Genomic DNA, 144,179 nt, shown 5'->3' on the forward strand with positions numbered 1-144,179 from the left:
GCAAAGATTATGTGGTGTCAAGTTCATACACAGAGTCACTTTATAATCTAAAGTAAAGGCAAATAGAATATGTTTGTCTTGTCTAAGCTAAAGAGCAGCCTCAGACACAGCCTACAAGCAATGATGGTGAGGTTCGAAGACTTCTCACGCACAGCTTGGATATTTATAACCTCGCATGCACTGGGCTGTGAAATGTTTTCAGGTGGCTGTTTTCTGATCCAGTGGGCTTCTTTACTGTTTGTATTTCAGGCTTCCTGTAATGAGCACATCAGATGCTTTCCTGGAATATCATCAGTGTCTTTAAAGATCAGCATGCAATGAAATTCAGACTACTTGTGTCACTGCCTGACAACAAGTGGCTGATTTTAAAAGGAAATTCATACTTCACTGCTCAGAATTTTTGGTTAGAATTTAAAGCAGGTAACATAGCATACATCAATGCAAAGAGATCATTTGACTCCTAGCTTTAAGGACAAAAAGAAGGGAAGATCCTTGGCAAAGCCACAAGAAGCCTTCCCTTTGGATTAACCTCTCTGGCCACACGGTGCCTCTGCTGCTCAACAAATACTGCAGAGCTGAGCAAAGTTTCTGCTGGTTAATCACCAGCTGTAATCCATGAACTGCGCTGGTGCGAGCAGCATCGATCTGCTCGGGACAAAGGCAGGTCAATATTTGATCATCCTGAAGTGCTCTCGTTAGCTGGGACTGTCAGTCCTGCAGAAGCCACGTTCCCCTGGCTCAAACAAATCATTGATTTGCACGATGCTACAGAACACAGAGCCGAGGCTGCCAGGCTCCGTGCACACCCCCGGCACAGAGGACAATGAGTTTGGATCGAATTCCTGTCACACAAATCCGACCTGACACGATGCACTGCTCACCAGCAACACCATTCACAGCTCTCTGGCCATTCCTGAACTTCCCCTGCCGGCTCACCAGGGCCTCTCAAGGTGTATCTTTTGGGTTCTTTCAGCCATCCAAGGTGGACACACAACAGTTAAGAGCTTGGTTAATTAGAGAATTGTCACAAAGAGTATTTAATCATCTGACTGAAGCTGAGGATACACAAGCAATGAGATCAAGTGGTAAAGGTGCACAGCAGCAGTACATTTAAGTACTAAAAGGTTGCAGAATTTTGGCTGGTTGCATTAACAGTGCTAATTTTGATCTCAATGGAAGCAACAGCTCAGCTGGAATATTCCCCCAGTATCTACATTTGTACTGTATAAACTCTATGTTACTTAACAAAGCCTCAGCAAAGGTAGCACACCACAAAGCCCAGCAGTGATGTAAAACTTTCTGTGTCAATAGGAAAAAAACCGCCACGTTCCAAAGGAACAATTTAATCAGATTTCATTTCCCACACCGAGTGGATTCTTCTGCAGACATCTGATTTGCCATCCGCTGAAGTGCACAGTGTCTGAACAGTCTCAAGTGACAGGTTAAAAACACTTCATTTGTACAGTCCTCCCTGAAGACAAGCCTGGCCTCTGACATACTGTTCCTTTCTAAGTGATTAAACACTAGTATGAGGTTTTGAAATTTATTTCTAATGCAGCAGGACTACAAAAGTTACACAAAGAACATGATAAAGAGGCAATACAATCAAAGCAAGCAGACACTCGAGCTCTGAAAAAGACACTTGACTAACTCTTTATTTCAAGAGTCCAAATCATCTTTGCACACACAGGACTTCCACCAAGTTCAACAGGAGCCACAGCGGGTGCAGCAACGATACCTGACTGGCATGAACACTGCTGGACAGAAAGTTTTGCAGTTTCATATAAATATTTACATCTGCCAGTGTGTACTGAATGCTCACGGACACTGAATACAGAGTTTCTAATGCTGGGTATGCATGTCCTTCATTCAACCTCACAGTGCAGCACCAAGCCCTTACAGTGTTTATAAAGAAGGCTTTCAGCAAAAGGAAGAATACATTTTCTATACATATGCATCAGCTCATTTTCATAGATTTATGCTAAGAAGGCCTCCCTCACATTCAGATCTAGGTCTAAAATGCTTTGACAAGGGAGCTGCACTTACATGGGAAGGAGACAAGCTGTTGGGAGCAATGCCCTGTACACGTACACATGGACAAACGCACACAGAAACGCTTCACATGGAAATGAAGACAATCTGCTTCAGAAATCCTACACCCAACCTGGGGTCAGGTTTGCAGAGGTTGGGGATATGTGTGGTGGAAGACCCAGTTCTGCCAGGCTCACTGGGGACCCAAAGGGTTTCTCAGTGGATGAGCACAGCAGCAAAGAGATCAATCCCTGAAAAGGGGCCCGTGTGGGCAGTGACCGCACTCCTGTTTTCCAGCTGTATCTCAGCTTCCCTCTTGCCTGCCAGGTTTAAGTGGAAGGCCCCAGAGAACAGGAGATAGGGATGTAGGTCATCAGTTTAGATGGAGTCTCAGAAGCAATTAGACATGACTGTCAGCAAAACTCTGGGAAGAGGAGACAGACGGTTCGGAACACACGCTCGCCTTCCCGCGACACACCGTGAGTGCAAGACTCAGGACATCAATTACATCATCTCAACACCTGCCAGTGTCCTGCCACCAAGTTATTCAGCTGCTGAGGATGGAGTTGTAGGATAAAGCAATACATCATGACTAGTTACAAATGAGGAAAGAAAAACCTCTTCCCCCTCTTCCTCAGGAAACACAAAATAAAACCCATCATCTTTTAATCCCAGACAACTCACAAATCTCAAATTTTCCCCCATAGGCAAAAAGATCACTGCATGACTGGGTTTTATTTCTTTTTCTTTTTCCCCCACCTTTTCATCTTACATTTGCTAACTCAAAATCCAAAGTCAGAAAAAATATATATATTTAGTCAGAAGTACGTCAGTTACATTTTATTAACCTACTCCAAGGGAAAAGCTCCAGGGATTCACCATACAAGTATAAAACCCCTTTCAAACACCTAGGGGTTACTATATTAACTTCATCCCAGCAGTCAATCAATGCAGTAAAAAAATTAAAATACTGAAAATGGATGCTTTTCCCCTCTTCCATGTGTCCAGTGATTGCTCCATTACAGGGTGATGAGGTCCACCAGGTTGCCTTTAGGAGGGGTCATGTTGTCTGGGAAGAAGTTGACTAACGTGTCAAACAGCTGAGTTCTCTGGGCATACGTGTGGTCAACGTCTGAAAATCCTGGGGGAGGAAGGAAAGGGGAAAGTCAGTCACTCCTCCCAATCCCAAACACTCAGTTTAGCTGTGGAATTGTCCATTTGGGATAAATGTTAACAGCTCCCTCTGCCTCCACTAATAAGGCTACCAGCTCTCCGTCCCACTGCTGTAAGCACATATAGAGAGATTATGTCACCCTAAGCCAGCACTGCCATCAAGATGCCATAAAAAGTAATAAACAAATGCCTGTCAAGCTCACTGACAGCCTTGAAGAAATGGGGGAAGCAGGAGTTCTCAGGGGACTGCTCTCATGTCCCAGAAAACAAAATCCATGCAGCTATTTTTATTTGGTGCCTCATTTCTTCTGTCCTCGGGCTTTCTTCATTATCTTCACTGCCATAGCCAGAACTGCTCCTTGGATTGCTTGGAGTTTTCCTTGAGATAAGCTGTGCTGACAGCAGGAGTCCCAACTCAGAATTGGTATTTACTCACTGGACTTGCACCTGGCTGCATCTTGGCACACAGGAGCTTTGCAAACGGGTTTCTGGAGTGTTGCCTCCCAACACAGCAGGGTTTGGTTTGCATTGTTTTTCCAAATGCTACACTAAAACCATCAGCAAGAACAATAGGATAGGCACACAACGATCTCCACTTTGGATTACTTCCATTGCTGCTATCTCAAAGGAATGCTTTTTAATTCAGTGAACTCACTCCTCAGTTAATCAAAGTCAATCAAGTTAATCAAATCAAGGAGAGCTGGAGTTTTTATTTTCAAAGCACCTCTTGATGTACATATCCTCCTATTGTAAATCTAAAATCTGGGTAAAGTATAGTACTGAGTCAAGAACTAATTCACCGTCTAAAATGCTTAAAACTAGGGAAAAATGTTGAGGGTGGTAAAGCACTGGCACAGGTTGCCCAGGGAAGCTGTGGATGTCCCATACCTGAAGTGTTCAAGGCCAGGCTGGATAGGGCTCGGAGCAAACTGGGATAGTGGAAGGCATCCCTGCCCATGGCAGAGGGGGTTGGAACGAGATGATTTTTGAAGGTCCCTTCCAGCCCAAACTATTTTATGAGTCTATGAAAAATCTAACTTTTTTGAAACTTGGGTTTCCTTTCTTTAAAAGAAGTTTGGTCTTATCGGTCAACTTGATGTCTTCCAAACCACAGGAACTCAGCAGTGCTTCCTCATGCAGCAGGGCAGAACTGCAGTGGGCTTTAACCTTCCCTCAGTTTCTTAGATTGGAAATTATACCTCCATCAAAAACTGAAGTCATCCATTCTGTTAGTGAGAGCTCAGTGACTTGAGGACACTCCATAAAAGGATGTAATTTCTGCCTGTACCTTTCCTACAGCTTGCCCAGGATGAGTCTCTGAGATCTCTCAAAGAGTTAACTGGACAGAGCAGTGAAACAAATCATGGCTTTGGCTCAGTCCTCCTGTTTCCAGCCCTTCACGCCACTGTTTTCTCCACTCTTGACACCCTGCCCAAAGAACTCGTTCTGCAGAGAACAGAGCGAACCAAACTACTCCAGGAATTGCAGTTATCACAGCAAACAGAGCCGTAGCCATGCTGTGAGATTCCAAAGTGACATGACAGGAGGTGCTTTATTCTGACCAAAGCTTCTGTTTACTTGGGTAACAGCAAAGAATCAGATGTAATAAGAGACACAAAATGATCCCAGGAGGCATTGGTTTAAAACCACTGATGTTGACAGATGTTTTAAATATGGGCTTGAGGTATTGGACAGTGGTCATTATAAATAACCTCTCAAATGTCTGGGTAGTGGCACTTTGCATATTGAAAAGAGCCTGCAATGTTCATAGGAGCTATAACACTTGATATAAAACCCAGTAGAAACTAAGAGCAATTATCAAAGGGAACATCATGTAATTCCTCTGACACACAATACTCACCAAGAGTCGTGAAATCCGAGCCAGACTTAAATAATGCTGAGGCAAGAAGCTGAAACTGCAGAAGAAAAGGTAAAGGGACAAAGAAAGAAAAAAGTGTTATTAACCACAAAGGCAAAAAACCCCAAGGGATTCATAGAAGTACAAGTAGCTTTAGAGTTGCTGTGTTTTCTCTACACAATCCTCCTAACTCCTGTGCCATACACATGAATAACAGCAGCAGGCACTTTCACATGAGCACCACAATTTGTCACCTTGGCACAAGCTAGATGGTTTTTCCTAGAATTAGAGCAGTGTTGATGCAATGAAAGGTATTTGACTGAGAGTTCTAAAAATCTCTTTTTTTTACATAGAATTTTTTGCCTTTTTGGCAGAAGGTAGAGTCCCTTCCACACAATAACATTCCCAGGGATTAACATGGTATAGGCTCAGCAGGCAGGGATTAGATGGCACAAAAACAGGGTAACTGCTGGAGTGAGCATGAACTTCAGGAACACAGAGAAAGCTCTGCCCCACAGAGAGAAGCTGTGGATGCCCCAACCCTGGCAGTGTTGAAGGCCAGATGGGACTGAGCAATCCGATCTATTGGGTGGCATCCCTGCCCATGGCAGGGGGTTTGGAACTCAATGATCCTTAACATCCCATCCAACCCAAACCATTCTATGATTCTAATAACAACCATTCTGAACTGCCAGAGATCTCACATCACAAATTTAAGGCAATATCTTCTTAACTAAAAATAAAAATCCTTTGTTTGGGAACATCAAGACCATGAATAAAAACATTTTACTTAACGCATTCATGGTTTTATTCTCCCTTCATGTTTCACTGATAGACGGTGACCACAGTGTGCTCCTCTGCCCCTGACTGCTGTTTCTAGGAACCCAAGGAACAGCAAAGCTTAGTGCTTTGTCATGCTCCTGCAAAGAAAGAGTTGATTCCTTAAAGCCTTGGAATCTTGTGTCTCCTGCCTGTGTGTCTTTTCAGCACACAGCCTGAAGGGAAAAGAAGGGAGGAAAAAAACCAGAAGAGAAGCAAATATGTTCAGGGAAGGAGTGGAAAGAACAGCCAGGCATTACATATCCATCAGTTTAATTTCAATTTCAATAAAAAATGGGAACACAGACAGTTTGTAGGCATGTAGGAGTGGAGAAGGTGATGAGTAGCAGCCAACGTGAATTTGGCAACAACAAGTTGTAGCACATCAATCTGATTTCTCCTATGAGGCAGAGGGCCCTAGGGATGGGACTTGGCAATAGACCTTGTCCATTCTGACTTTCACAGGAATTCTAACACTTTTATATGAGATATAAGGCACATTGTCAAGGCATTACTTAGATTAAGCCAACAGGGAAAGGCAAACAGGTCAAATAACTTTTCTGTGGGTGGCCATCAATGGTTTGACATCAAAATGGAGCCTTGAATCAGGAGTGATTCATCTGTGCCCCAGGGTCAGGATCACCCTGGGTTTTCAGTGATAACCTGCTTGGCAGAACAGGGCAGGATCACCAGACCTTACACCACACTCAGACTGACTGCCAGCAAGGAACAGACAGCCTTCCCAACTGTTTTTCCACTTAATCCAAATTATAATGATGGATTGAGGTGCATTTCACCAGGGCCAAGTGCAAATCAACATAAACAGGAAAAATGAGGAATACAGAACAGGTGCAGAGGCTCTGTGAAAATGCACTTAGGCACTACAACAGATCAGTATCACTTTATTATAAAACTGACAAATGCATGAAAAGGAGCAGAATCTTTAAATAAAATAAAGGAGCAGAATCTTTAAATAAAATACTTTTGCTGTTATCAAGGTTTTAAAGTCTCCTCTGCAATAAGGAGCCCACTTTGGGATGCCCTATATCAGCCAGCAACAGATGAGGAAAGCACTAGAAAAAAAATTAAGTGTTAAAAGCAAATTCTACAAAGAAAGCTCAAAGGAGTGAGGGCTACAGAGAACGATGGCCAAACGCAAAACTGCCAGATGCAAAAAGTAGAAAGAAGTAGAAAAAGAAGAAGTAGAAAAAGTGCTACAGAAAGCAGATCTACAACCAAGTGCAAGAAGCTACAAAAACACTTCAGTAAGATCAGTTTCAATGTGACATCAAGGGAAAAATCAAAAATAAGGACTGTAGTGTCTGGGTAAGTCTGCATCCTTTGGGGAGGGTATGGTGAGAAAGACACAGAACTGACAAACTGGAGATGAGGGGAAAGGGGCTGTAAAGTGCCCTCCTGAGTGCAAGGCCTGGTCACACTAAACCACTGCAATGCCACACGTGGATTCCACCATGAGCCTCATTTGTGAGAGCAGCCTGGCTTCCCAGCAGCACTGTACTTCAACAGCTGCCCAGCAGAAATAGCTCCAAAAATTCCAATAAAACCCGTGGCTAAATCTGTGCAGCTTGTGAGAGCAAATGCCACGCTCTGGCCATCCCTCCTCCCACGATGGCCTCACGGGCTCGCTGCCAGATGCCTGGTGGCACACCAGGCTGGCATAAAGCGGGTGCCACGTGCTCCCAGGGGTTCCCATGCTCCTGCAGCAATGCCCTGCTGGGAGCACAAAGCCACACTGGGGCTCAGGTGCCTGACTAAGAGGCCGGATGAGCAGGGTTCAGCCAAGAACTTGCTGAACTGAGACCAAAACCCCACTGCAAATGGCCTCTGCCAAGTTTCCAGCCTCATCTGCACCAGGCATGATGGATTTTCACGGCTGTGAGTTTCTTTGCAGCTTTGTGGGGAAGGAGGATCCTGTTCCCTTCTCCACTGATGGCACCACACTTGAGTTAACCTTGAGGGCTGTTGTTTGTTTGGTTTGAAATTTAATTTGTGTATCAGCTCACACTTGAAAAGCACTTTCTGATAGAAAAGTCAAGGATGTGAGTTAAGTACATCAGTTAAGGACAGTGCTGAACCTAAGCTGGTTCACTCTGCATTTGTATTACAATCCCAAACCCTACAATGTTCTCCTATAGGATTCCTGTGTTCTCCCCAAAGTGTAGGACAGTTACTGCTCACTCAATACCAGGTCTCCTACATACCATTCCCAGCAGATATCCAAGGTACTATTTTCTTTACAAAGTACAAGCTCTGCTCTAAAGAAGGAATTAATTTCTTCATCGACCTTCTTATCATATTAATTGTTATTCTAACAGATGGCACTTCAAACTCTGATTAATTTTGGGTCTATTTGAAATCAACAGTATCTGATTTTTCAAAATATGTAGTGTTATGCAACAGCTTCTGAATTCACAGAAAAGCATGGCCCTCAAGCAAATCACACCTCAGATCTCTCCCATCAGGCATCAGAATGAAACACCCAATTAATGACCATCTAGGAAAAACAATTTGCTTAATATCACACAGCAACTCTGTTATGGAGACAAGAGCAGAATTCAATTATCCAGCAGAAGCATCCAACTGCTTTAATCACACCACCACCCATTTTCTTCTGACAATCCCTCTGGCTCACTGGCTTCATCCATTCCAAATTAAGCCTCCACTCAAAAGACAGCATTTCCCTTTGTTACACAATTAACTTCTCTCTCGGAGATCCAACCAACCTCCTGAACAGAGACAGGGGTTCCTTGGAGATAAACAGATCTGGTGAACTAACAGAAGGTTATATACTATTTCTATTTTCACATATTTGCTGCACACCTCTGCCTTTGCACAAACAAAATGATTAAGGGGGAATGAGTAGCTCTCGTTTGGGATACCTGGCCGGTTGTATGAATCAGACACAATTCCTCCTCCTCCTCTGTAATGCCTGTGTGTGAGTGCTCAAATCACAGCATAAACCATTTCCTCAGCTTTGACCAGCTCTCTGGGGCTGGTGACTCCCAGCACGGGCTCAAAGAGGCAAAGGGAAGCCCAAACCCTTTGAGGATGGAGCTGTTGCTGAAATTGGGAAGGCTGAACGCTGGTTCTGTAAAGGCTCCTTGGCTCCATAACAGAGTTGTGCTCCTGCAGCACTCAGGCTCTGAGGCTTTACAAAGAATCACAGCAGGACACAAAGAGGAGAAACAGACTTTTCTTAGCTCCTTCCTAGAACTATTTTTCCCATTTGGGCTTCAATTTTCCCAGAAATACCAGTCTAATGCAGATTCAAACAATACTTTTGGGCCCTTCTGGCTTTATCTGTCAAACTTATTAAAGACAAGGTCTTAAGAATGGAAAGTATGAAGCAGCCTTGAACAGAGGCCTCCAGCCTCAGTCTACAAGCAAGTCAGGCCTCAGATTGGCCTCCAGGTCCTTGCTCTTTCTCCTACCGTGTTCCAAGAAAAACATACTGTGAGTTTTCCTTGTGCTTTGTATCTGTTTTACAACAATCATGGGATTGAGCTTCATCAGTTGTTAAATCTCCATGTACAAAATCATCCTGCTGTCTCATACGTGGAAAGCACTGGACATTTTTTGGTCATCTTGATTTCTACTGCAGCCCATTTAACAGCAGCAAAGTTCTGGGTATGATAACTGCAGTGTTCAAGGAGCATCTTTACCTTTTATACATGAACTACTGAAGTTTCTGTGATTTAAAAGCACCTGTTTTTCTCTAAGCAAAAAATCTGGAATTCAATTTGATATTTATTTTGACCATCCTTTTATCTTTAAAAACCTGTTGTTGTAATCTTCCACCAAATTCACATTTGTGTGTGACAGAGAAGAACAGCCATTCCAGCAGAAAATTTTACATCAGCAAATGACTCGTTTATGCAACTTTTAGTCTGTTAAATCACAGGCAAAATTCCCCACTTTCTAGAAATTTACCCTCCTTTTCCTATAGTGTCAGGGCTATTAACCCACAGCCACTAAAAAGATCCACTGCATTTGGGAACACTGAACTGACTGAGGAGGTTTAAGTGATGTCAAGCAGAATCACAGTTAAAGACTGGATCTGCATTTGTGGGCAGAGAAGTTGCTGGCACACAGCCTGCAGCTACTAAATCAAGCACCCAGGCAATACCTGTTACTTGCAGGCATCCACTTCACTTCAGAGCAATAAAAAAGGGGGAAAAAAACCAGTCCTCTTAGCATCTCTAAAATTCACAGCAACAGAATGAAAATCTTGGGGTATGTTCCTACTATCAATCATTCATGCTACTTTAAACAAAATCAGTTACTAAGGCCAAAGTAAGTTTCAAGAACAGTCTGTTTGTTTTCCTTGGCATCCAACTGCAAACAGCTGAACAGACTTGCCTAACTAAGTCAGAAGGAATTACTTCTATTACAAAGCAAGCAAGCTTCACCACAAGGGGAAATTCTGCTTGTAATGGTATATAACACCACCCAGATCTCCATCCATAAAACATGAAGCCATACAGGGCCAGTCTCCAGATTACTGCACGAAGTTGGGGATGAAACTATTCAGCCTGGTCCTTCCCAAATTTAACAGCTGCCCTGGAAAGAGGGAAAACAGGCAGGAACTGATTCCCTAAAGCTCTAAGATGCCTTACAGCATTCAATGGCTGCAGCCAATCACATCTATCACCTTTGCTATTAATCGAGATACAAATTAAATAAAGGCAGGGTATGGAAGTGTCTGGGCTGAGAGACACAATCAAACTGGTGCTTGAAATTCGATATGGAATCCAAAATGCCTGCGTCAGTCCTTTGGAAAGCACAGGAGCTATTTGAAGATGCAATGCCAGAGCAAAAAGCCAACTCGATGTGATAACCGGAAGGTAAATTGACGTCAACTGGAAATGCACCCAGTCAGTACCAGCCCAGCAGCTGGCTCTGTGCCACAGCCCTGGCAGATCTGTCCCAGAGGAAAAAAAAGCTTTGGAAGTTAAAGCTTTATGACCAGCACAATGAATAATAATTTAAAAATAAAAAAACAAACAAAAAACAGAATAGCAAAACCCAAACGAAAAAGCGTCCCAGAAATTGTCAGATGATTTTTGGAGATGGCTGGAATGGATGGAAGCTTTAATTCTGCTGAGTGGTGTGTGCTGATCCGACAGCCCAGCATGACAGACAGAAGCTATTGGATTTTGTTTGGATCAGACATTAGGCCTGCAGAGAGAGAATCCACAATATATTCACTCAGCTGGACTGAGCTATGTAAGCTCGTTCTCTGGATCATTAATGTTCAGAACGCCAGTCTGCTCTCTGAAAAGGGGTAATTCTTTTTTTCAAACATTTTATTCTATTTCTACTGCTATGATACAGCATCTACATTCCCCCAAAATCTCAGAGGAGCCATGCAGGCATGTAAATTCTCCATTCCTACAAGGTGGACAAGTTGAATACTGAGCTGGGCAAAGGAGGATATTAAAGGGTTTTCTGTGCCAGATGTGCCCAACACACAGCTTCTGCAGCAGCTCCCTCGGTCTGTGGGCGACAGGAGGCAGCAGGAACCAGGAGAGGAGCTTGCTCATCACACCACAGATGTTTGCTGTTCAGGGAATAAAAACAAGGCCCAGCCAGCCATGAGATGCAAGATCTCCTTAGGAATAACTGGCTGAGGAGAGACAGGCTACCAGAACACAGGTGTGACATGAAGAAAAAAGAAGATCAGAGAACACAGGACACATCTTATAGGAGTGGGAGGGAAAAAGAGAGCATCAGGATGGGGGCTTGTACTCTGTGGGTTAGTACAGGCTCAAACAGGAAGAAGAAACCTTGAATTCTGGGTTCAGTTTTAGGCCCCTCACAACAAGAAAGTCACAGAGGGGATGGAGTACATCCAGGGAGGGGAACTGAGCTGGGGAAGGGTCTGAGGCACCAGGAGAGGCTGAGGGAGCTGGGAAAGGAGCTCAGCCTGGAGAAAGGGAGGCTCAGGGAGGACCTTCTGGCTCAGCACAACTCCTGACTGGAGGGGGAAGCCAGGGCAGGGTCACTCCCAAGTAATAAAACACAGGAGAAGAGGAAATGGCCTCAAATTAAGACTGGGTATCAGGAAAAACTTCACCAGAGGGGTTGTCCAGCTCTGGCACGGGCTGCCTGGGGAAGTATAATCCCCATCCCTGGAGGTATTTAAAAGCCATACAGATGTGGTACTTGGGGACATGGTTTAGTGGTGGCCTTGGAAGTGCTGAGGCAATGGTCGCACTTGAAGACCTTAAAGGTCTTTTCCAATCTCAAAGACTCTGGAAGTGTCACCACACTGGGAAGATGACACACATTGGGGGGAAAAAAAAAAATCTCCTTTCCTACTTAGAGAAAAGCAGGATCATCTGCTGTCTTTCCTACGCTAGAAATGGCTAGAAAGGATGTGAAACTACTTGATATGGAACAATTTGAACAAGAAAACATTCACAAACAACAGAGAGTCACAGCACTTAAATATTTTGTTGAATCACATGTTTATAAACACTGATTAGAATTTATGACAAATGTTATCACTTCTGAGATCCTGATCAGGATGAACCCTACAATTCCATCCTGTGGACACACAAGAATATTCTTGTACTCTCCCCCAAGACCTTTCAGTGTCTGTATAATCTTTTCTTTAGCTAAAGTAGCAAGTTAAAGCCACCAGATTTAGAGATTTAATCCAGGGACTCAGCATGGACTAGAACTGCCCCTCCTCCTATCATGACTTTATAAAAGGAGCTGTTGAATCCCTTCCCAAGTCATTAAGGAAAGAAGGCAGCAAGAACCCCAGACTCTTCCTTATCTACCCATCAGGAGCTGAATGCTGGCACATCTCAGCTGCCCAAACTCCATGTGGGAATTAATGCCAGAGTCAAATCAACCACCTTATCTGACCCTTCTCACTATTTCTTTAATCCATTTTGTGAAGTGACACGTGCTGCTGTACTGGAATCAAAACAGGAAATGGGAACAAATTCCTGGAATAAAGAACATGCCTACTGGATAATATTCAAAAGGCAAAGGACATAAGATTTTAAGGGCAGCAAGCAGTGTATAGGTATAAACTACTTCAAGAAATATTGATCATCTTTGGAAAAGCTTTCCCTCCCCAGAGATGCTGAATATTGAGAAGCCTGAGCACAAGTAAGTCTCTATTCCCTTTCTACTGCACAACCAACTACAGACTGGTGACATTTCAGAGAGTTTACATTTCAATTAAAGCTCCCAAAATATACACCAGCACTCTGGAATTAAAACATGGCTTAGCCTTCACTCTTAGGAGTACAAAAGGTATTTTATCTGGACCTGCAGTTGTTACATGACTGTTTCCAAAACAGTGTGACTTAAGTGCAGAGAAATACATGATACAGCAAAGTGTCTGGCACCTGCTGAGCTTTTACAAATTGAATAAAACCCAGGTTTAAGAGGCCCAAAACTTTCAATGAGAATGCAGTTGAAATTTCTTTAGGACAAGGTTCATTGATCCTCACCTCCTTTGTCTCCTCAGGGTCTGAGTGATCCACAGTTACATATAAATCATTCTGCAGGTACTTCAGTGCACTAAGAGGGTCAGTCTGAGCTTTCTCCTCAAACCTGCAAAGAGACAGAAAACCTGAGCACAGCCATATCCTTCAAGTCTAAGTACTACTGGTTCAACAGAGAGCAAAACCCATCTACCAAACCCAGTATTTCCAAAGAAAACCTCATTAATGGCAGCTGAGCCTCATGTTTGCTGGAATTTCAAGGCAGACTGAAACATGGAAGAGGGCTTTTTGGGGTGTAAAGGCCAAAAAAAAAAAAAAAAGAGGGCAAAGTATTACATTCTTACTAAAAATATTCAAAAGCATATGCACAGAGACTTCTTGATATATAAATATAAAATCTTGAGTACAGCTTGTCTTCCACAAATGAAGTAAGATGTGAGTAGCACCTCAGAGCAGACACAGGCAAGCCCTGAGCACTTCAGTCCCTGGGATATTAACATCCCACCCTTGGAAAGAGCACAGCTCCACAAAAATCCTGTGCACCACCACCATTATTTCCTCATTTTCTTTTAATGAACAGGAACTGCAACTTCTCTGAATTCCCTCAAGAAGTGAACAGAGCCCTCAGGATATGATTCTGGGCTCAGCATACTCAGTGAGCAGAGCTGCTTCCCTGCAGCACTGAGCTGGTTGCATAAGCCTAGAAAGGATGAGGTTTAAAATCATCTTTTTCCTCCTCTCACCTACCCCTGAGTGCAGCATCACACTGTCTGTCATCTTATCATATTGTTATTTTTTTTATTTGGGTCATCTAGCTGGCTATTTATACCTCAGTGGACATGTGCAGCCTGAATTTTGAAACTGCCTAAAGATGTCAGGGATTGAGCAGCACAGGGAGCACAAAGACCTTGTCTGTCACCTGATGTATCTGACAGTTTGGTCACTATACATGGTTTCAAACACTGCCATAGGTTTTCTTAGATGACATCACCACGGTCCAGAGAGTGGAACCACTGCCACCCTGCTCTTTCACTTTAAATGAGTGGAACCACTGCCACCCTGCTCTTTCCCACCTGCCCAGCCTCTCTGACTGGTACTGAACAAGTTCAGAGGAAAAACAGGACCCAGGCTGATGCTGTGGCTTTGCTGTGGATGCAAGGCCAGTATCTGTTCTGCTACCCAGAGTTTGGGGCAGTGCAGATAAAGGGCAGCCAGTGACTCCACAGCAATTCAGCTCCAGCCAGGCACCCATCCCTCCATCCCTGGCTGCTCAGGTTTGCCTCCCTCACACAGACCCCAAAAATGGGAGCACAGTGCATTAATCCCAAGCTTCTGCCAGGTAACACACAGCAACATTTCCTTCAAGTACAATTTAAGCAAGTAGAAACAAATAATTCAGAGCTGTCTCTGGAGGCTGCACAGCTGCATTTCCATTCCACCACATCTGGGTTTAATAAGCCTCCCAGATAACTGGGCAAGGCCTTTATTCACTCTTGTAGGTATTCACATCTACTGTGAGGCTAATCTCAGTGCCTCACCCAGCCACAGTGGCTGTGAGTTGAGTACAGCAATTTGCTTGCTGCCTCAGAAATAAAATACCATCAGGTATTTTAACCTGACCTTCTAACTCTTGGCAGAGCCTGATAACAAAGTATTCTCCCCCAGAATGCAGGGAGAGCTATTTACTGCTTTCAAATGATTTGCTGGGTCCTGAAAGGCTCTCTCACTCCTGCAATTTCTTGACTAAGGCAACACCATAAGCTTGATTTTGAAAAGCTATTGCCCTTAACAGCAAATATAAGGCAGCTCGGAAGCATCCAAAGTGCAAGAAGCACTGCAGTGTAGCTGAATTCTGCCTAAGTGAGCTCTTTCAGGAGTTCCTGAATGAGAAACTCTGATGACCTCACCACGGTTGAGTCTCAGATGTGCAAAGGCATCCAGCCCCCAGACTTCATTAGCATCCTTGCAGGCTGTTACTATCTCCAAGCAGTGTTTCCAAAACATACTCCATTTCCTTGGGAGGTGACAGCACCAAAACACATGTTGATGAGCAGCAGAGTGAAAAGGGAATCTAAAAATTCCCCATGACTCCCCACACAATAACCAGATTTTTCTACTTTTAGAACAGCATGGGCAAAATGAATCAAGTTAATTTTGCAGTTTAGCCCTGGCCCACTGCTTTTTATTAAAATAATTAAGAAATGTGCAGAAGGTTTAGAAGGGACCTTGAAGATCATCTAGTTTCATATAACCAACAAAATGACATTTCACAAAATGGTTTATGAGAAATTTGAGTCTTAGAAACTTGAAAAAAAAAAAAAGACACCTGGAAAAGAAAATTGCAAACCACCTCTGTTTCTATACCTGTGCTTTCTGATGAGGTATTTGCAGTGTCTTAGCAGATATTCCTTTGAAGGTCGACAGAGCTTCAGAGACCAGAAATCATCTAATCTCATCTTTGGAGAGCAGGATTTACCAGGATTCCCTCCAAATAAGTAATGAACCTAAGGAAATGAGAGGCAGATCAAAAAATTGATTGTTTGTGTAAACCCACTGAACAAAGACAATTTACTATGTCAGCAGCTTTGCAGAGGTTTATTCTGGTGGGATAAACTCTGCCTTTCAGACAAGTTGCTCCTTCTTATTATCAGCCTCACTTTGTCCCTTTGGAGATGAAGAAAGTTCTCCTAAACAATTTAGATTTTAAGATAATAAAAGAGTTGTACTGTTAGAACATCCCTTTAGCAGACACCTGAGATATTTATAAATGAACATCCAAAATTCATGCAAACTCTTTCTTTAGGAAAAGCCTATGAGCACGATAAATCCTTCAGCACTGACAAGTGAGCTGGAAGTCCTAAAGATGTCCAAAGTAAAGGGAGAGCAAGCCCAGTCCAGCACAATCTAGACTTAGAGAGAGGCAAACTTCCAGAAGAATGGAAGTGTCACAAAAGAACTGTTTATTTCTTTGCTACATTTTTCTTCCCATCGTGTGGTAATTTCAGACTCTGAACTGTTGATATTAAACATGCTACAAAGGACCTTCAAATACTGAAGTTTAACAAGTCCAACAGCCTACCTTTCCCCATGGCTTTAAAAATAATCACTCAAAACAATGTATTCTGCATCCTACTGCTGAAGGCTCTCCTTATTTATATCAGAGGAGTTTAGAAAGGTCATTGGAACAGAGGTTTCTAAAAATAAGACTCTTCAAAACAAGCACATCAAACAGCTCCTCAGATAAAGCTGGGCAACTGTGATGATTTAGAAACCTTCAGAGTAACTCAGAAAATACTACTCTCTCATGGTGCCTTACACATAAAAGTAAGAGCAGAACAGTATTTATTTATTTACTGTACCATTACAGTGAAGACAACAAGCAATCCAATTTCCCCATACAGAATCTGCACCCATTCCTCCTTAAAATCCCTCAAGTTTTGGGCTAGCTGGGTTTCCCAGATTTGATTAACATCCCACAGAATGCAAGACTAAAATATGATTATTTTTAACTCAGACTGTTTCAGACTAGGGAGAATTTTTAGAAAAATCCATGAAAGGACCAGTAAATGTGCCACAGTAATTTAAATTCATGAGTTTATGAACCTAATCTCTGGGTTTGTACTTTACAGCTTAATATGTACAAAGCTTTAAGTTCACTGAGCTGTCATATACACTAAACCAAATTTTAAGTCTATTTAAGTATGAATGTGTCCATTGGAGGCTGACAGTGCTAAAGAATGACAGTTCCTTCTGACAGGCAGGGCAAAGTCAGGCACCTCTGATTCAGAGGATTCTTCTTAACTGTGATTAGTTAATTCAAACACATCTTTTCCTAGAAATTTTGGGAACTATCTGTTCTCATTTATTCACCAACAGGTGGGATTAAATCCCTGAGGATAATGAATGAAGCTTTGTGCGTTCTGAAGTGTGAGAACAGATCTCATGTTTACTTCATAGTGACATTAAAAGTAGTTTGGCACCTTATTTCAAAATATGGGAAGTGAGAGTTATTCACCATATTAATCCAAACATTCAAAAAGGATATTTATTGTACCATCTTTAGGGAACTAGCTACATCTTCAGAGCAAAGACTTAAAAAAAAATAATCACTTTTTACCTTGTGCAACTCATCGTACACCAGCTGATGGGCAAACCTTGGGCAGGGCTCCTCTTCCTGAAGGCTTTTACCTGGATTCTCTTTTGCTGCTTGGTCATTCTTATAGACACAAGACCTGAAATTCAAAGCAGTAAAGAATTATTAGTTGTACCTACAGGAAGCACAAAAAGTTGCTGAAAGGCTGGAAGGTACAAATGATGTAAAACACCAAAGATTTTCTTACTTCTCTTTATGTTGTCCTCTATTATCCTACCCCATCCCATCCTTAGCTCTACAAAGAACCCAGCCAGCAATCAGAGGTTGTCTTGGCTGAAAACAGTCCTCAAGCACAAACCAAACAGGAAAAAATTCTAGAAAATTATTTGTCATGAGCTTTGGGGAGCTCTTCAGACATTACATTATTTGCCTACAGAACTGTCAGCATGAAGTATTTCTTTATTATGGACCCAGTAGAGCTTTAGACCACACATTATAGTAGAGGTAGTATTTCAGTGATTTCCAAGCAGACTTCAATTATAACTGAGAATTCACTTTTAAAAAACAACACTCACACCTTTTGAAGTGACTGACCCCACTTTAGAAGAGGCCTTGAAGACAAAATCTCTGCCAGTTCTGGAAAGGAACAGGGGCAACGAGCTACTAAGTACAAAGTCAGGAGATATTTTGTCAGAATATCCCTTTTGGCATGGAGACTTCTCCATCACCATTCATTGACTTGCACCAGTTTCCTCAGTTTCTAAGAACTAGAGCCATGTGCACTGCTATTTACAACTTACACTGGACTGAATTTGCTGCACTGGACCTGAACCCTGGCCTTGAACCCTCCCTGCAGGAAAAGCCTTTTTTAACTGCTCACTTCCCCTCATCCCCTCCACCTGGCTTCAATAAAGATGTTCACATGATTTCCCTCCCTCATTTGGATTATTGCCATTATTACCTCTAAAAACAATGGGAAAAAGAGGTGCCTAAAGGGAACTCAGCTGTCTTTCACAACTTTCAACAATTCCATGGTTAACAGAGGTTACAGAGCTGCCTTATGGAGACAGGATTGCTTTCTAAATGAAGTCAGTGTGGAAGTCAGAAGTTAGGACTTACCAGCTGTTCCTCACAATGTCATAGATCCAGAAGGAATTCCTCACGTTCTCTTCCCGCTTCTCCTTGTCTTTACTGAGCCCTGACAAGACGTGGATTTCATTCAGTTCAGGATCAATGGTGGCCCTTTGAGTGAAACCTGTCATTGGAACTGAGAAAAGAAAATAAAAGTTACACTCTGGAAACAACAGAGGATGCAGGAAGGGATGCAAACCTCAGGCAAATGAGTTTCCTTCTCCCTGCAATTCAGCAGATCACCATGCATAGACCAACTTCTTCCCTGTTAAAGCCAAGTCCAATGAAAATTCCTTTCTTCTCTTCCTATATCTGACTCTTGGAAGTAAAAACAAACCATTCTGAGAGCTGCTGTTTCCTAGGAAAAGATATGGACAGAGCCATTTGCAAGATGACCAGCTCAGAAATGAGGATTAGCTGCCTAATATAGAGCTGAATGACCAGATGACCCTTACAAATATGAATGGAGTGATTTTGTTATTATCTCATCTGTATAAGGAAGCATTGATTCCAGAAAGCTTAATTGCAAAAGCTGGGAAACTCCAAACAATTCAAGATGACCTCTCAATTCTGTAGCTCATAACCCTGCAGGACAAAGATATCAAAGAAGCTTTTTGTATTTTCTGAAGAGTTGTGGCGTAATTACCAAACTATTCTTCTGTGCCACCTTCAGATTCAGAAATATGGTGAAATCCTATGGATTCCAATAGTTTTCACCATAATTCCCCGAAAAAAAGGTCAGCAAATTTATTTGGCAGTGCTTTTTGTTTGTTGTGTAATTCCCCATTTCCTGTTTCCCTAGGCAACCATCCTTCCAAAATGTATTTGTGAAGGGCACGTGATCTTTGTTTACAGATCCTGTTTGTCTCCCTTCTCTTTCTGGGTCAGTTTACAAAGGCTGGTAAAGGTTCCTGGCCTTCGGTCAAGATTTTGGCACGAAAAATTCTCAGAACTCTTGTATTTTGCAAATTCTTCCTTGCAATTAACTGAACTGCCCCCACAGCCCAGAAAAAGAGCCCTATGTTAATAAAATATTTAATATTGCCGTTGGGGAATACACAAAATGGTATTTTGGAAACCCATTCTGTAACTGGTTTCATTCTCACACTTCACTCTTTTCATTAGGCCAGGAAAGCAATAAGGGAATGAAAAAATTCTGAGCAGAATCTGGTTTTCTACAATTTTAGCCCCTACTGAAGAATTTAGCAACACCATAAAACCTAAGCATTTCTTTTAAAAAAAAATTAAATGCTTCATTCTCATGTAAATTTAAATAGAAACTGGAATATATTTGGATAACTCATTCTCAGACTCCCTTTGACAAAATCCTTCCTTATGATTTTACAGGAGGAAGAGGCTTTGGAGCCCTCATCAGCATAAACCTGTCTAGTTTGGCCTCCAATTTTGCCATGAAGTTTTAAAGGAAAATGAATCCAGTTTACAAGTAAAATGGGTGGTAGCAAAGAGAAAAAAATAAGAGAATAACACTGACACAACAATGACTACACACCTTGTTTTATCTGCAAACCACAACGAACTTTGTTTTTAAATAAGGCAAATGAGGACTGTGAAAGTCATCCCATAAGGAAATTGAGAACAGAAAAACTGAGAACAGAAAGATGACTATAGACTAAAAATTGCTAATTTTTGAAAAGTATCGTGCAATATGTTTGCTTGCATAGTCAGGGACTAAGTTGCTGACCCAAAAGGATTAAATTCAAGGCCTGCTTGAGACGTTTCTGGCAGGAGAGCCATCTAAATTTGATCAGCAATGCTAATGCACATGGAAAATGTCTTTGCAACCCTATCTGCTGCTTTGAACATTTGAGACCAAGCTGGGAATATTACAGAAAAAAAAAAAAACCCTGTGCAAATCTTCAGAGCACTAATACCTCATTGAAATGAAAATTATAATAATCATGAGGAACATAGCTGCTCTCTTACCACTGATACTCAAAGCATCTGAAACTTGTCTATGGAAGTCCCATCCCTCCTCCTGAAATGTTGTTAAATAAATTAATTTTGTATCTCGTTTATGCTCGATTTCCCGAAGCTGAAATTATTATTTAAATAATGAAGGAGGGAAAAGCTGCCAAAGTTCAGCGCTGGTGGTTTTTTCCTCTTGATATTAAGAATAGAATTCATCTGCAGCAACTGCAATCAAACCAAGATTCAAGTCAAGTAATTCCAGGCTTCCCTCAGCTGTAAATCAATCTCTTCTTGAGACTGTTTGAAATGCAAGAATGCCCAGAAAAGTATCAGAAATATAAATCCCCACAATTACTAAGGGCCAGAGACAAGGAGTAACTTACATAAACTCTGTGACCTATCTAAGCAACTGGGTAGAAACTGTATTTAAGTAGTGCCTCAGGCAAGAAAGAGTTGACATCTGGTCTTTTGCAGAGGACAAAATGAGAAAGTTGGATGCAGTGTCATTAAAAAAACCCCATAACACAAATTTGATAAACAAGTCCCTGGAAAAAAAGAGAGAGTAAGACAAGATACTACAGAGTGGGCAGGAAAAGCTGTGATGCTTTAAACCCAACAGAAATGTCAAAAAGATGTTTTCCAAGGAAGTCTGATCCTTGCCAGAGCAAAAGGGCTCCATAAAAACCTCAGGACTGAAATACTTCCACTAGGGGGTAAGAGAGGTTCATCATCTGCAAGTGCAGCAGACTGGCAGGAAATGTTGGACAGAATTCAAACGAGAATGGTTGGACAGGGACACGGGCTGGAAACATCAGAAAAATACTTGTGACATTTAGGTAACAAAATGTACACTGGGAAGGAAATCTAATTGAGCATGGGCAACAAAATTGAACCTGCAAACATGGGTCTATAACACTGACAATAATTGATGGCTTAGGACATATTTTTTTAAATTTTAGGACTTGGGAGAAAAAAGTCAAATAACAAGGGGTGAGAACCAGAGCACTTCCAGATGTGTTATTTGCAATGTAGTAGATCCAAGGGGTGAATGAAGTGTTAAAAAGGCTCCATGCAAGTTCCCTCACTTGTGCTTCTCCACAGTAATGTAAGATCAGCTTTGGAGCAAATTCCCACCAATTCCACACCTTACAGGGCACCTCTTGGGTCAGCTGTAGGGATAAAACAGTGACTGAGGACTTAGCCCTGGGTGTTTTGAACACTGGCCTCTGGCTACATGGTATTAACCTGGCTCCTATGACAATACATCACTTATTGAAGAGGAAAAGCTGTAGAGAGAAATCATTGAACACCACACAAACCTAAAAAGTCTAGAAGATGGTGAATGCTTTTCCTTTGCTACTGAATGTTTTCTTCCCCCTTAATCTCATTAACCAGCCTATGGCAGAAAGGCAGTAACTACCTGAAAATAAGAGGTCTGAATCCTTGCCTGGGAACTTAGTATTTTCATTCATTTTTACATAGTAAGAATTAAAAGCTTGTGGCCTCAATATTTAAATACAACATTCAGCCACACAGGCCTGGAGTTTGCAGCCAGTTCCATAAGCAAGCAATAATACCTGAGCAAGCTCCGAGGAGATGCTGTGCAGCTCTGTACAGGGTAATTCCCACTTAAATACAACACACAGGGAAAGCTTTTCCCTGAAAGTGACACCTAGTCATGGAACAGCCACATTCCCACTACCACAGTCCCTTACAGGACTTGATAAACTCCCTTACAGGAGTTTATGGGATCACAGCGATCATTTAAACCAGCTGAATATTTTTTGGCTTGTGTGTGCAAACAGCTACAGTTGTTTCAAGCCCAAACTTGGCTGCTGCCAGTATTGAAGCAAGAAAATAGCTTTTACACAGAGACAGAGCTTTCAAAGCAGGAAATTTAAATTCATGAAATTCTAGGGTGGTTTGGGTTGGAAGGGACCTTAAAGATCAACCAGTGCCACCCCCTGCTACAGGCAGGGACCCCTTCCACTACTCCAGGTGGCTCCAACTCCCATCCAACCTGGCCTTGGACATTTTCAGGGATCCAGGGGTAGCCTCTGCCCTCTGGGCAACCTGAAGTCAAGTTTATGGTTACACAGATGTGGTTCTCATAGTACTGGACAGCATTTTGGAAACTAAATCTCATCACTTACATTTGAAGAGATACTACAGCAAATTTTCTACACACTTTGAAGCAAAACAATGGCAAAACAATCCTATAAATTTATAGTCTACAGACTGTGCCTGAAGGATGTGTGAAGGATAAACAAGGGAAGCAAGTTCACTGACAGGGTTTTAGTGCCACCTGAGTTGTGAAACCCTCAGAACATGTGACTGCCAGTCCCACTGCAAGCCATTCACAAGAATCCTCCCTCCTTGTGATGCCTTGTCATTACAAAATTGGGAGAAAACTTCATCACGTGGATACTGCTGCTCACCAAAAGCTGGCACCTCCCAGAGGATTAATTTTTAAAAAGTGGTAGGTGCAAATTATTCCAAGCCACTCCTTGTAGTTCCTACAAAGTGGAAGCAGCCCCTCCCCCAGACTTTAATGGAGCAAGTCCTGGTGAGTGATAGCACCAGGCCAGCTGTTGACACAGCAAGATAATGATTATCCTCTTGGATTTTTCCTGATGAGACTGCATCTGGCAGTCTGCCAAGGAGCAGCTAAGGAGACATCTGAGCAGTTTGGCTGTCATGTTGACAAAGCAACAATCCAATGTCCAATGCTCGGTGTCTCTGAAATTTTGGAAAAAAAAATCAGTCAGTAAATCTGAATGGAATTCTGGGCTATGGCAGCTCAGCAAGCAGTCACCAGATCTCTAGGATCTGGTGACTGCCTCTCCCCTCCTCACCTTCACAGGGAGAGGAAAGGATTTGGAGATTATTTCTGAGAAGGACCTCACAAGACGAAAAGCACATAAGGTCCCTCACAAAACAAAATGTTTCCATGGCAAGGGATGTGCTGGCCACTGGCAACACCTTACCTGAACACAGGCACAACATGCCAGGTGTCACTAAGAGGTGATGAAAACCACACACTGAGGCTGCCTGTCTGAGCTGGATCCCAGGCATGCTGAGCCAGCTGTACCATCTATTTTGATTCATGTTTTTCTGACTTTGCCTTGTTTCCTGGGCTGGGCTGTGTCGCCTCTGTCCGTGGTACTTAACCATGAAATTCCCCATCCATCAGGTGCACAGTTGTGTATGTGAAATGAGCACGAGCCCAACAAGAGCCCTGGGAGCTTCCCAGAGAGCTTAAAAACTAGGCTTAGTTTTAAAATCTGTAGGCTGCCCTTAAGAACAACTTCACCACTACAATGAGCCACAAGAACTTTTAAGGTTTGCTCCCATTTGACTTTGGAAGTTAGTTGATGCCAAGGAATCTAAGATGCTCTGCACATCCTCTTGCAGAAGAAATTCTCCCTCTGAGCAGGAGCTCTGACACACCACCTGAGTCAGGGCCAGAGGGGATTATCACAGAAAGCTCAACCTGAAATGTTGTCATGAGCTCCCTCAGAGATGAAGTGACTGTCCATAATTAGTCATGGGACTAAGGGACTCAGGAAAGCTCCCAGTCCAGCCCTTAGGGACACCTGGGACTGGTGGCATCTCCAGACCACCTGTATGTTTCAGATATACACCATTTTTGTTTGCTGGGGGGGTTTATGTTGCTTGAGTGTTATGTGCATTTTAAAGCAGTTAAAATATAAAACTGCTCTAAAACTATGTCCATCAACATAAACATTTCTGTCTTTCCTCCAAACACAAACTCTATTCAATGGTACTAAAACACCTCTAATTTGCACCTCTGTTGTCTTCCATCACATCCAAGACATCCTCACAGGTGCAGGTCTAAATTTGTTAGAATTTTGTATTTTACTTCAAATTAAGAAAATTTAAGTGATACTTATCGCCCATCATTCCCAAACACATCAGCCTTCCAAGGAGCTGGTCAAAGGATCAGCATCAGACGCACAAACAAAAGCAAAGAAACGCTGAACAGCACAAATATCTCAGAAGATGAAAGCAGCAAAACCAACATATCATTACCATGGTTTTATAACATCGCAACAACTCTGTGTTATGATAATCCTTATTATCCATTTCACTACTTTTTTAAAAAAATTCCCTACTCCACGAGATATTTAAACAAATGCACAATTAAGTTCTTTTAGAAAGGGTAAAAATCAAAATAGCTCAACTAAGAATAGAACTGAATGCCACATGCGAGCCAGGAACAAAATGTAATCATGGGACTTTATAGGAACATCTAGGTCAGGCATCCTCAACTTGACTCATCACACTGAGCAGCTTAAAACTTCACAGCCACCAGGCAGACAATCACTTTGTTCAGACAGATCAAAATGGTGTATCACTACCTAACAAGAGCACAATAAAGACTTGCTTTTTTGGGGTGAAAATTGTGCTGTCAACATTTGCTGTCTGAATGTAATAAGCATTTTGTTCTCCTCCTGTTAAAATGCAAATTATCTCAGTGTTTTCTTTCAAAAGCAATGGAAACGTTCAAATCTCTTTGTTTACTTTCCACACACAGGAGAACAGTAAACCAAAAAAATCTACTTGTGAATTATTTCCAGTGAGTCATTTTCTTATTTAAAAAAATACAAAATCTTCTATTCATCACTTCAGGGCCTGTGGGAATGGGGAGAAGGGCTAAAAATTTACTTCATTTCTCATTTACTTTACTGAACACTGAAGTTCATGTATGAAAAGCAGAGCTCAGTGTCCAGACAAACTCAGTATCTTTAAACCTGTAGTAGACAAAGGTGTCAGCTTAAAGCCACAGATTTTCAAGCTTCTAGCTATGAAGACATGAAGCTTGAAAAGACCAAAATGGCAGAATGTTACGAAATTCCTGGAGTAAAAAAAAAAATCTATTATTTAAAAGCTCTAAGGACAACAAAAGGAGCGTGGGTGGGTTCAGAGCAGCATCAGACAACGTGCACCTGAATAAGGACTGTCAACAATATGAGCTGGCTCTTCCTTGGAAGCACTTGAATAAATAAATGACTCCAGAGAATTAGAGCTTGGGTACTTTTCTCCCTTACTGGAATAACTAAATTAATGGGCAAACAATAACTCATCACCACCAATAACTGACTTCACAATTTCAGTAAAATTACTTACTAAAAATTAAGCCTGATCAAAAGAAGGAGGGCAGCCTAAATTCAAGATTAATTACCTTCCTGGGGTTTTTAGTAACTGGAAGAAGAAGAGGCTGGGACTGAATATACAAAACCTGAGAAATACTCATAACTTCTGTCCCATAGTGGTACACAGTGCAACTCAAATTTCAAATTCTGACTGGCAGGATGAAGATCAGGGTAGCTGTAACAGGAAAATGATGTGCTTATACATGCAGAAAGGCTTTTTGGGAAGAAAGGAACATTTTTCTCTGTCATTTGAGGAGAAAAGGCATGAAATCAGTTCTTCATGGTTATGTTACAGGCCTTCTGGGTGTTTTTAAAGACTTCTGTCATACAGAACTACACACAGGATATGTAGCTCCAGTGCTATGAATCACACAGAACTGAAGCCCTGATCCCTCCTCTTCCCTTTTTTTGCCCTTTTCTGATATTTATTACAAATATAACAGGACAACAGCTTGGTCTCATCTTTCTGGCAAAAATAACTTCTGTCCCTCTACTCCAATTCTCTGCCTCTGAGAACCCTACCTGCCTTTCTGCAGATTAACTTTATCTTATGGCAATTTACACTTAGTGAAAACTAGAAAGATAAGAATTTACTTTCCCCTTTGCAGGCTTAAAGACTTTTTTTTCAGCTTTTTTTTTTTTTTTTTGTCTTTGTTAGCATTTCCAGAAGATGTATTTGTTATTATTTTGCTGGTTTTTTTGTTTTTCTTTGGAGGTGCTGTGTGGTTTCATGCATCAATTATTTGTATTGTGCTCAAGGTGGAGAGTGTCAAATGACAGAAAGAACAGAAGAGCTGGCAGAAGTTTAACCTGCATAGTGTGGAGCTTACCTGGGTATGGGGGCTTAGGTAAGGATGCCAACCTGATCCCACAGGTTGAACCTGGCCTTTCACCTCCATATTTCTCCTTTTACAATATTTATCTTTCACAGTATATTTCTCATTTGTACCAAGGGAATGAAATGATTATGCAGTTATCTTCTTACCCATCCCTGAATCTTTCTTTGTGCCATCTGAGATAATGTCCACGTGGTCACTGTCCACATCATAACTGAAGAAGTCGTTCAAGTAAGTCTTTGATCTCTGGCCACCAAACACATATAAGCAGCGATTTTTCTGGAAAAGGGGGGGAAAAAGAAATATTTACAAGTTCAAGACAGCATGTTGGTCAACTGTGATCATTAACAGCACTATTTATCACAGAATCATAAGTGGTTTGGGTGGGAAGGGACATTAAAGCCCATCCAGTTCCAATCCCCTTCCACTATCCCAGGTTGCTCCAAGTCCCATCCAACCTGGCCTGGAACACTTCCAGGGATCCAGGGACAGCCATTAATGAATCAAAGAGGAACAGAAATGTCTCTTCTAACTTTAACATCATTGTGCTCAGGTAACTGATGCAGCCCTGCCACATCTAACTTTGACTTCAGCACGTTAAAGCAGCAGCTCATCTTTCAAGTTTATTATTAAAGAATTAACAGGCCCCATCTCTAAAGTCCATCATAAAATCCCTGTTAAAAACACAACAGGAACAAAAGATAGGCTGTAGGAGAAACCATCCAAGTACCAGCACATTACTAAATTCAGTACAGGCAAATGGCAAGGAGCAAGCCAAGAATAACAGGTTTATTGCTTCTTTCAAGTCTGCCAAGTGGAAAGTCCGTAAGAGGCAGATTATTTTTCTTTCAAATGGTTGAGAAAACAGAAAAGGACTTAAACTTCCATGACCTGTGCTTACAGAAACCAGTATTCTTACATTTATGACGGACTCCTATTTGAAAGATCTTCAAGTTCTTGTGCAGAATTTTGTGGGGCAATATGTTTTCCACCAGATTTTAAAGAACCATTCAAAACTAAAAATAAAATTAAAAGCTCAGAAAGCCCAGTATTCACTGTAAAAATTCTGATCTTTCACTTGAAAGGGCAAGAGAAGTAAAATCCGCAATTTCTTCAAATTGGTTGGGTTTGAGTTGATGGTATCAGTAAATATTTAAATGTCACAACATTAATTTTAATTCTCTTTACTTCTCTTAAATAGACATGTGGTTGATGAACACATCTGAAAAGACAATATCAGGTAGGTGGCTTTTAATACCCGACATAGAATAAAATGTTATATACACCTCTCCCCCACCCTTCTGCTTCTCCATGAAGCTCTGGATGAAGTGTCCATAAATCCCAGCTGTTTACAGCTGTTTGCAGCTGCTCAGGACAACAAAGAGCAGGTGGATGCTCCAGCACCAAAGGTTCTGAAGCCTGTGCAACTCAATGCACACCCAACAACACAGAGTATCTACCAGACCAGAAGCTTTTAAATTGCTCTTCTACCTTAAAATCTTAAAAAGAATACATTTTTAGGTCAAAATGAACCACAGCTTTTGTTTCTATTTACCATTATTATATTAAAATCAACTCTTTTAAATTCACCTTAATTTTCACTTGAAATTTGATTCAGTTGGAGTCATGAAAGCTCTGAGACTTGAATTAGCACCTCCTGCACTTACCAAAGCAGCAAACATTGAATTAACTGAGACAATGCATCACTCAGGAGATTAAAGAGCTCAAAAATTTGCAAGAAAAACCAAAACCAGATGTTCTCCTTAAAGTCAGACATCATAAATCAAAGCAGGGTGTGGATCCTTACAGAATGGAACAACATGCAGTGTCCTATCCGGGACTGGATATCCTCGGGTCCGGCATTGCAGGAATCCTCCCTCAGAAGTTTCCACGTCTGGCACTGGCAGTCAAAAGCAAACAAGCCACTGAACTGGGGCTCACTGGCTCTGCTGTCATCCACACTGCCATTGCAGGTCAGGATTCGGCCTCCAAAGGTGTAGATCATGTGTTTTTCAGAATCCATGCACATCTGCAAGAAGCAGGGAAGAATTTTTAAGCAGGTAAGACCTGAACACTTTGAGATCTAATACTAAACACCCCTCTCCTGCAGGCAATGCCTACTAAGATAAGACAGGGCTCTGCACGTCTAAGCCTCCAAAATACAGAAAAGGACACTCATCTTCATGGTTGTCAGGTGTTAATCTCATAAAAGAAATTTGAAACACAAGTCTAACTTCTGTGTGCCATTTAATATGCAAAAGAAAAGACTAAATGTACCCTTTATCACCTAAAAACCTGCTGATTTCAGGGAAAAGTACTTCAGAGCCTTTCACAAGGATTCACAGAGTTCTTTTTCCATAGATTCCACAGAAAATATCCATGGGGATCTTTTTAAGCTATGTCCTTATAGCCACAGTTAACAGAGTATCACCTTTGACAATGGTTGTGCAATGCAGAAATTCAAAATCACTGCTAATTCACTGCCCACCAATCAATTCATGCAAAAATCAGCTTGTGATTTGTTACTGAGATTCCATCCCCAGCACACATTTACTGTTACCCCCATTACTGGAACACAGAGTGGGGGCTTAACCCAGCCTAAGATTCCTCATGGGAGTGCAGCAGAAACCTGTTCAATCTCCAAACCTAAACTGAGGCTATGGCACACATGAGAAGCACTGCAGCACAAATCAAACCAAACCCCCTGACTCCTGGTGATGTTTTCAGACAAAGTGCAAAGAAGAGGGTTACAAAATACCAGAGGGGGGGAAAAAAGCAAACCAACAAACAGACAAGATTACAGTAATATAGAGATGCAACTCAGCAAAGCCTACACAAAACACTTCTAGTGCAGCAAATTTCTGAAGGTTAAATAAAAACTGCTTTGCAGTAGGTGCTGAGGGAGAGAAGAGGGAGAGCTGCAGACTGACGGAAGTCAGTGAGGCCCTTCTTCCCTGAGAGACAGAACAGGGAAAAAAAGGAATCATTTCAAGAGGCAAGCAAGGTACCCAGAGTAGCCTTGCCAGCTGACAATTTCCTTGTGCCTCTTCCCCAACACCTGGGAGACTGGCACTGGTTATTAATAGAACAGAAAGACTGATTGGCTTTTGTTCTGCAGACATGGCGTATCTTTAATTTTCGGTGTCAGCAGAAAGGCACATTGTGCTGGCAAACAACAGCTTTGGTTACAAAACAGCCAGTACCAATAAAAGCTGATCTTGGGCTGCCTTAAAAATGAGTCCTGATGTGCTGTTTCTTGGCGATGCTTCATAAAAAAAAAAAAAAATCAATTGAGAACAAAATACCTTTTTCAAGTAGACAAAAGCTACTGAACACAACATAAGTAAAGAAGTTTTCAATTTGAACATGTGGACAGGTGTGACTTTTTAAAAGATTAGTAGTCATTCCTCTAAGGTGTTTTAAGCTCTATAAAGACAATACATTCTACAATTTTTAAAGGTAACCAATTTGGAAAGAATCCTGCTTCTGGGTTGGCCTCAGTCCAGCAGCTTGCTTGGAGTATTCTTCCAAAGGTACCATACACAGCTTTACAAGTTGCTCCCCAAGGCCCTCCAGGCAAGGCATATCTGCAAAGCCAGCTCAAGGAGACTGATTAAAACCAGATGAACTGTGCTTTGGGCTTTAATAAAATGTGTCTTAATAAAATGCATTTGTTTGCAAAGGTTTTTATGATTCTTCTGACTCGGTTTGATTAGAGCACCAGCAGCCAGTGGTGTTGAGCACCGCTGCTATTAGGATTTAATTGAGTGCAGATCACACCCTCTTCAGCCCTGCTCTGTCACCTCGAAATCGCAAAGACTACGATCAAAACTGACTTTTAAACGCTGAGAACTTGCAGCAGGAGGATGAGTGTATTGAAACAGGATGAGCCCTGTGGCAGGGAGAAATGATGAGGAGGACTCCATCTTATCAGATGGCTAATTAATTACTTTATTATACTATGTTAGTCTATATTATATTACACTATATTACATTACATCTAAACACAATCTGCCAAGCACTCAGCTCTGCACACACTGTACAGGATCTCATGACTCACAGCCTACAGTCCTGACACACACACACACACCTGGCCCTGACAGGCGAAGGAACCAAAACACCATCACTGTGGGTAAACTATCTCCATGTTGCATTCTACTTTTGCACAAACAAAGGCACAGCTAATGATAAGAATTGTTTTTCCTTTCTCTGAGGTTCAGAAAACGTGAAACCCAGAAATATTCTTGTGAAGAAATGTGCCTTGCTCTTCTCTCTGAAGAGAAATGTGGTGACATGAGTGTGGCTGACCTGATGATCAAACACCAGCTTGGGGCCTCCATCTGCTGCAGTGTCCTCGCTCAGCAGCATCCAGGTGTTGGTGTCGATGTCGTAGCGGTAGAAGTCGCTTTTCAGGGACTTGCTGTTCCTCACAGAGGAATCCAGGTACCGCCCCAGGGTGTAGATCTGCCGGCGCTGGATGTCAATGCACATCTTGTGACAGGACCTGGCACTGGGACCACTCTGAGAAAGGAAAGGACCACAAAAATGAAGAGAATGATGGATTTAATATTGCTCCAGGTAGGTTGCTAAGGGGAAATAAGTACTAGCAGCAGCAAAAAATCCTTGGGGAATTCAGGAAAATCTGCTTGTAATCAAATACAGGATTAATATATAACTAACTACAAGAGCACATCCCATAACTTCTGTCCTTTAGAAAGACACCAGCAAAAACCTTAATGCATTTGTCACAACAAACTTATGATTTGAACCTTTTTTGTCAGATTCCTTAGAAAACAGACAGTTTCTCCCAGAAGTGATTCTCAGAGGCGTGTGAAAACTGCTTGATCTTTTAAAATAACAGAAGTCGATGCACATGAGAGGCAAATTAAGATGTCACAGCCTATAAATAACTACAGAGGAAAAAGATTAAGAAGTGCTCTATTACAAGAGTCTCTGTTTTATTAATAGGCTGTTTTCTAACAGATCATAAGCAGACACTCCCCCAAGCAATCATATCCCGTAATGGCTCTGGGAAGGTAACAAAAGCACTCCCTGTCCTTCACAAATAGATATGGCCCTCCCAGCCTCCAGCTAAAAGAAAGTTTCCCACGGTAAGCAAAACTGCCCTGAGTTATGATCTTCAAGAGAAACACAGAGAGTGCCCCATGTCAAATAATTATGGGCTTAATCCATCTAGGAGTGCTCAAGTTAAATCATGGAGTAATTTATTTAATGACATTATGATGATGATTACGCAGTCCTGGGCAGTTTCTGCCTCCCAAATATCTTTTTAAAGGCCTTCATACACTTCTTCTTGAAGCATGAGAGTGAGGTTCTGGTACACCAAAACATTAGAAATCAAGGTTTGCAAAGCCTTATATGCAAAATATCAGATGAAAAACATCATATCATGAGTATAGATCAATTCTGTAGTTTATTTTGACACAGCTGGGTACCAGGACACAAAGAATGGCTTCCCACTGACAGAGGGCAGGTTTAAATTAGATATGGGGAAGAAATTCTTCCCTGTGAGGGTGGGGAGGCATTGGCACAGGCTGCCCAGAGAAGCTGTGGCTGCCCCTGGATCCCTGAAGGGGCCAAGACCAGGATAGACAGGGCCTGGAGCAACCTGGGATAGTGGAAGGTGTCCCTGCCATGGTATGGCATTGGAATGGGATGATCTTTAGGGTCCCTTCCAACCCAAACCACTCTGAGATTCTGTACAAAGAAATCTACTCAAAACCATTGAAAAGTAAAGATGAGGCAAGAAGGCAAGGATATAGCAAATCTTTAAAATCATTATTAAAGACTTATAGTTAAAGAAGAGTAGCCATATCACACCAAATAATCAGCACAACAGTTGCTCTGTGTACTGCCTTTTGTAGAATGTCTTATGAAAAAAACCTTCATAATTGTACCCTTTCACTTAAATTCTATTGAAATTTAAAGCACACTAATGGAATGCACATCACTAAATTGGATAAAACAAGAAAGGAAGCATTACATCTTTGTTGTCAAAAGCCTTTACTATTCATGTTAGAGAATTCAATTTCTTGATTAAGCAATGGTTCCAGGAAACAGTTTACAGTAGATCAAAAGATCATGTGAAGAGGTGAACTGAATTGTTCGTATTTTGCAAATATGAAGCATTATGTTGGCAATGATTACAGCTTTGAGGATTATTTACTTCATGGTAATAAGGATAATTTTATTTTCTGAAAATAAAAGTACTGATAGCAGTGAAATATTAGCATAAAATCCTGAAATGCAGCAAAAAACCCCATTGATTGCCTTTGGTCATGAAGGAAGATGACACAGAAGGCAACAACACAATTATCTTTGTTCCTAGAAAATACAAGAACAGTATCTAGCAGAGGACCCTGTTCCAAACACATGGGGGAGTTCCTCCTTTGCATGAGAAGCACCAATCTGTGCACTCACAAAGGCAGCCCCTGGTTCACAAATAAATCACCCCAGTGAGCAAAGTCCATCCCAAGGCATGGAGCTGGGACCCTGAGGGGTATGGCCCCAGTCCCCTGCCCATGAGCACCTATTTGCCTTGGCACAGCTGCCTTGTGGGTGAGATGTGAGGACCAACCTGTGCTTTCTGACCCTCCTCTCTGGCAAGTCACTGCAGTTTTTAATGGAATTGGACAATTTAAGAATCATTCCCCCACTCTCTCACCTTTATGTAGACTAAATTAAATCCTCCCAAACTTGCTCAAATAATGTCTTTGGCACTTTCAGGATTAATCTCCAATTTAGCATCTGCCTTGCCATGAAAAGCTACACCATCAACCAAAATTTGTTTGAGTACAGACACAAGGCTGAGACACTTCACAACTCAATACCCATTTCAAGGCAATGGCACCAAAACCACAGTTGCTACAACTAAATATGCAGCATACGAATTTCCTAAGACTGTTTTAAAATGAGAAAAGAATTTAGGAAAAATACCTTTTTTTCTTTAATTACATCCTAGCCACATCCCACACAATAATATCTGCTTTCTTAAAGAGCTCTTAAGGTTAACATTTCATCTCCACAGACACAGAATCTTCACCACCTCAAGTTCATGCAAGAACTTCAGCTCTACCAAACTGCAGAGCCTGCCATAGCATGAGCTATCTCTTGTAATACAGGAAACTTCATCCAATTTGAAACCTGTTCTCCAAGAAAATGAGTTGTGCCTGCACACCACTCACAAGAGCACAAGAAACCTGCCAAAGTTTCCTCCTTAGCCTCCATGTTTACCAAAATGAGTAAATAACTCCATTAACAGTGATACATGCTGGCTTGACATTTAAGGCAGAAAAGGGGAAAGGTTCAAATCTGTGTTCACTTCTGAGTTCAGCCTGACCATGCAGCCCTTGCAGCTCATGTGAATTTCGAAGAGGGACACAAAGTCCATTTACAAAGACACTGCAAAAGAGTAAAACACTTCAAGGCACATGTGATGAATCACGTGCCTGTGGGTGGCTGTGAATGTTCATCCAAAGCCGTGTGCTCCACATGGTTACAACAGCAGCCTGTTGTTCACATGAGGAACACTCTGCCACAGCTTGTCATGGACAGCAATCCAGTAAATTCAAACAGGAAGGTTTGTTGATTCCACAAGTGTTCAAAGACTCTGACCCTTTAAAAGCAATGAGTGAGAAAAACTGACCATTACAGAGATGAGTCTGTAACCCCAGGTTGAAGAGATGAAGCATGGCTAGAGGGCAAAAGAGCAACCTTTTATCCTCCTGCTAGGATGTAAGCTGGTCATGATCCATTAATTAATATCCCAGGCTGAGTGGATCTTAGTAGAGATCTCTATGCCCTTCTTCAAATTCAGGCCTTATCACCAAGTCACAGTTTTGTCAAATTGCTTCTGTGACTGTCTGAACTCATAACAAACCTGTCCAAAACTCCTCATCTCTGGAAGTGTTCAAGGCCAGTGGATGGGACCCTCAGTAGCCTGGTCTAGTGGAAGGTGTCCTTGCCCATGGCAGGGGGTTAAACTACAGGGTCTTTAAGGTCCATCCCAAACCAAACCATTCAGTGATTTTATAATTAAGTACTTTACTTTAGATCTGGTTTCTTCTAAGTTGCTACACACAGAATCCACATTTTTGCAGATGAAGCTTCATGACCTGACTGACTGAGGTAGCAGAGGTGTCACTTCCCAAACAGAGCCCATCTGCCGTAAGACTCTGAAAGTCACATCCAGCAACAGCACCCAAACGACCTGAACAAACACTGCCTCTGGGGACTCCTTCCAATTCTCATCAGAAAGCTCCTGGCACACACACTGCAGAAACCACACGTGAAAGGGGCTTGTGACTGGGCTAAGTCTTTATTCAGATGGCAATAAGTGTGTCAGGCTGCTTTGGCCAGTGCCTCAGCTGCTGCCAAGGCTGTGATGGCAAGAGGAAAGCATTAGCATATCACATTTCTAACCTACAGGACACCAAACAATACCAAGAACTACTAAGCACAGGCACTGTTGGGTTTGTGTGGGACTCAATAAGTGCCCACACAGAGCCAGGACTGACCTGAACAAAGTGGCTCTGTGCCACCCAGCCCCACCATACAATCAGCACAGCACAATAACAGCTAAAACAGATTAAACAGCATGTACAGGGTCCTGTTTGGAAGTGCCACAAAATACCAAGCTTTAGGCCCAGCTCCAAGGCTCTTCTTTAAACAGGTTGGTGTTGATGTAACTCCTCTGGTCTCTACAGCACAGATAAATGCCCTGGTGAGGGTGGGATGGTGAGGAAAGGAAGAGAGGCTGTATGGACAGGAGAACTTAAGAAAGGCTTTCAATCCTTTAAGCACCCAGGGCCAAATAGGATTTTTAGGTTTCGTCAGTGCTACACGAAATTCAATTGTGCAATGCCAAGTGAATACACAGTATACTTTATGAAAAGCCTTCTCAACATGCTAAGCCACTTTATAAAATCTAATTAGAGCTTTCTTCATTTAACTTGCAAATGCTGAAAGCAATTATCCCACTTAAGGACTAACTTACAAAACGTTTTCAAAAAGCAACACAACAGCACCGAGAGACAACACCGCCTCCTTAGAATAATTGATTTGTTCCTATACAGGGGAGAAAGGATTGGGACTCAACTCCTTAGGGTAAGGTCTGCTCAAATCACTATTTATGCCAAAATCAGCAGGCATCATCTTAGCAACAGCATCCTGGAATGCTACATTAAGGCACAAACATGATAGCTTTCATTTTTTTGGTTTGTTTTTAAATAAATGTCCTATGAACCTCCTTTAATGAGAACATGACCACAGGAAGCCGGTTCCACTGCCCATCCCAAACAAAAACTGGGGGAGCTTGGCTTCTTCTGGTTATCATAACCTTTTGTAAATAAAGGGGTTTCAGTTGCAAGAAAAATCTGTTTTATTCAGACCAATCCAGATGAAAAACCTCAGGAGCAAGCCTTGGATCCTGTTCAAGAGTCAGGGAAATAAAAACAAAGAACAGCTGACTAATTCTCCGTTCTTGGTCCTGTAAAAGACTGAGTGGAATGTGAACACTGCCTCCAGTATGAAGTTCAAAAATAAGCGTCATGAGGTAAATGCTCTTGTCCTAAAGCAAACTAGGACGAGGACATAAAAAGACACAAACAACCTACTTTGTTTCCAGTCCTGAGAGCAGCTTGTCAGGCAACAAATAGTCCCTCCTGCCTACACACAACTGCAGAGATTAATTGCTCTCATTTCCCAGTTCTGGACTATAATTCGTTTCCTCCTCCACCCCCCCCCCCATAAAAAAAAAGGGGAAAGTTCTCCACAAACTTGAAAACGAAAGGAAATTCATATTATTCCTGGCTTTAATTCAAGTCCATGTGCTTTAAGATTAGAGCTTGTTAGTGCTTTATCAATGCCAGTCTACAGCTAATGCGCTCCCAAAATGTTTAATCTGAGCCGCAGCAAAGACTTGCTTTGCTCTAGATGAGCACTAAATTCAGCAAGAGGAACAACTGCAGCTATACAACAAAATAAAACATTTTCATCCCATACAGGTTACTCACAGAAGGCATTGTAAGTTTATCACAACCTAAAGGTGCCAGAAACATAAGAAAATAATTTCTTCAATTTTTTTTTTTTTTTTTTAATAGTAGCATGGAGGATTTGTATGGTCCCTCAACACAAAACGCAAAACAGGAGCTGGGGGCTGATGTACCATTCCTATCACCCACAAAATCACCAGTGATGTGTCACGAACACCAAACCACCAGAGCGAGGGTCCTGCACATCCAGTCACACAGCAGGAGCATCACAACCATGCTCAAGGCCAGAGCAACCCAGCACAGGCACACGGCAGGGGCTCATAGCCCCCTGTAAGGGTTTCTGCAGTGTGAAAGACCCTCCCTCAAACAGCACATTCCAACCTCCTACTCTGTGATGGCAGAAATCAGTGCCACCCATGTCATTTGATATCCAAGACTAGACACTTCCAACTCCAGAATTAAAAACTTTTGCATGTCACACAGGGTAGATGCAGAAATGGACTGAACGCTTCTAGGATCATAAGATGGAAGTTTATCTCCAAAAAATGTTTTTGGATACTCTATGTACACTTCACTCTTACTCTGCAAATAATCCCTGAAAGTGTCCAAGGCCAGGTCGGATGGGGCTTTGGGCAACCTGGTCTAGTGGAAGGTGTCCCTGCTCATGGCAGGGGTTTGGGACTAGATGATCTCAAAGGTCCCTTCCAACCTTTAACATTCCATGATTCTTGCCACTATTTATAAAAGGAACAGATATTCCAACTAAATTTTAAGGCTGCTTTACCAGTTATAAAGAATATTTCTGAGAACATGCAAGATCACCAGCCACAGAATGGTTTGGGTTGGAAGGGACCTCAAAGCTCATCCAGTCCCACTCCCCTGCCTTCCACTATCCCCCAGGCTGTTCCAAGCCCCTGGGACTGGACACTTCCAGGGATGGGGCAGCCACAGCTTCTCTAGGAAACTGTTACATATAAATTAAATATGTTCTGCCAAAAAAAATTTTGGGAAGCCTAAGAAATAGACCAGAATCTATCTAAGACTCATCATGCTGAAAACTCTCCAAGATCAGTACTGGAAAGCCATGAATGTACACAATTTTTCACACAAGAGAGTTAAATGTCTTATGATAAATATTAGGTTTGGATATTAAAAAGTTATAATTAACTATTAATAAGTACAGGCAGAGCCAAGACAGGAAGACTTGGTCAGGCAGTTGACACAGAATCTGAGCTATGTCTAATCTGCTTACTGGTGCCCTCCTACAGCGATGCCACGGGATAGATTTACCAGCAAAGTCCTTTCTGGGCATCTGACTCAGACATGATGGAGCAGATTAAAGTCAGAGGCAGCTTTTAGCACACAGTTTTGCATGCAAATCTCTTCAAGGTGGGAAAACAATAAAATTTAACAGGATGAAGCTTGCTTTTTCCCCTTCCTAAAAGCATGCTCTCATTTGGGACAGTCCTAATTTCCCACTGTTGATGCTGTGTGCTCATGAGCTGAGCCTGCCACAAAGAGACTCTCCCTGCTTAAATTAGAATTAAAAAATAAATGGCCTGATGTTCTATTTTTGAAAGACAGTTCAATGAGCTTATAAGTCAAATGATCAGGCTCAGAGATCATACAACACAATCCTTATGACAGCAGTAGGCTGGATTTGATGACCCTTGACAGCTCAACCCTTCCAATCTGACATGAACTTGATTCCAAGTCTTTGCTCCATCCTTCAGGGATCAGCACAGGTTTATCACAGCACAGACTTGGTGCAGCCCATGGGGATTGCTATGAAAACAAAGAGATAATGCTCTATTCTCATGAAATTATTATTTATTAGCCTCCCTGCCAGCCTGCTTGTAGAAATAACTAATTTGAGACTGTTTTCATAAAGGAATGAATTAATACATGATCTTCTGGCTTCTGATGTGCCTTTATCAAGGCACCTCTAAAGACCAAGTGTGTCCTCACAGCTGAACTTTCCAAAGCACCAACACTGTGCTTTGACAGCTGTGCTGCCTGAGTTTTCCTACAGTGCAGAAACAGCTTTGGCAGCCACTGCCAGAGGAATTGCCAGTGCAGGAGCCACATTCCTGGATCTCCTGAGCTCTCTGCTCTCATGCCAAGGTATCATCAAGGCCTTCCAGCAATGCATAACACCATGGACCTTATGTTGCAGTAAAACATCTTAAAAGCCAGTGGGAAGGGGAGAAAGCTCCCACACCTTCAAGCATTCAAACAGTGGGAAATAATTTGTGGCCACTATGTATTTAAAATAGGATTATAAAAAAAGATGAAGGGGGACTTTTTACACAGGCAGATAGTGACAGGACAAGGTGGAACAGTTTTAAACTGAAAGAGAAGATATTTAGAAGGAAATTCTCTGCTCAGGAGGGTGGTGAAGCCCTGGCACAGGGTGCCCAGAGAAGCTGTGGCTGCCCCTAGATCCATGCAAGTGCTCAAGGCTAGGTCGAATGGGGCTTGGAACAACCTGGGATAGTGGAAGGCGTCCCAGTGCATGACAGGGGGTGGAATGAGTTGATCTTTAAAGTCCCTTCCAACCCAAACCATTCTGTAATTTCTTTGAAGAAGGTTGCAGGAATGTGTATGAAGGTCTTGTGCAGGCTTTAGTTTACAGTCAAAAATAAAAGTCATCCAACCTTTGTGATTCAGCTTACAAATGCAAACAAGAGAAGTACTGAAGGAATACCCCAGTACATGGCGACCTTGCAGCAAAAGGACATCAGTTCTGTGCTATTTCTAACAAAAGGCACAATTCACCTGCAAACAAAGCACTGCTCACATTGGTGAAATGCGAAAAAAGTTTCAACTTCTTAAATTTTACCAAGTAAATTGTCAGTTTGTTCCACATCCAGTGCTAAGCTTTGCTTTCAGCAACACTGATGAAATGTAACAACCTAGCAGAGAACGAGAGCTTTCACCAGCTCCGAGATGGGCCCTCAGAACAACGTCCCTCGTGTGCCGAATTTAACTAACCCCATTAACAATTGCAGGATGTTGAATGAGGTCATTTTTGCATGCATCACAAGTTCACTCTGTCCTCTCATTACCAGTAACAATGGCCAGCGAAGGTCCAGCCAAGAGAGATTTTTCCATAGACACAAACTACTCGGCTGAGCTACAGCCTCACTTGCAAACAAGAAGGCTGAAAAAATTTAACTGGTTGCTTATAAACTGTTTAGCCACAAAGGTTACATGCAAAGCTACGCTTCTGGAAGCTGATTTTTTTTGGTAATTAATTGTCCTTGAGATGCTGGTGATAGACAAACATGAAATTCTAAGTGCAAATCCTTATGTTTCTGAGAAAGTGAAGACATTTTTGAGCTGTGACAAAAGAGTAGTTTGCACCTGAAGGTGCTGGTAAGTTGTAAAAGTGGCTGTTTAATTTCCTAGAGTCCAGTATCAGTAACATCTCCATCACATGCAAGCCCAGCAAAATTCAAGGATTAAGTCCTATTAAACACATTAAGCTCTTTCAGATAGGTCTGAATTCAACACATGACTGCATCAGCCACTGTGCCAATACATCCTCTTGAGACACTCCAGAAAGCTCAATTCCCAATTACCTCCAAAACCCAGTTGCTGAAATACCTGAGTAGCAAGATCCACAAAAACTTACTACATTTTCAAGCACATAATTATCCAGACAATTTAGCTACGGATTTGTCTGTGATATGACTTGAGACTGCTTCCCCTATGTTACCACCCTGGGATAAGTGATATTTCTTTAGGGATTTCTGTATTTGTACAGATGGAGCAATGTTAATGTAACATTAACGTAACAAGTCTCTCAGTGTAGCTGAAACAAGACATTACTCCCAAGGCAAAGTTGACTGGTGTGTGAAGCTACTTTCACTCACCGGCAAAAGAGTTAAGTTTTCCTTCCACCTCTACATATTCTCCTATTTCTTTAAAATCCTTTTCTTTTAATCCCTTCAGTGTGAAATGCTGGGGTCCTGGCATTCCAGCTGGCTCATCTCACAGGTGCATATTTCTGTGTCTTTAAAAGCCAAAAGGATATAAATCAGAATTCCTTGTACCAACATCAACCTCTTCACTAAATCTTTACCTGAAAATCCTGTAATGTCATTTCCCCCCCAGGATGCATCCACAGCCACCCAAGAATGACTCTACAATGCCTCATCTACAATTTACAGGGAATTGCAAAATGCATTAGGATGATGCAATAATGTCCTAATAAAGCCATGTAAGTAAAATAAAGTTCCATTCCAGACCAGAGATCAGAGCATTAAACTCATCATCAGCTGCAGCTGAAGTGGTGATTTTTATCGGAACATAAACGCCACAAATCAACTCAGCCTGATGCATTACTTCAAGGACTAAAAGTAGTTTTACTTTGCAACTGAAAGCTTTATGATGACTTGGAAATTCAGCATAACCTGAAGACTGGCATGCAAAAGCTCCAGGGCTGCCAAAGTTGTGCAGCCTCCAGAACATTGGGCACAAGGCATTTATTTAATGCTCCTTTCTCCACGAGACTGACTTGAACAGCAGTGTGTGGAGGAAAGGGACCTCCACACATTCAAACACCTGGTGTGAGGAATAACTGAAGTTTGGCTGGTTTTCTGGGCTTTTTTTCATGCTGGAAGCAAGAAATACAGGCACCTAGTGAGGGAACTGAATAACTTAAGACCCAAAGTTGTTTTCAAATATGGATGATCTTTTCCTTAAAAAAATGTCAAAGTTTAAAAGAAAAAAAAAGACAAATAAACCAGGATTAAGAGGACAGAACTCTTGAGGCACACAAGATAGCATAAGCACATAAGTTAGCTTTGAAAGCTGAAAAACTTTTGGAAAAGTTTATTTAAAAATAAATTATTTTAAAAGCTGAGGTTATACTCCCTCAACAGGGTTTTTTTGCTTTAGGCTGCCTAAGTGGAAATCACTGGGGATGTCAGTTAGGCATATGTGAAAGTCTCTCTCAAACATTCTGGTGAAAGAATACTGGCTTACAACACTTTAAACCATTATGCTACTAAATAGGGAGGAAAATAAACCATTAGCCTGTGATATTTAGGATCAGCCTAGGATACTTTTCATTTGGTTCACTCCAGCATCTGCTGTCTTTGTCCCTACTTTTGTAGGCATTTGCACTATTTAAGGAGTTGGCTCCGAGGTACAACTGCAGTATCCAAGTTTCTTTCAGGGACAGCTGCTTTCTCCCTATGTGCTTTTGCAGCACCAGGAATCTCCTACAACTGAGCATCTGTACCACTGGAACTGCTCAGCAGTAGGACATGGCACACTCGCTGTATTAGATATCAAGGCTGTAAACATCACAATATTTGCAACAAAAAACCCCTCAAGGCACTTGATGTGTCTTCCAAACTGTATCACCATCTGGGGAAGAAGTCAGTATTTGAGACTAGTTCAGTTCCTATACTTCAAACAGCACAGGGTAAAAACTTTACATTGATAAGCTCATGTACTTTTGCATCACACCCCAAAAAAACCAGTCAGAGGTGTCACAAACTCCTACAAAAAGTGCTTCTGTGGTAACATGACACTGAAAGCTTTGGGTAAATTCATCCATGTCAACAAATGCAAAGAAATGCATGCAGAGACTGGAGAAAATTTAACTGGAAATACAATAGCAGCTGAAATTCCCCCTGGCTCTCACCATTAGGAGATCTTTCTCCACTTGTCAGCTTTTACTTTCAGCATCCTGGAAAAGCACTTTCTGTTCACAGCAAACTGTCATCTCACCATATACCCATTTTCCACATCATTTTGAACCTAGTGAACAAGAGGCACTTGTTGACCTACACTTTCCTTCACTGTGAGCAAAGATTTATCCTCTCAAGCAGTTAAACCATGACAAGACCTTCACTTCTACCTTTGGTAAGGAAATACTTCAACAGTTTTTGAGAGAAACACAGTGTCACCTAAACCTAACCCATTTACACAATTTCCACATCCTTCCCAGAGTGATTTGTGAGCAGGATTTTCCTCTGAAGAAGCCAGAATGAGGATGAGTCAATGTATTTTCAAAGAAGCAGCACAGAAGGTACCAATCAGTGCAGTGACACTGTTTGAAGGGAGATCCCCCCATCTCTTGTCTCTAGGAAATACTAGAACAAGGTACAGGAATACCAGAGACACACAAAATATGCCAACTCTCACACTGCTTTAGCCTCATTTATCTGATCTCCAGAGGCATCAACACCCTCAGCATTTTGATCCTATTTCAAAATCCCCTGACTATCAATTTACACCAAACAAAGTCTTTCCTACATTTACAACTGTCCTCCTGCACTGATTTTAACTAAATTACCCTTCAAAAGAGAAAGCTGCTGCTTGGAAACGAGAAATAGACATCAAAACACACACATGAAATTTCCCTGTTAACTGACACTGGTCTAGAGTAAAAATGTCCAAGGAATGACAAGGTTTGGTTTTTTTTTTTGAACTATTTATTTCCTAATCCTGAAGAGGTCTGTTGATCTACAGCCAGTAAAAAACCCTGAAGACAACAGCATTTGTCAGAACATCCCAATTGATTCAGGGTAGAAACTTGAAGGCTCTTAAATGAAACCCATTTTGGCTGTGCCTTGTGCCAGCTGATTCACAGGGCTGTCACACACTCCAGAGACAGAAGCTGTGGGGAAGCTGAGAGGTCCTGAGCTGCTCCAGGGAGCATCTCCCTGGAAGGATTCAGGCTTGAGGAAGAGGATTTGACAAGCACAGCAGGAGTCCTGCTGGATCCATACTCTGAAGGGATGGTGGGGTCTCTCTGTCCATCAGCAGTGGTGTGTGCTCACCAGCAGGTCCTGCAGAACCTCTTCTCATGCAGTAGGTGATCAGCTACTCCAGCAGAGCCCTGAGCATTTTGTCCAGACATACAAGACAGACATAAGGAGCTGGAGCATATCCAGAGGGGCTGAGGGAGCTGGGAAGGGGCTCAGCCTGGAGCAAAGGAGGCTCAGGGGGGACCTTGTGGCTCTGCACAAGTCCCTGACAGGAGGGGACAGCTGGGGAGGGGTGTTCAAGCTCTGCTCCCAGGGACAGGAGGAGAGGGAATGGCCTCAAGTTACACCAGGGGAGGCTGAGCTTGGATATTTGGAAAAATTTCTTCACTGAAAGGGATTTTCATCCCTGGCACAGCTGCCCAAGGCAGTGATGGAGTCCCAATCCCCAGAGGAACTCAAAATCCGTGTGGATGTGAGATTTGGGAACATGGTTTAGTGCTGGCCTTGGTAGTGCTGGGAGAACCAGTTGGAGTTGATCTTAGAGGGCTTTTCCAACTGAACTATTCAATGATTCTATGAAAAAGAGCTACGGAAAATCAGCTTCGGTGTCTAATGTTAAAAAAGACAAATGCAACTTCAGGTGACAAAGAGACACCTCACTGGAAAACGTTGAAAAACAGCAGCAAAAACATTTTCTAAAAAGGTCACACAACATTCTCCTAATGCACTGCAACAGAAGCTCCCAGTACCCTTATCCCAAAAGCATTATTCAGCATTATCCCTACAATAACACTGGACAGGATGCAACTTTCACCATATTTCACTCTTATCCAAGTTTAATTATTGAGTGGCTAATTTAACCACTGTCACTGATTAATCAGAATAAAAAAGCCAGAAGCAGAACTAGCACAATGCAACAAAACAAGATTAAGCTCCACTGGAATCTACTCTGAATATTTTTTAAAATTCCATGTCAACAGACATTTCCTTTTTGCAAATTGTTTGCGAGCAGTTGATGTCCCTATTAGAGAAACATCTGGAGTCTTTGTTTTTGAATATACTTCTCAACATTTGAGATTGACCTTTTCATTTCTAAATCAGGTTTCATCCAGATCTTTTTGGAAAAAAAGCCACAACTCATTGCTGGTTTCCAAGTACAGCAGCTGCCAGCTCATTGTACCTCAGAAAGTCACCAAAAACCTGAACTATGCTTCAGGAGGCCTCCTGAACACTGCCGAATGTATGACAGAATCATGGAATGCTTTGGGTGGGAAGGGACTTTGAAGACCATCCAGTGCCACCCCTTGCTGTGGGCAGGGACACCTCCCACTGTCCCAGGTTGCTCCAAGCCCTGTCCAGCCTGGCCTTGGACACTTCCATGGATGCAGGGGCAGCCACAGCTGCTCTGGGCACCCTGTGCCAGGGCCTGCCCACCCTCCCAGTCAGGAATTCCTTCCCAATATCCCATCTAACCCTGCCCTCTGGCACTGGGAAGCCATTTCCCCTTGTCCTGGAACACCATATCTTTGTCTCAAGTCCCTCTCCAGCTCTCCTGGAGCCCTTTTAGGCACTGGAAGAGGCTCTGAGCTCTCCTTGGAGCCTTCTCTTCTCCAGGTGAGCACCCCCAGCTCTGCCAGCCTGACTCCAGAGCAGAAGTTCTGGAGTTCAAGCCCACATCATCAAGGCCTGTTGAGCTTCTCAACCACCAACACTCCAAGTCCTCCCCCTCCTCAGGGCTGCTCTTGGATCCATTCTCTGCTTGGCCTCTATCTGCTCCTGGAATTGCCCCAATCCATGTACAGGACCTTGCACTTGGCCTTGTTGAACTCCACAAGGCTCACAGGGGCCCCATGTCACAAATTTGTCACAGGGAGTCCTTCCAGAATTCCCTTTCCAAAGCCATATTTCTCCACACTTTTCTCTATTAATACATCCCTTCTTCAAAACCCCTCACACATTCAGCAAGTCTCCACTTTTTAAAAATTCTTCTTTCTTCCTCTCCTTGCTAGATCCCATCTTCCATCTGAATTTCCTGAGCTTCCATAACACTCTGCTAATATTTTTTCCTCTCAAAATCCCTTTATAATTATTAAATCACATCAAATAACAACTCTTCTACTGTGTCTCCTCCACAGCTCTCCTTTTGTGCATTCCTCCTTTCTCCCATCCCAGCCAGGCCTCCTAAGCTTTAGAGAAACTCAACTGGATGTGGCACGACCCCAGCAAGAAGCAAATGCATCCCTTAAACACCAGACTGGTCCACACTGGTTTGTGCAGGAAGAAAACACAGCAGCCCCTTTCAGACTAATCAGTACATAAATACAACAATTTTACCTCTCCACAGCTCTGTTATGACAGAAACCAGAGTATCACATTCAGTTTTGTTATTGCCCATTCTGTAAAGGATGTTCCAATCAGTAAGTACATGACACAGATTCGAGGTCTACAGGAAATGTCTGTGAGATTTATTTATTTTTTTTCAGCTCAGGCTATTTGTCCTACTTGATCACAACCTCTAAAAAACCTTTGCTATGAAAAAAAAAAAAGAGAATATTAAAGTGTTATTTAATCTAGTAAGGAAGCTCACAAAATTAGCTGTGACAAGAAACTGAGAAATACAAATGAGAAACATGATGTTTTTATACTGTTTTCAAATAGCTGAGGAAATCATCTCCTAAATTTGTCAAAAAGTGGTGGGATCTCAAACTCTTCATACCTCCAAGAAGAGGTGGCATGAATTTTCCTCTGACAAAGAAGTAATGAACACAAAATACAATAACCACACTAAACTTGAAGATTTCAGTGTACAGTGAAATGAATTATAGAAGCCAAAGGTCTTGGACTTTTTTTGTCTGGTCCTATAACCCAAGCTACATTCATTTCAGGTCTCATACGTCAAATACGGAGCAAAACAGGCCAAGGAAAATGGTTCAAATGAATTCCACGAAAGCTCTCGGGGTTGTGTAGCCTTTGGCAGGAACCCCTGTCTTCTAGATTTCCATCTGGTAGTTGTCCATTTCTATTCATTTCTGACAGAAGCTAAAAAATAAACAATTGGTTTCTGAAGCTCAAACACCAGGATCAGGTCTGAAATGTTCATTAGCAAGTTCTTGGAACCTTCCAGTGGGAGGTGTCCCTGCCCATGGCAGCAGGGCTGGAACTGCATGATCTTTAAGGTCCCTTCCAACCCAAAACATTCTGTGATTCTGTGATAAGTCTGGTTGTTCAGCCACACAAAATTATTTAACTCGTGCTCTACTTGCTGAGCTGATTTTCTGGCTGATCATTTCTGCTTTTGAGAAATAAACCTTTCCCCTCCAGGAATCTTAGTGCTTCAAAGCCACCTCCAGCCCGTATTTTCCCCACGTAAGCATTTCAAAAGTCTTCAGAACTTGAAGGTCTGAACTCTGTGGCTCTCACCCTTATACTGCACTTCAACATAAGTACTTGAGGAGGGCAACCATTGATGTATTTTTAAAAATCTGGATGTTTGCAGAACTTACCTCTTTCTCAGTATCCCTGGATATACAGGTCCACTGGTTTTCCTTCACACTGTATGCCCAGAAGTCAGCCAGATCCTGAGTTCCATCCCAGCCACCAAACAAATAAACAGTTTCTATTAAAAAAAAAAAAATTTGAAAAAAAGAATGTGTTTAAACAGGCTAATGCCTACAAAACATCTGTGACAAAGACAAACTATCAGAAGATAAATTTAAACCCTTTTTTTTTTTACTTAAAACATCACTGCTCTTTGAATGGAACTAGTCATCAAGAAAAAAATGTGGTTTGGTTTAGTAATGGAAGATTTTAGGATTGATAGACAGCCAATTCTCAGAGTCATTTTCTATTTCCACATTTACATAAGAGGCAATCAAACCCACAGCCTTCTGATTAAAATTCCAGACAGACAAATGAACAATATTTAACATTTTGGATCCTCTGCATGCAGTCTATCAATGACATCTCATCCTGTGCCCTGTTTGGTGCAGGATTTATACATAAACAAGATTTTGGAGATAGGAGCAGCAAAGTTTTTCTGTTTAGTCCATCCCTTAGATAAAAAAATGAAGCACAAAATCCCCTGCAAGGGAAATGTCTTGCATAAAGTAACTTACCTGTTGCCACAAAAGCCAGTGAGTACAAGAGTCACAAATTTAAGTCAGTGTTTCAGGGCTGTCACCTCAAACCCACAACTGCTCTGTGTACAGCAAGTTCTAAGGCTTCCCAGACTCACTGATAAAGCCAGATGAAGCCTTTGGAAAGGGAAAACATTTAAGAAAAGAGTTTCTGTTCTGCCATGGAGAGATAACCAAACTGCTCCCATTATAGAAACCGCACTATCTGGTCTCAAATTCTAAAAATACTTCATTTTTAGACTGCATTAAAAAAGAACACAAAGCCAAGCCCAAGGAGAACAAGCTCCTCAAGACTTGCAGAGCTTTGAAAAACTCCTTTAAAATCCACAAACCATTTCTATTATGGAGGTAATGGCCAATTTTTAATCCAACACCAATTAAAGCACGGAGTTAGAGCATGATTATAAAATGGGACTAGTCCCTGACCCTTACCTACCATCAGGATAGTGGTCATCACCATGGAAAGGTTACCCTGGTTCATTAACTTTAATTACCCTTCCTCCTGGACTCAGGGCTCCCAGTGTTCCCTGCAAAGAGCAGGTCCCTTTGTGTGCATAAATTCTCACAGCTCACAAAACCCACATTACCACAACAGCTTCATTGATAGCCGAGAAAAATAAAAGATTTGGCACCAGCTAAAAATCCTACTGGGGCCTTGCCAAAATGTCAGGCCTGCCTGGAAAGGCTTTGTTGGCTCACATGAAATTTAATAGCAAACCTGAATGACTCTGATGAAAACTCAGATTTTGGAAGTTACCTAACCCAGGCTGACAGAATTAAATGTGAGCACAGAGAGAGGAGCACGAGCACCCAGCTGGTGCTGAGCATCTCCAGAGCAACACCCTGAACACAACTGGACATGAACTCTGTGCCAGACCCATTTCACATCATGAAGTAAAACTGTAGCTCACATGAAAGAAAGGCTCCATCACTATCTAGACCCAAGGAAAAGAATTTTTTGTTTCATGCCTTATTGCAGAAGTATATACATGTTTTAGAAGAAGGTTCCATGTCTTAAAAGGAATGTTTCTTAGTGCATAAATGCATCTGTTGCTGGTAATGTCAAGTAAATAATTTTTTATAGTTCTCCTAAAATTTGTAATTCTTTTCCCATGGTATAAAGCAAAGAAATAGCTGTTTGGTGGTTTGTGGGATTGCTCTTGTTTGGTTGGGGTTGGGTTTGATTGTTTTGGTTTGGTTGTGTTTGAGTTTTTTGGGGATTTTAAAGTTTTTTTTTTTTTTTGAAGTCAAGCTTCACTCTATTTCCCAACCAGTATCATTGCTTGTATTCTAGCTGTTAATTCAGATTTTATGAGAGGGGTTTTTTCCCACAGAGCAAATATTCAAAGAAGAGGACAGAGGCCACAAACCCCAGGCAGCAGCAGTGGGGCAGCTCCAGGGGAGCCCTGCAGTCTCTCACCAATATAACTCTGGTAGCACTGGGGAACTCAAGGAGAAAAGGATCCTCCCTCTGCATCCAAGCAATATGGAACACAGCAAATTGATGCTGCTTTATTAAAGCAAGTCTCTATTCAGCTTTAGGAGCAGAGCAGGAGAATTTTCAAACCTAGCTGTAAGGCAACAAGAAAAAAAACATGAAAGCAATTATATTTACCCAAAGCTTTTACCAGCTACGTTTAGGAAGTCAAATTTCTCCTCCAGCATCCTCAGCTTATTTCCTCTCCATTTTTTTCTGAATACAAATTCAACACTTTGAATTAAATATGTTCTGTGAGTATTTCTAAATCGCTTGCTCAGTCAAAAATTTTTCTGTAATGTCTGAGTTCTTTTCTTCCCTTACTCTCCAGATGATTAAAAGGTGCCAGAGAAGTCCTCAAATTAGGGTATGTACATTCCCAACAATCCACATATTTCCTGTCAATTGCTCCTTAATTTCTATTTCTCAGAAAAGCAGCACAGCAGCCTTCTCCAACCCATTAAATATCAAAATTCCTGGGGTGGTTTCAGTCCAGGTTCACACACATTCTCAGGGACAGTTCTCTACCTCCTGCTATCTGCATTTTCTCCATGTGGTGAAATACTTGGTGGGGTTCTGGTACAGGAAGTCTTCCTCAGAGAGTACATTTCAGTCCTGCTGACATATTTAATTATACTCTTTGGTCAAGTAGTATTTCCACGTCTCTTCTACAACAGTTCTCTGTGGAATATGAAAGAATTGTGGATCTACAGCACTTCTGCAAGGTCCATCAGTCATCCCCAAATTCCTCACAGGAGGGCTAACTTCAGCAGAGACCCCATGGCCCAGGGAATTATTCAGTTATAATAACTTTGTCCAAGGATGGACATTTCAGATTGGATCCCTGCTGCAGTGTCTAATTAACTTCATTACAGTTTTTTCCCTCTAATGCCTAACAGGATTTTCCCTTCCTGTCCTGTATCCTATTCCTCTGCTTCCCCCAGAATGAGCCTGGTTATCTCCATGCTCTCACCAGTAGCTGAAGACAGCTCTAAGATCCTCCTATGAACCTTTTTTTCTACCAGATTAACAAAACCAGCTCCCTGAGCATCTCCTCACACATCACACGCTCCAGCCCTGACCACCTTGGACAGTTCAGTTTGATACAATCCTTATTGTCCCAGAGAGCCCAAACCAGGCACAGCACTCCTGATGTGTCCCCAAGTATCCAGAAGAGGAACATCACCCTCCTCTCTCCCTGCTGGCTGTGCTTGTGCTGGTACAGCCCAGCAGGAGAGGCCAGCCTTGAATGCCACAAGGACACATTGATGACACACACTCAGCAAATCCTTCCATGCAGTCAGTCCCCAGCCTGTCCTCCTGCACAGCTGTCACATCCCAGGGGCAGGATCAGAACCTCACACTGCTCTCCTGCAGACCCCCTGGACTTGTGGCCCTGTTTCCCATTTCATCAGCCACTGCCCTCCCAGTCAGCTGCCAGCACAGACTTGCTGGGGCTGTACTGGAGCATTACAGCTATGAAGGATTCCTCTCAGAAATAACAAACCAACCAAGGTGTAAGAGCTCTCAAAAGCCTTCTACAAAAGGATGCTACTTCTCCAAGTAGCACCCACACCTTCAGTTATGTGCCAGCAGCATTGCCCACTTTGTGAGGAGCATTTAAGAGCACAAATATAAAACCAGCCTTAAATCTTCTTGCAGTACCACACTCCTTGGGTTCTGAGCCACAGTTCAGCTGGATACAAGCTGGCTGAATACAAGGGGTTTTTTTAAGGATAGGCATACAGTCTCAAATGTGAAAGCCCCATGAAGTTGAGTAACCTCCAGGATTCAGCAGCTGTTTGTGTTTCAGAGCTTAGAAGCCATCTGTGTTTTGTTTCTGAGATCCCTTCATCCTGTACACAAGTCTTGTCTTTAAATATCTTATGGATAGCAGTGTTTTCCTCAGGCAAAACAGCATCCTTCATGTCTGCTGCTCTCTCTTCATCTTTTTCATCTTTCCATGCTGCTTTTGAAGGAACCTTGTCATTTCTGCTGTGCTGCCCACGTATACAATGGGCACGCTGGGCCCAGTGCTCTGAATCTCCCTCTGTTCCCAACCTACAGATTTGTCCTTGTTTATCTAATGGAAGGAAGCAAACAGAATTCCTTCGGATGAAAGGAAAAGCAAAAATGATGTACAACCAAAATTACACAGCAGTTGCACTTCAGTGAGAGAACAGAGGTACCACATTAATAAAGACCATTTCACTAATGTTTTCCCTCACAAAATTGTTTCACTTGCCAAGGAGAAGAGAAATGGAGACAGTAGAAAAATCATCCTGGTTGCTTTGCTGTTATTTCTAAAGCAGGCTCATGGGAAAACTTCAACATTTAAGAAAGCCTGATATAACACCAAATATCCTTTTTTTTAATATAATGATTTCTACATGGTCCCTGTTTCTATTGTTACCAAAACAATTATATGGCTTTATGGACTGCACTGTCATTCATTGTGTCTGCCCTGTAAGAACAGAAGAGATTAATTCCACCTTACCTATGGAATTATAAACCACATCTCCAAAACACAACATACATACTGTTCTTAAGTACCAACATCACTCCTTAAAACTTGCTTTTGGCAATTCACTTATCCATTCCCTCTTCTAGAATAAGCACTGGAATTTTGAAACATGTGGCATATCTGACCCATAAGGAGGCCAGGGAGGGCAGACTTGAAGAGCAGTTAATAAGGAACCAGTGCCAGATGCTGACACCCTCATCCAAAACTGCATTAGGATTCAATTCCCTGGGAACACAGTTCTGCACACGAGCCTGTTACTGCCCCAGTATTTCCCCAGAGCCTAAACAAACACCTTCTCATGCCTGACATGCAGCGCACAACACTGTGCTCTTGTGGGTTGTTTGGGGGACAATTTTGTTTTAATCTATGTACCTGGGTTGCAACTACTCAAATACTTCCCTTTCCTTGTAGAAAAGCAGAGAGAACTCTGCAGCCTCTCACACGGAGAGCTGCATGAGAAATGCATCTTGCAGGGAAAAGCAGGAACAACAGGAGCTTTCTGTTTTCATTTGCAGCCTTAGTAGCTTTAAAGTACCTAACAGTGGATTCAGCTGTAACTGTGAATTTCTCTCAGTTTATGTTTCTGCACATGTAAACCAAATCCAACTTCTGAATTCTCCCATCCAGAGACATTCCAGTCTCAGTGTTCATGTGATTAAAATGATGGAGGATATAGCAGGAATCACTAACTTCACATTTTTAACTTCTCTTCTTATTTTTTTTTTATATAGGAAGAAATCAGGCTGCATTCTCAGTTCTGCATCCCACAATGCCTACAGTTCCATTTCCAACTGCTTTAAGAGATTTCCAAAGCATCAGGAATACTGCACTGACTCAGCCAGCTGTGGCAGGTATTAAGAACAGGAGTACCAGATGGAAATGAGCTCCAGCACAAGTTACTGGCTGCCAGCAGAGATGTTAAATTATCTTTCAGTTACTTTCAGCCTACTCTAAGTGAAAGATAAACCATGCTAAAAGGCAGTTTAGACCTAGCTAATCCATGTTCCACCCGAAACTGATAAACAAAGTCTCAGTGACTCCATGCACTAGCAGCAACTTAAGATCTAGTTCAGCTACTCAGCAACCCAAATCCTCTACCCTGACACCAGCACCTGCATCCAGCAGGCCCAGTACTATTAAACTGGAATTATTTTTCTAGTCTGTAATAAGTGGTTAAAATTTCATTGAGGTTAATCAAAATACTGAACCATTTATAGTTCATTTATAGCTACAGCAGGTCTGGCCATCAGAGATGAAAATCTGCTTCCAACACTTAATTGTACGTGAACTGAAACTTCAGAAGCTCCCTGTAAGTATGATTTTGCTGTTTCATTTCACTTCCAAAAGATTTAAGTTGTAGAAAATACTGATTTTTAAGAAGGACCTAACTCCTCAACAAGGAGTGCAAAGCAAGATGATTTTTCTTCAGTTGCCAAAGTCTTCTGAAAAAAACCCAGCAAGCATGTGAGTAAGGAGAGAGAATGCCTTTGAAAGGAAGAGTACACCACCACTGCTCCTTTTTCCATTAGCACTGGATCTGTCCAAGGTTAGCCAGGGAGCTTTCCAGCTCCAGTCTGTGAAACACATCCTGACATAACTGGCTACATTCCCACCAGCTCATTAAACTCCACCTATATTCAAAAGGAAAACTCCAACAATCAGCAATGGGAAACAGCCCCAAGAACTTCCCCTGGCCTGTCACGAGCTAAATTAAATGGCAAAACTGATCATCTCAAAAACATTTCAGCTTTTACAAGCCTCAGTGGACCTGGATGCAAAACTGAGAGCAACTTCCCAAATAGCCCACAGGGAAACTTTGGGAAGGTATCCCACCACCTGTAAATAGAGCTACAGCAAGAAAGGACCATCATGAGGGGGGGGAGATCCAGGACTCCACCTCTGTGGATAGTGTCCAGCCACTTTTGTGCAAGTAAAACAATTCAAATAAAAGAAATAAATTGTACATATTTGATACATTTATTTTAAAATGTAATATATATATATATATATGCACATTTATAATATAATGTATATAATACATTATACATCTATTTCCATAAATAATATAAATATTATTATATATGAAATACACACATGTATCCAAAGTATATATAAAATGTATCAAGAAATATTTTAAAAATATATGGATGAGTTTCACTGCCTTGTTAAAGCAGAGTGAAACTGAAGTCAAAGGCAGAGCTGACAACCTTACTGGGACTTAAGAACAGCAAGAGCAATGGAAAGGAAGGCTCACACTACCATGGATATTTTATTTTCAGGAGGTGTGCAGGACTATCATTTCCAAGTTGACAAGGATCATGTTTCTTCCACGTTCTGCTCTTGTGAAACACTCACTAATTTCCTAAGCCACTAGGGAGCGTCCCCAGCCTCTGCATAGACAAACACAGCAAATCCTCCAGCAGCGTTTTGTTCTAATCAATCTCAAACCTCTCCCACCAAATGAAAGAAGTTTACTCTCCTACACCAAATAAGTTGAGTGCTTCCTCCAGTGCAGTAACTACTCTGAGCAAAAGCCAAAGGCTGCAGCTACTGCTGGATTTTTGCTTGTTCACCATGACTTAGCAAATTACTCTGGAAGGTCCTGTCCTGTCACATGCTCTGTCCCCGTCCTGTGACCACAACAGATATGGCCATGGGCATTTTTCTGCCAGCTCCTTCAATGCCACCCTATATTCCTGTCCAATACCCACGCCCTGATCTTGTTTCTCCCTTCCCAAGAACAATCCTTTCACTACACAGCAAAGACTCGGGCAGATGCTTTCCTTATTTTAGTAAGGACTGACGTAGCACAGAAATCTGATTAAGTAACAGACAAAGATATAGAAAATTATGCAGAACAACAATCACTGGAACTGTTCCTGATACACCACCCCACTTTCTTTTCTCCGTATGTCCTCTGAAACAGAAGCTGAGCCACTTCTTAAATTGCTACAGGAAACATTTTTGCAAAAGATGTCTAAAGAATTATATTTAACAAGAATTTCTTGCACACTGTGGGAATTAGAAGCCACTCCAACCAAAATACAAGGAATGTTTCAACACATCAGATCTATTGCTTGAGTACAGCCTGTAGCAGATAAGGAAAATTATTTTCCCTAATTTCTCTGCTCTTGTTTGAACTCCAGCTCTAAGATGGTAGGAGGTATAAAAAATTAAAAACAATTGCTCTTGGTTTCTTAGTTAAGACAAGACAATGGCTAAGGCATAACACAGAATTATTAGGGAAGAAGGAGAAAGGCAGCTGGAATATAGACCCAGAGAGGAAGCAGAACTTTTAACCCAACTATCAGAAAGTGCAATTTTTTTTCCTCAAAAACTGAAACTAACACAGTGTCTGAAGAAAACCACATTTGCATATTAATCTGGAAAATAACTGATTAAATAATTTAATTAAGAAATGTAACAACTACTCACCTGTCTGCACATCTATCACCATCTGATGGCCACCTCTCATCCCTGGCCGACTGTCTTCTCCATCACCTTCAGAAAAAGAGGGAAAAGAAGAATTTTCCATTTTAAGATTTTGAAAGCAAAGAAAGATCCAGCCTCAACATGGAAGCAGAGGAACTGAGTAACTCACCCTTCCTTAAACACCGGCACATCACTTTTTCCAGGTAGTATTTTTTGTGCATTATAAAACTGTACAAAGTTTTATACTGAATTATCTGGTGATTGACAGCACAGAGAGCAGAAGTGAATACTGCAACTCTCAGCGCCTTGGAAAGGAGCTCCAACATTCCTGATACACTTGGTGCACAAAAAAGAGCTCTGAGCTGTCCTTGCAGCTCTCCAGAAGGGATGACACAGCCACCCTTTGGCTCCCCTTCCATCTCTCCACACCTGAGAGCTGCCTGAGGGCTGAGCTGTGAGAACAGATACTCAAATGACAGGGAAATGAACCCCTGGGATGGGAGCAGGAGGTGATGCAGACCACAGAACACAGCCAGCTTTGCACCAGCTATTCTCACATATAAGGGAATTCTAACTATTCAATAAAAGCAGCTTTCCAACCACCTTATATATCTTAAGCATTCAGGACAGGTGACACAGATAACCCCTACCAAGGGGCTTGGGGATAGTGCTCCACACTTCTGTGGACAGTGATTTTTGTACTTTGCAGTTAAGGATGCTGCTACAAGTCTCCTCTCAAGACAGACAGGAATGGAAAAGATTCTGCAGTTTGGATTTACTGCATAACAGACCAGGACTTCAAAAGATCCACCTCATTTAAAATACTCCCTGTTGAGGTAATGTATTTATTTGCCAACTCCTCAGTTTAAGTTGAAGTTACATAAATCCCATGTGCTACAGGAAACATTAATCCAGTAACACAGCTAGCTGTTCTCATGTTTAACCAATATTCTGGGATTTGTTACTAAATTGATCTATCCTTAAAGTTACAACTAGTGTTCTTACAGTGCTCCTTACTCAACCAGAGAGCAGGCTGAATTTCACTGAATTTGCAGACAAATGCAACTTTTTCAGAGAAGAAACCATTCTCTATAACTCTCCTAGAGGAGACTTTCTTGCATCATTCTCTTGCTCCATATTCTCAAAGGAACAAGACAGAACTGGCAGTACATGAGTTCTATCTTAAGCAATGTCCTTACCTTTGGTGCTTTTGGGGATAATCTGCCCCCAGCGAGGTTTGTACTCTTGCTGACTGATATACTGATTGAACAAGCCATCTGCAAAACAAAAATTTTGCTGGATAAAACATTTATCCTTCCATTTTAGCAAAATCACTATTAATGTGGGTAACTTCAGCCTAACCCGATCCAGCATGCCACTCCAAAGCCTCCATTTCAGCGAGTTCTCCATTATGTGTCAGTTAGTTTGTTAAACTTTTGTTAGTTTGTTAAACTTTTGTTAGTTTGTTAATGAACTAAATGTGTGAGCACTAAAATAAAAAGAATACTTGCTACTAGATCAATCAGGAATTATCCAGTTTGCCTGCCAGGTCGTGCCAAGTGTCTATAAATCTCCAGTGTGGTGTATTTAATTAAGAATAGAATCCCTCCCCCTTATTTAAGCAAAAGGAAAGTTGCCAGTGAATATAAAATTCGACCATTTTAGTGCATGTTAAGTTAAAACTAGGTCAGACAGCATCTCTGGAGCTTCATCTGAGAAGGAAGGCAGAGCAGATTGTTTAAATGCTGTGATATGGGACAACCAAGTGCCGGATGAAAAACAAAATGAGTTTACAGTCTCTTCAGAGAGTTAAGCAAGAAGAGCAACAGAGGAGGCGTTAGATCCTGGGCCAGATGTGCCAAGTGCAGCTTTTCTGTGAGCAGCACCAGCTCCAGCTCTTTATCCACACTCCCCTTGTGCCCTCCATCTCTCTTCAGCATCCAGAGGTCAGTTCCTAATCCTGTTCAGATGTTAGCAGTCCATCACATAAACACCAATTTTCTGTAAAGGAGACTTTAACACCCACACTCCCTGGGACTGCTCTCCAGTCTGGGAAGGGCTTGGCACATGAGGAACTTGGTGCTTTTGTTCTTCAAATGTCTCCTCTGAAACACCTACATCACCTTCTGTAGCACAACAAACTATGAGAGCACCTGAGCACCGTTTGCCCGGCTACATCCCACCCATCACCCACCATCTCAACACACAAGCTCTTCCTGACAAATGTTTCTGCTCTGGTAATGTATTAATGCACTACCTGGTAGAAAAACAATAGGAATTTAATAATGATGAACGCCTCTGCTTATTTGTACAAAAGCCTTTTGTAGGTATATAGGCAAAAAAGAATGATCCTTACCGAATGCACCCCTATTTATTTAGAAAAAGGTAAAAAATCTTTGTTAAGCACGACACAAGGCTCAGAGAAAATTTTCAAGTGTTTCCTGGCATCCTGTAGTTTGTCGTGACTGAAATCCAGGTTTTAATTAAAAACCAAGCCAGCAAGTATTTCCTGGGAGAAGATGAAAGCTCTATTTAGAGACCATCTAACAGGAAAACAAGGGCACTCAAGAGCTCCTGAAAAGTGATGAGTTTGGTCTGAAAATATAAAACTTCCATAAACTCAGCCGTGCAAGTTTTTCCAAATAAATACTCTGAAAACAGGGCAGATTTTACTTTCACCTCAGCAGCAAAACCAGCAGCTCTCCCCTCCACATTAGGTAATCGAGGAAAGCCAGAAGTTTGCTCAATGTATGTAGAAGGAAAAGTGGTTTATTTTGGGTTTAATAGCAGGGTTCTTAACTCCCACTTCTTCAGCATTTATGAAGCTGGGACAACACACAAGAGGCTTGAAGCTTGAGATCTCATAAACTGTGATTCAGAAAAGCCAGGCCTAATAGAACAAATGCATGTGCTGTAAGAAATCCCACAGTGACTCAGCCACAAACCCAGACAGAAATGCAGCTTTTTGGTTATCGTTACAGCCTTGGGTCTGCAAGAGAGAAACCAAAACTCTATTTATCCCTATGGCAGCCAATAGATAATTGGACATAAATAGCTCAAAAGGATGAATTACACCACATAGGATCTGAAAGGGTGATTTAACCTCTCTCCCATGCTCTACACCCACAGGCTGCACTTGTCAAGATATGACACTTCTCCCCTACTGCGCCTTCGGCCTCTTTTAATAATGCTTCTCGTCTTCCATGGGACATTGGTTTGGAAATACTCCAGCTTGCTTCCCAGAAATGTTTCCTTCTGCTGGAAGCAGTTCCACATTCACTCTACTTGCATTGCAAACCAGCAGCAGCTTGTTTTGGAAGCTGAATCACCACCTGTCTGACACCACCAGGGAAAAAAAAGGAGGATTTCTAGGTGGATTCTGTACCCGACGCCAGACCTACGCCAGCGCACTCCTTATGTTCCTTGTCAGGAGAGCACTGCTGACCAAAAGGTCTCCAAAGCTCCTGTGAGGCACTGAGGCTCACATCTAGGCCGGCTCAGGTCTGTCAGCTGTTCCCAATGAAACAGGAGTTTAAAATAAATTTCAAGACTCTTGTCAAAAAAAAAAAAAAAAAAAAAAAAAAAAAAAAACCACTGAGTGGAAGTTTTTAAATGAAGTGTTTTCTGTCACTCTAAGGACCTCTCACTTCAATGTCCATGTTTACTAAAATTACAGCCAAAAAACAACTTTGTACTATTTTCAAGCCCTTTGCAGTAAGCCATGACGCATTTTGGATGCAACAACACGAAGTTCACTGTGATTAAAGCTTGATAAATTCTGCCTCTCTGATAACCCAAGTCTTTATTTTGCCAGCCAATTGCAGGTTATCCAGAAAGGATTACAACAAACGTTGGGGACAAAAATATTTAACTTGCTGAAGCCAATCAGGAGCAAGCTGTATAAAGTTTGGGGGTTTTTAGACAACACACATCTCTAGGTAGGGTTGCTGAAATCTGTTCACTTCAGAACCAATGGCTCAAAAACCTTCAGAGTGACATTTAGCCCATAATTTCTGGGAGCTGGGGTTTGAGGTTTTAAGATTTTTCTCAAACCAAAGAAAAGTAGCCAAAATACATACATGGTTTGAGGCTGAGTCACAAACCACCTTCTGAAGAAAACCTGAAGGAGAGAAAGGTACTACCAGATAAAAATCCAGCCATTACTTGACAATTTCCTCAAGACTTGGGAGAAACAAGGAAACATACAATTTTTTTTCCAGCCTCAGAGCTGTAATATTTTCTTGCACTTTGTTCTTCATAAAAATGAAACAAGGTTTGCTCTCAAATCCATGTAAGTTATCCTATTTCTACACAAACCCCTACCATTTACTTCCCAGAGGCTTTGGATCCCTAGCCAGCCTCTCCCCTCCATATATCCCAGTATACAGAGCAGCTTCCTCAGAACTAAATCCAACCAATATTCAAAGGTAAAATTCAGGTATACGTGTCTGTCTAGAGTTTCCAGGGGAATCCAATTGTCCCTGTGAATCATGAGTTCTGGGAGACACTGGAGCCTGCAGGCTGTACATCACAACTTCTTGTTTGTCGCACAGGACTGACTTGTCACCAGATAAACACATGTCACATACTGACATGAGCAGTGCCAGAAGGAACACCTCAATCCTGGAATACTAATGGGAAACAAGCAGTTCTTCCACCCATTCCAAGCAGCTTTCCATGTCTACAGGAGCTGCGAGCAGTTCAACCAAGCAATTTGCACTCCACATACTCTCTGTAGGAATATTAAGCAGATTTTTTCCCTTCAATAATATAGGCCCGAAAGCTATAGGAATGGATCCAAATGTGAAGCATTTGAACTGAGTCTGTGAACCAGCTGAGATTTAAGGAACCTTTTCTTTTTGAGACGAAGTCAGGCAGCTGCCAGAGTTTCCATTTGCCCATTTTCTAAGTGTAACGCACAAGTCAAAAGAATCAGTGGGAAAAGTGTGGCTGCCTGCCACCAAGCTCTCAAAAGAAATCATCTGGTGATGTGAGGTGGAAGACAGCGTTCATCATTAGCAATGCAAAAGAACAAGAGTTAGCTCTGCCAGCACTAATTCTTGACCACCTACTCTTTTTCTACATGACTAAGCCTATGGAAATAGCCTGCAAGAGATGCAGAGCGTTGCACTTTGTCAATACCCACCACTGCAAATATCAGCCTCTCCAGAAGACATTTTAGGCTGAACTGAGTGTGCAGTATCTCTGTCAACCTCGCTGCACTTCTGTTTGTGCCTTTAAGGCAATGAACTCCCAGATCAGCAAGCGGTCAGGAGTTCACATATTCATGCCCAGTCTGCAACAGAACAGTTGCTCTTTGAACGATTTCAGGGATAATTTAAGGATCTGTATGTCTCAATTAACTCTACACTTCAGCTACACTGCACAGACACAGGACTAAAGTTAATCCTCTTTTATTTGGAAAAACAACGCATCAGACAGGAGTTCAGTGGTAAGAACACCCACACCTTAGAGACTAAGCAGCAAGCTACTGAGACTTCACAACAGAGCTGCTAGGAAAGTAAAATGATTTAAAAAAAAATCACAGAATGGCCTAGGTTAGAAAGGACCAGAAAAATAATCTAGTTCTAACCCCCATGCCATGGAGACAGGGACACCTTTCACCAGACCAGGCTGCTCAGAAAATGCTGGGGAGCTTGACAGATGCAGAACAGAGTAAGGACAGGTAACTGTGGAAGATCACAGGGAGCAGGTAGTAGGAATACTGCAGGAGAACATGCTGAAGGCTGAAAACCTCTATTCTCACCCTACCAAGAAGAATCCAGCTGTTAAGCACCATTAATATGCAGCACCCTGACTGCCACAACTTCAGACAAAATGTTCCAGCTGCAGTTTTGGGGGGTTTTGTGGCTACCAGAAGAGGCTTGTTCTGCCCTCTCCCCCAACCCCAGCCTGATCAGCTCACTGTCTGGGATGGCCATGTGGCAGCACGAGTGCCAGTGCCAGGGACACAGTGTCCTGAGCAAGGGCAGGATTGACCCAGTTAGTGAAAACCCGCAGTCGTGTCAGCTTAAAGCAAATATGGGCTGCAGCCTCGGTGTCTCGGGATAGATAGCACTTCTCTCTAAAGAGTGCTGGGAGGCGATAGAGCTTTAAATGGGTACATTTAAAGCTGAAGACAGCATAAAGAATGGCAGGAGGATGGGGGGAGGAAGGTTAATGTATTCCAAGACAAGCAAAATCATTAAGGATGACCAACAGAGCGACGGGAGATGCGCACACTGACATTTAACTTCAGCTAGCCAGGTGCTGGATTAAAATGAAGCAAAATAAACATCCCCATGCATATTTTTCTGTCCCTTAGAAGCAGTGACAAAACCTAATGATGCTCTTGAAGACTCTCCTGCTAAATTATCCACCGTCTGTTACTACCAAGACTTGCTGGAACTAAAAAAAGGCTGATAAAACAAGCTGCAGCATATTCCTTCAGCTCACCTAAGTGATGCCGAGCTCCTCAGCCTCCAAAAAGAGATGTGATTACAAAAACCAGGGAAGGAGGATTATCCACATCAAATCTGACAAGAAACAAGTGTCTGTCAGGCAGAACAATACAAGACCTACAGTTTCCTACCAGGCCAGTCCTTTGCCAGTATTTCCACACCTGGAAAAGCAGAGCGCTGCTGACAGCAGCCCCACTCTCAGCAAACATTAAGTAGTAAAAGAAATTAGGATATAAGAGCTCAAAAAATGAGGCTAAAAACATTCACTTCATTAGTGCCTAAGAAAAAATTCAATATTTGAGAATACTTTTTCAGCACATCCTAAGACTTTGAGTGAAATTCCATTCAAGAAATCATTTCCACTCCAGCCTGCAATGAAGTGGAAAGAGGACAGCCTCCAGGCACTGAGATTAAGCCATGGCCAAGGCAGCAGAGAGAGGCAATGATAAAATCATCACCATCAGCACACAGCACTCCCCTGACTGCTGCAGCATCACCATGGGCTCATCAGCTCCCTCCAGGCACTCGTGTCTTTGAGACACAGACAGAAACAGCTCCCTGCTGCTTTTCCAGCCTGCAATCCTCCCCTGCCCTTACGATTCAGGAGGAAGCTGCCAGTTGCAAAATGCCCCTGCATTGCAGGAAGCTGTTCACACTCCCAAGCCCAGCCAACACTCCGCTGTCTCAGGAGGGTGAGGATGAACATGGCAATTTTCAGTCTCAACACTTGTAGTTGTGCTCATGGAACTCAGCACAGGGTAGGTCTCCACTGCTCTGAAGAGAAACCTTGAGCCAAACCCATAGAAAACTACTTACTGCAGTTTTGGAAGACCTGTTGCAATAAGCTCCTTAAAACTGCGCTCAGTTGAACAGCTTAGTTTCAAAAAGATGGTGGGTTTTCATGGAAGACAACCCTTGATTTCCAAGCTATCATTTCTATCACATTCTGAGAACCACTTCCAGCTTCAGTGGTACAAACCACACTGATGGGAGTCAAGCAGGTATACTGGCATCTTTCCAAAGGTATTACAAAATGACTGATTAGCCCAGAATTAAAGAATAACATCTCTGGTACCAGCTATCCATGAAATTGGTTCACTAAGTCCCTAACTCTACTGGCACCAGACGCAAAGTTTTCCTCTTACACCAGTACAAGTCTCCCAGGATGAGCGACTGCACAGAGTCAAAAAGCTCTACACTCACAGCCAAGAGCACCTCTGTTTTATCAGACTGCAATCCAAAACTGCTGCACAGGTCTTGAGAGTCACTTCAGTGCACCAGCCCCACTCTTTCTGTATCCCATTCGATCAGGAGAGAGTACATCTCCCTCCTTTTAGGAGCTGAGAGCTGTTTATACACCATGTTTTTAAGTAGAAAGCTTTCAAGTAAAAAATTAATAGCAGTTCCAATGAAACTGACTGCCCTGCCAAGGTCCCACTCTGCAAAGGAAAACAGGCTCTGCCTCCAGTCACTGACTTCCACACAATTGTCCAAGGATTATCTTCCCCATAAGCAAAGAGAGCACCCTCATCCAGACACAGCTGAAAACTTCTGCCTGAAGACCAATTCAGTGGTGAGCTCCAACCAGAAATCATGATCCAGATCACCACTGAGAACTCCAGTCTTTTGCTTTCCTGCTCACCAATCCAGTGACTTTCCTGACAGTTTAAGCCCACCTTCAGCTTGCCAACACTTACATGAAGAACTTGTCTTTACCCACTCAAGTGCACCGCCTTGTCATCTCTGGGGGAAAGTGACTCCAAATGTAGCAGTGGTAAGAGATTTCATGAATTTTTATCCTTCATCACACACACACTCACAAGTCCAAAAACTGACAGCACACCAGAAATGAAGCAACACATGGACCTGCCAACTCTACTACTAAGCACACTAACATTCAAAAGAAGGTAATATTTCAATGCACTTTTTCTCAAACTAATGAATCACTTCCTCTGATTCTCTTACCATTCACAGCTTTTTCTATCAGTTCTTCACAAGCATCGAAGTCCCCCTTCAACACCAGTTTGTCGTGCAGGTCTGTCAGCATGGGGTGCTCCAGAGCAATCTTGGTTTTCTTCTGCAGCGACTCGAAAGCCTCGGTGTAGTTGTGCTGCCGAAAATGCTTTAGGCAAAGGCGAATAGCTTCCTGTTCACGGTACTACTGGAACACAAGAAAACCTCTGAGACATGGAGATTTTTCCTCTGACCAGCACTGCTGGCAACTACCTGTGAACCTGCCCAGAGACAGGATCTCTTATCCACACCGCACAAAGGGCTAGCCAGCTCACGGAGGAAGGCTGTGAGAGACATTACAAGCTGTGCAGGCATTTACTTTCCAACAGTATAGAAATTGTACAATTTGGTATCATCCAATTTAATAAGCATACAAGAAAGAGAGTGCATGGTGTCCCAGATCTCTGGGGTGACCATTATTTCTCCCCCATCTGCTTGGCCCTGCTGTTCGAGGCCTACACGAAGCACAGAGCAGGAAAAAGCCTTCGCTATCAGCGTTACATAATTTGATTGTATGACTCTTACATAACAAAATAATTTAGAAGAGTAAGTAGGTCACAGCTTTTCTAGAAGCAGAAGGAGAAAAAAAAAAAAAAAGCTGTGAGAATGGGAATACTTGCAATGACCAGCACTCCTGCCATGGAAAGGCAGAAGGCTGACCCCAATTCCTGCAGGTTTGTGAGGGTTTGGGATCAGCAGCACCAAGGATTTCTGTGCATGCCAAAATTTTAACTTCTAAATATTCTCCTGAAGCAGAACCTCTGTTTTCACACCACGGATGGAGCCACAGCTGCCCATCTCCCACTCAGCTGTGGGAAGGGGTGAGAAAGGTGAAAGAAAACCCACGCAGGGTCAAACATCCTGGCACAGACACATGAGGGAGTAGTAAATTCTGAGTAAGAGCTACAATTTTCAAAGCTGCTAACAAGATGTATAAGAAACACAGATTTTTAGGTTGATAAGCAGCAGAAACACTTATTTTAAATAGACTTTTCAATCCTAAATTCTAAGGCATTAAAGAAAAAAAAATCTCCATTTCCATCTTTAACACACAACTACTGTGGTAAAAAGCAAATGTAACTTTAAGCATCTATAAGACTGATCAAATTACAGACAAAAGATTTTACTCCTAAATGGACACTATTTCTAAAAGTGAAGTTTATAGTATTTAAATGAACAGAATCTTTCTGAAAACCTGGAACTAACACTGACATTCAATGAAATTTAATGCTTTCCAAAGAATGGCTTGATAGCAAGAATCTCATAAACTGAATCTGCTAAATAGAAACACAGCCATGTGCTGTATTTTTAGTTCTTAATCCATCAGTATTTCACAGCTGCAAATAGCCAGAACTATGCATTTTTAGAAAACCAGTTCCCAGCCCACATAAAGGCCAAGGACATGTACTGATAAGAATGCAAGGCTGCAGCAAGGAATTATTAAAGCTAGAACACTTTTACAGCACAACTGGCAAAAACAACTCCTTTTTTTGCTTTCCAAGAGATGCCTAAGACACTCTCTAAGCAAATCTTCACTTGCATGAGTCAAGGCCAAAACCAAGTTGGATTTTTTTGGTCAAAGGGATAGCAAGGAAAAGAAGAGCAGCACACCAGTAACTACCAGCTTCTGCATTTTTACATCCTCCAGTTCAGAAACCAGACAAAATGCAGACTTGAGACAGAGGGTTCCTCCTCCCCTCCACTGAGCCCCTCATGACTGATAGATCTGGCTTAGATAGCCAGGAATGACTTGGATGGAGTCTGGCCACTTGATGCAATATAAAAGTTTATATTCAAGTGACACCATAGTAGTACTTCAAAAGTTAAATGTAAAAACCTGCTTTAAACAAAAAATGTGTATAAAAAGTATATAAAAGGCTGCTTTTTAGATGCTGTCATACAGGTTTAAAGAGATGACAACCCAAATAATAGCTTTGATCTGAAGCTGTAAATAATTCCTATGGTTAAAAACGTAACAAGAGCAGGAGACTAAGACATCAACACTGTCAAATACACTCCTAGAATTAAAAATACTTATGTGCTCATTATCAGAAGTGGTACCCAGTGATAAAGTACCCCTTCCTAGGTGCTGAAGTATGTCCACTCCTCAGGAAAGAGGGGTAAGGCTGTTTGGAGGCAGTAGGCTGAGCTGGACAGCAAGGAGAAAGCTGAGGAATGTTGCAGTCCTTATCCATTATCCCCAGCTCCACTCCCCACAGGAGAGGGAGTTTTTGCTGGCACAAAACAAAAAGGAAGGGCAATGTGGTGTAGAACCTTCCTCTCATCTGATGTCGTGGGCAGTGAAGAATTATTACACTTCAAAGACTCTGAGATTTCCAAAAACACACGTGAAAATATTCCCACATCTCAAAGAACTAGAGGAAACAGGTAACCTTTCTGCCTTTCCCTAAATATGGGACAGCACATCCCTCTCTGTGGATCCTGCAACAGTGGCCTCTCTCCCATGAGAGAGAAGAACATCAGTGACACATGCACTCATCACCAAAAACTTGGCAGTGGATCCTAGCAGAGCTCCCACCACCGTGACTCAGTCTCTGCACTGCTGCTTTGGGGCTCCAAGCTCTAGGAGAACAATGCTGGCACCCCTTGAAGAAGCTGTCCCTACACACAATGCTGACCAGGAAAAGCACCGATTCCATGGGAGAAGATGGAACAAAACAGATGCAGACATCGTCACTGCATGACTCCTGACCAAAAAAGAAAATAAAAATCAGAGCTTCCTGCTTGCAGCAACTGGTCCAAACTGCCAGACACACCACCACGTGCAGAGCCAGCAAAAGGAAAACCACCAGCAGCTTCTGTCAACTGGACTTCCATCATCAGCTGACTCATGACCACAACACCACTTGGACCATAAAGCAGCTCCAGACAACTTCCACTGTGCTGGTTATTTAAATCCTCCACAAAGCAGCTCATGATGTCGGTGTAAATGGGCATGAGCCAGACAGCACAGTCACACCACAGCTTCTTCACCGCTCTGGCAGCCCCCTGAACTAATCACACACAATCTCCATCTCCTTCTAAGTTCTTCCTTCTGGAAGCAGAGGTACACTGCTCCACTACTCAGTCCTACTCAGCTGGGAAGGATGTCTTCTCTGCAGCACAATATGAGTTTCATTAATTGTTCCAGAGGAACCAAAGCACAAAATGTACCAATAAAATGTGTTCTGGTTGTCAGTGTGCACTTCCCTCCCACAGGAGAGTCATCTCTAATACTCAATTAAATACAAGTTATGAAAGTAAAGTTTGGAATCCCTTGAACTTTCTGTCTATCTAATGACAAATGACATAAATCATCTCATCTCACAGTCCAGTGGCACCAGCCCCACTCTGTTCCAGGATATTCAGCAAAAAGAAAGTAAGATGGAAACATCTAAAGTGCAACACCCCAACAAGGATTCTTTAAAAAAAAAAAAGTCATTTTTATACCCTGTAACAAAAGGTGCATCTGTAACCCAAAAGGTTCTGGACTCCATGGACTGGAGTCAAAAGACTCAGAAGGCAAGAAGAGGGAGAAATGGAATCTGGTTTTGTAAAGATTCATTTCACTTCCAATACAAATACTAATACTTTACTAATATTGTCCCCTTCGGCTCAGTGTTCCCTTCTTGTGATGTCTACTTAGTTTTTTGGGTGATGCTGGTGATTATGGGGTTTCTTGGGGCTGTTTTGTTGGTTTTTCAAAGAGAACAAACAGATAAAATTCAGAAAGTTTCCCTTAGGGTCCAAAGTCAGCCACGTGGTTCCAACTATGCGTGTTTGCTGTTTTAATAGCTGATGTTCAAGGAATGAAAAGGTCACATCACTCCAGTAAGAGAAGTTTCACAAGATTCTGAGACTGGGAATCTTCAAACAAACAGGCATCTAAAATGCAGGCCTACCTTGCTGTACCAGTTGAGGCACGGCTGGACCACATCTGGATCATCAATGCCATTTAGTTCAACATACCAGATACTAAAATTGAAGCTAGGTCCCCACGATAAGAGTGGAACTGGAGAAGAAAGGAAAAGGAGAAAAACTATGCATAAACATCAAACAATCACTATTGCAACAGAATGATTTTCAAGTTTACACAAAATTCAGTGTTTCTGACTAAAGTTCTAGCTCATTTAACTTAGCTTAGGAAAACTACCAAATACATCATGTTCAAGTTTGTCATTAAAGCAACCTGTGCTGAGCAACATTAACACAGCAGATCATTACAAAGCAGAAGCTTGCTTTAAGCAGAAGAGCAAAAACACTATCATTAAAAACAGCTCCAAGAGGCAACAAGCTTTGACAAGGATGGGAATCACGAGCAAACTAGCGACAGTATTTGCTCCTCATAGTACATTTATTTCCCCATTTGTCAGCAACAATTATTTTCCCTAATGGTGAAGACAAGAAGCTTGGGTTGCTTAAATTTTACAAAGTTAGTAACATCTGCAAGTTGTGGAGGAGCGAGGGAGGGATAACTGTCAGTTTCTAACTTAAAAACTCTATTTTTTTAAAAGGTTTATTTAATCTGTGCAGCTTTTTGCTGATACTATTTTATCTGAATATTGGAACAAATGGACTTGAAATACTAAAAGACCCATGAAACACACTACAGGCTCTCACCTATGGCTTCTCTACCACTCTGGGTTAGTATCTGTGGCCTTGTGCTGATTTTGTGGTTAATCTGCAGGTTAAGACCTGATTCTGCTTTCGGAAGCAACTCCAACCCCCAGAAAACTTGTGTGTGAACTCTGACTCACTAAAACTGCAGTGAAATTGAGTGGTTTCATTTCAAATACTTTTGTTTCCTTTTGATTTGACTGTAACTGATAAACAGGAAAAGACAGTATTGAAGTTGAATGAGCAGTTACCAGCAACAGCAAGGAGTCCACTACCTCCTCCTTTCCACTATTTTTGCCACTAAGAAACTGCCTGTTGAAACAGGCACCATGAAATACCACTGAGATTAACCTGCTGAACTCACGTTTGTCTGACCTACTCCTTGAGGAAATAAAAACCCCAAACTCATCATAAAGCTTTTCCTGAGCTCTTACAGATTCTTAAGTATTTATACCTCAAACAAGCTACATCTATGATTGTCTGCAATGTGTTTGGGCACAAGGCACGTGTTCAAACACATGATTTTCTAAGTTTTAGAGGGTTTATTTACAAACCTATTGCTTAAGACACACAGCAACTTCTGGGAACAGTCAAGATCCAAAGAGACTTTGTATATGCAACTCTTAACTACTTTTAATATCCCTAAGAAGGTACTTTCTGTTTTACAGCTCTCAAAACATCTTTTCAAACAGTTTTTTGGTTTTTTTTTTCAACTTGATTAGGCACACAGTGTGATGCTTTCAGAGCAGTTCCTTGTAGGTGCATGTTTGTGGAGAGGAGAGAGAAGTGAGGTGGTCAGAAAAACCAAGAGTCACCTGTCTCCCACGGACATTCCACACTCTCTGCCCAGGAAATTTCCCTCTTGCTGACTTTCATCCCCTGACACAGGCTGAGTGCTGCCAGTAGAGTAACTTAACACCATAAAACATGACTGCTGCTAAATTCAAGTTGGGTCCCGGATATCCTACCCATTACTGCAGCAGTCTGGCAAAATACCACATCTAAGGGTATCACCTTTGGTCTGTCCTCAGACCTGAACACACAGACCAGACCAAACTGAGGTTAAATTTGGTATTTGGTCAGCTATAAACATCAAAGTCTATCCAACAGCTCAGTGAACTGAAATGCTCAACTAAACCACAGACCACCTCAAATGGGCCAAGACCATACATTTCCTGATGGTAAACCTGAGGCAAATTTCCAAACTGAAGTATTACCACCTTCTCTATCCACCTCCATTTCTTTTCAGCAATTCTCCTCAAAACTTCTATGAGCTTCTCTCAGAAAACAAATTAACAATTCACCCTCCTCTCTTTGATGCTAACTACAACCCCTAAGAAGTTATTGGGATGTACACAAGAATCTGGGGCAGCTCCCACCACAAGAAAAAGCAAAGACATCAAATTGCTGACATTTGTCCTCCCCACAGTTAACTCAGAGCTTCCAACAGCCTTTCTTACCAAAAGGAAAAAACAAAATACCAGAAATTATGATTTTTAACAGCAAGATTTTCATGGTGCAACCATCTTTTCTAAGGAGAGCACATTAAGCTGTACAGGGAAGGGAAGGAAAACACTTCGCAGAACTGCACAGGCAGAGAAAACTGAACCTGACTCCACAGGAGCAGAAAAAGAAACAAAGCTGAAGGTTGAGACTGAAATGTGATTTCTGTTGCAGTTAGGCAAGTTGAAGTGTTCTGCTGGATCATCTCCCCATTTTTGAACTTCTTTCCTGACTCCCAGGAGACACCTCTCACCCTTTCTTCTGCCCTCTCTCTTTTGAGGCCTCCATAGGAGTGCTCAGATCTTCAGAAAAATCTCCTTTTAGAGCACCCAACAATCTGACTTATACCTGGAAAGAGGAGGCACTAAGTGTGTAGCATGGAAGCACTTTTTTCTACACACCTTTGAGATGGAAATGTACTACAATCAAAGATGTTGAAGGCCTAAAGATATATAATTCCTTCACTTTTTATCAAAAAGCCATCTCACTATGTTTTTTTCTGCAGGTACCACAGCAATCCATCCTCAAAGGTGTAACTGCTCAGAACAGCTGAATTGTCACTCCACAGTGAGAGGAGTTCAGCAGAGGAAAAAAAAAATTTAAGAAAAAAATCAATATTCTTCTGAGAAACAGAAGGTATTCGAGTTGCTTAACCACTTCTTAATCCATACAAGGATGATTTTAGGGGATACTTCTCAATAATAGCTATGCCTAGACAAGAACTGCAACTCTATACAGAAGCTAATAGCAAAGGCATTAAACACAGTCATTTTAAATACCTCTCTCAAGCTAATTTCTGTGTCACTCATCTACAGGTAGACATACAAACAGGTACACTTGCAAAATGAAGAAAATATCCATTAAAAAAGTATCCCTCATTTCTGTTCCATCAAAGCCTAAGAATCTTGAGGCTTAGTTACCAAATCCCATGCTAGTGACAAACTGCAATGAGAATTACACCTGGCATTTTTCAAGTTCTTTCATGGCTATCAGTCTTTACACCTTCTGCTTTCAAGGACACAGCACAGAAAAATATCTGCTTGGAGGAATCATGAGAACAGAGCCAGAAACAAAGCTCACAGACATGAAAAAGATTATTCTTTGATATTTTGTCTGGATAAATACCTTCTTCTCTCTCTCCAGCTCTTTAATGAGGTACTACATGAAATGTAAAAATTACCTGTCAAGTAAGTCAAAAAGCCTGCACAACTGGGCACTTCAGTGCTCAGGAACTACAGTTGAAGTAATTAAACTAACAGAAGTGCAAGGCTTTTCTTGACGAAAGGAGAGAGGTTATTCTTTCTGTGTTTTATGAGCCTGAAAATTCCTCTGCTATGTGAGCAATGGAGGCTGGAGCAGGAACTTCCCCCTCTCCCAGATCTGCCCATGGTTTCTCCTGCCCCGTGCCCCCATATAAACCCCACTACTGTGTTGCTGACAGTGCTGTTGTAGGTCCCTGTGCTGCTCTGTGGAATCATAAGCCCATTCCTGGTGCAAGTGCTGTGCACCCCCAAGCCCAAACCTCACTGATAGCGGGATTTCGCCGTGTCACTCCCCGAGAGTCCAAAAGGGCAGATTTTGGCCTTGTTTCCTGGCACTCTTACAAGGAACACAGCACGGTGCTTGAAATTTTGAGTTACTTTGGCTAGCAGCTTGGAAATTTTAACAAACTCAAAACATTTTCAAGCTGTGAATCTGAAAAATAACAGAATTTCGTAACAGTGTTTTGCAGTTGTTTCACAGCAAAAAACGCTCTCACAACTTCATCAACAAAATGACACCAGCCATCAACCAGAGGCTTTCATAGGTTTAGGTGAAAAGACCATTTCTAGTTCTGTCTTAGCATAGGAATTTCTTCATGAAAGAGAGCTTCAGGAAATGAAAGGCTATAGATAAAGAAAAACTCATCTGAAACCATGAGGAAGTGCCAGCTCAATGCAAACTTACTATTAATGTAGATAATATTGTTTATTCATGAAATGGTTTGGGTTGCAAGGCAATTGAAAGAGCACCCAACTTCATCCCCCTGATGTGGTCAAGGGCCCTTTCACTATCCCAGGGTGCTCTAAGCCCTGTCCAGCCTGGTCTTGGACACTTCCACGGATCCAGGGGCAGCCACAGCTTCTCTGGGCACCCTGTGTCAGGGCTTCACCACCCTCACAATCAGGAATTTCCTGCTAGTATCTAATCTAAATCTACCCTCCTTCAGATAAGGCTGTTTCCTCTTGTCCTATCAGTACATGCCCTTGAGAAAAGTGCTACATGAAGATCCCATCCCAAGAAAACAAGGTACTGATATAATTTCAGAGGAAAATGACCTGGTAATGGGAATTAATCAGCATTTCACTTCCATAACAAGTTTCAACTCACAGCTACACTTCATTTCATCAGAACACACTTTCCTGGAATACAATTTACACATCCAAAGAAGCAGCCAAAAATCTTTCCACTGGGCCCTTTAGCCCTCCAGGAACTACTTGCTAGTTTTTAGCCACTGAAAAATAACATTTTCCAAAAATTTAATGTTGGAAGCTTCAGAATAAAAAATAAAAAAAAAAGCTTTTAAAAAGTCACTTAACTTCCCTGTTGTAGTCAACCTTTAACTTGATTCCTCTGCTACTCTTGAGGTTTCCTAAAGCCAAGCACTACAGTTCTGGCTTCCAAAAGTAGCAGCCAGAAACCAGCCCAGTGAACAACGAAATCCTCTGCTTCTCTAACAACAGGAAACCCCACAAATGATTACTGGATTCCCAGCCTGAAGCTTTCAGTTCCTGACAAACATGAGGAGATTTAGAAAGAACACACTGGAGCAAAGGGCTCAGAGGGGAGCCCCTGCACAGCCGCTATCATCAGAGTCTTGGCAAAGGAATTACCCAACACATCAAAACACTCCTAAATTCATCTAAATTAGCCAACAGGATCTTATCTCATTTTTCAGCAACTACCTCCTTGCTCTATTTTTAACCTTAAACATCAAGTTTAAACCCAGTCAGTCTTGTACTATCTCAGTAGGTAGGAAGGGAAAGATAAATTTACTGAGCAAGCTGAAAGGCTCCAAATCCTTGGATTAAATCCAACAACTGTAAGGCTCTTGTTCTCTCGGGCCTGCAGAAAGCAAGGCAGAGATATCCTTACCTGCTCCTATCACACATCCCAGTACCTGGCCTTGGGGAGCATGCCCTCAGCCCCTGCCCCAGCCAAGCCAGACATCAGGGGGTACAACCCCTCCCTGCCCCTGGGTGTCATCCTTAGCCAGAGGTGAGTGAGACATTGTGATAAGAGCAGCAGGGAGAGAACAAGAGAGGCTTCTGCTGTTGCTTTATGTGATGCAACCGTGTTTGAGAACAAAACTTTCCAAGCTTTTCCAGACTCGAAGGTTGTCAATATGGAAACTTTTACTGGTATTTAGCTTAGTTATTTATTTAAAGCTCTATACAGCAACTCATAGGAGGACAGTAAGCAGCTTCTCCCACAATTAGTTGACTCAACAGCTGAATTTCTGAAAATTGCTCTATTTTGCTTTCACTCCCCAGGATCTAAATTATGAAGCTACTATTTCTTATTAACAGGACTTCACTATGTTCCAATCTAACCAGCCTAAAAGATGATGAAATGGAACAGCTATTGTGGATACTATGCCTGAGTACAATGAAGTCACAAGTGCCAAGACAGGCACAAGTATCAGAAGAGATTATTTTCTACTCAGAATGCTGAAAAAATGCATTTACCTATCTTAATGAATCGACAGGGGAACATCTGTTCATCAATTTTATGCTTCAAGGTGAATGTTTCTTTGTTATAATCATTCTTTAAGCCACTGTGGGAAAAAATAAATAAGGTTACTAAATCTTACCTTGTATTAAAGGACTAGCTAATAAATGCAATCTAGGTCACGCCTGAAACACGCAGCTTGTTTCACACCACTCTAAATCATCAGTACACGTGCTGGACCGAGGCCTGGGCTGCTCTCCACCTACCTGTGCCTCCCTGGGAGGCAGCACTGGGATTTTGGGAGGGAATTGGCTTTGGATCAGTGCTGCTCCTCTGCACCTGGAAGCCTGAGATTTCAGCTCCTGATGTGCTGAACTGCACTCTTCCATTCTCAAGAGGAAGATGGATCAGATTTCAAAATTATCGGCCTGACAAAGTGCTTTGTGATTAATATATGGGCATTGCTTTCTAAAAATATCAAATATTTAGTATAATTTACCAAAAATCTTAAGTCCATATTTACTGAAAATACAAGTACAGGTCCCAAAATGAGGATTTGAACAATATTAAATGCCAATAATTACTATGACTCTAAAAGACTTTTCCCCCCACAATTGTAAAAGCAATAAAGTCAAATTTCAAGACAGATCTATCTAAAGAGGGCAAAAGTGTGGGAAGGGTTATGGATAGATTCTATATGCTCTTGAATGATACCTGCAACATAGAATTTCCCATGTTTGTTCACGGCTATTCTGCTTGACTACAGATGATGTACCCCTGGAGATGGACTTCTCTTCTGTAGGCCCCCAAAATACACTGGCTCTTGCTACTCTTTTCTCTTGTACTCCTGGATTTTAACTCTCATTTCCCTTTCTGAAACAGCACACTCCTTAAAAGGCCCTTGCAAATTTATATTAGCAACTACTCAGAAGTTCTGGATAACCTGAACAGCCCAAAGGCTCTTTGTTCAGTCCCTATCAGTACCACTCTACGAAATCCAACTAAACAAAGGAAAAGGCAGGTTTCCACTTGCCTGTTTGATTTATCTACCCATCTGAAAAGAGGCAGATCAGCTGGCTAGTTCAGATCTTTAAGGCTGCAACAAGGGTTTTGACATGGGGAGGTTACTTGGGCTTTTAAAAGTTACTTCAAAGTCCCCTACACCTGGGGAATCATTTCTTCCATGCCTCAAGCACATGGAAGGAAGGAACTGCAATCCAGCAACGCTGCACCCAGCTCTTCCAAATCCCCAAGAGCTCACTCTCCACAAACCTCTGTGGTTAGAGCAGGATAAGGAAGGCTCCTGAAGCAAGTGCTGGGATTGCTGCTCTCTGACCTGACCACAGACACGAGGGCAGCCAATGGCAGGGTCACAACCACTGCTCTGCCCCACTGCTGGCCATGTGTCTGCTGGGGAGCCAAGGGGGAAGAGCATTTTGGTCCAGCCTTTATGATTCCCACAGCTGATGGAATCACATCTTACCTGGATAAGAGATCTGTCATATTCTCCTCGTTCATGCCACCAAAGACTTTAAACTTCTTTAAATTGCAGACATGTGTTTTCTCATATTTGCCAAATGTGATGCTCTGGACTATAGCAGGTCTTTCAAGCTTCAGAATCAAATACTGTGGAAGAGAAAACAGTGAGTTTTAATATTAAAGCCAAGGCTGCAAAACACGCTAAGGGAGAAGCATTACAGGCTCCAAATACTCAGTTTACAAAGACAGAGAATAAAAGTGAAGATGAAACCACCCAATTATGGTATTTTTTCACTTGGTCCTGGAATGAAGGAACGGTTTTTTAAAAATATTATTTTTACATCAGTTTACCTAGGAAAAAGATTTGGTTGAACTACTTATGCCAAGCAATTCTCTTCATAGCTTGCATACATTCCTTTAAGTTGGACTCAAGACTTCCTGAAATCTGGCAAATAGGATCCAGCTACAAAGAGTGAAGATTCAAATGCCCACTAGAGCCTGAAATGAAACCTAAACTGAATACACAATTAGATAAATACAGTATGTTCCACATGCTAAGAGAACATCAAATTACTTTTCCTCTCTGGGTTGATGCTGTTTAACCACGAACACTAAGTTTGGTGTGTGGCAAACAGTGGAACCAACTGCTTATTAACCATCCCAAATAAAACTGAGCCACTTAATTACAGAAAAGGAGCTTTACATGGAAAATGATGAAAATATTCTCCCTTGTGAACATTTGCTCCCCTCTCACACTGGGTGGACACAATCTGTGTATGAGTAGTCAGATTATTTACACTCAGGCCACAGCTACCAGCTTCACCAGCACTGCTGGAGGAAGAGGTCTGTTCCCATGGAAAAGCAGGAGCAGGGAAGCACTTGCACCATTCATCAGGGACCACCAAGTACCTTCCCCTACCAAACAGCTCTTGGGGGGGAGTCTGGAGACACCTTGTTTCTCTTCACCCTGAAGAATACATCAAGTTTTATATCTGAAAATAATGTGTTTCACTCTCTTTCCTGATTTCTCAGAAATAAGCAGTGCACCACAGAGGCAAAGCACAGAATGTCAATTACTCATCGTGCTGGATTTTGTTACAAAGCCCTGTCATCAGGACTCCAGCACAAGCAGATCAGCACACCGTAGGACACCTCCCACCGCAGGCTCTGCTGGTGGCTCTGTCCTCCAAGCAGCAGCACTGCCAAACCAGACATGATGCCTGAGTTTCGGTCTTTCATCAGCATCAAGTAGAGATATTTGCATCTGTGTGGCTGCTTTCTGTAGATCCTGAGTAGTATCTCCTATGCTAAACATCTTAGGAGAGTATCTGCTATCCTAGACAAGTCCATCAGTACGGCAATCTCACCCTAGCAAGGTAACTTGAGAGAGCAGCAGAAAAACCTTGCTCATCCAGTTAGTTCTCAGTCTTTGTTTTTTTTCTCTCAGCCCTATAAAGCAAATAATTCTCAATCTAGTAGCAGTACTCATATTGTTCTGGAGAGCACCAGGATAAAGGTTTGACCTCAATGGCTGGCTCCTACTATACTTACAAAAAGCTTAGACTCAGAGAAACATTTGTACACAGAGCAGTTACAGAAGAGGATGCAGACTGGATAGATACAAACAGCAGATTTACTGTCGAAGATGCTTTCAGCATCTCAAATTTTTTCAAAATTAAGAAAATAAACCAGTAGCAGCATCCTGGGGGTACAACAGGAGAACGATTTAGTGCTTTCCCAAATGTTTTTAAAGAAGAATTTCTACTTTAGTGAAGAACACCATCCACCTAAATGTCAGAACCCACCGTTTATGCAGCAGCAAGCTGTTGTCTCAAACTACTTCCCAAACTTCAGGGGGAAAAACCTCACTAAAATTCTATAGAGAAAACTGATTTTTCTAAAGAGAAAAAAGGAAAGAATGAGCAAAAGGATGGTCCTTTAATGAGCAAGGCAGCACTTGATACATGGCACAGCCCACTGCCAAAATTCCCATACAGAACAGACAGTACACAATGTCTAAGAACTCCTCCTACACCATCATATCTTCACTGCAGATTTCTCCCATAGCTGGAAAAGTGAAGCCAGCACTACCAGCAATTGCAATTCTTAATCCTGCTGGAATCCCAAACCTAATGCCTGGGCCATGAACACATACTTTCTCAAGTACCACACAAGATTTGCAAAAACTTGGCACAAATGTCATCCTGCATTATTCAATTCTTACCCTAAATTAAGGGAGAGAAAACCAGGACTGCAGTTAAATCCTTTATGCCTGGAAGGGAGCAAGGCACAGCAATTACTCCTCATGGCCAGCAGTGATTTCTTAACCCTCTAGACAGAGAGGGAACTCTGTCACCCTCCTTCCCACTTCCACACATCCCACCACCTGCTGAGTCATGCAGACCTTACAGAAAATAGAAGCACAAAAGCTAAACTCAACCTTTTTTTTGTGAATTATCTGCTGATTGATATGGAAACAAAGGACAGATTTGCTATAAACCCCTGTGCCTAAATATGTGTTTTTCTGGTTTATAATGCATATACACACACATCAAACTGAAAGACTTTCAAACTAGAAGATACATTTAGATTCGCTATTAGGAATAAATTCTTTACCGTAAGGGTGGTGAGACCCTGTGGATTCCCCATCCTTGGAATGTCCAAGGCCAGGTTAGATGAGTGATATAATCTCGGAGCAATATGATCTAGTGGAAGGTGTCCCTGCCCATGACAGGGGGCTTGGAATGAGATGCTTAAGGACCCTTTTAACACATACTATTCTGTAATTCAACGATACATATAAAAATACAGAGATGTACGTTTTGGGTTTCTATACAAACACACAGCACTGCCACTGTGTGGGTACCAGCTGTGAACCTCAATGATGTTGAAAAAACACACTGCCTCAAGAGCTTCTAGCAGCTGGCTGCATGAATATTTTTGGACTGCTACCAGGATTTTAGCTGTGACAGACTATTCTCTGTAGCTCTAAAAGATGTGACAGAAGTGTCTGTAGGATCAAGTTATTTATTCAACCTGGAGAGAGAACAAGTGTATGAGATTTCAGGCAAATACATCAAGATATTTGACACTTTTCCATTTTATTGCTGTGAGTAACATCAGTACATTTAACGTCCACGTATTCGTGCAGTATTCCAAAAATCCGAATTATAACTGAAGTGTTTGTCCATTAGAACATGGCACACAGATACTAACTGGCATGACTGAGCAAAACCTCAGCCCAGTTGTTAGGCCTCAGATCACAACACTAACAAAAAAGACGCTACAAAACACCTTAGAAGAGGAAAACCTCTGGTTTCTGATCCAGGACATTTGTAAGTAAATATGCACAAAGAGAAGAATAAGTCCCACATGGCACTTCAGCACCCCAACAGCTGCTTCCAGTGCACTCCCCCCAAAAAAAGCAAGTCCAGCCTTGTCACACTGGGAGCTGCAGCAAATTACAAACTTTTTTGAAGCTCTGGTCTGTGCTATCATTTGATGACAACCATATGCAGGCTGCTGCATCACACAACACTGTAAATTTTATTAATGTACTTTAAATTAATTCCTGATACAATCTACACAGCAGCATGGAAATGAGAGGAAAACTGGTCTTCAGAGGCAAAAGTGAAACCAATTGTTTGGACAATGCCACAAACTTTATGCATATGATCTTCAATTGTTCAAAATTCACAATTCCACGAGACTGGAATCGGCTGCCCAGGGATCAGGTGGCAGAGTCAACATCCCTGGAGTTGTCTAAGAAACAAGTGGATGTGGCATTTAACTGGACCCTGGCATTGAGAAGGTGGTGATTAGTAAAGGGTTGGACTCTTGATCTCAGAGGTCTATTCCAATCTAATTGATTCTGTGACCAAATATGCTGAACTACATTCCAAACTGCACTACACAAGCTGCCTGTACAATTAGTCACACCATCTTTTACCAATTTCTTTCTCTTTAACCAGTTCTGCTCAAGCATAATTTTTGATTAGGGAACAGTGAAATCTGCATTGCATGTAAAAATAAAACCCACAAATTAACAAAATAACAAGGGCTGCCCTTGTCCACAACACAAAAATCTCAATTGCTCTTGCAACTAAGTTGGTGGCTAAATAAAAATCTATGCTCTTGTTCTACATGTTATTAATCAAGCCACTCAGGGGAATTAAGTGCTCTGCAGAGTCTTCCACATCAGACCATCACCGGAATCATCAGAATGAGCCTTTCTGACAAGGCCATGGTCTTCAGCATCACCAGCCTCATTGCTTCACACTTCCAATGTAAGCCGAGAACAGCATTAAAAATAGAACCATCAGCCCTCTCCTGCCTGAATAGGTTACTACATAACAGGTTTGTTATTAAATATACAATTTCTGGGTCATCTATTTCAAGACTCAAGAAAGATATCTAGTTTAATAAACAGAAAAACAGCTGTCAGATGTATTTCCTTTCACTGGCACTCATTCATAACCGACTAATGGCTTTCATGGCCATGAGAATTATTTAACTCTACCATACCCATGAAGCCAGGAAAACCCTTTACTAAATATAGTCACGTGGCAGCATTTCAAGTGCCTGCACTTCCACTTTCATTTTCTTTCTCCTTTTAAAAAGCTTTGGTAGGGACTTTAGCACATTTACTGCATTTTCATTGAGCTTCTGAACACATCTTGATGGTTTTGCCTATGTTCTTCTAACTCGTGCTCTGAAAGAAAATGTGCCTGGAAAGGTTTTTTTCAGTCAATGAGGGAAGGGAATAAACCAATGTTTAGGGACTCACTCATACTTTTACCCTTAAGCCAGCACAGCATCATCACCTCAGCAGGGAATTGCTAAACCCCGGCATTAAGGTGAGGCACTGAGGAGACAAACACAAGCGATCAGGGCTGCAGAGCTTATTAAAATATCTCACATTGAGCATGCTGGACATCAGTTCTTGTGTTGTGCCTAAGCCCTGGTTTCAGCTAATAAAGCTGGGAACAAGGAGAGCTTTATTTCCCTGAGTTTTACTTCGCTTCCTGTCCAGACCATTATGGCCACCCACACACTTGAGCAAGTGCGTCACCACACGAGTGACCAGTTTTTAAATGGAGAGCTGCCAACACAACACCTAGAAAATGCTTTCCAGCTTCATTTCCTACAGGATCCGTAATGTTTATTCCAGAGATTAAAAGTCACGTGTATAAATCAACACTTTTTGGAATATGAACTATTCTATTCAGCTTGATTTTTCCCCAAATTCTCTCCTCACCACACTTACAATTCAGTCATCCACTGTTTCAACTAAAGTTTTCCAAGCTAAGATTCTGCTGTAACAACTTCAGCCCCTGGGAAAAAAACAAGGAAGTAAAACACATATAGAAATGTTTTTCCTGCATTTAATTTGGCAGTCTTTCAATGGACAAGGTGCAAGAACTATTTCGATCGAAATGCAACCAAATATGGAGTTCTTTCATCTGTCAAATATGAGACAACACAAATGGGAACTGCTTCTAGATACACAGAAATAACAAAAACTGCACTCTTTGCACAGAGGAAATTCTGCAGATTTCAATTCCCCACTTCCTCTTTCCAGCTGATTTTTCAACAGAGAAATTAAACCATAAAAAATGCTTTACATGAATAATTAAACACTCAGATTAGAAACATGAGAATTAGCTGCAGTATATAGTACTTTATATAGCATAAAGGCACTGCAAATACATACTCTCTCTTACTCAGTGTTTAGGATTCAGCTTGCTGAACACATGAGCAACTACACAGTACTTTATATTGTCATTATTAGATACAAAAATTCAAGCAAGAGGATACTGAAACATGGTCTTTTCCAGCCAGGCAGCTAGGTTTTCTCTTAGTTTTGTCTTTAAGTAAGAGAATAAAACTCAAATACTGTCTTGCCAATTTCAGTTGCCACATGAGGACTTTTTTTTTGCAAGCCAGGCCTTAATTCTGGATACCTAATATATGTCTTGGTATGTGACACAGAGGTACATAATGCCAGTGTTAATTCATCTCTCTCCTACCAAGAAGTTTGGGTTAAATGCCTTGCTTAGCATGCAGAGCAGTGCCCAACTCTCCAGGGTTGGAGTCAAGTCATTCTGCAATAGTATCTCCATTCAGGTCACGACTCGTACACATGAAATTTTTGGAAGACATCTCTTGAACAAGCTCATGTGGTTTGTACAGAAGTTTGCCACTCTAATTAATCCCTGCTTAATCTACATGTCTGAGTTCAACCTGCATCATTTCTTATCAGCCTTAAATATAGATTGGGAATATTCTAAAGCATCCACTTACAGGAGGTGCATTTCCATTCCAGAATCAGATTTTTAAAAGGGCTGAATGTTCACGATGGCTCAGAAAATTAAAGAGTGAATTTAAACAACAACTAAGAGCACACGTCTGATGAAAAACCCAGCCCAAAGACACACCATGAGCCAACCTTGCCTAGGGAACAAAAGCACCCCAAGAAAAACATGTGCTTCCTGCATAAAAGAAAGTAAAGGATGGCACAGGCTGGGATACAATCCATGCTCAATACTCATTACTCTGCAATCCATAGTTCCTAGATAGACTAAACTGCTTTAGGCTATGGATTAAAATCCTGCATTGTTTATCAAAATATAAATACGTAAAATAATCAAATTCAAAGAGCAGTAGATGCACAGAGGCATCAAGAGGATCAATATCAGTCTTCACAATCAGGTTTAAGGAATACAAAGGATACCTTTCCTTCTCCTCTAAAAAACCCAAAAACCTAATTTTACAGACACAGTGACATAGTAGGATTGATCAGAAAATCCAGGTGAAAGCTCTTCAGGGGCAGCAGATGATCTGCTGCTCTAGGGAGCCACCAGTGCAGACTCTAGATCTTTAACCAACTGCAAGACAAAGCAGGAAGATTTACTTGGAGAAAGATCCTGTGAGATTTCACTCATGAGGAATACCTGGATTAACTACGTAGATAAGCAGAACTTTGCATAACAGGGACACTGTGCAAGTCACTCTGCTGTGTATCAGTGCTTTAAACAAAGAATTGAAAACCAGCAGCATAAGAGACATAGAAGCTGATCAAACATGTCAGAGTATTAAGGTACAGACCTAACACAGAGAGGAGAACATTCACTGGAGAAAAAAAAAGTGGAAAAGACTATTCTGGATAATCTAACAACCTTAATAATAGTGAGAAAGCAAATTAGATGCTAAAATCAATACAAATGTTATTTTAATAAGGTGCTTAACCAGCAGAAGAGGTGACATTTGTGTGTCTAACCAGAGGCCACATTTCTGAATGTGCTATAAGGAGAAACAAATACCAGCTCCTTAGATGTGGGATTCAAGGCCAAGAACCTACAACAGCCTCCAGTAGTGCTGACAAAGGGGGACCTGCACGCCTCATTAGCAGCTTAATCTCACCATAAGGTTTGATTATTTCCAGTATGACCACGACTGCCAAGGAGGCAGAAACTTCCCCTGCAATGAAGCACTTCTAGAAGAATCACAAATTGCTAGAAATGTAAATATCTCATGTACCAACAACCTGCATTTTACTCAGAGAAGGAAGCCTATAAATATGTCCATGCCAATAGCAGCAGCCCACATTTAAAATAAAAACCCAGCATACATAACACAGAGCAGCACAGATTCAGGAGCTTACCTGGGGAGGATAATTGCTTTCTGAAGACCATCTTGAGGACTGATCATTTGGTCTATCCACCAAGATATTCCTAAGAAACGAGAAGCCAAAAGTAATTTAAGTAACAGCTGCATATTTTACATCTCCAATAAATGTGCTGTGCATTCAGATCAGTAACATTCTCATACAACTACTAAATCATTAGGTACAGACTCAGGTTTTCCCCCTCTTTTATTAAAGATTTTCTAAATTGCTATTTTACAGGACCCATCAAAATACGCCTTCAAGCTTTGTGGTTGTGAAACAGAGCTTCAAGTTGCGAAATAAAAAAATTCAAATTGTGACATAAATGTAAAACAGATGAGCTTACATAGGCCTAAGCCTGTAATGAAGTGGAAAAAAATGGGCTTATGCACCTCAGTAGGGTAAGAACTTTTCAATAAGGTTAAAATGATGAGCAGTTGGAGGGTTAGTAAGCCAAAAACTCTCCTTTAGTAGATAGGCAATACTGGAAGAGAGAGAGAGGGCTGCTAACCCACTTAAGCTTTCCTGGAGCACAGAAAGATGACCACCAGAGCCATGCCAAATTTTAACAAGTATTTTTCATGAGCTATAAGCCCAGAACAACACACAAAAAAGTAGAAGCTCAACTCTTCAACCAGCAAAATTGAGTTGCTTTCTTCACTTTAAAAGAGTACAATACTTAGGTTTTTAATAAATTCAAAATAGTTATTTTTTGGCTACAATGAAACAGGTTCATCGTGACAGTTACATGACGCATCTGCTTTCTCTTCTATAACCATGCAGTAAAGCTCACACCCCAGATTAAACTAAAAAAAAAAAAACCTATAAATCCCTAAAATATATATAATTATTGGCAAGGTGACAATGCACCACCTGCTGGACAGGGCTTGTGAGCTTCACCACTTCCAGCTAACGAACTCGACAGCTCATAAAACTTATGTAAAAAGAAGGAAACCGTCATCAAAAGGCTTCTGCCATCTCCATCTGCTGTGTAGGAGGAAAAGAACACGAGCATCTGGATTACTACAAAGGGCTGGAGAAAAAAGCACTCCAATGAAAGCTCCAAAGGGAAAGAGGTTAAGTCAGAGGTTGAGCATTACCAGACAGAAATCAGTTGGTCTTTCCACACTGGGCAGCCCAAAATCACCACGGTAGCAACGGTATCCAGGCAGTCCCATGATGGGACAAGGGACACAGCCAGGAGCCACACCAGGGTGGCCTCTTAACTCTGAACACTTTTGAGAACTGGCCAAGTGGCTGTGTCTATCCATAGGCTTGGAGAACACCTCCGGATTTTCACACAGTGCAGGAATAAAACTGAAGTTCCCCCTCCCTTTAGCTGATTCCCATCCTAGCACAGCATTTATTAACACAGTGATGCCAGCACCGACCCAGGTCTGTGGCTGCTTTATTCACCCATCCCCACTTGGGGAAATGCAATGGAACAGCACTGCCCTCTGCTCCAACCCCATCAAACATAAAAAACATGGCTCTACAGAATTCAACATCCAGCTAACAACATCATCTGCACTGCAAAGAGGCTCAATTACGAGAGAAAACCTGGCCCTGGCTTTAATAACAACTGGGACAAAACAAACCAAGCGAAGCAAAGGGAAGAATTTGGGAACTGAGACACTAATTTCTAATAAAAGCTGCCAGTTTGAAAGCTAAGTCACCACCAGAAACCACAAGACATTTGCTTTTGAGAAGAATCACCTGCAGTCTCCTGTACCATGCCACAGGCAAGACATGGTATTTAATAAATTCTTCATACCTCTTAGCATCTGGAGAGAAAAAAAAATGCTAAACTTAAAGATATGTATCTTATATTAAATACTTTAGGGATACAAAGGCACATAAAACTAGATAATGCTGTATGGCTTTTCTCCTTTATGGAACTTTATCCTAATCCTGGAACACAAGAAGACAAGTTACCCTACGGAATAAATTTTATTTATTATTCCATTACATTTGTTTAAACATTAGACAATAAACTCTTCATACACTGAGCAACACTCACAGGAATTGGCACTGCTGCACAGTCAGATAATGCCCAGCTGGAAAGAGGCATTTTGTAACTGGGACAGATCCCAAATATCATATTTTTAGAAGCAGATTTGTTTGCTTCACCAGGTCAAAGATCAGTTTTGCCACAACCAAGGAAGATCTCAATCAGTACAGCTAGACAAGATAAAAATCCTTCCACAGAGCAAGAGAAAAGGGACAGGCAGCTCACACAAAATAAAGGCTAGAAAGAAATGTGAAAGATAAAGATAGCAGTAACAATGGAGTTAGAAATGTTTAAAATACAAGGGTTATTAATTTATTAAGATTAAACAGATACTGAAGACAGAAGTCCATGTGTACAAAGCCACTTTACCATAACAGTTTAGGAAAATGTATGGACTTGGAGGAATTCAAGCACTGCAGCAGCCGTGGGGCAATAAGAAACAAACAAATGCATGTCCTAACAGCAGATGCCTTTTTCCATGTAAAGCCCTTTTTCTGGACATCACAAAACTCCTACACAGTACCCGGAGGGAGGTTTTGCAGATATGACACCTACATTAAAATCTGAGAAACTTTAGCAGTGAAAATTCCATTAACACAACGACTTTCCATGTAATTTTCCCAAGACATTAAAAAAGGTATTTGTAAGCCCTCGAGCTACCACACGTACCAACGGTTTTACGCAAGCTTTTCCTGTGAAAAAAGCAACCCATTAAACGTGGTTTGAGATAACTTATCATCATCAGCTGTGGGTACAAGATCAAGTCTAGCACAAAACTACAACACTGCCAAAGGGACCAGCCCACCCACTCGCAAAGGATCCTCCCCCTCCCTACACCAGCAGCTATAATAAAGATTTGCATAAATAACTTCTTTTGTCAGATCAGTTCTCCAGCTCAGCTCATACCAGCACCAGCACAAACTGAGACTAAAATACAAGCAGCTGGACTGGGACAAGGGGTTCCCACTGGAGTGAGCTCCCAATCCCCCCTTGCCACTGGAAAGAAACTACTAAAAAATAAGATGACATGATGTTGGAACTCTGGATGCTGAGAATTTTAGACCCTCTGCTTTTAGAATTTTAGCACCTCTGCTATGAAAAGCAAAGCAGGAGGGGCCATTTCATTAACACCACAAGCAATTCCAAAGACGGCCCTGGTGTGCCTTATTTCCTAACCGCGCTGCCTGCACAGCTCCCAGGAGCTAAACCTCACTGTAAGCATTCCCATCACTAAAGAGTGGATGGTGCCATGCAGAAAGCACTTGGCAGAGCACAGTGCAAGTTTCTTTTCATTACCCAGGCAGACACTGGTCTCACAACTGCTGGAAGGAGATAATTTTTCCTTTTACCAACACAGAAACTGTCATTCCCTTTGTGCCAACTGTTTGCTGATCTCTGCTGGAATGACAGAGATGTCCCCATGCCTGGGGACTTCTCTGTGCAGAGCTCTGTGGGTTCAGACACGACAATCACTAAGGGAGAGTTTTCCTTTGCTCCAGTGGGAAAGGGAGAAATAAGATGACTTTGCAGAAAACACTGCAAATTAGGTTTAAGGCTGCTATAATTTGCATCTAACCTAAATATTTTCATGGAGCTGCTATTAGGGAAATCCATGACTTTAGGAACAAGTCTTTAAGAATAAACAAATCCCAAACACTCTTTGCTTGGCACATTCATATGGCTCTTCAGCGAGAGCTGTGCAGGAAAGGGCACAGGCTTTACTAAGAGGACTTGGAACTCAGACTCTCTTCTTCAAAACCACAGAGTTACCACGCCATTACACTGCAAAAAGGCACTCAAGAGTGCTAGGAAAACACAGACTGGCTACAAATGGACTAAATACTTGCTCCAGGTTGTCCACGTGATGATTCTTTCAGTTTTTCCTACAACCATCCCAAAAGAGACTGGGAAGAATACAGCAACTGGAATACACGGACTAGAATTTCCACTAAGTCCACTGTAAGACGCGGTGGACCGAACTATTCCAAACATGCAGAACCCTCACAGCAGCCAGCACAAAACATCCACGGAGATAATCCTGCCCAGCCTAGACACTGGAATGTACACACAGCCTTAACCAAGAAAAACAGGGGAAAAAAAATGACTTACCACCTAAAAACCCAATAGATCTGGAAAGAAAGACAGATTTTTTTTCCTCCTGCAGCTCTCGTAACTCACTAAAAGCCATGCTGGTTTCAAACAACCCGGCTGCAATGTTTGAAAACCTGCATGCACCTATAACTGTCCCCTAAAGCAAGTCAAAACCCACTTTTTAAGTTCTGCTACAGCTTATCTCCTTCTCATTGGAAAAGTTCTCTGCTCAGAGTGGCAGAAGGATGTAAAGACATGGAAATGTCTTGATTGAAACACAGTAAAAACAGGACATTATTATGCAGATCCATTCAGGAAAAAAAGTGGGGGGTTTTAGGGTTGCTTTTTTACAATATAGGACTTCTTAACCTCTTACATAGCAAAACAAAGTTTGAATAGAACATGCACAGGAGCACAGTTTTAAATATTATAATGTCACGAGATTGGCCAACTTTCTGCTCAATTTTGCTTCATGTCCTTAGCAGTCTCACACTGTCATCCAGTATATTATAAACCTATTTCTATAAAAAATAAAATAGCTTAGTAAATAAAGCATTACAAAAATAAACTGAGGAATTAAAAAATCTTACAGAAATATATTCATCAGATCACAGCTGGCTATACTGGCCAACAAACCTGGCATTACTTAGCTCTGGCCTAGAAACAGCCCAATTAAAATCAGGTTTTCAATTTTTTCAATGAAAAGTTTGCTTTTGTTTTTTAAGCTGTCTATCATCACTGCCAGACCAACCTAGCTGCTTCTTAAATCCTAAATGACCCTGTCACCGACATTTCCAGTGAGGCAAGTAAGAAAATACTTTTTTTTTCACTCCCCCCATATCTAGTTAAGACTATAAAACAAGACTTTTTTGATTCATCAGTTCTTTCTAGAGACACAACAGGAATGAAATAGTGACAATAGTGACTAAAACTGCAGCAGTGTAGTGCAGGAAGTTACAGAATCACTTGGGGTTGGGAAAGCCCTAAAATCACCAAGTCCAACCATAAAACCAGGACTGCCAAGGCCACCACTAAACCACATCCCAGGTGCCACATCCACACATCCTTAAAATCCCTCTAGGAATGTTGATTCCACCACAGCTCTGGGCAGCTGAGCCAGGGCTGGACAACCCTTTTGGTAAAGAATCCCTTCCTGATATCCCATCTAACCCTCCCTTGGCACAACTTCAGGTCATTTCCAAGTTATCAGAGCCCAGTAAATAACTTCTATTCCAGTGACACTCAACAACCCTAAATCACGGATTAAACTTTTGACTGTATCACTGTGAGATTCAAATCCTTGGTGGCAAGAGCTCCCAGCTCCAGGCTGGGAATATCAGTATTAGCACAGAGGAAAAACAAACAGGAGAAAAAATAAAGTCAGGCTTATTTACTTAAGTTGGTACCCACAGTAACTTCACGCATCACAGATGATTACCAGCCTAATTGTCCCAACATTTAGGGATTATAGTTTAGATGCAATTTCACTACTAAGTGATGCTGAGAATCTTCTAAGCTTGAAAAATAACCAAGGTTCGTTCTCTCCCTGCACTAATTTTGGGTTTAAATTTAAGAATTGTTCGATCACTAAAACAGATCTTTTCTACATATTTTGATTAATGTCTGGGTTTTTTATAAGAAAATAACTTATAATGCTATTGATATTAGCAAACTCAGTGATTATAAGATCATCTGATGCACTTTCTTTCACTCATTTCATACTCTGTGTTCACCAGTACACATTATTACCTGCACATATATTACACATGTGCACTTGTACATATTATTATCCTCAATAAGGATATTTGGGCACACAAGGATACCTGAATTCCTGCCTTTTAACCAAGCTTAGGTAAGATACCAGAAGACTCTCTGAGTAGAAATAAATCCCTGGCTTAATAAAAAGACCAAGAATAGCATGAATTCTGCCCTTCAAGACTGAAGGATAAAGATGAAGAGATTACACTCTTCAGTTGACTGAATTTGTAGCCAATAGATAGAATACTGGAGTAAAATCCTCCAGAGTTTAAAACACCACCACCCACAACCACTGGATAACAATGTTCAGTTTTCATTTTGAGAAAATCTCCTATCTAGCTGGAAAATAGTTTGGATCGTGTGTGGACATAGGGATTTCTACAGCCAGCAATCACCACAAAAACTTGGACTTTCCAAAGCTCCCACAGTTCTGATGGAGCAGCCCACCTCAGCACTGCTCACTTCTCATTTCCAAAAGCATTTTCTTGGGATGGGACAGATCCTTTTAAAGTAGGTTAGAGGAAAGCAATGTCTAGCACACATCTATGTCAATTCCCTGTGCTGTATTTTGGAAGCATCACAACTTCAGTAGGGTATTTCTGTTTGACTAATGCACATATGGAAAAACTTACTGAAGGCCAGGAAGTAGAACAAGGCCTTCCATGATTTCACAACAGTGCAAGGATGCTCTTATATTCCACAATATCTGTAATAATTCCACACAGGGGAAGCCACAAAACCAGACTGAGTGATGATATGTAAAGATATACATTGCTAATGTAAGCCATAAACACATCTTTAATACTCATCAGCACTGTAACCTCACACCTAGTAAAAGTTCACCCAAAAAAACGATGCCTGTAGAAGAATTTAAAGCAGACTATGTTCAACAAAACAGACTGAAGCGCCCTCATGCCCAATCTGATGTCAGGTTTGGAAATTTTCCCACCAAAACCCTATGGAAAACGCTTCCTGGTTCCAGGTGGGAAAACTTTCACAGTTTTCCTTTCAAAAATTAAGCTTCTCTCACTGACTGTGCAACTCAGGGAATGCAGAAGACAAAATACTGATCTGGGAAGATAAGGAAGTTTCAGCCTGTTAAGTGCTGGTTACGTGGAGAAACGCAGTACAGGTCAAACATTTAACCCTGGATTACATTAGGGAATAATTCCTTATTTTGGATCAATATACATAATTCATGCTAAAGGATACAGCAGCTCCCAGGCCAAAATTACTTTCATATTTGGCAGTTTCCAAACCCTGTAGCAGAAACGAGGATTTTTAAAAGATAAAATTGAAAGCTAGCAATAGTCACATGAGAGTGGAATGGGAACTCATTCATCAATTCCTTATTCACGGGTCAATTTACCTAACCCAAATTTTTACCTCCAATTTAACACTCTGTGTTAAGAGCACCTCTTTACTAATAAAACTTTTAAGTGCAGAATAGGCTGGGAAATTGCTGTTTAAATATAATTCATAACTGCTAAATGCTGTTTAAACTATGTACTGACAGGAAAGGATTCCAGAAAAATACAGGTCATGTCCTAAAGAAAGTTTCAATGTTTTTTCAGGCACCTTCCCAGAGCTTGAGCATGACATTATGAACCCAGCCAGTCTCAAGAGGAAAGGCAGGGAAGACCAAGGAAAACACCACCAAATTCAAACTGACCAGAGCCCAGTTCTTCTCCATGATGAAGATCCTGTCCTTTTTCAGGAACAGCAGAAGGTGCCAGCAAAGGAAGAGCAAGTGCTATCAGCCAGACTGCTCCTGCAGTTTAAACTCAGACATGCAGGCTGCTGTCCTCAACTGAAATAGATGGTTGTGTTCCTTGATTTAAATTGATTCAGGAAATAATTTCTCAAGGATTATGCACACTGAGTTGGAAGTAATGACTGAAATAGCAACTACCTAAAGCAACAAACCACTCTACCTCTTCAGTGTTCCTCATCCCCTTCCAGTAACTGTTGTATTATGGAATTCAAACCCAGTGAACTCACAGCTCATTCTTCCCACAAAATTCAACAGGCAAAAAAAGTAAAATTACATCTGGGTTTACAAGTTTGTATTAACATGCAACTGAAGTCAAATAGTGGCTTGCTTTGGAACAAGTCACCATCTATGTAAGTGATGGAATCAGTGCTACCCACACCACTTAATCTCAGCAAAAAAATCAGGATAAGAACACAAAATCGGTGGTGGTGATAAACCTGACCATTCTACCAGCAATCTGATAAAAACATAATTAATGTACAGAATGAAAAAACATATTCTTTGCATTAAAAAAAAAAAAAAAAAAACAAACAAAACAAAACAAAACAAAACAAGCAGACTGTACCTGATGCCTGAACAATAACATTTATCCCAAGGAAAACTCTGTTTTAATACCTAGTAATTAGTAATTTAATACCTAGTAATTAGTAATTAAAGGCTGGAAAATTTTTATTAAACTCACAGGCTATACAGCAACATGATCCACAATCTGATGATGTTAACACCTCCCATGAAAATTTTACATTCTTAATGTTCTGTAAAATGCCATCCCAGAATAGGCTGAACATCGGAGCACTACAGGTTCTGCCAGGTTGGGCACACCAGGGAACCTGAGCAATTAGCATTTCACCTTCCTCCTTCTGCCAGTGAATAAACCTGTCTAATCTCTTCAATAACATCTATATTTTAACTGGAGCCTAAGGAGTTTTCTCCTGATACTACAGCACTTGTGCTTTTACCTGGGGAGCAAGAGATATCATAACTCATAATGCCTCACAACTTCATAATTTTGTGACTTTTTTCACTCCCTCCACCTCTGACATTTTTCTTTCTCTCTAATTAACTTTATCAGACACCAAGAAGCATTTTATAGTTATGTATTCAATCTGTAGGCAACTTTATTTTCTACAGAAATATTTTGCTCTTTAAGTACTGAATTTCAGCACTCACAGAAAAAATCCTCGACTACAGAAGTGATGTAAACAAGAGGAAAAATGCGTGTCAGAACATGAGATTGTCTAGAAACATCCAGAAGTCTACATAAACAAGCAGAGAGGAAAAAATATTTTCTACTGGCCACTGAAAAGGATAAAAAGCAGAACTGAGAGCATTTCTGTAAACAGGGCTCAGTTGAAAGGCAAGGAGTGGGACAGTTCACTGGTTAGCCAGGGTTTACATCCCCTACTCATTTAAATGAAGAAATTTGGAAGTATTGATCAATATTGAAAGTCATCAGCAGTTACAGAGCCAGCCCCTGTGTGTGCTCACTTTCCCTTATCTAAAGGCAAAGCAACTGCAACAAGGAAAGTGAATTGGCTATGTCAAAATTCTGAAGTAAAGCTAGAAATGATGATAACTTTAGCTGAAAAAAAGTATATTAATGGTTATTATTAGTGCAAAAAACCTCTAAAGTCACAGTTCTACAACTCTTCCACCATTTGGGTCTGGTTTAGATGGCTTTAAACTGCTTAGACCTCAGCAGAAGATATTCTCGCCTTGTAAAGGGATCAGAGCTTGGGTTCAGGGAACATAATATTAAAAATAAACCTTTTCATTAGTCATGACTGCTCTCAGCTTGAACAGGAGATTCTTCAAGAGCTGGATGCATCTACAAGGAGATTTATGAACCTCTAATGTACAGATCTGAGTCATCATTTTCATGTGGTTGGAGGAGAAACTGAGAACCACATTTCACTGGCCACAAACATGTTTTTTCCTGTTAGAAAAATCTCAGTGAGCACAAGAGCTGGAATTCAGGTTCTTTTTCACCTGGGGCTTTTTGTTTGTTTGTTTAGGTCTGTTGTTTTTAATCCTTATGGACTTTACTCCAAAAGGTTTGCTGCATGTGTTCTCTTCACCTTCTGGATAAGGTTTTGCAAGATTTGAAAACATTAGAGTACAATTCTTTCAGACAGACCACTACAGCAGTACATTTTAGTCTGGCCAGGAACTTGCTGTTACATCCTCATAACTAGAAAGCAAAAGTTAAATTTGCATTCTCACTTTAAAAGCCTATGAGTCACTCATATTTTACTATCAAAGTATCTTTTACTAAGTTTTCTTTCCCCCTATTTTGATGGAAATACAGAAAACTGATGAAAAAATAAACTTATTTTGAGTGTATTTTAACAAATCAACTAGATCCTTCCCTGCTCCAGGACACTTCCTAGGAAAGGGACAACAGAATTATTCAGCCTTCAGCCTATGACACCACTCAAGGCATCAAACTGGAGAAGACTGGAATTCTCTGAACAACTGAAGTTGAGCATTAAACAGATAAAAATGAGTTGCAGTGAAAAAGTGACACCAACTAAGAGGCTGTAAATGGTATTTAATTATCAGCTAAGAAACCAATCTTAATTTATATTCTTAATAACAACCTTAGCACAAGAAATAAACAAAACACTAATTAAAAATCCTGGAGTCAAACAGAGGAAATATACTGATCTTCCTCTACAGAGATTCCATGCAGGAAAACTTGAACGACTGAAAATTTGAGCAACAGAAACAGGATGAACATTCCTCACTAAAGTATGTGAATAAAGGAACACAGCAAAAAGCTCTTGTTAGTCTCTGAAGTGGGATTTCAGCCTTATAGAACACTGACAGAAGGACCTGAGAGCATTATCAAACACAAAATGCCATCAGTCACGAGGTTGATGCAGCCACTAGAACTCACAGCCCCAGGATGCAGTAATCTGGCAATAAAAAAGGGTACATGGCTGCCATCATACAGAGGACAGCACTTCACCTCAGGAGGAAGTTCAAACTGGAGCAGTACAAAAACAAGCCACTAAAAATTCAGGATATGAAGTGCTTCTCTCAGTGAAGAGCAAGAGCTTCTGGTTCTATTCCTTACCAAAGGGAAAAAAAAAAAAAAAAAAAACCACAAAAAATGGAGCAAGGCCTGCATTACCTTCTACAACTCTTTATTCCCTCCTTGTCCAGAAGGAAACAGAGTGGCTGAGCTCATCACTTCCTGCAGGAGGGCAGAGAAGGGAGAGGAATGAAGTCCATCTCCCTGTCTCTGCATGTCTAAAGACACCAGCACTCATTTGTGTCACTGGAATGAAGCCACTGCCATGCTGGAGCAATCCCTAGGCCAGCCCCATGTGAGGCATCAGGAGCAGCCTCCCCTGAGGCTCCATTCCTCCAGGGAGGAACCCTGGAGAGGCAAGTAATGGATCTGACAAAGCAGCCTCAGGCAATGGGCTGGGCTGATCATTTCCCAGGTTGGATGAGGTGAAGCCTCTCAATGCACTAGTGCCTCTGTACAGGCAGAGCATCTCTGGAAACATCAGATGTTTCAACACCAAATTTCCTCCTGGATCAATTCTCTTCCAAAAGGCAACCCCCCCCCCCCCCCGACAACACAGACTTAGTCAGCCACTGTTACCAGACCAATTCTTTGATTTCTACCCACAGTTTCTAAAATAAATAACCAAGTCAGTCTTCTTGCTGGTACAAACCGATAGACAACTCCAGTGACTTGAAAAACAGGAGAAGTATTTTTTTTCATTAAGACAGTCCTCACTTAATGTCTGGAAAGGTCCTTGCAAACATGCAGGTAGCTGCAGCACTGGTAAAACTGCCAGAAACTGGATCCAGCACTAACTAATCCTCCAGCACCACCAGCAAATGCAAGAGGAAAGGCACTGGCATTCAGCAGAGGAAGCTTCTCTGACACTGAAAGAAAATGAATGCTTTTCAATAGACTACTGATCCTCAACTACAGCATGACCAGAAAGGCCTCTGAAAAACACTTTTTGTTTGGCTCTGCTTAGGCTTTTTTAATTAAAAGAGAGGTTATCAGATGATTTCAGTGTTCTGAGAAGCTTCAATGTCAGCTCAGCATCACATATGCAGGTGAGATGTCACTAGACATCTAATTTCTTCCCTGGTCAGCAGTGATGAAAGTTTTACATTCCACAACTTTGTTTTACATTTAAAACCATACAACTACTTAAGGCATGTGTTTAAATCATGCTTAACTGCTCTGCTGCTCCTCCCTGAGCACTTTGCCTGCAATACCACAACTCCCACCAACAATCAATAATATTTAGTAAGTTGTATATTCACTCCTACATACATGAGGGCAGAGCCCCTTTTCTCCTTAAAGGTTAAAGTGGTTTCTTTCTAGCTATGCCAGCAAATTTATTTAAACTACAGCATAACCAGAATTCCCAATGTCATAGAATCATGCAGGATGAAAAAGAAAACATCCTCTAAGATCAAGTTCTTCCAGACAAGCATCATTTTGTTCATACATATTAAATACTGAGAGAACCTTTAGCTCTCTGTGCATGTTGATCCCACAGGGTGTTATTGTCCCAGCAACTGTCAAGATTTCCATCCTCAGTCCATCCCCAAAAACCCATCCTCCCATACATTTCTTATTAAACTTTCTCTGTTTGAGAGGCTGATCTCAAATCATAGGTCAAAGCCTCCCCCTTCCAATTCAGATTGTATTCCAGCTCTCTCCCAGGCCATGGGAATAAAAAGTTAGCAAGCAAAAACCAAAACTTCCATTGCAAGACCAGAATCCCTCAGACCAAGGTCAGCACACCAGAGCACAAGCCCTCTGCTGGGATTACAGTGCTTAAAAGCAGATAAAATTGTTTTCACTGATGACAAGCAATTTTAAACAACATCTTAAAACCAGCTAAATGCAAGGTCACACGTTTGTAAAATACCATCCCAGCTACAGGAACGGGAATTTGTATCAGGGAAGGCATTAAGGACTGTGGGCAGCACTGCAGATGCCACGTGAAACTTAATTCCTGACACGAGTCTGTAGCAAAAGGGACTAATGGGAGCCTTGGAAAGGAATATCAAGGACAAAGACAATAGTCTGAGTTTGTATAGCATCACTGAGATCAATAATGGACTGTCACCCCTCTCCTCAGGGACCAACACTTTAACAAGATCTTAAAAGCCAGAAATGCCCGTAGAAATAACAAGACCATCAGAGACCTGAAAGAGGCACCCTAAGGGCAAGCTGTTCTAACAGGAAAGGTAAAGGGATGGCTTAATTACCACCAAAGATTACCAATTAGAGAAGAAAGCAGTTCTTTTTCACTTCTAACACAGAAAATATACAGAAAAACAAAACAATTAAAAAAATTGATTTAGAGGTTTATTTCAGTTTGCAAAGCAGAGATAATTGAGGATATTAATAATTAACAACTAAGGCAACTCTGTCACTTGTTGATAGCGGGTGAGTTGAGGATACATCAATCAAAGGTCAGCAAATGCAGCACAATCGATGATGGGATGAGTCTCGACAGCCCATAATGACCTTGCTGGGCTGTGACCCCAGCAGTCCTCCCGAATTCCAGCACCAAGGATGGCTTATCCAAAAGGTGTACCAAAAACATCACACCTAAACCACACTGTGGTCACTCCAAACTTGACTGCCAGAAACACGAGGGATTCCACAGGCTGCAGCTGGATGCCACATGGCCAACAGAGGATGGGATCACTTGGTACAGCAGCACAAACCGATGGCTGTAACAGCTCCTGCCAACCCCCAAATTCCTAGAGGCAGGCGATTAGAACTGCAGGTAACCTCTCTCCCCTAAAGCCACACACAGCAAGGGACACAGCCCAGCATTTCAGAGGTCATGGGCAGGACAGGACGCCCAGCTGCCAAAAAACACAGAGCCCACAAGCACCTGACAGAGGCAGTGCAGGGCAGGTGGGGCACTGACCCGTCTCCTCGTTTCACCCAGTAACTGACCAGCCTCTCCCACACCGGCACCTGTTCTTCCCCCAAATCTGGGGTCAGTTGGCTGCAACTTTCTCTTTGGCTGCAACTTTCCTTTGCCCATATCTCGTCCTAAAGCTACCCCCAAACCTGACTCTCCAGGCCCTCCCCATTAAACTCACCACCCCAAAAACCTGCAAGCCCAGACCCTCTGCCCCACGCAACTCCTCCCAAATCTCTTCATGAACCATTGCTCCAAATACAGCCCCAAGTGATGGCACCCTGTCCCTGAACCTCCAGCCCTGCTGAGCACCTCCTGCCCTACTAACACCCCCAAGTCCCGCAGTACGGGTCTCAGTCAAACGAACCCCTCCAAATCCTGCTGTAGAGAGCCCTCTTACACACAGCCGCCCCAAACTCTCCTGTAGAGACCCTGCTAACAGACGACCCCCCAAAATCTGCTGCACAGAGCCCCCTCACACAGAAAACGCCGCTCACACACAGCTCCGGTCCCACTCCCCCCGCCGCGGCCTCCCCGCGCGGGCCTCAGCGCGGGGCCCGCGCAGGCCGCACACAGGCCCAGCCGCCCGGCCACCCCCAGACCCGAGCCCGAAGCGCCTTCCAGGCGCGCTGCCAAGCCCGGCACTCACTCGGGCAGGTAGGTGGAGGAGAAGCTGCTCCAGCGGTGCAGGCTATAGCCCAACACGCGACTCTCAGCGCCCGCCGGACCCGCCGCCGCCATCTTGTTGTCAGCAGCGGCGCCGGCAGCGACCGCGGGGGGCGGGGCTAAGGTCTTAAAGGGGCCGCGCTCTTAAAGGGGCCGCGCCGGGGGGGTGGGGGCGGTCTGAGGGGGCTTGGGGTGGGCTGAGAGGCTGCCCCTCCGGGCTGAGCCGCCGTGAGGTGTTCGGGGGTTGCCCCATGGGGATTAGAGGGGCTGTGGAGCTGACGGGATGACTTGAGGGACACAGGGGATGTTCCATGGAGCTGAAGTGGCCTGAGGAGCTCAGAGGGGCTGTGGGACTGAGGGGATGTCCTGAGGGGCTCAGAACATGCCCTATGGAGCGGATGTGACCTGAGGAGCCCAGAGGGGCTCTGGGTCATGAGGGGATGCCTTGAGGAACTCAGAGGATGTCCCATGGAGCTGAGGTGACCTGAGGGGCTCAGAGGGACTGTGGGTGTCAGGGGGTGCCCTGAGGGGCTCTAGGGGAGCTGAGGAGTGTTAATTACCAAATGCTCCTTCCCTGGCCCCACATGGGTGGGTGATTGGGAATGGGATCAAGAGAAACACAGAGGTTTGATCCTGCACCGACTCCTGGAATTATAAAATTGTTAAGGTTGGAAAAGACCTTTAAGACCATTGAGTCCCACCATCAACACAGCACCGACAGGACCAGGACATAAGCTGGGCATTCTTTAACAAGCTTTTCTCTATCTGAGGTTGTTGTAGGGCTTTTCCTGGAGAAGGGAGATGTCTTCACCCAGAGCTCCCACCAAAGCAAGGGGGAAACTTGGGACACCCCTGGGGGAGCTCTGGGCTACTTGAGAAAAAAGAGGAGATATTTCAAGACCAGGGAGAGGAAAAAAAAAAAGCCAAACCAATAAACCACTGTCTGTTGGAAATGACAGATTGGAGAGATATTATGAGGCAGGACAGCAGGATGCCTGGCTAGATTAAATTAGCACAAGGATTCTTTTATTTTTTTCCCCTTTTATTTTAGGAAAGTGAGTGAGAATGTGGCAGCAAAATCTGCCTGCGGATGAAAAATTCGCTCAGCAGCCTTGAAGGCTGAACATCAACTGGGTGTTTCAAAAGTGAGGGGGAGCAGAAAGCACTTCATCTCAAGTCCTCTTCGCAGAGGGAGTTTGCTGTGTTTTCACTGGTATCAAAGCCACACGGCTCAGCAACAACACAACAAAATCCATGGACAAGACACAAACATCCATATCTCCTTCTGCTGCTTCACTATCAAGCCTTTTGAAGTTTGTGGCCTTCCCGTGGCATTTCAGACTTCACTTATCCCAGCTCCAGGCTGCAGGCATCCCCCTCCCAAAATTACCACAGGAGTAGTAAAACAAATACTTTGCTGATAATATATTCTCAACCCCAGAGGAAGAGACGTCACCTCAGTGTTCGGAGCCTTGCTAACAGCCACCCCAAGGAGAGCAATGCCACGTGAAACCTGTGACCTCTGTATATGAAATTTAGGGGGTTGAGAGCAGGGATAACAGCCCTGCAGTGGCCTGGAGGAGGAGAAAAAGGAGGAAGAGCCAGCAGCTCACTGCTGCACAGTGAAACCACCCTAGGATTTCTCTGCCCAATATCCTGTTACCACTTGAATCAAGACCTGGATGCCAAGCCAGCGTATTTTTAGCACATTTTGGACTTAAAGTGAAGGGAATGCTGGTGAAATATGCAGTACTGACAGCCCTGGAAAATCTTTATTCTTCTGCAGCACAGGCAGCGGGGAAGGCTGTGAGGAAGCAGAGCAATCCAAAGCTGCAAACCGAGCCCTCTGGTCCCTCCAGCACAGCCTGCCTGGTCCTGTGCAGCTTCCAGGCTGCTGGAGAAGAGGGTTTTTCCACACTCTGAGTGGACAGAGCACGGTGGGGAGGAGCGTGATGTGCAGGGCAGTGTTGTGCTGCAGATTTGGACGGCCTGCAGCCTCCAGATGAGCTCTCCGTATCCCAACCAGGGCAGCTGCTGGAGCCCAGCGGGTGACAGGGCCATAGAAGAGGGGAAGAAAACTCAGGAAATTCGAGTATCTGAACCCCACTGTGCTAGTCCAGGCCTGTGCTGTGCTTGCTCTGCCAATGTAACACTGGATCTGAGGAATGTGGGGAGCCCAATGGCACCAACATGCCTCATCCTACCTCCAGCAGTGACTGAGACCCATTGCTTCAGGGAAGTACCGCAAAGAGGGCACTTACACATAGAATCACAGAATCATTAAGGTTGGAAAAGACCTCTAAAATTATCAAGCCTAACTATTAACCCAGCAGTGCCAAACCCACCACTAAACTATGTCCCCAAGTGCCACATCTACATGATTTTTGAATACTTATAGGGATGGTGATTTTCCTACTACCCAAAACAACAAGTTTCAGTGCTTGACAGCTCTTTCACTGAAGAAATTTTCTATAATGTCAATATAAAGCTCCTCTGGGACAACTTGAGGATGTTTCCTCCCATCCCATTGCTGGGAGCAGACACCAATCCTCACCTGGCTGTACCCTCCTGTCAGGGAGTTGTAGAGAGTGAGAAGTTCCCCCGAGTCTCCTTTCCTCCAGACTGAGCCCCTCCAGCTCCCCTCAGCTGCTCCTTATCAGACTTGTGCTCCAGGCCCTTCACAAGCTTCCTTGTCCTTATGAAGCAAACCCTATGCAGAGTTTTCCTGCTTCTGCCCCTCTCACTTGGGACCTCACTGAAACCCTCCATCACGTTTTGGTGCCTCTCGGCCCAGAGCTGGCTGGGTGGATCTGTGCTGCCTGTGGCTGGCTGCTCTCTGAGGATGGGGCCGCAGAGGGGAAGTGAGAGCTTTCCTAGCAGCAGAAGGTCCCTTTGGCGTTCAGGGACCAGCCTGCCAGAAAGCTCAGAGGTCCCTGGATGTTTGCCTTGGACAGTAGCTGGAGTTGCTGGGAAAGGCCAAGGTGACCACAAGAGATGTTCCCCATGTCTCTTTGCCAGGAGGATGCACACAGTGTTCACATGCTTGTCATCAGTGAGCTGGAACTTCAACTGCAAGAAAGTTGGGGATTTTACAATTGTTTGTCAGCCTCGAGACAAATATCTCATCCCCCCCATCAGAAACTTGCTTCTCTACTGCGCGTGTGTTTCGAGTTTCCTCATGCAAAACCTCGCGTGGGCGTTTGGATATGTAATGAGCACATAGTTCAGGATGAAAACAAGTTTCGTGGAAGAGCCAAGTAACGCCAGAAAAATGAAAGCAATACAAACAACAACATGGCAAGCAGCCATACCAGCCAGCTCGTGGGCCAGCCGGATCTCACGTCCTCCCTGGAGCTGCGGAGCCGATCAGCTGTTGGAAAAAGAGACCTTTAAAGACAAGCGAGAGAGGAAATAGCATTGGCAGCACAGGCCGCTGCATGTTTCCTTCCAAAGCAGGACAGAGCCAAGGACATTAGGCAGAGCTGTAACATTTGGGGTCTCGTTGCTCAGCCATGAAGCAAGGCAGAAACCTCAAGTGGGCTGCAGTTGTGTAAACTCCCATTGTTTAGGGAGCGGAAGCGGAGCGCTGGCTCGGCGGGGTATTGTCCTACCAGATTTTGGCGGTGCTCACCTAACCGAGCTCCTCCTGCAAGGCCAGGGCCTCATTTAACTCAGACATGGTGCAAAGGGAATAAAACCTCCTGCCTGCACCAGAACCAGGCTAAGAACTTCCTCCCAAGCAAGCCCCTGCTGCCTCCCATAGCACCTTCAAAGAAAAATGTTTCTAACTTGTGGGCAAGGCTGGAGCAGGACCAGAAGGAATTCCAAAAACTCCTCAAACTGGCCTCACTCATCTTCATCTCTCATTTTGATGACATGATGGAACAAAGTGGCAAAGCTCATTGAGACCCATTTCCTGTGGGGCTGCCATGCACATCTCTCACCGATGAGAACAAGTCTTAAAACCAGATGATGTTTTATTTCTCCCCTTAGAGAGAGGGATCATATGTGCCTCCTTACAATGCAGTAAAACTATACCTCCTTCAGGATAATAAAATACCTCTTCTGATCTAGGCCCTGATCCAAGCATCTCCTCCTGGGCTAAACACTCCAGTACCTGCTTGAGTCCTCTTCACTGCCTCTTGCAGCATCCGTCCTTTGGTTGAAGGCTTAAATCAGTGAAAGACCTCACTGACAATCCAGAAGATTGAAAGGGGTCTGAAATGCCAGCGCCTCCATGCACACATTGGCATAATTCTCTGCATAAAAGCCAGCTTTAAAAGGCTTGTTTTGCAAAGCACAAGTGTGCATTTTTTTCGAATCAAGGTCAGTAACTCAGCTTCATTCACTAGTCTCCAGCTGCAAAACAACATGCCCCAGACAATGGAGGAAAGTGTATCTGAGTCAGAAGATGCCTTTTAAGGGATGCAAGTGGCTCTGAGCCACACTGGGGAAAGAAGATCTCCTTGGTACCCTGGCATGCTCAGCCCTGTCTGAACTGAAATAGGGCACCCGAGGGCAGGGAAAGACAGTGACATGGGAATGGTGGCACAAATCACACTCACACTCTCCATCCTTTGGTAAAATTACAGAATGGTTTGGGTTGGAAGGGACCTTAAAAATATCTACTCTCAACCTCACCTGCCATAAACAGGGATACCTTCCACTAGGTCACATTGCTCAAGGCCTTATCCAGCCTAGCATTGGACACTGCCAGGTTGGGTCATCCACATCATCCCACTGGTGCTCCAGTGCCTCACCACACTCACAGTAAACAACTTTTTAGTAATATCTAGCCTAAACTTCCCCTCTTTCACTATGTACCCATTACTCCTTGTCCTATCACTACATCTTGCTGATGAAGAATCCCTCTCTGACTTCCCTGTAGGCCTCGTTTGGATACTGAAAGATTGCTATGAGATCTCCACACAACCATGTCTTCTCCAGGCTGAACAGCCCCAACTTCATCAGCCTGTCTTTGTGAGGGAGATGTTCCTGTCTTCTTGCCAACTTTGTGGCCCTCCTCTGGACTTTGCTCAAATAATACCATGTCCTTCTTTTTTGGAAAATGCAGTTTTCCGACGTCACCCCCATGCCACTCCTTCTGTGCCCACCAGTGTGACATGCCACCACGCTCAGCTCCACTCCACAATTCAGCACTCTCACTCATAGGAAGCAGACTAGACACTCCCAGCTGTGCCTCAGGCTAAAAATATTTACTCATCTCTTCCCCCCCAGGCAGGTGTGTTCATCCCAGGCAGGACTGCTCCCACAGGGATGCTCTTCCACAGCAAGCACTTGATGCTCATTGTACACTGCAGAGCGCTGGGGTGTTGAGATGATTCCTCTGAATCACCCAAAGAGACTCTGTCCTGTGTTTCAGATGCAAAATGTGCCTTGGAATTCAATAGTTGCTATAGTGCCTAATTACACATTTTATGGCATACTTAGTCACAATGGCTAGAGCTCTTGTTACTAGACTTGAGCTCCTTCTGTTGCTAAAAAGCTCCTCTTTTTGCTAAATGTTTTCTCTCTGCATTGAAAACAGTGTATTGCAGCATTTTCTCCCTCCAAAAATATCCCAAATTCATGGGGCACTGGCCATCAAATTGATAGTAGCTAGCTTGCAGCCCTCTTTCTGTCTGTGGTTCTCCACAATGCTCACACAAGTCAGCTCAAATGACAGCAGCAAAACATTTCCCAGGATCCAGGAGCTCTTGAGCACTGGTACTGGCAGCACTGCTGTCTGTGGATTGGAGAGAAGTCACACTGCCTGCTTGGGGCATCCACACCTTCCCCTGGGGGCTAACAGAGAAGATGAACTCCCTGGGTGCTCTTCCCAGAGGATGATTCAGCCCATCACCATAGTCGGACAAGTCTTGTGTGAAGCTGAATCACTCTCCTGAGGTGCTGGTCTGTCTAAGCACATTCTAGGGCTCAGCTTTATTGCAGATGGCTGAGATGGGTAAGAGAAATCCCATGCTCTGCATTCCTCCTGTAAAGTGGGGGAATTCAGTTGGAATTGACTGGAAGGGGAGTTGGAATGAGATGATCTTCAGGATCTCTTCCAACCCAAACCATTCTCTGATACAGGCACAGGGATGTTCTCCATTGTATAGGACAGGACTCTGTCCCCTATTAACCTCTTTTAGTGCCTGGTTTTCTTCACAAGGAGAACGAATCTAAGTACTTAATTGCCTGCTTTCTAAGGAGTCAGGCAGGATAATTAACTAATGTTTGGGTAATGTGTCATAGGGTAGGAGTGCTAAGTAGTGTTCTGTCAGCAGCACAGTGGGAAAGTGAAGGACTCAGTCCTGTTTTTCAGCCTGGAATGTCACGGTCTCCCCTAAGTCCATTGTTCTTGTTGACTGCTTTGCTGAGGGCAAGGAACTTGGGCGAAGTGTTTAAAGGAAGTGGATGTGAGGGGACAGCAGAGAGCTGTTTGTGGTCCAGAAGAACAGTCAGAAAAACTGGGTAAATTTTGGAAAAACTGCCAATGAAGCTAAAAGCAGGAAATATGCCTGAGACTGCACAGGCAAATCCTTACATTTATTAAGTGTGGTGTAAATATTCAACAGCAACATCCTCTGAGTATCAAAAGGGCTTCAGAGAAACTTTTCTTGCACTGCACTTATTACACACAGGCAACACAGTGGGAGTTATGGTACAAGGACCCATCTAACTCACCCTGGAGACTGAAGCAGACTTAGCCCAGCAGAGATTTCACATCTTTAATTTTTATTACTGTGCAAATTACGTTATGGATGAACTTCAAGCCCTTCTCATGTCTGCTGATCATAATTGATGAGATTTCAATCGCACCTCCTTGAAGTTAAACATCTGAGAGACACTTTGGTTAATAGTTTGCCTTTCAGAGCAGTGCATTAGTTCTCTTGTGCTCCTGTCTGCTTAATTTAGAGCGAGTGTCCAAGACTGGTGCAATTAAGAAGAAGGAATCTTGGGCTGAAACTCTCGGTGCTTTCAAATGACCAGCAGACCCTTCACTGCCAGCTTGTTTTTTTGCAGTAGCTGGAACAACACTTTCCATGATTCACTGCTAATTATGCTCTGGATTTGCAAACAAAGGTTTTTAAACCTGTTCAGATTTCATATGAAAATTATAAAATTCAGTGCTCTCCTAGGATGTTCTGTCCCACCTCTGCAAGCCTGACTCTTTCCAGGCCAATCCAGGGAGGCACATTCTCCTTCTGCCTCTCTTCTAAACAGCCCAAGGTTTCTCACTCTCTTTAGTTATTTTCTTCTCTTGAGGACAGTCTCATGCTTTGATCTGTGCAGAAGATGACTTTTCCAGTGAGGCTGTTGGGCTCTCCCTGTTTCCTGTGGAGTGTCCAGCCACAGGCCACATGGAGTTGATGCCAGCTCCCATCCCTTTTCCCTGGAGTGGCTTAGCCTGATGCAGACCATCTCAGCAGCTTCTGCCAACTGCTCTGCATCCTGTACAGACTTCTCACTTGGAATCTCCACAGCCAGGAATAGGGAGAGGAAAAACCACGGATAACCTGGAACTGATCCTCTCCACCACGTGTGTTCTCTGATCTTTCACACAGAGATCCCTAAGGAGCAGTGATGCCTGACCTCTGGAAAAGGAAAGCATCCTTTCACTTCCCAGACCTGACAAAAATGCCATTATATGGCCATGCACATGAAACATCCACATGCCAAACCCACCAACCCATCCCAGCACTTCCTGGAGAGAGGTTGTGCCCAGTCTCCAGTCTATGAAAAGCTGCTTTATTCCAGAGCATTGCTTCCTGTTGTGTCTGTTCCTAGTTTTGTAGGTGGAAATACTGGCAGTGGTTCTGGGAAGGGCAGGGCTTGGGGAAGGATATGCCAAGGTTGCCCTCCATGGCCACAGATGCTCCACTTAAGACCCTCTTTAGCACTCAGGCATAAGTGGTATAAGGGGAACATACAGCTCCAATGAAGAGAGATGAATTTTTCTTCCACTTAAGAGAGAAATAATATTCTATGGAGGAATAAGCATTTTCACCTCCATGCAGGTCATTCAGGGATCTCCAGCTGCATTTTACAGTTGCCCCAGCAGCAAATCCACCCAAACAGACTCCTCTGTTCTGTCCAGAGCCCAACCCCACCCCCACCAAAAGGTGTTTTGGGAGGGGCTGGGGTGACACATGGTCAGGGGCTGTTTTTATCTACGGATTCAGAAGTTCTCAGTCCGTTGCAGGACAGTGCTTCCATTTTTTCAGGAAGAGAGGAGAGCCACATACCCAGCAGGAGGCTTGTTTTATCCCAGGCTCAGCTTCTCCTGCCTCATCAGAAGCAATTTCCCAGGAGCCACAGGCAGGCGTGGACTGATGCCTGAGCCCTCCATGCTCTGCTGGTCCCTGTGGTTACATGGGTTTGCAGTCTGCTTCCTGGGAAAAGGAGGGAGGCAACGGTCCTGTGACTGCTGGAGGCTTGGGATGGACTCCTGCTCAGAGGCATCATCTGTGTGGGCTTGGCAGGTGGAGCTCAGAAGTTTGTGGGATGTGGGAGTGCCATCCCTGCTACTTTTCTGACCTGCCCCCACATCCATGGATTGATTGTGGGGCTCAGGGGCCTCCCCACATTGCTGAGAAGGAGGACTCCCTCTACAGAGGTGCCAGAAGAGAAGAATACACAACGCAAAGTCAGAGAAGAGAGACGGGAGTATGACCCAAATCACCACATCCTTCAACATGAGCACCTAGAAAAACACAGTCCAAGGAGTATCAGCCCAAACATGTGCTGCAATAAAACAAGCTCCCTCCTAACCCCATCCAGCACAGGTTTTCCCTTGCTGGTTTAGACTGGGACACAGGACAACATTCGAGTGGTGTCCTGAAGTGGTGCTGCACACTGCAAGCCAGGCAAATCCCATTTTCTTCTGGTTCTAGTGTAACAGGAGGGACACCAAAAGGGAGCTTTTCCTTCTCCAGTCTTGGCACTTAGCAAGAGACTTCTCTTCCTGCACAGGTCATTCCACGTCACCTGCTGGTGTATTCCGGTGTGGAAATTCAAGCTCCTTGGCCACTGCAGGGGGTGAAGGAGTTTGCTCTGCATAAGCCCAAGGTTAAGAGCCTTTGTGCAGACACCTTGCTCCTGGGATTTGTCTCAATGGGGCCTAAGTCTAGCTGTGTCCTCCTGCAAGGTGAGGCCCTGATCCCGTGGGAGTCCTCCAGTTCACCCTCTTTATCCTCCTTGAGACCCTTAGATCTGCCCTTGGCCTTGAATCCAGTCATCTTTGGCAAGGATGAGAAATTTGGCTCCATGCAAAGCTGAAGGAAGCTCAAGGGTGTGTTCTCATGGAATATGTCCCTACACATACCCCAAAACTACAGATTTGCTCATGATTCCCAGCTCGCTGTTTGTCCTGGATGTCTGGGAAGCACCTTCCCCCCATGAGAGCTGCAGAGCCCTAAAAATGAGCCCTGGAAAGACAGAACAGCCCTGCTTCCTCCAGCAGGACAGCAGCAGCAGACATGGCCCCCCTGAGAATACACAGCTCTGAGGGTAAAAATAACAGGTCTGGAAATGGAAAAGGGCAAAGTGACAGGTTTTCTGGAGAAAAGGGAAGGTGGGGGGGATGAGCAACAACACAATTCTGAGCTGGGGATTGATCCTACAGAGCAGTTAGGGAGCATTGAGGCTCAGGAAGTACCAGAGACATGGGTCTGCCTCTGGAGGACAAGGACTGGCAGACATGTCCCTGCTCTGTCACATTGCCTGGGCAGTGCTGAAAGGGATGGCCACAAAAACCACATTCCCAGGCATGCTCTGAGCCCTATGCAAAGCTTTCCCCTCACAGCACCAGCCCCACTGAGCTCCTCCCCAGCTCCTACATGTGTCCTTCCCGTCCCATGAAATGATGATCACAGCTGGGCAGAATGGAGATGCCAAACCTGCCCATGGTGGGTGCTGAAGTACCTCGTGTCAAGAGTCATTCAAGCCACCCACTGCTGCTGCTGCCTGCTTAGACCTCGGCTTCCTCTGCTGCCAGCGAGCAGCAGTCACGGCTGCGTGGGCATCCAGAGTGTGCGGCTGAATGCGGAAGCAGTGAGTGGTTAAAAAGAAGGTAATTCCAAGAATATGCTTGTGTGTGGTAAGCAAGGACAATGTGTACTCCAGACTGCTGAGAGAGTGACCTTTTAGATGTGATGGAAAACCAGGCAGATAGCTGGGAACTTGGAAAAGGAAACGGAAAGAAGAGCAGTCTTGGAAATTTTTACCTGGCAATTCTGACTTCAGTCCTGAATGCAGCAAGGGGGAAGGCAGGGAGTGACATCAATCTCTGATGGGCGAAAGATGATGGGATAACAAAAGTTAAGGAGTAGGGCTATTGAGAATGCAGAAATTGAGAGATTTCTTATCATTTTGTAAAGTGAGTAGATGTGGAAACACTGTAAAGCAATATACCAACTCACCAGTGAAGAGTTTGATGTAGCATCTAAAAAAATCTTTTTATTTTTTATTTATTTTTAATTAATTTCTCTTGGCTTGCATCTGAACATAGTCATGCAGGCTGAACATTGCAATCTGAAGGTCCTCTCAGGTGGCCATGCAGAATCTTGATTCCTCCCAGATAAAGTTTGTGTGTTTCTCTTAAAGACCCCACCCCTCCACTGAGGCCGGTGCTCTGCAGACATGAAACCACTGCATCCATCTGCTTCCTTCAACCTCAGTGCAGATAAGACTCGACAAAACACCGCATCCTGCGGGATGGAGGCGGGAAGTGAGAAAGCCAGTGAGTGACTCATCTTACGGGCAGGAGTTGCCTGGGATCTGTGCTGTGCAGGAGGCAAAGAGCTGTGCTAGGGGCTTGCAGGAAGCTGGTGCTGGTCCTGCAGGAATCCTGGACTCTTCCCAAGGATCACTCTGTGCTAGCATCATCATCATCATCATCAAGAAAAATCATACAATTAATCATAGAATCATAGAATGGCCAGGGTTGCAAGGGACCTTAAAGATCATCCAGTCCCAACCCTGCTGATGTGGACAGGGACACATTCCACTATCCCAGGTTGCTCACAGCTCCATCCAACCTGGCCTTGAACACTTCCAGCACTCTGGGCAGCCACAGCTTCTCTGGGCAACCTGGGCTGGAGCCTCCCACCTTCACAGGGAAGAATTTATTCCTTATATCCAATTTAAACCCACTTCCAGACAATTTGAATACACTCCCTATTGCCCTGTCATTCCAAGTCGGTATAAACAGTCTCTCTCCATCTTTCTTGTCGGCTCCTTCAAGTAGTGAAAGGACACAATTAGGTGACCACAAAGCCTTCTCTTTTCCAGGCTGAACAATCCCAACCCTCTCAGCCTCTCCTCATGGGAGAAGGCCTTCATCCCTCTAATCAGCTTAGTGTCCCTCCTCTGGACTTGCTCCAACAAGTCCACATCCTTCCTGTGCTGCATGCAGAACTCAGCAAAACCATGTGCCAGTCGCCACCATGTCCTTGTCTCCCTCTCTTCTCCTGCAGGACCAGACGCCATCTCTGCTGGTTTTCCATCCGGGAAGAAGTGTCTTCAGAGAGGCTGCAGCAGTGGTTTGTGGCCAAAATCCTACGGGGTATAAATATAGGCCACACTGCAAGAGAAAGTGGCTTTCCAACTGTGTGGCAAGAATGGTCCCTCATTAAGGAACCAAAACACGATCCATCAAGGCTGTCTCTTGCAACATGCCCAAGTCCTGATTATGGTCATTTTCCTCCCTGCTTCCACTGCATGCCTGGGAAAGGGCCGCAGTAATTAAAGTCTGAATCTCATTAAAACTCAGAAAGTGCTTGGCTTTCTGAGAATCCAATTATCACAAACGCTACGTAACGCCAGTCAGGGCACGGCTTGTTTTTGGTGTTTGGAATTATTTTTGTTAAACATACAAATATGGTGTGAAATCAGATTTTCCAGAGGACATTGCAAATCCAGAGAGCACAGTTATAAAAGCAATTGAAGAAAAACACTTTGGAGAAGGAGGGAGAGGCTGCAAGGAGGAGGAATTGGGGGGAACATAATGATGCTGCTGAAGAAGGACAGAGCCGAGGTGCCAGGCAGCAAGGATGATGCACATCCTGTCCAAGGCCCTCCAGGGACAATCTGTCTGGGTCTGCATCCCGTGGATAGTGCATGTCCCAGCTCCTGGCTGGTGACTTTAGGCACAGAGCAGTGGCCTTTTGTGGCTCAACTATGTCCCAACTGTCCACACTCACCACACAGCTGGTTGGGTTTCACAGGGAAAGTCCCTGAGTCACTGGGTGCAGCACGTACCCATGGGATGGGCAGGAGATGGGAAGGTACATGAGCTGGGCAGCAGGAGATGAAGCTGCTCTTCCTCTCCCTCCTCAAGCCCTACAAAAATGTATTGTGGGAAGCAGAACCCTGCCACTTTCCAAGGAAATTGGTCTTTCACAGAAGAGCTTGACTGTGGAAAGGGAAGAGGAGAGATGGGGTCTCCATTTTTCACTAGGATGGGAGCCTTTCTGAGCACACAAGCTGTTGAAGTCACCACACCTAGAACCAGTTTCTGTGGCCGTGCACCAACTCTGTGGGCCTTTCCCCAAACTCTGATGGGCTGCAGCATCTCCAGATCCCATTCAAAACATCCTACTCCTCTGCTCCCAGCTGATCCCTGGGCTGTGACCCCAGGATTTTGCTGACATTGTGTGGCAGCATCCATGCAGCTAGGGGTTATGGAGGGTCACCCCTAACTGGAACTAGCAGTGGGATTTGGGATGCCTGGCTTTGCTGCTGAGTCCCCAGGGGAAAAGGCACTTCACTGTTCTGTGCCTCAGTTTTCTCAGCTGTAAACATGTATTAAAACAATTTGCTAATTTGTCGGGTGCTGGCAACTTCCAGCAGTGACAGGAGGAGCTCTGCCAGCCTGGGGGAAAGGTGCTGATTTGGTGCAGAAGAGTGCCATGGCTTTCATGGCACACTGTGTCTGCCATACATTGCACTTATGTAACATTTCTTAGCACTCAGTCGGCACTTCACATCTTTAACTAATTACACACATTCGAACTATTTACCAGCATGAGCTAAAAACATCCAATAATGACTGATCTGGAAGCTTTGGACTGATTTCCAGAATTCTTCAAGTATGAAAATTTGCAGAAGGTGAGAAATAGGGTTTTGAAAAAGAAAGGCTGAACAAACAAATGTATTAAAAAAGAGAAAAAAAAATTGTACAAAAAGTGTGTCTGCATGGAAGGAATTGCAGGGTAAAACAACTGACTGCAATTCCTCATGGAAACACCCAGCCAGACCTCAAGCTGCAGCATCTCCAAAGTGCATTTAAAATTCACCTCCTCCTTCTTTTTGCAATTAAACACATATTCTTATGCACCTCGACATTTAAAATAAATAATGACAATTTTTAGCGCTGGCAATTAAAAGCAACGTTGTTTACATTTTAATGAGCTCCTCGAATGTGACTAGCTCAGCTTCTTTCAATCAGAAATGGATGGATTTAGAAACAAGACATTTTTGAATTCACTTCAGATTTCTGTAAACAGTAGCCCAGCTCTGCTTTCAGGTTCTCAGGGTGGAGGGAACAGAGAGGCAATCTGCTGGATAGAGAACTCTGCACAGCTTTTCTTCCTGGTGGCGATTCTCTGTGGGAGTGCAGAAAAGGAAGTTTGTTTTGGAAGTGAGAAAAATAAAGCAAGGTTTTGTTCCAGGAGAGCACAAAAATAAGTAGCATCTGTGCAGCTGGAAGTGCTGCATGTGGCTGTGAAGCCCATATTTACAGCTGCAAAATGCCAGGTACATTTTCACATCCTGGTAAGACTTTAGAAGGCATCAAAGTGCTACCAAGCTGGTTTCCAAGATGTATTTTCCACCCACCTTTGGCTTGCACTTGGAAAACCATTAATCATGTTTCGGCTCGGCGCCATCCAAGGGTCTTGATTCAGCGTAGTGAGAGTGGATGAAAACTTTACTGCTGATTTCAGGAGAAATAATTGTGTTGTTCCAGCCTGGGTAATACAGGTGGGGTACACTGGGCCCTAGGGCTCTACAGATCAATGCTGCTCCATCTGAACATCCTCCAACAATTCCAGGGCAGCAGGCAGCCAGTTGGAGCCGGCACATCTGCATCTCAGATGCAAACCTCTTGGAGAAGAGGTGGATGTTCAAACATCTCTAGAAAAGCTTTTGCTGCTAAATAATTCCCACATAAACAACAACTGTGAAGTTGTTGACAAAGTGGGCAAAGGAGAAGCAGGTTCAGAAATCCAGCAATAATAGGAGTGAGGTTGGATTTAGTGCTGCTAAGCAATATTCTGCTTCTTGCACCCTCACGCTGCTCAGTGACAAGGTGTCAGCATTTCTGACTCACAAAGAGAATCCAGCTTGCACGGGGCAGCAGGAGAGACTTTGGAGGTAGGATGAGGATTTAATGCTCTTTTGGGGAAAGCTGTCATAGAACCTTAGAATGGCCTGGGTTGGAAGGGACTTTAAAGACCAGCTTGTTCCATACCCCCACCATGGTCAGGGACACCTTCCACTATCCCATGTTCCTCCAACCCCTGTCCAGCCTGGCCTTGGACATTTCCAGAGATGGGGCATCCACACCTTCTCTGGGCAGTTTGTACCAGGGCCTCACCACCCTTATAGTAAAGAATTTCTTCCTAATTTGTGATCTAAACTTGCTGTCCTTCATCTTAAATTCTGCCCCAAAATCCCTGTTTCCCAGTGATTTCAGCCCTGGCAAGCTGGTAAGGGAGAAGGTCAAGAGGCACTGCAGCTCCTGAGAGGTCTAGCTCTGAAAAATGCATTCTCTTTGTCTCTCTGCTTCAGTTTCCTTCTACAAACAGCACTCCTTGGCATGGGGTTAATGTAGGGAAAATGCTCTGTAAAGACCAAGCATTGTCATGGCGTTGGGAGAGAAAAGACAAGTCCCTGTGATTTGAAAGATAATAGAGCATCCCTGCCATGGCTGAGGGTGTAAGGAGAAGGAATGAGGTATTTGGGGATGTCTGGGGTATTCCCATGGGGAAATGACTCCTCTGTTCAGGAAAAAAAGGCTGTAGAGATCCTTCCTTGGGCAATTCCTGGCGATTCCTCAGGGGGGTGGCTTCTGGTGAGTGAACCTCCAGGCTGCTCCCTGCCAGCTCCAGGATCCCATAAATCTGAGACCTTCCCTTACTGCTTGGTCTCCTCCAGCCTCACGATAAGCAGATAAATTAGTGAGACCTTCAAGGGCTTTGTGTTAACTCGTGGACACTGCAGGCTGCGATCAGCTGGGTGCACACAGCCAGGATCACACCCTGGTACTGAGTCACTTTCAGAGAAATCCATCAACAGCCAGGCTCTGGGGAAGGAGAACAACCTGGAGAGAGCCAGTCCATAGGGAAATGCAGTTTGCAGGCTGACATCACTGCTCCTGTTTGCCCAGTGAGGTGATGACCACCGAGTCCGTGTGATTTAGCAATTATTCCCCATGGCAGGGCTGAATTTTGATACTGAAATCTCAGTTTAATCATCACAGTGATTGGAGTGGGATATTTTTTCCCATTTTTTGTGTTTTCTGTGTAGCAGGGATGGTATTTCAGGCAGAGATGGGCATCCCTCAAAATGCTTCAGCAGTTGGAACTCTCATCCTTTCCCCTTCCACAGAAGCCCAGGGTGATGAGTGTAGAAACTCTGGCACAAAACATGTCCCCCCACCAAGGCCAGCACAGGGGACATTTTACCCAAAGCCAGGAGCCTCACTGCTGTTTTGGGAGCAGCCCTTGCCAGTGTCTCTCGTCAGGGCCCCATGCTCCTGGCAGCCCAAGGTGAGGAAGCTGCCAGCAAGGACCAATTCCTGGCATGATGGGGCAGAGCCTGGAGGCAGCATGACAAGTGCAGGAGAAACCAGAGCTGTCACAGCTGGTTACAGCTGCCAGCCCTGAGCTTGAGCTGCTTTCAATCTTCCTTGGATGCTTTAATAAAGAACCTGTGGCTCATTGGCTCCTGTTGTAAGGCTGAAGGACCATCCCAACCTCCCAAAAACTACTAGGTTGCTCTGTCTAGCTGCTTCAAGGCTGCACTTTGCTTTTACATTTTTCCAGCCAATCCTCCGCCCAGTCCCCACTTCTCTCCAACTCAGCTGCTCACCCCAAAGTAAGGATCCAATGCAAGGATCCAAAGCATAAACTCATGTGATGTTTGGAAAACCTTCCTGACCCTGCTTCCTCCAGACTGGAAATGGATGGGAAACCTTGGACAGCTTGTGAAAGGAGTTCAGCTGGGCCACAGTGAGAATTGCATAAAAAGAGAAAGAAAATAAAACAGGGATTTGGGGGGGGGGGGGGGGGGTTAAGTCTCTGCTTGAAGGGACAGTAAAAGCCAGAGGTGAGGGAGAAGGCTGGAAAATCCCAGGGAAGGTTCTACCTAGGGCTGGAGTCCAAGAGTTTGTCAAACATAAAAGTTGTCCAAGGCTGAGTCTCAAGAGGCTTCTCAGGGATGGGGAGCCCTGGACAGATGTGCACTCCCGGATCCAGCTGTGCCACTGGACATGCTCCTCCTCCACCCTTTCCTCCCCAGCCCCCTTTCAACACAGAGCAGCATCGCTCATTGGAGCAGATTTGGGGTCAGAATGATGCTTCCACAGACACTGTGGTGCAGGCTGTCCTGTGCTGCTGGGGATGGTAGCAATTACCCAGGGCACAGTGACGTTTCCAGCTGGCGCAGCCCTCTGCAGGGTGGACATCTGCCCATGGATGGAAAATATAGGGAGATAACCACGTGGGAGCCTTTTGAGACAGCTAGGAATTGCTGGGAGGAGGACAGTGAGCCAGGCAGCAAAACAGGTTGGTCTTCACTGAAGGATTAAGAGATTTATACCCAAAAAGAAAGTAGGAAGGAAGGTAAGCGAGGAAGAAAAAGACATTATTGACAAGTCCAAAGGGCCAGTATTCTGAATGGTCCTTAAAATCCTGTTCTCCAAGTGCAGGGAGAAAGAGGAAAAAGGCGTTCTTGAGAAACTTTATATTTAAGAAACCAATCTGTGTGGGTTGCAGAATTTCAGTATTCATTCTCAGTTGCTAACAGCAGGTTTCTTTAATGAACATATTGATCCTTGGGTGGTTGCATTTTAAAATCCTTGGACAATGTGATCCTGAGAGACAGAAGAAAGGAAATGAGGTGGTGATTTAAAACAAAGAAAGGGAGAATATAATTCTGGCGATTACCAGCCTATAAAAGTAGCAGAACAAATATTCTCTAAAAAATCATGATGAAATATTTAGAGCTTGGTTCTGTCCACACAATAGTGTCAATGGGGAGAAAATTTGCAGAAGCCAGATGCTGAATAAAATTACCATGAGACAACAGTCAGGCTCAAGGGATGACGGGCACAGAAAACTGCCAGTTTTCTTCTTTTCCAACTTTTTTTGGTGCAAAGAGAAATGCTGTTAGAGAACGGCATGGCCAAAGGATGAAAGCAGTGCAGTCTTTTATGAACATGTGTTTTTATTTTGACTAATGTATTTTGCTTCTTTGTCTTAGGAAATACAAAAATTAGGGAAAAAAAGCCTTGGTCTGAAATGTGGTTTATACAAACTGAAAACACATTGGGATGCAGTCAGTAATCCTGAGCAGAAGCGAGCTACACAGAGCAAGGCCCAGTTACCAGGGCAGAACAAGAGTCAGGGCTAAAGATCAAGTTTCATTAACATCTTTGCTAATGATCTGGAAGGGCAATGCATAAAATGAGATACACAGAGGATGGTAAATTTCAAGCAGTTTGGTAAATAATAAGGAGTTGTCTCTGGTTTTCTTGCAAACACCTGGAAATTTCCATCCAATATCAAGCGGTGTTGAGCGTGCTGAAACGTCTCCTCTCTCTGAGTGACATCTCCATTACTCACCACTTAGCCCACTCAGTGTCTCTTTTTAACCCTCCCAATTTACTTATGGGCATATTTCCCAGGTCTTGCTGCAGACCCAGCCCTGGGTTTGATATTTAGAGAGACATTTCTGGAGCAAACAAAGCAGCCCAGCACACACAACCACCTTCTCCAGGTTCATTCTCCTTTCCCCACCTGCAATGAACCCTGCTGGAAAGGATGATGGTGATGAGCACCGTGTCTTCAAACGTGTGTTCCACCCCAGTTCTCCTCCAGTGCTCTGACACAGCGTGGCTCAAACTGGTCCCCCCAGCTGCCTCCAAGGTCTGTGTTGGCCCCATGTTCCTCTGGCTGCCTCCTCTTTGCACTATTTGGGTGATTCATGGCTGTTGCTCAAGACCTTTCCATCCGTGAGGGATTGAGCAACAGCCGTGAGTTGCTGGAGTGGCCTGATCCAGGTCCCTGGAGCACTGAGCCGAGCTCTCCGGGCCATCAGGAGACAGGGAGCAGCAGGGGACAGGGACCTGGCAGCATCTGTGTCCTCTCTAAGCAGGCTAGAAAGACACAGGATGTTTCTGGGGAGGATTTCATGGCCTTTTGTCTTTTCTCACAGAACAAGCTCAGTGGTGGAAGGGAATCAGAGAAAGTGTTACCCTCAGTAAGGGAACCAGGAGTCACCATGGGAAGGAGACTCCTTCATGTGTCAATCTTCTGGTAAGGGAGAGAGGGAAGAGGTGAGGATTGCAGGAGAAGTGGTTTTCACCTACATTTTCTACAGTTCCAAATCCTCATTCCCTCTCCTGGCTGTCTCTGCCTGTGGCAGATGCCCTGGTCAGAGCATGACCAGTTGTCCTTAGGGCTGCAGCACCGTGGTCTCAGACACCAGCAGCGCATCAGGAGCAGAAGGCCTGAAGAAGGGAGGGACATAAAACATTGACACCCTCAGGTCTGCAGGTATGGTGGGATCTGGTCCTCAGGAGGTGCATTTTCCAATTCCAGAGCTTTAATAAAACTTTAAACAGAAGGCAGGGGTTGCAAACTCTGTCATCACCCACTGGAATTCATGAATGCCTCTGAGGGAGAGGAGGAAAAAACTTGAAGAGAACAGAAATAATGGATAGAGTGACTGATGAGGGGAGCATGGCCAAAATTACCAGGTCTGGTTGGGTCTGCTGTGGAGGCCATACCCTGCACAGGGCAGGAGCAGGCGGTGTGGGGTAAAACTTTCTGGAGAGACAAAATTTATCCAGTTTGGTTTGAGACTGTTTGAAGCCGCTGGATAATTTGCTCCCAAACAACCAAACAAACAGAGGAAAAAGAAATGCATGTGAATGGATCCAAATGTCTCCTTATGGTGTGGGGTTTCTTCCCTTCCTTTTTTTTCCTAATGAAATTTGTGGATTTAATGTTTGCAGCACATCAGGGCTAATTTTAGGAGTTATTTTCTTTAAAAAAAATAGCCAGCGGGGGGGTAGGGTTGGAAAAGATAATGCATGGTCTTAATCCCTAAAGGCTGAACCTTTGGGTTTCCTGCCAGAGAAGCAGCAATTCCTAGGGTGGGAGGGCAGGCTGTCAGCAAGGCCCTTCAACTAAGCCATGTTCCTCAAGCAGGGCAGGGGGCCAAAGAAAAATTCTGCCTTCAAGCACAGGAAGCAGGGTGGCCTTCCCAGGGAAAGCAGCTCTGGGATTACCAGAAGCTGGTGGCACCTGCTGTCTGGTACCTCCTTGTCCCTCCCAGCCTCCAAGGGACCTCCTGGCTCAGCAGGGACAACACAAAGCACAGCTGACCCTGTCCCCTCCCTTCATGCTGCTCCCCAGGGCCATGCTGGAATTGGCCGTGGGCACCTCATTCTCTGACTCAGCCGTTATATCTGGGGAATTTCTGGCTTTTCCTTCCTGCCAGCCTTAGTAAATAACCCTGTCATCTGACTGGCTTTTGGGAACCAACCAGGAGCAGGAGCCTCGCTGGCAGGCTGAGAGAAGGACCTGCACCCAAGCAGGAAGCAGCACTGCCAGAGCTGGGGGTCCCCAGCAGGACCCTCAGTTGTGGCAGCACTGTCCCCTCCACTGAGGAACTCTCACCATCCCCAGTGAGACCCTCACCCATGGCACCACCATTCCTGGTGGGATCCAGGACATCAAAATCCCCAGCAGAATGCAGAGCCAGGACCAGGAGGTCTAACCCAGAGTGTTTCCCCACTCAAGAAGGGAAACACTGGGCATAGCTGTGCTCCCATGCCTGTGACATCTGGCTGGGATTTGGCTTTTATTTTCCTTTTTTTTGGAACTAGTTTCATCCATGAAACTAGAATGAGGAGATGGGGACAGGAGGGAGTGGGGGGATTGAGGCCATGGAGTAAGCAGATCTCCATCAGCCACATGCTTCAGCACTCTTGGTACCTCCTTTGCTTCTTTATTCACCCAGTGGGAACTGCTCAGGTAGAGAGATGCTTTCACCCAGGACATCCCAAAGTGCCAGGGGCTCCAGTGGGTTGAGCAGAGCAACCCTGGGAGACCCAGGTTCTGCCTGGTGGACACCTCATTGCTCCAGGACAGATTAAAGTCACCTCCATAGATTCCCTACAGCCAATTTGGGCATCCTGGCTTGCCCCCTGGAGGCAGCCCCAAGCACTTGGATGGAGGCAATGAAAATGATGCTGGCAGCACCAAGTGTGAGGATGAGCTGATGGAGAAGTCTGATCACCTTTGAAGGACTGTAGGGAGAAATATGCAATTTTGGGATGTTGAGGCAGCTCTTTTGGTAGATGGGACCATGCTGGACTGGGGATGGGATGAGCCAGAACTTAAATCCAGTGTCTAAGCCAAGGCATGTCCCAGGACGGATGCTCATCCATCCCAGAGCACTTTCTCCCATTAGGCACCTCAAAGTTAATGGGAATTTCGAGCAGGAAGATCAGAGAGGTGTTTTAACTCCCTGTGGTGAGGGAGGTCAGGCTGAGCCTCGGGGCCTGCTGTGGAAACTGCCATCCCTGTGCCAGGAATTATGTGCTGCATCCTCCTGGCATGGGCGTGGGGAAATGCCTCTTCCTTCCTGGCCTTCCTCTCCCCTGTCATCACCTCGGCAGGCTTTGAGGACTGCTCCAACACAGGGTCTCTGCTCCCTGTGTCATTGCTGAAGCCCAGATGCCAATGAAATGCCATCAGGCATCTCTCCCCCTCCCCTTCCAGGAGTTTGCCCTTTGGAGGGCCTTCTCACAAGAAGACTTTTCCCTGGTGTCTCCTGCACCAGCCAGTTCTCCCCAGCATCCTCACATTACCTGTCACCAAAGCTGCCATTCTCTATTTAACATCCTCACAGCCCCCAAATCCCTCTCCTCCCTGCCATGGGAGTATACAACGATCTCAGCTGGGGAACTGATCCAGCACAGAATAAACTTGCAAATAAAAACCCACCCGAAGCCCTGCTTGGACAGCATGGCTGCTGGAGAAATGATCCTGGATACTTTAGGAGTGAGGCTGGTACATCCCTGCATCCACACAATGGTTTGAGTTTGAAAGCACCTTAAAGATCACCTACTTCCAGCCCCTCTGCCATGGGCAGGGACTCCTTCCATGAGAAGCAGCCCTGTGCTACTCCTAGAAGGCTTCAGCACACAGTGAATTGGAGGAATAACATGGAACAAGAGCCGACCTCCAGACCCTGGAGTACCTATGTGTACTCTTGGGAGCTGGGCTGCACAAGGTGTAAAATATCCTCTGTCTCATGGGTGAGCATTATTTTACCTTCTCATGGATGTTGAGTAGCTGATAGTACATAATTAGTTTCCTGTCCAGTGTGCACTTATTGTGTCTGTGTGTTCTCTGCATTGGCTGGAGAGTTCATAAATCAAAAGCTTCCAAGAACTCTTCTGTCCCAAAGTGCTTTCGTGGGTAAGCAATCCCCAAGAGGCCCCAGAGCAGTGATTAATAGCACCCATCTCTCTGTTTGGGCTGGTTTAGGGCAGCCTGAGTTACTGTCTCACTGAGAAATTCATAGGTTGGCACAACTTCTCCCCCCGAGAAAGCTCAAGGCAGCAAATCCTTGTGAAACACCAGAGTCAAAAATAAGTGAATAAATAAAAAGTGCTGCTGGGAGCCTGCTGGAGACCCTGCAAGACAAAAATTGTAAAGACAATCTGCAAATTGCCACTCTGGACCAAGCTGCGGAGGCAGCCTCTAATCAGTATCCTGATGTAGGGCTGCCTTAGTCATCCTTTATTGATTCCCATTCTGTGAATCATCAGCTCCTCGCGGGGAAGGGCTCTCCAGCTCCCCGGCTCGGAGAGACACAAATTACAAGGGAGCAGCACGTAAACAGGAGCGGGAGAGCGGAGATGCCGACGGAGATGCGATCGGTCATGTGCCCGACAATTTGTGGAGGCGATTAGAGCTGCTAACCAGGAGTAAAAAAAAAAAAAAATAAAATTGAATTTTCAGTGGGAAAATGAGCCGGGTGAGAGGTAGCAGGCATGCAGAGGAGGCTGCTGGTCTTCTCCACGAGAGAAAGTCACCTCCTGTTCACTTTCCAGGGAGCAACAGGGAAGGGGTTTCTCCCTTTGATCAAGCACTCTCAGTGCTCTTATTTAATCAGGTGAGAGGCTCCTCAAGTCTGAAGCAGCGGGAGCAGGTCGGGAGCAGTGATTTGAGGTCACCTACATCTCTCCAACCTGCTCTAAACCCCGTTGAGTCATCCACGCCCCATCACACCTGACCCATGCTCTCCCCTGCTCTTCCCAGGAGATTGCTCAGTCGCAAGAGCCGAAATTTCCTCTGCTTGCCCCGTGGCCACCTTTGCTCTCACTGTGCACGGAGCAAGGGGGACACTGAGGAAGCATCTGGACCTTTTTTGGGGAATCACAAGGAGAGCAGCCCTTGGGGCAGCTCCGGTCGGCTCTGCTGGCTCTGGCGCTGAGCACAGCTGGCCTCGGGAGCGGCTGCAGAGCATCCCTGGCGCTCTGCAAACACAAACTGCAGCAACAGCATCGCGGGGGGAGGAACGGCGGGTGCCAGCCAAAAAACCGGCGTGGCTTCCCAAACGCTGAGGGCTGTGTCCTTGCGATTGACCCCCAGGACATGGGAAGGGCTGGAGTCCATCCCTGCTCCAGCCTGGGTTTATCCTCCTGCCTTGCCGGGGGAGACAGATGCCGCTGCAAGAGCGAGGCAGGCGGTTCCCCTGCAATCCAGAGCAGAGCGAAGGCGAGCAGGCGCTTCCGCTGCCAGGGAACGAGCTTGAAAGGGATCCAGCGGATAAAGAGATATTCAAAGTTCAGCTAATGAGTGAGATGAGTCACTGGCTCAACGAGACAAAGGTTAGGCTGGAAAATAAAAGCCCTCGCTGCAAGGAGCGGGGCTGGTGGGGATGCAGAAGGCAGAGGATGGGGCGTAGCTAGAAGCAATAAGTGCTGACAGGGGCAGAGGGGCAAAGCAGCGGCTGTGGCTTGGTTGTGACCTCGCGTCTGCCCCAGATTTGGCCCAGGATGAGTGTGGGGAAGCTGGGAAGGTGGCCGTGGATATTCAGGCACATCGCAGCTTCCTCCAGCAGTCAGCAGCCCTTCCAGCCTCTCTCTGGGGTGAAGCACAGTTGTTTGGGGGTCCAAGTTGTTTGCAAATGAAACACAACAGCCCTTCCTTCACCACCCAGTGCTGATGAGAAGGGACAGGGGATGGTCAGACCTCAAAAAACACTAATTAATCACTGGGAAGCATCAGCCTACTTCCAATGCTCTCATTGTTACCACTGTGCCCAAAGAAGAGAAACTGTGGTAAATGTGGGTCCTGCTCCAAACCATCCTGAAAATGAGGACAGGAAAACCATCACCTTCCTGCTCCTTGAGGGTGCTAGCTTGGGGGTACCCAAAATCCTGATAGAGCATCCCTGTGTCAATGCTGAGCAAAACAGAGGAAAAGTTCTTCTCTCCACATGGTCTTTTACAGTGCAGAAACCAAAAAGCTGCAGCTTATAGACAGCACAGAAGGGGTGTGTGTGGCATGGGGCAGGTGCACTGCTGGGGGACTTTGCTAGAGATCTAAAGGCTTCATTTTTGGATGGGCTTTTATTTCCTTCCCAGCCAGGTCCATCCTGGGCCAGCTGAGTTGCCACCTGAACTGCTACACTACAAAAACATTCCCTTCCTCCTGAGAAAGTGAGAAAAAGAGAAATGGTAATGCATGTCATGCAAATATTAAATTGACTGCATTTGGAGATTTTTATGGTCCTTAACATGCTTTGGAAGCCTTAATTAATCACGCACTAGTTTTGCATGCTCGAACTGGCTCTGCTTTGCCAGGTCGCTGTCCCTCTGCTCTCCAAGACCTGTGGGACAGGCTAGAAACAGTGGGATGCACATAAAAATTCCTGGCATGAGGGGTGGTGGTTTCAAACTGGAGGAGGGTTGAATAAGATAAGTCGTAAGGAAGAATTATTTTACAGTGAGGGTGGTGAAATACTGGCAGAGGTTGCCCAGAAAGATTGTGGATGTCCCATCCCTGGAAACATCCAAGGTCAAGTTGAATGAGCAGGGGCATCTTCAACTAGATCAGAGCTCAGAGCCCCACCCAGCCTGGCCTTGAGTATTTCCAGAGGTGGAATCACCTCTCTGGGCAGTCTGTTCCAGTGTTTTACCACCCTCTTTGATTTCAGAGCTGAATGTGCAACCTGGGAATGAATGCCTGAGCTGGGCTGCCCAAATGCATCACCTGCATTGGCGGTGTTAGAAAAACCAGCTCAAAGAGGTCCTTCTGCAGCCCCAGATGCTGTCACTGCCAGGAGCTGGACCTGCTGCTGTCACCAGAGCTGATGGAAGCACCTCTCAAGATGTGAGGAATTGGGTGGGTTGAATAGAGACAAATGGATGGAGTCACCAGGGACTTCAAAGAAAATGATGACAAGTCAAATTGTTTTTAAAAATGATTTCCACTCTAGTGGTTGAAGGCTGCCACGGATTTCTCTCAAAAGCCCTACTGATGGAGGGTGACTCAAAATAATGCCTTCTGTTAATCAGAGTGTTGGCATTCCTCAGGCTGCACAAAGAGGGCATGAAAAGATTTAGATTAAAATAAAGCAATCCCATGACTGATTGATGTTTACAAAATAAAAACATGGTTAAAAGGTATCCATGTGGACAGAACAAGGCTCCTCACACCAAGAATCCTCAGAGCAAATGCACCTCCTTAACACAGGAGAATCCAGCCTACAGTAAGGAGCAGCCATCTCCCACAGGCTCAAATCCTGCCCCCACCTCTGCTCCTGTGCCCCTGTGCTGTGATCAAAGCCCTTCAACAGCTGTAGACTGCAATGATTTGGTTATTCTGGTCACAGTCCTACCCAGGGTTTAATAACATAGTAACTGAGTAATTGCCCCGAGCAGCTGTGGCTGCCCCATCCCTGGACGTGTCCAAGGCCAGGTTGGATGGGGTTTGGAGCAACCTGGGATACTCATGGCAGGGGATTGGAACTAGAGGGTCTTTAAGGTCTCTTCCAACCCAAACCATTCTGGGATTCAATGATTCCATGAACATGCACGGGGGGCTTGGAGAAAAGTTCTCTTGTAATAAAAAGTTTTGCCTGTGCATATTTTCATGTGCATCTTGAGCTAATCCTTTCCCAGGGTGGTCCTGAGGAGCTTATTAATTTTATAAGAGTGAAAACCTACCAAAATACCCTATTTGTTTTCAACCATTGGTCTGAAATGCCCATAATTAAAGTGGAAGGAAAGGATCTTCTACACAAAGTGATGCAGCCAAGCCCTCAGCAGCTCGTGGTGCTGGAACAGCATCATCCCAGCTGTCCCCTGGGAACACCATGGACAAAATACACCTTCTGAAAGCTTTGAATAAAACACCACTTGTAAGGATGTGAAATACAAATGGGTTTGTGTCTGTACAGCCAGAGTAAAAATGAGACAAGGAGGCAAATGAAAATAAACAGATCGGGGTTGAGAGCGATTTATGCCCAAGGGATGAGGTGAGGGCTGGACTTTGAGAAGTCAGCACTGTGTTTTTGCCATGGGCTTCAGAGCAGTGAGTGTTTCAACAAATATTTACCCTTTGCATGCGTTTATCACACTTTTTTCCACCTTCAAGCACGACCTGGAGGAGACTGGCCTTTCTGATGATGCATGAAAACTCTACATTTGTGCCAGAGAGGCGTGAACAAGGAGGGGACCTGATGCAGGGAATCCATTCTGCATCATCTCTGGCACCTGGGAGCATTTAATTCACACAGATGATGCTCCCAGGCCAAACAGACTCATCCCTTTAACGTGACATTATCTTGTTGCTGCTGTGACTCCTGTTATTAGCTTGGAAACAAGCTTGAGGATGGATTGCCAAGGGGATAAATTGGGAATACAGGGGTGAAATTAGCAGAGGGAGTGTTTAGGTTAAATGCTGAATTTTCTCCTGGTGGAAATACAGTGAGTTGCCTCCAGCATGTATACTTGGATGAGGCTGAAGATCAGAAAATAAATAGAACAACTCTACACTGGCAGGGATGAGGGCTGGGTGACCTGACATATCTTCCCTCTCTCTATGGTCACAGCAAAGATTTTGCTTTAATTGGCTTTAAACCATCCATCTAAGTCACTCCCAGTACTCCAGAACCTGAACAACAGCCAAGTTTTTAATATACTCATCCTCATGCAGCTCTGCAGGGATAGGAAAACACCCAGACCTGTTTTGTACATGGAAAACTGAGGCAAGGAGAGGCCAAAAGTTTTAAGGGTGGGATGTCTTCACCACTGGGTGGGATACAGCATGCTTTCCCAAGAAATGGCCAAAAGCATGGCACATCCCTTAGGATGCAGAGAATGGCACTGACTGTGGCCAGCTTGAGAGAGATGCTGGACCACTGTGTAGAGCACCATTTCTTGACTGAGCTGGGTCTGTTCTGGCCAGATTTCAGTGGAGAATTTTCAGGTGTTGTCTGCAGTGTGAGTTCACCCACAGATGCCACATGGGCTAGAGTGTGAATCCCCTCTCCAATACATATCCAACCCTGCCATTCCAAAATCCTGAAATGTGGTCCACTCCACACAATGAACCAATCACACTCCAGCACTGCAGAAAAATACTGCTGGCAACTTATATGAAATACCTGGATCTCCTGTGAGTCACCTGGGAAGCATCTCCCTCTCAGTGATGTATAGCAGGTCTACAACTGGTGGATTTGATGCCAATTTACAGCTTGTGTGAAATCATGCCCCCCTCAGCAAGGCCATCTAGGGCATCGATCTCCAGCACCTCCAGCAAACACCTACCCAGAGCTAAAAACATCCTTCCTTCTTCCCTCAACAGGGCAGCTCTTCACTTGGATGTTCTGCGTGACTTGATCCACTGCCAGGCTTTGAGCTTTGAGCAGATACCAAATTCATCAGCTTTTGCCTCAAAGTGTCCAGGCACCCGTTCCAGGTGTTCAGCTGACAAACTGGTGGGACCCAAGGTTGGCCAAAGGTGACTCCATCATCGGCAACGACTCCAGAGTGATGCATCAGCTCCTCTCCAGCCAATGGCACAGCAGAGGGGGATCCCAGTTTTCCAGGCTCCTGCTCCACTGTGGAGTCACTGCTCCTCGTCCCTCATGGCCTCTTTCCTTGTGGTCAGATGAAGGTGATTCCTTGGTGAGACCCCAAGGGGATGGAGTCACACTGAGCAGGGGAGGACTTTACTCCTGCCCTGTCTTTGCAGCTAGTCCAGGACAAGGTTCAGTGTCCAGACATGAGTGACTGGCAACAAAACAGGATCGTTCTGGGCAGCCTTTGCAAGTCAGCAGTGGCTGGGTTTTGGCAGGGACAGCGGGGACCAAGCCTGGCACGGGAGCTGGCGGTGACACGGTTGGGCGCCATCCACTGCAGCCCAAGGCTTGGACCTTTTCCTCTGCGCAGTGAGGAAGGATTGTCCTTCCTTGTCCCAGCAGGACTGTGCCAGACTCCAGGGAAAGGGACAACACTCATCTTCCCTGACTTTGGTGGCAAACAGGAGCCTTCTGCTACTCTCATCAGCCTCGGCTCCCTTCAGTCACCCGCTAAGGAGAGACACAGCTGCACCTGGAGGCTGGTCTGTCACTTTTGATGCCGACCTTAAAATGAAGCAAATCAGACCCTTCTGCTGCAATTGGCATTTGTAATGTTATGATCTTTGTTTCTTGTGAGTTATAAAGGTGCTTCAGCGAGACACTCCACAGCCCACTCACGAAACCTGACCTTTCATGTAAATGGTTCTCTTTGTCCTACAAACCTGTCCAGGTCTTTTAACATGGCAAAGCCTGGCATCCATTTAAGGGGTACCACGTGCCTGTTGAGGTCACAGGATAGTACAAAGTTAATCCCTACAAAAGCTTTTCGTTCCTTGGGGAAGTACCTTCTCTCATTTATTACCATGGTCAGCTCAAAATCTGTGGTTATGGAGCACAAGTCAGGAAGTCCATGAGCAGTCCTGCCCTGGCTCACCTGAGAGCTCTGTGCAAGCCAAATCTCAAGGTCTCATTCTCAGTATTTTGCTCCAAATACTTATAGATCTTGAATATCCTTCAGGGCTTTGTTTTTTGCCTCTGGCACAGAGGAACCCTGGGCAGTGGGGAGTCACCAAAAAGATGGCTTTGTTGGCAGCTGTTCTGCTGCCAGCTCTCAGTTTGGCCAAGGCATCCTCTCTGTCACAGTGTTGTTGGTCCTGCATTTCCACATCACATGGGGAGGAAAAGGATTGCAGACCTTGCAGGACTCTCAGGGGCCACATCCGATGTGTTGGGAAGTACACAAGGATGATGGTTTTTATTATCAAGTTTTAGAGCTCTGGTACCCTCTAAAATGGCTTTTTTCAGGCAATCTATAACACATCAGGTGTCCTTTTTGTTCAATTTTGTTTTCCTTAGTTAATACATTTATGAAAATTTCTACCTCCAAAGAGAGACCCTGCACTGGTGGGATTGCAAGAGGTGTGGAAAGACACAAGGGGTTTGTTTCTGTGCTTATCATGGGTATTTCTAATTTCAGTATTTCCTCATTGTTCTTCATCTCATCAGGCTGAGATTATAATTTGTTCTTAGTTCCATAATTATTTTTTGTCTCCTGAACTCTTCAGAAACCATAAGGAAACAAAGTGGATTTCTGGTATCTTTGATGGCTTGTTTGTTTAAAAGATTTTCTGGGGAAGAACAAGCAAAACATGGCTGAGTCTAATCTGGAAATTGGATCTTTCAAAGTGTTCCCCTTCCTGCCTGGCACTCAGCTGAGCTAGGCTGCTTCTGGAGCAGTTAATTCCACTGAGTGATGGAGACATATGATTTTTAACTTCTAGGTAGCACTCCAGGATGGGTTAGTAAATCACCCAGAGCTTCCCACCAGAAGATGTATTACCTTGCTTTTAACACTGTGAACTCTGGAACATTCGGGCAGAAGTTTTCTGTGCTGAATGTTTTGTACTAATGCTCAGCCTTCAGCCAAAACCAGGCAGACATTTCTAAGACCAGGAATAGGGAAGAGCAAGATGTTTCTCCCTTTTAAGAAAATATCTGTGGATTTCAGCTGTGGAGTGGGATTGATTGTTCTTTGGATTCCATCATCTTCAAAAATGGCCATTGGCCAGTGTTCAGTGACAGCCCCTGAAATCCCAGCGCACTCAAAGCCCACCAGGTGCCTTCCCTGCACCTGGAGAAAGAGCAGGAGTATCCCTGTTCCACCAGGGCTGCCAGGTCCATCAGCTCTGCGGGATTCAGCCTGGAGCAGCCAAAGAACAACACTGATTAGCTGCTCATTAACTGAGCACAGCACATCCTGAGCACTAAATGAGGCAGCAGCTCAGTGCAAAAAATAGCTCAATTAAGGGCCATCAGGACTCACCCACACAAGGGGGATCATTGCAGGTTGCAAGGATATTTTTAAGCCAGGGTCTTCCCAACTTCCATTTGCTCTTTGCTTGGTGAGGGTGTCATACCACAAAAGTGCCTGGAGTCTTTTCTGCTGAGATTTTCATCTGTGACAAAAAGTACTAAAATTGAGCAGTGATTTCTTCTTTCCCATGCCCCAAAAGGACCTTGCATCCCCATGTGGGGCAGACCCAAGAAGAGCCACACTCCTTTACCCATAGGAGCAACCACTCTCATTACTCCCAGTGGGCACCAAGGCAGAACAAATGTTCCAGAAGCATGTCCCAAGCACCTGCCCCGTCCCACCCGTGGTGGCAGGAGTAAGGTCACCCTGCCCTCGCTCTGCAGGGTCCCTGTGTCACCTCCCCTGCTCCAGTTTCAGGGTGGTCACACGGTGCTTACTCAGAGGGGATGAGGTAACACCCCTGTCAGCATGACGCCATCGCCTTCCCCGTAAAGCACCCTTCTTATCACCTTCTCAGTCATGTTTTCCTGGCTGGCAGCCCAGCCAAGGGATATGGTAATCTCCAAACGCTATCAGGGTGATCAGCTGAGGCTGGGATATCTCCCTGTAGTGTTTGTGGTGATACCATCCATCCCCATGGAATCAAAGAGTCCTTCTGGCTGGAAAACGTCCTTCAGATCATCAAATCATGCAATCATCTAAGTTGGAAAAGACCAATCATGAACCCAGCACTGCTGTGTTTACCACTAAACCGTGTCCTCAAGTGCAAACAGTCTTTTGAACCCTTCCAGAAATGGGGATTCCACCACATCCCTGCTCCAGTGCTGGACAGCTGTTTCAGTGAAGACATTTTTCATAATATCCAACCTACGCCTCTCCTGGTGCAGTTTGAGGCTGTTTTCTCTCATCCTCTCCCTGTTCTCCGGGAGCAAAGACCAACCTGGCTGTCCCCTCCTGTCAGGGAATTGTGCAGAGCCACAAGGTCCCCCCTGAGCCTCCTTTGCTCCAGGCTGAGCCCCTTCCCAGCTCCCTCAGCCGCTCCTGCTGCTCCAGCCCCTTCCCCAGCTCTATTCCCTTCTCTGGACACGCTCCAGCCCTTCAGTGTCTTTCTCATCATCAGGGCCATCAAGACAAGACAAAGATTTCTGGATGCCTCAGGCTCTCTCCCTCACCTCCTGTCATTCCCTTCCTGCTCTCCTCATGTCTCTCTCCTTTCCCACCATCCTCTGTCCCTTTTTGGTCTCACCACTGCAAATGGAACCATCCTGCAGCTGTCTCCTTGCCCTTCCAGGGTGATACAGAGGGGGTCTCCATGGGGTTCCTCATCTGGAAAGGAATCCTAGGTACCAGGTGTGGATTGTCCTAATGCACAGCCTAGGGTGGATTTTAGAAATCCACTTTTTTCCCCTCTGGATGGCAATCTTGTTTCTCATGGGAGGTTTCAGTGTTGCTGACTCATGTAATTTTATTATAAATCTTGTGATATTTCATGCCATCGGTGACGCAAGGGTGGCCAGAGTCACGTGGTTCTGTGACAAGGAGCTTTCGTGAGGGGCAAAAATAGTCTGGTGTATTTGTGCTTCTCATGCTATGAGGGAAGGAGGAAAATATGCCCCCTAAAGGTTTGGAAAGCAGGCACAGAAATTAAAGAAAAACCAAAACACATCCTAAATCTGGATGGTCATTTAAAAAAATGCCATGATTTTTGACCTGCTCTGATTTTTCCTGGTGCTGGTTCACAATTCCTTCTCTCCCAAGAGCAGCTGCTGTGCTGGCTTCCAAGCTGTTCCCTGAAATGTGGAAATCCCCATTACACAAACAATGGCACTGTTAGTCTTGCTGATTTTCTGGAAGCACAAAAACATGTTTGTTTTCAGCCATGATCCTCTGAGGGAATTTCCTCCCTGATTTGGAATTTGGGAATTTTTTTTTTTTTTTTATTCCTCTGAAAGCCATTTTCCTAGTTTCCAAGATCCTTAATAAACTACAATCACCAATATTAAGAGCATTATGTGGTTGGCATCGGACACAGACACAGCCCCTGAATTGTGATTGCTTTGGTGGAATCTGGCTGGAATAACTGAGTGAAATGATCCCTTCTCCTGCAGAGGGTGAGGGTGTGGAGTTGATGTGCCCCTGTTTGGGACAGCAGGTCACCTGTGGCAGAAATTTTGTGTCCATGGAAGCTCGGGCACCTGCCCCAAGTGCTGAACTGTGGAGAATAGGCAGGGAGGACCTGCTGGCAGCATCACAAGGTGCTGCTGGGGCACTTGCAGGTTCATGGAAAGGAAGTTCAAGGGCTTTTCCCAATAATGACCGAGTCCCTGGTGTTGCTGGTGGCCAGCACATCCTGTGTGTTCTCTCCCATGGCAACACTGCATGGCTCTCAGCAGGAGTTTGATGGAAGGATGGATGAAGGGGAGGGCAAGGGACTCAGGTCACCACCTTGCTGGGTGACAGGGAGGAACACACTGTCCTCACGAGGAGCGTGAGAGCGTCACTCCTGGAGCTGGTGCTGGGTTTGAGGGTGTGGAGCCTGTGACTCCTCTGAAATGATCCATCCTGGCACGTGGAGGCAGGAGGAAGAGCTGCTCCATGGGAAGAGCTTCTCCACTGGCATCCCTGGCAAATGCTCTGGTGGTTCCTGGAGCTTCCTGCTGCTGTTGCTCCAGCTGCTTACGTGCCCTAGTCTGGAGAATTATCAGCAACACCAAATCCCGCCCAGAGCTCGGAGGGATGGCCGAGTGCCACCAGTGGAGAACAAACACTGACCCATCCCAGGGAGGCTTTTGGGAGCCAGATGAGCTGCAGCACTTGGAGCTGCCAGTGCCGCCCTTCCTTCCTTTGTGTTTCACTGCCTGTGGCCACCCTGTCCCGTGCCCCGAGCCTGGGTGGCACCTTGAGCCCTCTGATCCGTGCCACAAACTCAGCAGTGCTGTGCAGACACTGAGCAATGCCCAGCCAGCTTTGGGAGAGCACTGGGTGCCTCAGCTGAGGGATCTTGGCAGGTCTGAAGGGAGGTTTGACCCTCCTGAAGGCAGCAGAGGTGGGGAGTGCCATGAAGGCTCCACGCACATCCCTCCCACGGGAGGAAGAAGCTCCTCTGCCAGGTACACTTAAGATCTTCCCAGTAGGGAAGACAGCAGTTATTCAAGGAGGAAGTCTTTGAAACTGTACTCTGCTGCAAGTAGCTCAGACATCCTCAGTGACCCCAGGATGAGTAAGAAAGGACTTTTTTTTTTCCTAGAAGAGGTTGAAGGATATGTGGGATTTCCTAAAACTCTCCTATTTGTGCAGCCACGTAGCTTTGATTCCAAGCTGCCAGGCACGTTAGCAGCTCAGCACATCCTTTGGAGGACAGAAACTGCTCTTGACCACGGTGGATCTTTCCACCACAGGTACTCAGTGGAGACCTAGATGATGCCAAAAATTTGCCAACACCCATTTTTAATCAGGCACCCACAGCAGGCTTTACAAAAACATCCAAATCAGCCCTAAAAATCGTTGCAAGGGAAGTCTTCTCCTGCCACATCTGCAGCTTGACGGTGGGATTGCAGCCAGTGCAGGAGGATGAGGAGCCCTCACCCTTTTTTCTGGCTGACCCTGAGGTACTCAGCACTGAACTAGATCCTGTTGGGCTCAGGAGAGCATCCCACAGATGGATGTGCAGCAGCAGCTACGCCCTGGTGGGCTCAGGAGAGCATCCTGCAGACAGACACGCTGCTTTTCCCACGGCGGCTTCCCTGCAACGCTCCACCAGCGTGAGAGCTGTGAGGGAGGCAGGACTTAATTAGAGGAATCTGGAGAAAGGCAGATTTTGTCATGTAAATGATTCCTGTCACAGGACACGTTCTAAATTTGGATTCTGAAGCTGGGGCTGAGCAGAACAATCTCTGCTGTAGCGTGGCAGCTGTCAAAGGTAGGGAGAAGCGTAGAATGCCTACAGGAGTGATGGCTGGTGTCTTTTATTTCACTGTGGGGTGCTTTCAACCTCTGAGCACATCAAGTGATTTCATATTGCTGGACAGGATCCGTCCTGTGAGACAGCTTCCATCATCCCCACTCCTTTTAACTAAGGTAGCCAAACCCCAAGTCCATGTGGGCAATAAAAGGAGTTGTTATCGCAGACATGATTTGATCCTGGATTTCCAAACCCCCGTGCCTGTGCTGAGGCTGTCAGCCAATATCACAGCCTGTTTCTGTTTAATATTTTCTTTCTGGGTTGCTCAGCCCCGCACAGCATCACAATGGGAGGCAGCGCTCTCTGCTCAGCTCCACCTGCTAATGGTGCCTCTCACTGTGTTTTTCTTCTGATGCTGCACCACAAGGTACTTATTCCTTTAAAATAACAACTTTTAAATACATTTTAAAACTCCCTAAAGTAGGTATGGTAGCAACAGATAAGGTTCCTGATAAGGATGCCTCCTGAGTGTGAATTCTCTTGTGCCTCATGGGGTTGAGGCTCACCTTGCTTGCAGGCAAAGGTCTTACAAGAGTTCATTTCTCTCTGGATTCCCTGGGGAGTTGCAGTCAGCCTATAATCTTTCTTTTCCTTGCTGTTCCCCTTTGCTTGCTTTCATTAAACTTCCAAAAATGCTCATAGAATCACAGAATGGTTTGGGTTAGAAGGGACTTTACAGACCATCCACAGTTTCAGCCCCCTGCCATGGACAGGGACACCTCCCACTAGACCAGGCTGATCAGAGCTCCACCCAGCCTGGCCTTGGACATTTCCAGGGATGGGGCAGCCACAGCTTCTCTGGGCAATTTTCACTTCTCCATCTATTAATTTCAAATGAAGATGCCCACCAAGTTCAGCAGCTCTGAGAGGTGCTGGAGAGGCAGGTGTGGAAGTGTGTCTCCAAATAAACAGTGCTCAAACGCATCAGCCTTGCTTCCTTGGGAACCCAAGCTAACAGGGAACAGTAAAAACTCTCTTTGGAAAACGGCTGGAACAAATCCTGCTGAATGTATAATGTGGATAATGTTCCAGCATCTGGGAGAAGAGCTAAGAGAACCAGAGCAGAGCAGTAAGTGCATCATTCATAAGTACCAGCTTCTTTAACAAATGTGGCTCCTTATTATGCTCATGAATTATCCATGGAGGAATCACAACTCCTGACGGTGTTGGGCGCTCACAGGCGCTGGGGTTCAGCCAGGTGACCCTGCACAGACCAGACACCGGCGCCGCTCTGGAGCTGATTCCATTTGGATGGGATCATTCTGGCTGGCCTGAAAGCATGGCTGCTCCTGACTGACTGATTATTCCAACAGCTTCAGCCTCAATGTAAATCTCTCAGCTGTGAATATTTAGTTGTGAATTTGATGTACAGTTTCTGTAAGCCGGTAAAAGTTCACCTAGATTGGCAAAACTGTTATTGAGCTAAAAGACCCCACCCACTCAAAACACAAATCTAGCAAATCTCCTGGAATATGGAAGGGGAATAGAGGCAAAACACTATTGGCAGCACTTGCTGAAGGTTCTGAGAGGTAAAATACTATTGGCAGCATCTGCTGAAGATTCTTTGTGAGATATCAATTCTGTGACCCAGAAAGCACATCCATATCGTATTAAATCAAACACACCATCCGAATAAATCATTTTCAGGAGTAAAGCCCCTGAGGGGGAGGTCCAAAAGTCAGACTGCTTGCTATGCCATCACGGACAGCAGTGATCAGCCCTCCTCCTGCCCTCTCCATCTGCAGGGAGCAAGAAGCAGCAATTAGCCAGCCTGGGGGTGTGTTCCCTGCTTGGGCTGAATGACTCCCTGAGCCCAAAAAGTTCAGGTGTGACCCTGTTTGGTGGCAAACCTGGCTTGGGTTCAGGCAGCCAGCGGTGAATGGAGCTCTAAGGTCAAGCTGAGTTTGCAAAGTGGAAAAACCCAGCGAGCAGCAGCCTGAAATCACACCCCGAGTGCCCTGATCCTGGAGCAGACATGTGCCAGGCTCAGGACACCAGGTCCTGGGCTCTGGCTCATCTCCCACTCAAAGACATGGTCCTGATTTTGGAGACCTGATCCTGAGCTTGGCTCAGCTCCAGGATGGAGGAAATGACTCAAGTGACTCTTTAGCAGCAGCGGTGAAGAGGGAATAATAAAGAAATCTTTGAAAATAAAAATATACCATCATTAGCAAAGGACAGTGAAAATCCATCAGAGTTTTTGCAGACTTTTTCTCCAGATGAACAACCAAACTCAGAGGGAAGCAGCACATGGTTCAGATTCTTCCTGTACCTGGGACTGTATGTATGGACCAGGATGGGCTGTGCAAGGAGTACAAAGCCAGAGCAAAGGACTCACCTCACCCCAGTGATGGCTCCCACCTCCTGTGTTTGGCACAGGAGACAGCAGATGGACTCAGATTGAAGGACACATAAATGAATATGAGATCTCAGTGACAAAGCCATCTGTCTAGCCAAAGTCACCCACTTTTGTAGTCTGTGAGGCTTGGATCCACCCACTTGTGTTGTGGAGCCAGACTCTGAGCTCAGTAATTCTGTTCATGGTGGAGTGTGGTGTCTCTCTTACGGGGAGATGGATTGTACCCTAAGGGTTTGTACTTCTCTGCATTTACTGCAAACTCAGAGCAGGATTTATTTGTTGTTTTGTCATCTATAGTCAACACATCCCAGGCAGACACTCAACAGTTCAGCTCGTGCCTCATTAGAGATAACTTTTTTTTAGTGTCTTGGTATTTAGGGCTTAAGTGATGGACAAGCAAAGAACTTCAGGATATTCTGATGATTTGACCCACTGGCAACAGGATTTGTGCTCAGAAGGACCTTGTCCTACCTTTTCTCACTCACTGACACCTGAACACATCTTCTCTCAGACTAGGAAGAATTTAGGAAAAATTTCTCCACCAAAAGGGCTGTCAAGCACTGGAAAAGGCTGCTCAGGGCAGTGGTAAAATCATAATCCCCAAGGGAATTTAAACTACATGTAGATATGGCACTTGGAGGAGTGGTTTAGTGTTGGCCTTGGCAGTGCTGGATTAATGGACAAGACTTGATGGTCTTAGAGGTCTTTTCCAACCTCAGTGATTCTGTGATTCTGTACTCAAAGGGCCCTGTAGGATCACAGGGAAATAAAGCTTTTGAAATTTTGGTGCAATGATCTGTTCCAGCTGGAAGAGAGGTGAAGTTCCCTGCTGTGCCACAGGTTTGCTTTTTGGTTTTGTGTGCTTGGACATGAAGAACTAACTGCTCACCCAGCCATTCATTCCAGTGCAGTGTTTCCTTTGAGATCTTGCACACTGGGAACTGGCAGGAACACCTTGAGCCACTTGGGAGCACAGGGCTGAAGGAGTAAACACCTTTTGGGCCATTAGAAAGAAGCAAGCCAAGAACTCTTATTGTCTTTGGATTAGGTTGGCTTTGTGCAGGTTTTTGTGTCTGCATTGGCCCCACAAGGCTCCTGTGGACCAAACCCAGAGCCCCTGGTGTGGGGCTGGCTCCCTCCCTTCCTCACCACCCGTGCTGCTCACAAGGACCTGCCTGAAAATGAAGCTGCAATGTCTCCACCTCCATGAATCCCTAATTTCTATTTAATAAATAGTCCAATAGGCAATAAAACCAACCACTTCTGCTGGTTTGTCCCACTGGATGGAGGGGGCTTCACTTGCTGAGGGATCTTGGGGCTTGGTAGGATTTTGTTTCCATGTCGTTATTTTGAAATGTTCAGGGTCACATCACGTTTTGCTGCTTGACATCAACAGGAGCCTCCCCACCATCCATGTGGGAGAGGACAGGGAACAGGGAGCGAGTCCAGCCCTGGCAGAACCTCAGCCTGGGAGGGATTTGCAGAAGCCAGCAGAGAGCCCGTGCAGAGTCCCAGTGCTACAGTCAGGAAAGGCGGCAGCTCTGCTTCCAATGTGTTTCCTCTGCTGTCCTCCCACCCGAGCTCCTACGAGCTCCTCATCATCATTTTTACAGCACAGCTGACAATTGCCTCCTATATTTTCTGTCCCTGAGAACTCTCTGTTCAAAGCACCAGCAAGAACTGCCAGGTATTTAGACCGAGAGCTCACACAGGTTCCCCCTAAGAGCTGTTTCTCTACTATTTACCTGCTTTTTCCTTGTGCAGTCTGCAAAGTATTCGAGGGAAAGACATATTCACCCTCTGGGGTCCTGGGCTTTTTTGTGGAAAGAGCATCAAAAGCTCCAACCTTTCCAAGCTGTGCTGCAGAGCTTCTTGCGGAGTCATCTCTGTCCTCTGGCAGTGACTGTCTCGTTAAAATACAGGTTCCCATTATCTCTGGCTCGGCCAGGAGTGTTACAGGTGCCTTGCCAGTCCTGCATGTGTTTCTCCTGCAGATGCATCACTTTCCTCTGATCAGGCTGATTTTTTCCAACCCTTCCCACAGCCACTCATTGATTCTTTCAAGCAAATTGCAAAGCAAACAAAGAAAGAGAAACAAACCACACCAAAACCCCCAAATACAATACAAAACACAAAACAAACACCCCAAGCCTCATCAACCTGGGTAGTTTAAAGCCGGAGAATACATTAAAAATTTCCATCATGGAAATTTCCTAGCTCAGCATGGAGATTTCCCAGTATATTAGACTCTTCTGTTTTTCAGGGCTGCAAGCAAAGAATGGAAATTTCCAATTACTGCATCAAAGGCTGCTGCTCTCCTGACAGTCTGCTTAGCAGGGGTCATCTTCTGCTCCTGTAGGACATTAAATAATTTAAGGGAGGGACAGGGAGGATTTGCTCAGCTGCACCATTTCCTGCACAAGGCATGAGCATTTCCTCTGCTGCTTGGTGGAAGGGAAGGACCTAGGTAGTTGAGAAGGACCTCAGGATCAGGATTTTGGGAAATGCTTCTCCCTCATGCTGGCAGACTGGTGTGCAGAGGTGGGACCAGGGGAGTCTGGTCACCTTTGCCTTGACTGGAGCTGTCCAGCCCTTAACCTGTTGCATAGTTGAATGCCCACCACTGGGATGCACAGGCAGAAAACTTCTCTCTACCAATGGATTATCACTTCTTTCTCCTCTCAGAGCACGGGACTGGGGGGAGAGGGGAGGAGGGAATATGCCAAATCAAGAAGGGATCATACAAACCCCCCACTTTGCAGCTGTGCCCCACCAGCACAGGCTGCACAAAAACCCTCACTGGCCCCTGCCAGCCAGGGTGTGGATGGAGGGAGTCAGACAGGCAGGAGAACCAGCCCCTGCTTTCTTCTCCTACTCCACCATGGGACCAGCAAAGCCCACCAAGCCCTGGCGTGGTGTTTGGCAAAGGGGGGTGATGCACTGTGGGGTTTAATCAGTTTGTGCTCGTGGATGATGCTGAATTCCAGCTGCAGGTCCTGCACAAAAGTGCCAAGTAATGCCATGACACGGGGATTTTCCTTAACAAGTCTCGGTGCTGCAACACGAGAAGCGCTGGGGATGATGCCATTAACAGTAACCAGCTCATCTCCTTTGGCAAAAGCAGCGGGGAAGGAGGAAAGGGAGGGAGGGAGGAGAAATGAATACATATGAGTCCTAGGAGAATTGAGATTTGAACTCGGGGTCTGATTTTTCACAGGCCGTGTCTTATCTGTCTTTGTAAATCTGGCTCCGGGGCATTTAAAGGAGCTCTTTTGTACTACTGCTTCTTCTGAGCTCTGGTACTTACAGTGTGTTTTTTGTAGGTCCCAGCTCATTACAGAGGTAATCATGTGAGCCTCTTTATTTAAAAGGGAAACTAGATCTGAATGTTCTCCAGACCCAGAACACCTTTTACGAGCATGAGTCTGCAGTAGTAACTGCCTGTACTTCTGCAACCTCTCCCATCCAAGAAATTCAGGACCCTTCATAAAGCAGAGTTGATGTTGTTTCCCTCAGAGTGACAGATAAATGGAGAGAAAAAGGGGCTTCTCTCAATGTTTCTTTCTGATTTATTGGTAAAACATGATTAGAAGCTTGGCCTTGTAGGCTCATATAACTTCTCCACCCTCAGTTTTAAAATCAAGCCAGGCTGATTGTGGTCAAGCTCAAGAGCAGGTATTTGTAGCATCTGAGAATCAACATGGGTCACACAGTTGAAGAACAAAGTCAAATGAACTTTTTTACGAGTTCATCTTCATAGCACATTACAGAAAATGCAACTGTTGTTAAGAGGAACGTCAGCATGAGTCAGGTATAAAGACAAGTTTTCTGCAGCCAGCATTAAAAAACATCACCAAGCCTTCTTAAAATTAAAGGAGATAATTTTTGACACAAATGGTCTTGCACCAAATGGGAGCCAACTGGTTCAAGCCTCATAATGACAGATAAAATTTTATTTATCACAGGGCTGGAAGCTGGTGGCTGTTCACAGCCTCGTGAACATCACCTGCAACAGCATTTGGTATGAACTAAGAGAGAACAGACCCAAAGAGAGACACAGCAGCTGGTGGCACAGTAGGTTTCCCAAAGCTGTGGAGAGAAATGGGATAAAACATTGAGATAGAGCCCCTTGAGTGGAAAAGGCAAGGTTGAGAGGAAGAGGTTTTTTTAGGATGTCCAAAAAACTCAAGTGTTCAGTGTGGTGCTCATCTTGGGTGAATAGTAAGATGAAAGCAGCAAGAAGAAATAAAAAGCAGAAAACAATCAGCAAAAAGTAGGAGAAGAAGGGGATACAGACACTGGATAGAAAGTGTCATGCACCAATTACTTAGGGGAACTGTAACTGCAAGGAGGCAACACAGGAATGGTTGGGCTGAGGGGCACAAGGAAGACAAGGAGAAGCACTTAAGGCAAATGAGGAGCAAAGGGAATGCTTGCAGTGGAGATGTTAAATCACTGCCAAAAGGGAAGAGGGCTACCCAGGCTCAGTGCCTGATGCAGCCGCCTGCTTTGCCTTTCTAAGCAGCTGATGGAGAGAGACACCTCTCCTGGAGAGTGATTCAGTCGCTCCAGAGATGGGTGGGATGAGTTGTTCTAAAACTGCTTCCCTCCATTGACTAGAGAGGGGGAGGCCAGACTTGGCTCACACCGAACACCTGACGTTTTGGCAGCTAAAATTAGGTGAGATGAGTCTCATCTGTTGGTAGAACCAAGGAGGATATTGGATATCTACTACAGACAAATATTTTTAGATTAGCCATTGAGGAAATTTGCATCAAGTGGTCTTCAGGAGCTGCCTCCATAGGCCTCTGGATTGATTGTGTTGATATTTCTGCATGCTTTGGCATATGGAGGAGCTCCTGAAGGCCAGGAGAAGGATAATCATAGAATCATCAAATCCTAGAATGGTTTGGGTTGGAAGGGACCTTAAAATGCTATTCCAACCCCTCTGCCATGGGCAGGGACACCTTCCCCTGGACCAGGTTGCTCCAAGCCCCATCCAGTGCTGATTGATGACAAGGCAAAGAGAACAGCACAAGTAATTATAGGCATGACAACAGTCCCATGCAAAACCGTGGCCATGCAATTCAGTCCATATGGTATAAAATTACAAGAATATAATCAGCATCAATCAAGTCAGTTTTGATAGAAAACCATCATTTTTAACTGAGTTTGGCTTAGCATTCTTGAGTGAAATTACAGGTTTGTTTGATAGTGGCAATGATGACAGTACAAAATGCTCAGACCTTTGTCCTTGCACCCCATACTCCCTCGCTGGGGATATATTTCCATTAAAAAACTGGCACTGAAAATGAGCACAAATTATTATTTGCAAAATGGATTAAAAAGTGTCTGCCTGGCAGACCTCGAATTCCAGCTTTGGCTGGGAATTAGCACCAAATGCAATTTGGAAGGTGAGGTGTCACAGGGATGAGCAGTCTGGTGGTAAACACAGAGTCACTGCTGCTGATGTGCCTCTCTCTGATCACACGTGTGGGATGAATAGATTGACTCGGGCTCCCCAAGCAAACTCTGCTCATTGAAATACTTGCTGATGGCAAATTTTCCACCCAGGGAGAAGGATGGCTGGTCATCCCTGTCTGCTGAAGGATTAAACTCTGAAAGATGGGATCATTCAGGAGACAAAGAACTCAATATGGTCTGCCAGTGTGAGACTGCTTGAAATGGTTGATGCAAATGTCTGTAAGAAGCACATCCTCCTTTCTGTGCATGGTGGGGAGCTCTGTCCTGCCCGTGGTTGTGAGAGGATGTTGGAAATGGGATAAAGGGATCAGGAGAGAAATATCATACCCAGAGTAAGGAACAGAGCTAGGGAAGGGTTTGGAGCACCAGGAGGGGCTGAGGGAGCTGGGAAAGGGGCTCAGCCTGGAGAAAAGGAGGCTCAGGGGGGACCTTGTGGCTCTGCACAGCTCCCTGATAGGAGGGGACAGCCGCGGGGGATCGGGCTCTGCCATCCAGGAACCAGCAATAGGATGAGAGGAAACAACCTCAAGTTGCACCAGAGGATGTTCAGACTGGATATTAGGGAAAATTTCTTCACTGAAATTATTGTCAAGCACTGGCACAGGCTTCCCAGGGAAGTGGTGGACTCTCATCCTTGGAAGTGTTCAAAAGGCATGTGAACATAGCTGGGGATGTGGTTTAGTGGGGAATTTGGCAGTGCTGGATTAATGGCTGTATTTGGTGATCTTAGAGGGCTTTTCCAGCTGTCATGACTGAGTCTGTGATCAATGCCTTGGGGACTGGAGGCAAAATTTTGGAGGGAGTGGTCAGGAAATTCTGGCTTTTAGCTACTGATAAGCTGGGCAGAAGTTTGCCCTTCCACAGGATGTGAGGGAGTAGGCTCTCAGGGGCTCTTTAAACATCAAACAGTCACAGCAAGACCCTATGACTCCAAGTGGAAGCCAGACAAGCTCAAAGAAGAGAAGAGCTTCAAAACCACAGCAGGAAACCTGATCTACCAGGGATGAAGTGAGTGGTGGCTCCTTCCCTGTGTGGTGCTTTTCTGGAGCACATGGTCATGTGCAGGGACCCCCACGCTGGGCAAACCAGGGAAATGCATCAGCTCATCACCTCAGAAAGGCCCAGCCAGATGACCTCACACCACTCATGACTCTGATTTGAGCTCCCCATGTCTCCCCGGGTTGGGGCACTTGCCAAACCCATCTCCCCTCCAAGGGGAGCTCTGTGTCGGAAGGAGGAGCCCTGCAGAGCCAGCAGTGCCTCCTCTGAGCCAACTGAGCACCACTCACTGCTGGGATTTGCTCCAGCCCTTGGGGTTTTTATCCCGTCCCTGCTGCCGGTCACACGGCGGTGACAAGGCCCTGACTCACCATGGATGTGCCGTGTGTGCACGACTCCATCTGCCTCCCTGACCCACTGCTCCTGTGCCCAATGGGCATTTCAGGCTCTGGATATTTTCCTTGCACCAGCTCAGATGACTTCAGCCACAATATTTCCCTGAATGCCCACGGCTGCTTTTCCTGCAGACACTTCAGCACCCGCAGCTGTTTGGCAGCATTTTGTGCTGCTGCAGTTGGGATGGAGGACAGTGGATTTTGGGGTTTGCAGCCTGTGGCAGGGTGGTGACACCCCAGTGGTGCTGCTGGCACTGGTCTCGTTGCCAGCCAGGCAATTCCCCGTGACTGCTCAGCTCAGCTCAGCAGGGATGAGCCGTGCCACCCACGGCCTGAGCACAGGCTGGGGAGGGAGAGCTGCTACACAGGGATCTGCCTCAAAAAACACCTTCTCTCCCAGGAGTCTCCCACCACGTGGAGAACAAGACAGCTAGAAGATGGTGGCTTCCCCAGGTGCATCTTACAAAGTGGGATTTGGCCTCCTCACAGCTTGGGAAGGAGACTTGCAAGGAAAAGGCAGGTGCTCCAGGAAATGCTGTGTGTGAGCTAGCAGTGATGCTCCTTGCCTGTGTGAGGGGGATCTTATGGAGCACGTGGAGGAAACACCCTCCATGCCATGTCCAACCTGTTTGGTGATAGCAAATCTGTGCACTCATTCCCCTGCACGTGCCTCAGTTTCCCTGTTTATAAAACCCAATTCCATAACCTGAGCAATACAATGATCCCCAGCTGCATCCTACATCTCAGGTGGGAAAGAAATGTCCTGGCTGTGGATCACAGAAGGTCTTTTTCTTTCAAATCTTCTTCTTGGCTGAACCTGCTCATTTTCTTAAACATTGATCCCTGTGAGGGCAGTGAGGCCCTGGCACAGAGTGCCCAGAGCAGCTGTGGCTGCTCCTGGCTCCCTGGAAGTGTCCAAGGCCAGACTGGACAGGGCTTGGAGCACCCTGGGACAGAGGAAGGTGTCCCTGCCCATGGCAGGGTGTTGAAACTGGATGAGCTCTAAGGTCCCTTCCAGCTCAAACCATTCTGAGATTTCTTCAGGCATCCTTTGGATACTTGGCCACCCAGGTGGAATTTCTCCTCATCCTCACAGTGAAGGTAAGGGGATTTTCCCCCTGCCCCATTCAGACAGGTTGTGTGTTGTCTCATTAGAGGCACCACCCAGCACCAATTTAATCCCATAATAAACCCTTCTAAAAAATGAAAAGATCACTGAATAATTCAGTCTAGCCTTTCACACTCAAAGGACGGTGTTTTATGGATGGCAACAAATTTTCCAGATGGGTCCTACTGCTCTCCTCATACCATTCTGGACTTCCAGGGACTAATAAATAAATGTGATATAACATAGGATGCCTTTGTGCCAGCCAGTAATACTTTTAAAAGAGAGTCAGAGATTTGCCACATGAGTTGGCAAAAATTACTCCAGTAGCCCAAAAAAAGCATTGCCAAGGCTTTTTTTCATGGGATGCCCAAGCAATGATGCAATCTAATGCTTCTTGCAGCTTCACTATATCATGCAGAGACAGCAAGAGAAGTGCGCAGAAAGTATCCAAAAGTCCTGGGCTGAAATCCCAGAAAATCTGGTGGCAGGATTTCCATCCATTTCAGTAGAGCCAGGACATCTCCCCAGAGAATTCCTGCTGGCTCTGCTGGGCTGTGTGTCCATCTCCAGCTTTTTTTTTTTTTTTTCCCTGTTACCAATACAAAGAACACAGGAGCCCATTTTACTCGTAGGGGTGTTGGGCAATTAAACTCACCCATTCTTGCATGGTGGGTGGGAATTACCTTTTTGAAGGGTCAAAACAACCTCATTATTCTCTTTATTGCCTGAATTTCTGCCTGTGCTGAAGGGTAGGAGCAGATTCATGCTCCCAGGCCATGCTGTGCCTCCAGATGTGAGGTTTGTGGATGGAGTTCTGCTCCATCTCCTCATCCTCCCTCATTACAGGCTTTAAACTGTGGCCAGTTAATATGAATAATGGGATCAGAAGTGGGTTTTCCTGGTGTTTCCTCTTTCCTGCCTGGGGCACAGGTGAAATCCAGCCCAGTGGGATGCCTGGGCTGGGAGCTGGACCAACATTATGCCATTGTCACATAGGGATCCATCCATCCATCCATCCATCCATCCATCCATCCATCCATCCATCCATCCATCCATCCATCCATCCTCTGAACAACTCATGGGTTCTCCTGCTCTACATTTTCTGGTCCAAAAGTAAAGTACGAGCTCCATGTATCTTTTTAGATACTTTCATCATGCCAGTTGCTATTGCTCTGTGTTCATCCTGGACCTTGGGTTTATATCCTTCAAAAAAAAGTAACAAAACCAGGGCTCAGACTGTGCTGGGGGTGATTTCCTCCAGGAAAGATTCTCAGATCTTCATTGCCAAAGGGCTGAGATGGACTCTGTAGGAAAGAACCATTCCCAAATGGTTTGGTTCCCCAGTGAAACTCATGGTGGTTGAAAATCCCTTCAAGACACAGAATCATAGAATCATAAGTTTGGAACAGACCTCCAAGACCATTGAGTCCAACCTTTGACTGAAAAGATCAAAGGATGGTGGGGTGTCCTACATCTTCTCCATTGGATGAGCAAGGGTGAGCCAGTTCCTCGTCAGTGTGTCATGCCCACATCTTCCCAAAAAAACAGGAGATATTTGCGTTTAAAGACTGAAATTTGTTTTCCTAAGCAAAAGAGAGCTCCTGACACAGCATCCCTGTGATCCCAAGACAAGAGGAGAGGGCTTGAAGTTCAAAGAGGCAGAAGTGTGGGAGACAATTTTGCCACTGGATGTGTCATGGGGGGTCAAAGCCAGGAAGAAGGTGACATCACAGGTGCATCACCCTGCAGATAAAAGTCATGGGTAGGATGGGAAACCAAGGGATGAGTCAGAGCCAGCTGCTGGGAAGGAGACAACACTGGTGTGCTTTGTGCTGGGTCTACATCCCCTTTGCTGTCTCAGGCAGGAGACTGCCTTGCCTGGGTTTATAGCTCAGTGTAATCATCCAGTGAGGTCCTGGAGTATTCCCTCTGGGGGATGGACGCAAGTACCTGGAGCAGGAGGCGCCATCCAGCCCTGGTAGGATCTATCCCAGCCTTACCTCTGGTATCCTGTGTGTCCTCCAGGGTCCCACATCCAATCCTCTGAGAGCTCCAACATCCCAGGTGAAACGTGGGTGGTTTTCTCCATTCTCACACTGCAAATCCAGGAGGATCCAAGGGATCTGCGTGAACCCAGGCAACAAAGGGGAGCCCCAAAGAACTTGCCAGCAGACCCACTGCAGCTTTTTCCTGGAGAACATTTTCAAGGCTTCTTTACTTCCCATGTGCCAGGCAAGCCCTGGGCTGGGGAGTGCTCAGGTAAGTTGCTGCAGCTCTTACCTGAGCTGCCCATCAGCTTTTTCATGTGGTGATTCAGATCCCTTGTGTGCCTTCACCCCGAGTGCTCGGTCCTCGTGCAGTGCGGAGGCAAACACTGCCAGGAGTTTGTGAGTTTGAATATTCCTGGCTAGCAGGAAGCCAAGGCTTGAGTTGTTCAGCACTCAGGAGTGTTAGAGGAGCCCTAAATGGCCGAATTGTTACTTGTGCTGAAAGAAGCAGGCATGGTGTTTCCAATTATTCTTCATTTCAGACAACAGCGAGCTGTTTTGGTTTATTGGAGCAGCAGCTGGGTAGAGGAACAATATTGAGTAAACGATGCTGAAAAAGGCTCAGTGTGAGGCAACAAATTTTTCTGACATAGACCCAACCTTACTTTGGAATATTGCTGGCAAGTCAATAATAGGTAGGGCAGAAATCAATCGGGAATAATGTTGCAAATGAGGCAGGGAGCACAAAAAGTTCTTTCAGCGTCGTAAATAAATCCCTGTTTGTTCGAACAAGTTAGCATTTATGACATGATATGGAGCTCCCAAAAGCAGAGATTTGGGCAAGCAGGGGAAGATGTTGAGTTTATTAAGCAGACAAGAAATAGGCAACCTCTTTCTTCTTTTCCTCCCAACAGCGTAGAGATGAAATATTAGGAAAAAAAAATGCAAGCAAAGGGTTCTGGAGCTAAAACATCTGACAGAGATTCAGCTGGGGGGAGGCAGTCTCCTGCTAGAGACGATGCTCTCTTGGGCATAAAATTATTTTTAGGTTACAAACCTATGTTAAGATCCTATAGAATTTAGCAGGAAATTATATCCCTCCGTTGAGCTCTTAGCTGATATTAAATCAGCGCAATAGAATTTTAGAGGTTATTAAAAACTCTGTAAAAATTAAATTATTCTCTGTTTAACTCCGCAGATTTTAAAATAACTTCTATAAAACTGAGTTACATTTCTATTGATTCCCACTGCTTTCTTTCCTTACCCAGTTCTACGAGATTTTTTCCCCATAAAGCTATATTACGTAACATTAAAATTGCAGTTGATTTTCACTTGCAAGTGGACTGTCTTTCAGCTATTTTAGTATTTATTAAAATGTACTACTTGATAGTACTAAAAAATCAGTAGCATGGCAGAAAAATCGCATTAAATATCCACAGATACATATGAAAAGAAATGTGATGTTAAATTCACTTAAAATATGTTGAAATTGTGGGCTTTAAACCTTGGAAGGTCTGGTATCATCTAGATACTGAAAAGACCAAGGGAGAATCAAACTGAAAACAAGGAAGGGCATTAGAAAAAAAATCAGATTTTTTAATGCATGAGACGGAGTAAGGAAACCTGGAAGGAAACTGGCAATCATTCAGACCATCAGAGAGTAAAAGGGGCAATTAGGATGTTGCAGAGAAGAGAAATGATTTCTTTG

At 44.1% G+C, this 144,179-nt stretch overlaps 1 protein-coding gene across 3 annotated transcripts; it reads right to left on the reverse strand.

Moving 5' to 3' along the window:
• Positions 1-1,628: 1,628 nt before the first annotated feature.
• MKLN1 (muskelin 1) lies at positions 1,629-96,636 on the reverse strand. 3 transcript variants are annotated; one of them, XM_009097456.4, is made up of 18 exons: positions 96,505-96,636; positions 82,292-82,361; positions 74,633-74,775; positions 73,167-73,255; positions 67,221-67,330; positions 63,271-63,463; positions 56,044-56,121; positions 54,848-54,913; positions 46,779-46,891; positions 30,843-31,055; positions 28,342-28,563; positions 26,684-26,813; positions 18,581-18,728; positions 17,486-17,600; positions 15,733-15,872; positions 13,375-13,477; positions 5,066-5,120; positions 1,629-3,172 (listed from the first exon to the last, which is right to left on the reverse strand). In XM_009097456.4, exons 1-18 carry the CDS (start codon positions 96,594-96,596, stop codon positions 3,051-3,053), a joined length of 2,202 nt encoding a protein of 733 aa, XP_009095704.1. In that variant the 5' UTR covers positions 96,597-96,636; the 3' UTR covers positions 1,629-3,050. The 3 variants fall into 3 exon arrangements, with proteins under 3 accessions (XP_009095704.1, XP_050838852.1, XP_050838863.1); XM_050982895.1 differs by lacking the exons at positions 73,167-73,255; positions 82,292-82,361; positions 96,505-96,636; XM_050982906.1 differs by lacking the exons at positions 73,167-73,255; positions 82,292-82,361; positions 96,505-96,636 and having other exon boundaries at positions 63,271-63,466.
• Between the last annotated feature and the right edge of the window lie 47,543 nt (positions 96,637-144,179).

The sequence above is a fragment of the Serinus canaria genome, chromosome 1A (genome assembly GCF_022539315.1).
Source record: "Serinus canaria isolate serCan28SL12 chromosome 1A, serCan2020, whole genome shotgun sequence".
Taxonomy (NCBI): domain Eukaryota; kingdom Metazoa; phylum Chordata; class Aves; order Passeriformes; family Fringillidae; genus Serinus; species Serinus canaria.

Excerpts from the sequence above, each read along its gene's own strand:
- MKLN1 (XM_009097456.4), bottom strand. The coding sequence starts at position 96,596 with ATGGCGGCGGCGGGTCCGGCGGGCGCTGAGAGTCGCGTGTTGGGCTAT. Across the intron at positions 74,776-82,291 it reads AAAGCAATTATCCTCCCCAG|TATTTGATTCTGAAGCTTGA; the intron begins GTAAGCTCCTGA and ends TCTCTTCCACAG. Across the intron at positions 56,122-63,270 it reads GATAGAAAAAGCTGTGAATG|ATGGCTTGTTCAATCAGTAT; the intron begins GTAAGAGAATCA and ends TTTGTTTTGCAG.